Below are 144,179 nucleotides of genomic sequence, written 5' to 3'. Positions count from 1 at the left end.
CAGGAGCAGGGCTCACACAGCAGCTTCCTGGGGACACAAAGCCAGCAGGTGAAACCTACTTTTAAGGGAATAATTAATCATTGCCAGAGAGTGAAAGGTGGCTGGATGTCACAAAATCTCCACTGCTCTCTCCAGGACTGCTGAAATTGCCAGCCCAAATCCCACCTGCCCTGTCTGCAGATGAGGTGCTGAGGGCGACAGTAAAAGGGTTTTAAAATCATGTGGATTTAGGGTTAAAAGGAAAATTAAGCTTAGTAGGCCCTGAAAAAAAAAATAAATACCCTAAGCACATGAAGAACTTGTACCTTGCTAGAACTGCACCTGTGTAGCTAGTACATGATAAATGCTATAATTGTTAGATGTGATGATTGTTTAGTAATTAAATATAATTATTGTTTAATCGTAAGAATAATCATGAGACACTGTGGTCAGGGGCCTAAGAAAAATCACAAGAAACTCATGTCAATGTATACAACAGAACAATATAAGTTGAATAATTAATATGTAAGTTATATAACGATAGAATATAAAATATGTTCAGCTTGAAAGCCATGTCAGAGTCAGATTTGGGTCTGTACCCCTGATTCCCAGAGCTCTCAATAAAAATACCTGCAGATAAACATATCCTGTGATTTTGTGTGTTCCTGAATGCTAACAAGAGGGTTCCCTCCTCCTCTTGAGGCTCCCCTGGCCTTCAGGCTCATTCCCAGAGATCCAGGAGCTCTGGGTGATATCTTGGATGAGCCCATTTTATGGGCTATGACCCCATCTTACTAATTAATCTTTGTTACTACAGCTAGTATTTACTGTGGTAAATGGAACTTAGTGGTAGTAGCACTTCCAGCCCCAAAAAGTGGCAAATTCACAAAAAATTAATAGTTCATTATAAAGAAGATGATACCTTATGCAAAAGGAGGGTTTCTGTAAATTTCTGCTCTGTCTCTGCTTAAATTGCCTAACTTATCTTTGAAAATTGCAGTCCTGTTAGAATCATCTTCAAAAGAAATAAAATATTAATGTATTTAAAAGAGAGGATGGGAAACCTGGATTTGATTCATACAAAGTAGCACGACTCCAAGGGCTGGGATTTTTCAGAACACCAAGGAATATCATGGAATTCCTCCAAAGTTAGAGCAGCCACAGTAATGAAGAGGCACATCCATGGTCTCAGCTGACACACAGCACAACGAGGGATCTGTTCCCTGGGGAGAAGCACAGGGAGGATGGAGATTGCAGTGTTGAGGTGCTGTTGCTATGGTTAGTGGTGTGCAAGGCTTCAGGATTTATATTTCTTTTAATTTAAACTCTTTTTTCCCCTCTCCTCTTCTGTCCCTGTGCAAAGGGAAACCCAAGATTCCAGTCCCTGTAAGGAAGACATCTGTTCTGGTTGGTGGCTGGGAGGAGGTCAGGAAGAGGCTCTTGAAAATGCCTGTCATGCAGTAGTAGCTAATAAATCCAGAGGGAAATTTAATTAGTGGGTGTTTTTAATGGCAGGCATCTCAAATGTCTGGGGAGACGCCCAGTCTGGTTTTTCAGAGCTCTCTGGCACTGAGACCTGGCAGACAAGTCTGTGGTGGGCACTGAAGGAAAAGCTGAGGGGCCAAAGTGACAGCCTCATGTGATGGCACCAAACTGAACAGCTGTGGGAAATGGATTTTCTAAAGCTAATAGAGCAAGAAACACTTATAGTGTATTGTAATTAAGAAATAGTTGGCTTCTGATTGTAATGGCGTGAATTATCTGTATTATCTCACTCTTCACATAAGACTGAAAATAGAATAAAAGTTTTTAAAACACCTCTCAGTTACCCCATCTCTCATTTCCAAATTAAACCTTCAGAAAAGTCCTTCCATTTCTCCTGCTCTCAAGCTGCTCCCAATATGGCACTGATCAGAATTGCTCTCACTGCAGACTTCCACAGGGGTCTTTTATTGGCATTTAAAGTGGGACCTATAGAAACACCCTCTGTACAGCAGCCCTTTGCACTCAGGGGTTTAAATAAATAAAACTGGAAACAAGGTCTCCCGAGGCATGGGTAGACTTTTAAGTCCCCAAGGCCATTGTCACTGGGGCTGCTGAGATCTGGTTCAGCTCTGGCTGCAGAGGTGCTGCTGTTCTGCAGCCCAGCTAAACTAATATTGGTGCAGTCTAGTGGGAGAAAGGGAGAGAATCTAGAAATATTTATTTTCTAGCTCTGTATCTATCAATACATCTATATATCTGTATATTCCTGCTCAGATATCCAACTGTGTTTCCCTGCAATCCTCCTCTGCACTCTTGCCTTTCGGCAGTGGTGAAATGTTCACCCTCCTTGTCCAGCTGGTCCAGTGCTCACCAAGGAATTCCAGTCACGTCCTCCCTGGGGCTGGGGTTTCTTTACATCTCCCTTCCCAGTGAGGTTTTACACCTCCCATTTCCCCTAATCTCACGCTTCAGGAGCTGGTCACTGGGAGAGAGATCGTGTGAGGGAAGAAATTCCCTTAAGTATGTGCTGGGATTTCCAAACACGGCACTGGAGAGCAGAGCTGAGCCTGAGGTCACCCAGGAGATGCCTATCGTGAGCTCCAGAGAGAAAAGCATGGCGTGATGGTGCATGTAATACCAAAAAACCAGTGGAGCCTGAAGCAGAAGAGTGTCTGCAAGCTGGTGTTATTGTGCAATGAGTGGTTAAAAGGGGAAGAGCTCTGAGGGGCTGCTCATGGAGGGAGGAGCGTGGGCTGAGGGTGAAGGGCAGCCTGTGTGAGATGACAACATAGAAGAAAAGATAAAATGACAGAAAATAGAATTATGGGATGAAATGAGCAGTCAGAGGGAATCTCTGAAAGGCCTTAATGCAAAGGCAAAACTGCCAAATCCATGATGTTGCTGATACACATGAACGGGGCAGGGAAGGAGTGGGGCTTCTCAGGAACTGAGAGAAGGGCTGGAACGGAGGATTTTGAAGGGCAAAAATCTGCCCAGAGATAGTAGTGAAAGCCAGAAGTATTGGCCTGAGGCAGAGAAGAAGGATAAAGGATGAAGGACCAAAGCACAGAGATGCAAGATTGATTTATGTACAGAGGAGAGCCTGCAAGAGGAGGACAGCCAAGGGGAAACACTGGCAAGAACTCATTTGAGGGAGAAGTAATGCCATGGACAGGGACAGCCTGACAGATCTTGGTACTCTCTTCATTTTGTTTGTCATTCTGCTGTATTTTCACCTCCATCTCCACAACCACCTCACTGATCTCCTTAAGGATGGCTCATTAAAAGGGAAGGAAAAAAATGGAAAAAAAGAAAAAAAAAACCAAAACCACACCTCCAAAACCCAAACCCCCAAAAACTCAAAACCCCAAACCACCTCTTTCTTATTTAAACTGAAAGAGCAAGATGTATTTTTTTTATTTGGGCTTGAAAATACATTTCAGACCTCTGCTGGCATTTAATTTGTTTACTCCTTCTCTGGACTCTCTCTTGCACCTCTCTGCTCCCACTGTTGCCCACAGTTTCTCCTAAGTGGAAGCAAAGTCAATGATGGCCAGGTTGGAGTGAACTTTTAAACCCACAATTTTTGAGCAGCTTCAGAAGGAAACAAAGGGAAGTTGCTCAGGCATAATTTAGGAAACGGCTGGAGATGGATGTACATTTGGACCTGAAACAAGGGCAGGGAGACCATGGACTTTGGTATAACCAGGAGGATTTTCTGCTGCTTTGAAGGCAGGAGTTCTGGCTCAGGGATTAAAATGGATGTTAACAGCATCCCCAGGTGTGTGGTGGAGCCCAGGTGAAAGTGGCCTTCCTCTTCCTGGTGATGTGACCTGGTCACTGTAGTGGCAGCGTGTGGCAATTAATGATGACAGCTTTATGAGCACATCTGGAATGGTGAGGCTGGGCTCCTGGATGGTGCCAAATTGGAGTTTTAAATGCCATGAAGCCAGCTGTGCAGTATTTTGTGTGGCACGAGAACAGCAGTGAGAAGATCTGTGCCAATTTCCAGTGTCAGGATGTGCATGTGCACGTGGATGTGTGTGCTCTGAAGCTGGAAGGGCTGCAGTGCCCTCAAGCTCTCCCTGCTTTCCTGGAGAGAGGATGTGGGTGCTGAGAACTGGTCAGAGAAGAAAGTCAGATAAACTTTCCCAGGCATTGCTCTATGAAGTTTTGGGAAAGTTCAGAGAAGGAATCAAAACAATTCGTTATCTTTGCAGCTGGTGTTGTTTTCTTGTAAAATGTTTACAAGAAAGGTGATGTTCCCAATTAGCCAATGGTGTGAGGGTGATTGATGGAAGACCAGTCAGGTCCACCTGTATCATAACTGTCTATAAAAAGTGTGTGTGGTTTTTAATAAAATTGCATTTGCCTTCTGAGGACCTTGGAGTCTCTATGTCACTTCATTTAGCCATCCTCTACACAATAGCGACAAGAGGAAATTCCAGGTCTGATCTGAAGGGAAAAGGAGCTGGAAACACAATGTCCTTTGAAAAGGGGAGCCTCATTCCTGCTGTTCTTGTCCATGGAGATGGGGATGTGGTGGAGAACTCTGCCTTATTGGTGCCTTGCAGCAGGGATGTCTGCAGAGCAGCCAGAGCTGCAGCATCTCTTTTGCTTTGGGCTCGCTCAGCCTTTTCCTGGGCCTCCAGGGGTCTTGTTCCTATTAAGGTAATTGGCAAACACATTGTGCAAATATTAGCAGTGGCAGCAGAGCCATTGCGTGGGACAAGTCAAGGCAAGCAGTGCCTTCACTCAGAGCACTCCGAGCTGGGCACTGTTGCCAGGCCTGTCAGATGCTGAATGTGATCCAGAAACGCTGTCCAGCTCGAAGGCTGCCTGAGCTGCTCCAATCTTAGCCACTATTAATTTGACTGGGGATAAAACTGCATTTAAAGGGCACTTTCTGCAACTGAAAGCAAGTGAGAAAGCATTTGGCATGACATCCATCTGCCTCGGGTGTGAGTGAGGCAGAGCTGTGTGGGAGCAGGGAGCTGGGCTGAAGGAGCCTTCCCATGTCCACATTTACTGCACCCCCATCTCCCCTGGCTCCAGAGTGTCATCCCAGGAAGAGGAGAAGCAGGAGAGCTGCATAAAGCTGGGGAAAGGTTTGAATCAGCAGCTTCTCCAGCACAGGAAAATCTCCTGGTGGCTTTGCTGCTGCACCATGGTTATGTAAGGCACCAGTAAGGAGGGTTTGCAGACACTTTGTTGAATAGGACTTCATGGGAAGTGTTTATATGAGTGAGCCAAGCCCCACAACCCCACTGAAATCAATGGCATTTTATGCCAGGTATGAACAGGGTCAATATTTTTATGATGATGCTTTCACTGATATATTGTTTGCCTTAAAAAAATTGAATGAAAGTGATCATAAAACTCAGGTTGTACTTAAGCGTCCAGACATGTGAATAATGCAGTTCCTATATGACAATAAAAAGGATGGAAGGAAGATATTTTAAATTCTTTATTGATTAATTTAATGTAGCAGCTAACACCAAGTCAATGACACAATGAAGGCACTGAAGTTGCCAGGGCCACATCTGTGATTTGGGCCAGTGCAAGTCTTGAGGGTGATAATTTGGGTCATTAACAATTCATCTCCTGCTGAGGCTGTGAAAAGAAGTGCCAATAAGATCGTCCACGGCAAGGGGGTTGGAATTAGATGATCTTTAAAGTCCCTTCAAGCCCAAAGTGTTCTGTGATCCTGGAGATCTCCAGGCTGATTTGGTAAATCAGAGTTCCAGTGAGAGGAAACTGGAGAGAGTATCCATGACACTGAGATTAACAGGAATGTACTTCCATACCACTGCCCTTACACAGCAATCCCTGCACACATCTCCTCCTTCATCCCACTGCCCAATGCTCCCAGCTTGCTTTGATTTTTCAGATAAATCCCCTGTTCTTAATGATGTATGTTAAGCAACACTTTTTTTCTCTTTTTGGTCAGCAAAGAATGCACTGGTTTTTTTTTTTTTTTTTTTTTTTTTTTTGTTTGTTTTTTTTTTCTGTATAGGCAGCTGGAAAAAACCAAACTCACAACTCCCCACCACCATGACCCCAGCATATCCTAAAGATTTAAAATAGACAAGACACATAAATGAGAATTCAAAACACGCTTGTAAAAACCTAATGCATTTTTTAGCCATTCTCATGCTGTTTGAACACAGAAAGCTGGGCACACTCTGGCTACAGCTGACATCTCTCCTGCTATAGCTCTGCTGGAGTTGAGATGAGCTACATCAGCAGATAATTTGGCCCATAATTTTTCTCGTGACCAGCTATTTAGAACAAAATCTCAGAAGGCAGTGGGTGTTTGGCCACTGTTCCCTCCCTGTGGGCTGCTTGGGTTGTCCCTCCTCCTTGTCAAACCACCCAGAGCACGCTTCCCAAACCGCTGACACCGAAAGAAAATCCACCCAAAGTTGTGTCTGCTTCAGGTGTGTCACGTCCTCCCTATTCTATGGGTAAACTGAGCTGTGGAGGGGACACCTGCATTAAAAAATATCAATAATAACAACACAGATTTCAAACTCCATATCCTGCTCATTGAAATAATTTTCTCCTTAAAATCAATCTTCTGCTTTAGGTGGAAACCTGTCTTTCGATGAGGAGGAAGCAAAAGCTGTGGTTTCAGCAGCTTTTCTGTCAGAATTAAAAACCCTGGAGCTTCTGGTACGTTCTTGTGTTCATTTAAAGTTTGTTAAAATTAATGGGGGAAAATAAGAAAACAAAAATCATTACAGGAAGGTTTTTACTTCAGTATGTATAAACTCAGAGATTGATGAACTGATTTGATATTTTTTCTACACAAACCTTCTGTTAATGAAGTATTTTGTTATTTATTTACCACTACAAATACCAAAGGACAGCGTCGCAGCAGGGTTTATATTACTCCCTAGGAAGCAGAAAGCTTGTGGGTCTAGGGAAATACTTTTATTTAACATTAATACCAGACCATAGACCTGATTCACATGCCAAATTTTACCCAACTAAGATATTTCAATGTATCCATAAGACTGATAGCAGAAAATGTTGAACAGAAATGCAATTTTGCTGCAAGAAAAAAAAAAAGGATAGTTTGAAAATGAAAAATAAAATTATTTTAAGTTAAAATCCTCCAGGTGTGTCATTTTGGCTCATGATAATGATATTTTTGGACACATTATTCTCTCCCACAGTCTTCAGAGTAGGGCTTGTACCTGCCTACTTCAAAGGAAGTGTCGAAGCAATTTCTGTGACGCTGGTATTTTTTAGTTGATATTTTTTTTTATTATTTTGATAGAAACCAACTACCACTTTGCAAATATTTTGATGGAAAATCCCTAGCAATTTCCCACAATTCAATGAACTCAATTAGATTCCTTGCACGGTCTAAATTCCGTGAAAACCAGCATCCAGAATCTGTCTCCAGGGGAAATATGCAGACATTTTTATTGGGTTTATTACATCCGGATCTTCCTTTGTCACGGCCCCTCTGATTTGTGCTGTTCCTACAGATGATTGAGCTTTTTTACAATTTTGGATGCTCCCCCTTTGGATGTCCTGTTGCATCCTGCCAACAATGAACTGGAAAGGTGCAGGGAGACAGGAGAAGGATGGATTTTGAGGAGCATCATTTCAGATCCACGTCAGGATCCTGGTGCCACTCAGCCCTAAAAAGGCTTTTGTCTCCCATTTCCCCATCCCTGCGCCACTGTTGTGAACATCCTAGCAGGTTGCCACTCCTTTTTCCATCCTGTATTTGCTGATATTCCTGTGGCAAACACAGAAACAGGTAATCAGATGCAACTGGAAATCCTGGAAAATCTGAGATGTTTCCAACAGGCTCCTTTTATTATCCTCACCACCTTATATTTTGGCAACAAGAACCAACTAACCATGAAATAGCTGCTTCAGCCATGGAAAACTGAACACATCTCACTTTATTTCCCTCCCTCTGTGGTTCTATTTCACGTTGAGTTTTGATGAGCCTTACAGATATGTGCCCTTGGATGATCCAAAGTTTATAAAATAACAATGAGATCCTCAAAGCAGTAGTAGGATAATGTTTGGCAAGGAAAACCAAGCAGGAAAAAATATAAACGAAAGTGGGGGAAAAGGGGGTGTTGGAATCTGAGGTATTGATGATTCTGAGATTGTAGAAAGTCTCTGTCAGCCCCGCTGCCAAAGCAGAAGCCATAATTGGTCTGTGCTGGTTCCAAGGTTGTTTATTCTGTTTATCTCTCACATGTTCTGCTGCCCTGCCCAGCTCTGTCCTGCAGGGCAGCGTGTGGGGCTCTGCCCTCAGTGGGATGTGACAAACATTCAATACCAGAAACTCCCTGGGCTGGATTTACAAGAACGTGCCAATATCTGTCACCTACGTTGGACAGTGTGTCCCCAGCCTGAAGCAACAGAAAAATGCCAACACCACAGTGAGACATGGAGGGCATGAAGAAGGAGAAAAAGGACAAGGCACACCCAATTTCCTCCATCTTGTCCCCTTTGCACCCCTAATCTAGAATCCTAAAATTTTACTTTGGCACCCGTGCCACACTTAATTATGACTTATATCAAACACTCAGAGCTGGTAATTCATGCTGTAAGATTGAAAACTCTTTTCCATGGACAGAGATCACAGCCAGTGTCTCTGGGGGCTCTGTCCAGGGGGTTCCTGACCCCTGCCAGGGTCCCAGACCTGCCAGGGCAGCCAGAGGGAAGCTCTGGACTCCCACAGTCTGGAAATAGGATTAGAATGGGCAAAAAGTAGAGTAATGCAAAAATGAAAATAGGGAAAACTCTAAAATGACAAAGTGAAGATGGAGGAGACAGAATGGAGAAGATGAATGGATGGGCTGAAGGAAGGCAGAGGAAGGGGAAAGCTGAGTAAGGAGTGATGAAACAACTCCAGAGTGATGGGTTTGCAGGTGCATCTCAGCAGGTTGCCTCTGATGGGCTCTCTCAGGGACACAGCATGGCACCTGGGCTAATTTATAAAGGAAATAAAAAGGAAATGGACTCATTATAATGAACACCATTAATTCACCTCTTAAGGCTCCACTGTTTGAACAGAGAGCATCAAACCTCTCAATTGTCTGTTCCATTCTTCTCTCTTGCCTGGTGGAAAGGACTGGTGAGCACAGATGCCCCCAAAAGGCTGCACAGCCACTAATTAGCATATATATTGTTTGTCCTGGTACAAATTTATAGCAAACAGCAATATTTTACACTCCAGTAAAGTTAATAAATGAGGATTTAGGCTATAAAAATTTCATGTTCTTTTGTGCAAAGGTCAATTATAAATAGTTAAGCTCAGATTCATGCAAAAGCTCTGGGCTTCAGCAGGGGAAGAATAGAATGTGTTTTGGTCACTCTGTTGCAGCTGGACAAATTCCTCTTTCACAGTGCCTGAGACACCTCTCTGCAACAGCCCACTCATTTGTAGAGTGATTTTGTGTCTGAGGTGATGGATGTCCCATTTTAGAGGAAGAAGATGCTCTGAAGTGTTGGAGGCAGGATCTCACTGGGCCAGGAGAGGGGAGAATTTAATGGTTGGAGTTGTCTTCTCTGAGAAGGAGTTATGGAGTTGGAACAGCAGATGCATTCACTCAGCATCTCCAATGGTGTTACAAAAGACAAAGACATAGAAAGAACTTAAGAAATATGAAAACCCTTCAGAATTTTAGAGATAAAGGAAATCTGGGTTTCAAGACGTCTTTTATTTAATGGAATCCTGCAGAATTTTGTTTGAAAGGAATCTTAGAAGTCCTATGGGCAGGGAACACCTTCCACTATCCCAGGCTGCTCCCAGCCCTGTCCAGCCTGGCCTTGGGCACTTCCAGAGATCCAGGGACAGCCCCAGCTGCTCTGGGCACCCTGTGCCTCTCCACTCTCACAGAGAAGAATTTCTTCCTAATATTGAGTCTAAACCTTGTCCCTGTCAGTTTAACACCATCCCTCCTTGTCCTGTCACTCCTCCATGTCCTATTTGTGTTACAGGAACATGTGGCATCCGCGTTGTACCCAACTCTATAAATAAAGGAAGGAGAGGTGGCCTTAATTTAAAGGGCATCATCTGCAAATAAGTGGTGGAAGGAGATGTTGGTGGTTCTGGGCATTATTATTGACATTATTCCTTTATCACACAGTTGCAACAGTGAGACTTTATCCCATTGTATGAGGTCACAAGTGAACGTGTCAAGATAGACATCTCAAGGCTGGGGGTTTATAAGGTAGGGGATCAATGAGATATGGATTTATCTCCTTTCTAGTAGAGGAAGAGAGAGAAAATATTGATCTTTCCTGCAACAGCCTACTTGAGAATGGAGGCATTAACTCAGAATTTTTTGAGAGATCCTGGGGATGTTGGTCTGGGGGGAGATAATTCAATTGCAGGACATTGGAGATTACAGGACAGACCAAACTGAATAGAGGATGCAGGAGTTAAGTTACCAAAAAGAGAGTGTGAAGAAGAGCATCTGAAGACTTGACACCACAGGAGGCTGGGAAGGAAGAGGCATCCCCAGGTCATGGAGGAAGCAGTGTTAAGCAAACTGTCACCCAGCATTTGTCACCAGCCTTAACCTGGTAACCAGGCAACTGAGGGATGTGTGAGAAGCTCCCTGCACCATCCAGAGCAAAGGGATGTGTTTGGAAGGGAGGAGAAAGGGCTTCGGAGCTCTGCAGTTTGTGGGATCAGCAGCCCATCTTTGGGGGCTGCCAGGCTGGCAACTCAGGCTTTGTAGGGTAGATCAGGGGAAGCAGGAAAACATGGAAATGTAACAGCATAGATGGGGGCTGCAGTGAAGAACCCAAGCTTCAGTTATTGCCATCACTGTCCACCTCTGAGCCATTCCTGTGGTTCTCCCAAATGCAGTTCAACTTTGGTTTTATGTTTCCTTCTCCAAGGCTGTGCATCCCCTGTGTCCCTATGGAGCTTCAGTGTCACTAAGGGTCATATTCAGGGACATGGATCATCCCCTCACTGCCCCAAATCAGCCTCCACCAACTCCAGCAAAGGGAAGAACAGCCACAGGACTATTGATAACTTCCCCACTGCAGCAGGGGAGCATGGAGGAATAAATCTATTTAATTAGGCCACTGATATCCTAGGACCAGCATGTCAGCAGCTGGGAGCAAGGAGTCCCCCTCAATGAAGTGATACCCTGCAGGAAAGAGTTTGAAGCTCCTGTACAAGAAGAATTTTGGCAGGGAACAGAAAGCTGTGTGGAGGAGACAATGGAAGGGGTTTGGAGAAGGGGCAGGGAAATACATCTTGCCACTGGGAGGGTTGTTAATGTTCTGTGTGCATCCAGGGAGGAGAACTCAGCAGGCAAAGCCTGGCTTTCTGTCTTAGGTTACAATGTAAGATGTAACCAAAAGTATGTATTCCATCACCATCATCATAAGCTGTTGAAACAGGTGGGGCAGTGTTTTTTATCTCTTCCATGACATATCCCTGATAACTCTGGGGGATATCTTGTGTTCATGGGCCATTGAGTGTCACTGCATCACTGATAAAATTCCATTATCCCACTGGGAGATAAGGGGAGGAGCCAAGGGGAGGAGCCAAGCATTCCTACCTGGATGGAATCTGAAGTTTGGAACACCCCAGCAGACTTTTCCACTGGATTCTCAGAGGAGAAGAGCTCCATAACCACCCCTGGACCTTCAGGGGAAGACTCGACCCTTTTACAGGATCCCTGCTCCAACAGAGCCACAGCTGGCACTGCAGAAGGGCTGAGCCACCATGGGATGGGACTGCTGCCACCTCCCTGACCCACAGAGTGTCAGGTTGAATTCTGACTCTGTCAGTTTAAGCCAGTGCTTCTTTATTACTGCCTTTATTTCAATTTTCCTATTAAATTGTAGTTCTGACTTGGGATCTCCCACTGGTTTGCTTCCAAACTAGTACACTTTCCTATTCCCCTGCTTTTCACCTGGTGAACTTGGAAGCTGTCCTTAGGAACAGAGAGTGTGCAGAGTTACCTGGTGTCTACGAGGAGGAGCCTCAGACACCACAGATTCTGAATGGGGCTTGATGATAACGTTGAATGAAATTAAACTATTTCCATCACAATAACCTGTGAGTTCATTTCCCCACATTCCACCTGGTCCATTTTTTTCCTGCTGGATGTTAAGGGAGCTGTGCAGCAGCAGAGAACAAAAACAGGATTGGAAAGGAGAATCGATCTCCCAGGATCAGCAGAAGCTGTTGGCTGCTACTGCCAGCAAAGGTCACCCCAAATGGGCAGAGCTGTGAGTTCTGCAAGAGGCTGGAAAGTAAAAAGAGGCCAGGCTTGAACTGGGCTGCTGAGGGGCTTTCAGAGATGCCCCAGGAAGGGGAGGGATGCTGATGTCTGCACTTGGTCAGGAGACAGCTCAGCAAGGAAGCCAATGCAGCTGTGACTGTCATGTTGGCTTTGCTTCATTTACAGCACCTGTTAACTGCACAAGGTCTGTGTGGGGAACAGCTGGCCAGGTCCCTCCCTCTGTCCTGCTTCTGCATGAGCTGGCCTGCTTGTGTTCTCAGCATGTCAGAGCCAGGAGGTTCTTGTCCTTGTGCATCCAGGCACCGTTCTCATTATGGTTCCAGTTATGTAACTTCCCCATTTTAAATTAAACTATGAAACAATTTTCAATTTCTTTTCATCTCAGACCACAGAGGATGACAAAATAATGGAGAGAGGGAAAGCCTCTCTTCAGCTTGGATGTTTTCGGCACCCCTTGTGTTCTTCAGCCTGTTAATTTCTGATCCCTCTGCTCCAAACATCCATCCTCCACATTGTCTGGAGGTGAAGATTTTTACCCTTTACACTTTGAAATTACTTGAGTCAGAATGGAAAAAGCTTCTGAAATTTAAAACACAGAACTTTTGTCACTTCCTGAAACCCAAGGGATATCATATTTGTTAGGCTGTGGTATATTTGTGACTGGAGAGCACACTTTAAGAAGATGTTTACATAGATTATTTCAGATATAACTCATTGGGTTTTTTGATATTTATATAAAGTTTGGTGAAGACTTCAAATACAGCCGGGATCTCATTGTATAAGAGCAAAGGTGCACAAGGAAAAATGACAAACCTTGTGACAGCACACACCTTCAGGAGTTAGGAGAGGTCCTGCCAACCAGGAGTTCAAGCAAAGGGAGCAGAAATAGAACTGCAAAAGTCCAGGAAAAATGGGTATGGTGATATCCTGCATTAAGAAGAGACTTGAATTAGGGTGATTCACTGATTGAGAAGGAGGCAGCCACAGGAGGGTCCTTTTGTGAGACAAAGCCACTTACAATGGTCCCCAGTCTTGAATAATGTCTTTAATCTTGGTACTGATGGTGTTGGCCAGAACCCTGGCCTGGCATTGCAGAAATCAGCTGTTTTCCAAAATACTGAGTGCTGGGCACTGTGCTGCACGAGGACAGGGTGAGAGGCAGCAGCCCTGCTCCCCCAAAGGCAAGAGGAGATGGTGGAAATCAGCTGTTTTCCAAAATACTGAGTGCTGGGCACTGTGCTGCACGAGGACAGGGTGAGAGGCAGCAGCCCTGCTCCCCCAAAGGCAAGAGGAGATGGTGGATCCATCCCAGGGCATACCCACACCTGCTGCTGCTATTTCCACCCTGGAGGTGGAGCTGCAGAAGGGCTTGAAGGAGCCCAGGGACTGCGAAATGGTGTCCTGTGATCCACATCATCTTCTGGAGCTCCAGCTGTGGTGGTGTGGGCAGTTGATGTCCACAGGTTAGTTGTCCCCTCTCTCACCTGGATTTATTAACTCCTCAGGAGTTCAAAAACTCATATAGATTCAGCAATTTGGAAGCTCAGGCCACTCTCATCAAAGCTTTCAATGTTATTTTCTCTAGGAGTCAGAGGTAGATTCCAAACACCCTCAGGGATTCACCTTTAATAAACACTTGTGGGGTGAGCGGGTGGACAGCATGCAGCCAGGCCCCTGTTATTATATTTCCCCTTGTTCAGTACCTCTCCCACTCAAATATCTCCAAGCTGTAGAGGGTTGCTTGTGGTGATAGGGATCATATTGCAATTAATTTCTCATCCAAATTAAAACCAGAGAGTTGGGTTCACCTTGCTGTGCTGGCAGAGTGTTTTTCATGGAGCGGAGTAAGGCCAGTGGTCCTTGGCAGTGACAAAGCTGGGTGGTGGAAATTCACTGTGTCACTATCTCAGAAGATAAAGGATCACTGAGCTATGGCAAAATTAAAGCTTGCTCTAATTGCCCCACTGAAGTCCATACAGCTGCCCGGGTGCTGCAGCCAGGCTGGGCCCTGAGGTGTTGGTCACATCCCTTTTCTCCTGGCAAAACCCATCCTGGTGGCCCTGGCTCTGCTCCAGGTGTCCCCCCAGGCCCTGCTATGCCCCTCTGCAGTGTGCTGTAGGAAAAAATTCACATCCAGCTGTGTGCCATAGCAACAGGTCGTTTTTGGGGGGTGGCAGTGGCAGCTGGAGGGGCTTTCCTCAGCGGAGCAGTGTAGGAGGGTTGGTGGGTAGGATGGTGGGGATGGACAGAGATGAGAGATCTCTGCAGCCAGGGCTTGGAACTTGTGGTTTGTTATAAAGGGTGGTGGGTGCAAGGGATTTGTTTGGAGCTGCCAACCACAGCTCAGAGCAGGCCCGAAAGAGCAAGAGAGAGAGAGGCAAGAGCAAGAGAGCAAGAGAGGGAGTTCCCATTACAATACAATAAATCTTCTGTGCTGAATATTCTAATTTTCACTAACTAATGCAGTACAAGATACAAATCCCATAGCATTTATGTACAGTCTATAAGAATCATGACATTACCCTACTGTGTTACATTTTAAACTCTAAAAACGACTCTTTGGACTCCTTCTGCCAAGCTAGTAGGGTCTGCTCTGCCCCTTGGAGCTGTCTGCAAGCAGAGGGTGTTGTTTTATCAAAAGGGGATTACCTTCAGCTGGCCATACCATCGTTTCCAGTTGTTCAGTAACTAGGCTTGGTATCTCAAAGCTTGCTTTCATTTCAATCTCACTTAGAGTTTCCATATTCTCAAAATCTTTTGCCAGGTAATCATATTTATAAAGCTTTCCTGCTTCATCTTCCCCAACAGAGCAGGATTTGGCATCTCCAGGGGATGTGGAGGGATGTGGAGGGGAGCCAGGCTGAGACAGCCCTCATCTGAGTCATGGAGTGACTTGCAGAATTCCTGTGACTCAGTAGCTGAAGGCTTTGGGTTGCTGTTCTCGGGCTTATTCCCAGATCTTGTCACCACCTCATCAGGAGCACAGCCTCAGCATCTCCAGCAGGAAGGAGTCAGTAGTGGGGCTGATCTGCATTGCTGCCCAGAAATCCAAATCACAAACTTTTGAAACCTCCTCCTACATGGCAGCAGAATCATGGGCTAGAGGGTTTATTTTATGTTTTGCTATTTTATTCCCACTCTTTCTTTCTTGTCTTCAAAAGGTGCTGCTCACAATGCAGAGGGAGGATCTATTTCTTAGTTTGAGAGGGAAAAATGTAAATGTGGAACAATACTTGACAAAATAAACCTATAAAGGGGAAATCTTGCAGCAGTGTTGCTTTTTGTTGAGAGTTATTATGTACACCCCCTGCTCTGATATTATTTTATAATCTGAAATACCGCCATGCAGTAATAAAATAATTAAATGGAAATAAATTATTACATCTTAGACTGGCTTAATGATGGGTACCTTGGGCAGGGTCACCTGCAAAGTAGAGGCAGCTGGTGGCCCTGTTGGCTTTTGTCCCCTGTTCTGTCTACTCATTTCTCTCTGCTGCAGGGCCCATTTCCTTGGCCAAGAGCCACGGGCCTCCCAGCTGAGAGAGAAATTCGAGCACAGGAAGCAATTTATTGTCAAATAAAGACAACCTCTGACATCAGTTTCATTTCTATTGACCCATTTCACGCATCTGCAGTCAATTTTCAAAGCCTGTTAGGGGCAGGTGTGCTCTTCTGTCCTGGTTAAGTGGCCTCACTTTGCAGGGCTCCCAAAGAGCCCAAGCAGGCAGCATCACCTGAGTCCAGGCTCAAACTCCTGGTGCCAGCTGCTGCATCCCCTGTCCCTGGAGCCCAGGATGGGGACAGCGTTGAAGCCAGGCAGAAAAAACTGTGACAGGTAAGCAGCAGGAGTAAGGACTTGAACTGGTGTGGGAATCCAGGGCTTCCCTCTGGCTGCCCTGGCAGGTCTGGGACCCTGGCAGGGGTCAGGAACCCCCCTGGACAGAGCCCCCAGAGACACTGGCTGTGATCTCTGGCCATGGAAAAGAGTTTTCAATCTTACAGGATCAATTACCAGCTCTGAGTATTTGATATAAGTAATAATTAAGTGTAGTACAGGTGCAAAAGTAAAATTTTAGGATTCTAGATTAGGGGTCCAAAGGGGACAAGATGGAGGAAATTGGGTGTGTCTTGTCCTTTTCTCCTTCTTCATGCCCTCCATGTTTCACTGTGGTGTTGGCATTTTTCTGTTGGTTCAGGCTGGGGACACACTGTCCAACGTAGGTGACAGATATTGGCACGTTCTTGTAAATCCAGCCCAGGGAGTTTCTGGTATTTAATGTTTGTCACATCCCACTGAGGGCAGAGCCCCACACGCTGCCCTGCAGGACAGAGCTGGGCAGGGCAGCAGAACATGTGAGAGATAAACAGAATAAACAACCTGGAAACCAGCACAGACCAATTATGGCTTCTGCTTTGGCAGCGGGGCTGAGAGACAGAGACTTTCTACAACCTCGGAATCATCAATACCTCAGATTCTGACACAGGAGTAAGCACTTGAACTGGTTTAAGAATAAAGAGTGAAAGTAAGAGTACAGCTGGAGAATGGGATTTGCCATCTCAGATCAGGACAGAAAAGGTGAGACAGCAGAAGAGGAGGATAAGATGGTGTTAATATAAAATTGTGCTGCGGGAGATAGAGCTGGAAGAAGAAATGTTTATGGGAAGGAGAAAAGAGAGAAGGCAAAAAGAAGAAAATAAATGAAGAATTAGTCTGAGGAAGACAAAGAAAGGAGAAAAGGTATAGGAAAAAGTGTTTGTACTTCTTCCTCCTGCAGATGCTGGGTCCGGTTGGTGACTCAACATTCTGGGGCTGTGATTTAGAGATTTTTCTTTTTCACTTCCCACTATCCCAGGTTGCTCCAAGCTCTGTCCAGCTTGGCCTTGGACACTTCCAGGGATGGGGCAGCTGCAGCTTCTCTGGGGAACCTGTGCCAGGGCCTCCCCACCCTCACAGGGAAGAATTTCTTCTTTTAGCTGGGTTGGGTCCGTGGTTACATCCACTCCTGGGCCCCGAGAGCTGGAAGCCAGCCAGGGCTGATCAGAGCCTCCACCCTGCTCCTGCTTCCCCACTTGAAATCACTACCTGCCACCTCAGGAGATGCTGAAATGTGTTCTCCACACCTCCTCTGAGCTCCCCACCCTCAGAATCCTCCTTGGATTTCCAATTTAACTCCTCCAGGGAAAGTGTGCCTGAAAGGAAGAAGCACAAGCTTACTAAATGAATCTCTTAATCACTGTCATTTTAGTCCTAAAAAACCTAGCAAAAATAAAGGTATCATTTCTGCAGACAAATGGAAGTCCAGCAGTGAATTTCCCCTTCTGATCACATCCCTCTGGAGAAATCTTCCTTGATGAGCTGATTTTTTTACATCTATAAAGCACATTTTCTTTGCTATTTTCAACACTCAGCAAGGTGAAAATGCTGGTCAAAAATGGTTTATTTCTATGCAGAGAGAAAAGCAATGTGTGTCCAAGATTTGAAGTCTTCTGGACTAAACATAACCACATTGTTCTCAGGAGGAGCTGAGCTCAGGTTGTCCTAGTGGATCAGGCTTTTACCTGCTAAGACTGAGAGGACTTTTATGCTCCTGATGGTGTTAAAGTTGTCTCATGTTCCCAGCTGGTCAAAATGATGGTGCACCCAGTATGAAATATCATAGTTAAATTAATCTGAGTGAATAAAGTGTGATTTATTCTGTATGTTAAAGGGTCACAACATACTCAGGGGGCATGAGGCAGAAGGAACACACCTTCCTCCTCACATTGGAGTTCACAGCATTTAACCATGTTCAAGTTTGGCCTGGTGGTCACTCACCCTGGTGAGTGAATTGCCTGTGGTGAATCTGAGATTTTGGACAAACTGGAATAGATAATGTCTCTTGTCCAGCTAATTATCCTGAGATAAATCTTGCTATGAGGAAATAGCTCTGCCTACAAAAGAAATAAGTGATTTGTAAAGGAAAGGCTGCAATGAAACAGCAGAGAGCTCAATAGTGCAGTGAGTTCCCTGCAGATAGAGGAGGAAATGCAGGAACTGAAAGCTGAGCCCCACCTTTCATCCATGCAGCAGGCTCCCCACACCAGGGGAATGTTCTCCTAGATTTGTGCAACAACAGGAATGCAAAGAAGCCCCACCATCCTCTGCTTCCTCCCCAAGCTGGATTAAATTTGTGTATTCAGAAAGCAAGCCGGGATGGATTCCACGTAATAAATTCTGTTTGAAAGCTGGAAGGTTTGCAGCTCGCAGAGGAAGGAAGCTCTGGGACGGCCTTCAGCAAGGAGTGGGTGGCAGCAGCAGCCTGATGGGTTTTGTGATGAAGCTTGATCAGATTTCGAGTGGGCTTGCGTGGAACAGTTGCCCAAGATAGCAGGGACTGGATGTTGTGACCTTTGAGGGCTCTTTCCATCACACGTTCCCTGAAATTCCAAGGAAATCATGGGGTATAACAGACATAGTTCAATATTTTTCTGTTTCATGGAAGGCACTTTAGTTTACACCAGCTGAGAATTGCCCTAGTGTGGCCAAAGCCAAGGCTGGCAACCTTTAATCCTTGACACGTGTGACAACACCTCAGTCCTCTCAGCCCTCACCTGGCTTCCTGATAATTCCAAAGATGGCTTTATTCTGCAGGGCCTTTTTCTATTGTAGAGATGTTAGCAATGGCCTATCTGGTGCCACATTCAAATAGATATTTCTCCCTTTGTCTGGCAATAAAAGATACCTTGAAAGAGCAAGGATGGTGGTGAGAATGTCAGGTGGGGTCACGAGGCACAGGCATTCCACAAAAAGGAACAAAATAACAATGAGAAAATACCTCAAAATACTTTCCAGATATAGCAGCCTAATTAATACAGCTATTGTTTGCTCAGTGGCTGAACCTCCTTTTCCTGTGCTTGGAAATGACTGCTGGGGAATTAGAAGGAGCTTGACTTTGTTTCTCAGCTTCAGCCCTAACAACCTGCTTTGATGCAGAAATGTGTATGAAATCAGGTGGCTGATACTCAGCATGGGAACTCTGGGTTGTGTCAGAACCAACCAGCACAACATGAACATGGGATGCAGAGTACTGACAATGTAATGCCTATTTTATGTATCTATATCTATATATATAGATATATCTCACAGAGGGACAGTGTGCCCCCAGTCAAAGTGCTGGATGGACTACAAACAGAACAAAAAAGGCAACCACAGAACCTTACAACTCAACCAACTTATAGCACAGAAAAAAATAATCCCATGCAAAGATGTTTGGCAAATAAACACAAATAATTATTCCCCTGTAAGAGGATAACTCGCAGGAAGGCAGAATGCGTCGAGTAAATTAGAAAGAATTTACAAAGCAAAATTAGCCTGGTAAACCTGTGGCTAAAAGTCAATCAGTGCAGTGCCCAGGTTCAGTGCTGAGCATGGGCAGTGTGGGGATGCATCAGTCTGGGCAAAAAAAGCTCCCCCAGCCCACAGCTGTGTCCGTGTGTACCCACTCAATTCTGGTCAGAGAACAGCACTGGCTTTGTAGAACCTGCTGGTAAGCTTTGCAAGGCTTCCAGCTTTGCAGGGCCCTTTTCCCAGTTTCTGTGGTCAGCCAAAATGGCATCTGTTGTGCTGTTCTCCTCTGCAGACTGTCAGAGATCTGCTGTGCATACACTGCTGGCTGAAACAGGCAGTGCTGGACTCATCCCTATGCATTTGGGATATGAAAAGAAGGATCTAGTTCAATAAGACCATAAAATAAATTTGTCCAAGCTGCACAGGAAAATAAGCCCAGTTGCGCAATTTGTGGATTAATTTATACTACAGGCAACAGCCCCAGAGTACAAACACTCATGGTTTTTCTTGCTACCCGTAACACTGGAAAGCACCTCTGTATTTGACATGGGATCAGCATCAAAGTGTCCCTCTGTCTTCCCCTGTGACTCCCAGAATCACACAACGTTTGAAGAAACCTTTGAGATCATCTCATTCCCACCCCCTGCCATGGGCAGGGACCTCCCACTGTCCCAGGCTGCTCCCAGCCCTGTGCAGCCTGGCCTTGGGCACTGCCAGGGATCCAGGGACAGCCACAGCTGCTCTGGGCACCCTCACACCCTCACAGGGGAGAATCTCTTCCTATTATCCAATCTCACCCTCTGAAGGGGCGGGTTAGAATAGGGAACATGTCAGGTCAGGGCTCTGTGGTCCCTGACTGTACCCCTGGAGGAGGGAATGGTGTGCCCAGGCAGATGTCCTGCTCCTGCCAGCACACACAGGAGCACGTTTTCTGTGCATCCCTGCTGCTGCAGAGGAAAGACTTGAAGTGCTGTCTAAAACTGCACTTCTAAGAAACCTCAGCAGCTGCCCAAGGACAGGAGTTCACGTAATTGCTGTATCAGTGCATTCAGAGCTCCTCACTGTCTCACCATCGCCCCGGCTGAACACGAATTATCCATTTGTCCTTGGAAGCAGCCGTCCCCCTGCGCAGCCATTGCAGCACTCCTGTGCCACATGAACCATGCACAGCTCTTTTCGTCCTGCTCCCCCCAAAGATATCATCCCCCTGCCTTCCCCCCAGTCACGACAGAGCTCCTTCTGTTCCATTTAGAACGTTTTAACTCATTTGTTTTCCGTCAGACAGGCTTCAAGGCACTCATCCAGTGACCTCTGGCAAAGGGGTGGGAATAGCACACACTTTTATCCTGGCACCAGGCAGCAGCAGTGACAAATTGGTTTACTTTTCTGCCTGACACTGGGGGTTCTGTGTGGGGAAAGGGGGTTTATTAGCCTGGACTTATGCATCTGAAATATGCTGTGTAAACTCTCTTCTCTGATGTTATTTAAAATATGCATTTGGCCTTGTCTCTTACAGCCTTGACATGCAGTGAGTTTTGCCCAAATGGATGGAAGCTTCTGGTTGGAAATAAACTTGTTATCATGATATGCTGGGATTTAAATTTTTTTTCTAATTTAACAGCTAAATATAAATGTTCAGTTGTGCATGGATGTTATGTTAGGGAAAGGAACAGCACATACATCCACACTTTCCAGCACAAAAATATCCAGCCATTTAACAGAGAAAAGAGATTAGGAGGTGTGCACAGCCACAAACATTTCTCCAAGCCTATGGGAACATTTTGGAAAAAAAGTACTGTTCCCACTTCTCTCCTTCTAGAGCGAGCAGAAATAGCCTGGCAGATGGGGGATTCTGGTGATTCTTGGCAGCACAAAGTGATAATAGCACTGAATTTGGTTTCACTGTGTCTTGCCAGCACTGCCCTGCCCTGCAGCTCAACCCCTTCCATGGGCACCTCCACCTTTGGGAGTGCCCAGCAGAGTGGCAGAGGGAATAGAGCAGTGGAGATAACTTGTGTGGAATTCATAATACTGACCCTCTCTGCACAGCCTGTAAGGCCTGCTGATAAAAGCACTCACAGTGGCTCCTGTTGCCTTTGTTATATTCATCACCAATTTAAAAATCAAGGAAAGGTTGTAACACTTGAAGTCTTTTCCTCAAGAGCCTGCACAACCATTTCCAAGAGGAGCCGTGTGTATGGGAATATTCATTTTCTATCCTGGCTGGGCTCCTTGCTGTGGCTCTGAGGATGATCACAGTGCCCATCCCAGCTTGGTGCACTACCACCACACCATTTGCAGTGTTCCCATGTTGCTGCTATGTCCTGACCTCAAAAGGTCGAGCTCAATGCAGCCTCCTCAGAAAAACTCCATTTGTGTTCCCTCCTCCGCTCTCTTTTTTTCCGTGGCTGATGTTATCTCCTGTTATCTTAATTACATGCTTTAAGGGTGCCTGCTGCACAGATCATTGATGGAGTTTGATGTTTGTTAATATCACATTGCATTATGAGAATCTGGTACATTAAGAGCTTGGTGTCTTTCCAAATTATTCTGAAGATATAAAAAAACCCTTAATAAGCAACCCACTTTGACTAATACAGACTAATAAGTTGGGAAGGCAGAGGGTGAGTTTGGGAATATGTTTATTTGAAGGGCTTTAAGAAAATTATTTAAAGAGCCCTTGCACAAGACTTGCTGTTCAAGGTCAGGGTTTATTGTCAGGATTTGGATTAGTGCTGCTGGGGACAGCAGACACCAATTTGTGGCCAGATCAAGTCAACCTTCCCACTTGTATTTAATTTTCCCAAAACAGCAATTTGTCTTTAAATATGAACACTTATCTAAATCAGATACAGATGGTTGTTTTTATCAAATGAATGCTGTTTTATCACTTTAAAAGCTTTTGTTCTTAGCATAGTGAAGGCAGTGGGCAGCACTCCCTTGTTTTTGAAAGAAGAGCATATGCTTTTTAATTTGAAATGTAGCACTAATGGCATTATCCACAGGGGTATAGGCTGTGCTATTGTGGATTGTGGATAATGCATTTATGCTCAAATATCCTTTATTCCCTCTTGAGTGAAAGAATTTAACAGCATATTGTATTATCATGCCATGGAGAATATAGTTTACTCCAAAAGTGAATTTTTTGACAGTATTAACTCTTCTTCTAAGTCTATGTTGAAAAAAAAAACCAAAAACAAAAATCCTCAACTTATCATGAACAACCAAAAAATGCTGTTGGGGGGAGATCTGGAGATGAGACAGACAAAAGCCAGACAGTTTCAAAAACCGTCAGGCACATCCTTCTTTTGCCTTTCTCAGTCCCTGCTCCCTTCTCAGCAGGAGTTGGTGCTCGTGCCACAAGGGAGCCACGCCAGGGGATGCAGCAAATGGGGAGAAACAGGCTCAGGATGCACAAACTCAGCCCACCTGTGACTTCCTGTAGCAAACTCCTTTCCCAGGGCTGGAAGACTGTTGGAATCTGAGGTATTGATGATCCCGAGATTGTAGAAAGTCTCTTTCAGCCCTGCTGCCAAAGCAGAAGCCATAATTGGTCTGTGCTGGTTTCCAGGTTGTTTATTCTGTTTATCTCTCACATGTTCTGCTGCCCTGCCCAGCTCTGTCCTGCAGGGCAGCGTGTGGGGCTCTGCCCTCAGTGGGATGTGACAAACATTAAATACCAGAAACTCCCTGGGCTGGATTTACAAGAACGTGCCAATATCTGTCACCTACGTTGGACAGTGTGTCCCCAGCCTGAACCAACAGAAAAATGCCAACACCACAGTGAGACATGGAGGGCATGAAGAAGGAGAAAAAGGACAAGGCACACCCAATTTCCTCCAGCTTGTCCCCTTTGGACCCCTCATCTAGAATCCTAAAATTTTACTTTTGCACCCATGCCACACTTAATTATTACTTATATCAAACACTCAGAGCTGGTAATTCATGCTGTAAGATTGAAAACTCTTTTCCATGGCCAGGGATCACAGCCAGTGTCTCTGGGGGCTCTGTCCAGGGGGGTTCCTGACCCCTGCCAGGGTCCCAGACCTGCCAGGGCAGCCAGAGGGAAGCCCTGGGTTCCCACAGAAGACAAATGGTTTAATAACCCAGAATGCTGTGCTCTCTGCTCCAGCAAAGTTGGCTTTCTGCATTCAGCCTCACTCACAGGTATCTCCCACAACCTCCTGGGAAAATGCTGAACAAACAGAGATCACTGCTCGGACGCCCAGGGCTGGCCTTGCATTGTTTGTTTTTTATTATAGGGCTTATCTTGTTGTGTCATATGGTTAAAACTGGAGCCTTGCCTCCAAGATATCAGTGAGAAGGCAAGGAAAGCTTGTGTGCATTTGTCTTCAGATCAGTTCTAGAAAGGAATATACTGATGCAGCCCTCAACAAAAATGCATGGAGAAGCTATGAGCAAGAGAGAGCAGGAGCAAGTCCTAACTGTGTTCCCATCATGTGATTTTCTGGAAATAAAAAGTCTGGGCACTGCTCTTATGCTCTTTCAGAAGAGGACTGGCTGTGCTATAGTATTTGTGTCAAGTTCTGGACTGGATCCTTCCACTCAGAGACAGGGAGTGTGACCACAGTCCAGCTGGAGGGACATTTGGAGAACAAAACCAGATCTTGCACCCTGTTCCCACCTGCCCCAGCATCTTGGGATATCCCAGTTGAGTTGGGGACATGAAGCCAAACCTGTTTGAGCCATCAACATAGAACGAGGTGACAAAGGATGAGGAGCTCAATGAAATTAAGGCACCACAGGGGTGCAATGTCCAAGTGGGGCAGCAAAAGAGAAGAAAGAGGTTTTTGAAATGAAGCTGGACACTGAGTGTCCACCTACTGCTCTGCAGGAGGAAGCACAGAAGGAATTCCTGCTGTCCCTCTGGAGGATTTAGCTTGTTCCTGAGCTGCCTGTTTGTTGGGCATCAATTCCTGGTTAGGACAAGACAGGAGGTCCATCCTGCAGGGTCACAGAGCAGCAGTGCTCTGGTGTCCATCACAGTGCTTATTGTGAAGCACAGAAAGAGCTGTGTGTCTTCAGCTGAGGGACGATTAATTTTACCCAGGTTTAGTCGTGTAAAAGTTTAAAAGTCTAAGCAAGTGATCCAGCCCTCTTGTACAGGCTGTGAGGAGAACAGGAGGAATCTCCAGAGCATGAGTCACCTCTTCTAATGTACAGTGTCTGAAGTGGGTGGGATGAGTCATTCTCCAAAGGTAACAGTCTCTTTCTGTCTTAAATGACTAGTTAAACTGAAAGGCTGACTTCGTGGTGGCAGAAGTTAGCCATCCTCAGTGTCACCAGCATTTGTCTCAAGTTATTTCCACGATTAGAGCAAGGTGAGAAGACTTCCTTCTCAGTTAATGGCCCTTCAAAGGACTGTTTTGTGCTTTCTCCTGGAATCTGCACATCTTTGCCCTTCAAAAATTGGGCTGAAATTATTTTCTCAAGTTTCATGGAGTCAGAGAAATTAAAGGCTGTTGGAAACAGAAAGTCACTTGACCCATCCCTAATCCACAGACAGAAAACTGCAGTTCAATTTTGTTATTCTTAATGTTTCCTTCCTTCAACAATATCTCCCTACAGCCAGTAAGAAAATTTCGGTTGTTTTCAATGGGCTTTGATCCAAGCCTGCAGAGAGAGCATTAGAGGAAATTCAGCTGCAGAGGCAAATCAACAGAGGGGAAAGGTAATGGCATGAGAGAGCTAAAAGACGTAATTGTGAGATGAGGGGAGAAAGGGGAACAAAGAGAGGTGCTTTAAAGGCTGAGCAGAGGAGGAACACAGGCAGAGCTCAGTGGAGAGGAGATCTGGGCACGGAGAGAGGGACAAACTCATACCCTTGAAACACACGTCTCTCCACCACTGCAGCATTTCTTCAATTTGAAAATGCCTAACTGCTCTTCAGTTTAATCATTGCTGCACTTTTGGGTATAAGATGAATAATTAAGCCTGGGAGTAGAATACAGCAAGTGTTAATAGGGCAGAAGGTACTGCAAAGTCCTTATAAAAAGCTGTGCTTGCAGCACGAAGTGGCTGCTGTTCTCTGTGTCCCCAATCACAGAGTGAGGAGCAGGAAAGTACTAAATTAAATGAAGTGCATCTGTATCCATTCTGCTGGACTCTTTTCCCCCTGTGTTTGATACTATTTCTTGCTAAATAATACCCTGTCTCTAGCAAAGGCTGAACAGTGTAATTCTGAATTGTCCTTCCAAATCCAACCAGGACAGACATCCTGCACAGCCCTTCCTTCCACGCCTGCACCTGAGGGCTCCCACAGGCACAGCCTTCTCCTTATGTAACTCCATGTCTAAAGGAGCTCTCTGGTGCCTTAAAGAAACAATTCAGTCTGGAGTGGCAGCCTTGTGGAATTCATCCTCCCCGAGGAGCTGAAGATTTCTTCCTGTTGCTGCCAGCAGATCACCATGAAGAAGTAAATGTAGAAGTGTGTGTTGTCTCACACACTTCACAGTGCGAGAGACAACAATTAAACAAGGTCTGAGAAGACCTCTAGGATGACCCTGCTTGAGCAGGGAGGTTGTGCCAGGTGACTCCACTGTGATCCCTTCCAGCCTGCCCCATTCTGTGAAGACATTGGGCCATGCACACAGAAGGAGAAGGCACAGCAGGAAAAGCTGTTGAAGTACAGCCATTAATCCACGTACAAAGGAAGTGATCGTGGTTTGCTGCCCTCTCTGCTCTGCCCTCCAGCTGGGGTGTCTCCCTTTCCCTTAGCAGCAAAGCAGCAGCTCCAAGGACAGCGGGTCGTATTTGAGTCACCCAAAACTCACTGAATTCCCTGACTGGCCCAGGGACAGTGTGCAGGGTGATTCAAATATTTCAATCGCCCAAAACTCACTGAATTCACTGACTGACCCAGGGACAGTGTGCAGGGTGATTCAAATATTTCAATCACCCAAAACTCACTGGATTCACTGAATTACCCAGGGACAGTGTGCAGGGAGTGTTGTTCACTCCTCTGGGAGGTCAGACCAGTGATGCAATGCTCATCTTTCAGGTCTTCATTTTCCACACATACCAAATTAAACAGAGCTGTGTACATTAATCAAATTAGGTGGGGAGGAAGAAAGACAGATTGTTATTTTTAAATCCTTGGAAGATGCTTGGGAATGGGACGTCATAACAGTAAAGAGAGAGGTCAATAAATAGAAAGGAGGAAATTATTTTTAACCTTTGCAGATAAGGTATTTTTAGAGCAATCACCTGGAAGCTCCCTGAACTATACCGAGTGATAAGCAGAGCTCAAACCAGCGTCTGCAGCCTGGCTCAGACCCACCTTCCCTGGCTTCTTTCAAGTGAGTTTTCAGTGTAAGGACTTTTTTCTTTCCCTTTTTCTCCCACCTCCAGTCCTTCCTGCTCTCACTGAGGCACCTCGGAAAGTCTGATGCTTGTCTGGGTATTTGAGGAGATCTCCAGTCATTGCTAAGTGGGTATTTTCCCTCTTCTTTGATTGTTTTTTCATATTTTCCTTTTTTTTTTTTTTTTTTTTTTGTCTCCTTTCCCCTTCACAGGAGGTGGAAGGATGATAAGCTGAGCTTCTCCAGGCCAGCAAGTTTAAAAATAAACAAAAAACAGAGGGGCCAGGAGGACACAGCTTTGGCTGGAACATCACAGACAGGGGTGTCCCATATGGGGCAGGAGCAGTGGCTCCTTCAGAGGCAGAAGACCCAGGCAGAGCTGCCTGAGGGGCCTGGGTGTGTTTGCCAGTCAGGGGAGAGGGGGACATCACTGGATTTTTAATTTTCTTTTTGCACACTCTGCCCTAGAGCTTCACCAATTATCCATGTCACACTTTGTCAGCAAAGAGATGGGATAAATATAATAATTTTCACAGTCTGGACAACAGTCCAGCAAATTTAGGTGTAGGAAAACAGCTTTGGATCAGGATAAACTTAGGACAGGCCTCACACAGCCATTCATCTCTAAAGCTGTAGACAAAGCCTGGGATGCACTAACTCTACTGTGTATAAAACACTTTTTTTGGCTCTCTACTGTTCTAGAAAGGGCCAGATCTTCAAAATAATTCAGCACAAACCACACTATACCATAATACATGAGCTGTGAATTTGAAACAGATCTTTTCAAAGGTAAGGGAAGATGTCCCAGCATCTTCCTCAACCTGAATTAGCATTTTTCCTGCCAGGATGCCAAGCTTTTGAATGTGTCAATACGTTGACATGTTGCCATAATTTGGGGAAAACAATAATTTTGGAGCCATCTACCCATCTGCTGTGTGAATTTGATTGTCTCCCTGCATCCTGCTGGCCATTTCACTGAGAGCCACAGTGCCTCTGCCTTCATGGTTTTCCAGATGGGGGCAAGGAAAAGGAATTTTCTCTCTCTCAGGAATCAAAGTAAAGCATAGAAGATGCCAAAAGATAAATATTTGACTTTGGAACATGAAAAAAAGAGAAGAGGAAGAGCAGCATCATGGGAATAAATCTCTCGGGGTGTCCTGCAGTCTGGATGTACATTTGTATTGCAAAGACAGGAGCTGGGGATGTGGTGTGTAAAGATGTGGGTTTTACAAGAAAATAGAATCAGTTAGGAGACCTCTGGGAAATCACAGAATGTGTGTACGCTTTATGGTTTGTGTAAAATTAAATGCTTTTTTTCCCTCTTCAAGATATTGATCTTTGTTCTTTTATTCTTATTTATTATTATCATTTCTTTTCTTTCATTCTCCTTTGATTATCCATGTCCTGGTCTTTCTGGTCCCTTGTTTGAATTGGCCCTCTTTAGGTGAAACAGGCCAATAACTCTCATCTCTCTCTTATGCTCTGAATAATTATAGGTGTCCCAGGAAATCTGGCCTTCAGTAGAAATTTTGTGAAGGTTTTGAAAGATTTTATTAGAAAACACTTGGATCCTGCACAATTATCAGTTCTGAAAGGTGCTTTGCCCACCCCCTCCAGTGGAAGGGCTATTGATCATCTCACAAAGGCAAGGCAGGTACTCACAGAGAGAGGAGTTGAGGTTTGGTTGTCTTTTCAACATCAATGATAAAATTGCATCTAATGTTCACCTCATTCACCTTAACTCCAGTGGTCTGCACTAATTAAGGTGAAGCAAGCAGTGCTGGTTAATAAAGAACACTGTAATTCAGCTTGTGCTGGGCAGTGATTGCGACAAGAGGAAAAACTCAATAACTGATTTAAAAGATGGGCTTTGATTACCAGAAATATCTGGGGCTTTTGTCCCCTGATTGCAGAGCACACACTGCAAAACCCTGCCACCATCAATGGCTCTAATGTGACACTCAAAATACCTCCTCTGCCTTCAAAGTTGGGCTCCAACTTGTAGAGTAAAATACTGTAGGTGTCTTCACAATGCTGTCTTCTGTTTTGCAAAAACGCTGTTCTGCTTGGCCATTTGTGGCACCATCCTGCTCCCAGGTCCTATATCCAGAGCCATCACATCCCACAGGGTAGCCAGCTCCTTTTGGAGCAGCCACCTTGTTCCCTCCCAGTTGCACACTGCTGTAGTGTGCAGGGAATTTTGCTGCTTGGTCTATTTTGGGTACCCATATGTCTGCCAGGCTTGGTTCTCTCTATCCAGGGCAGTTCTTCCCCACTAGCAGAACAGACTGTGCTCCTTCCTTCCCACCACACCCAGCCATCCCCGAGATGTGCCAGCAGGGCTGGGACACAACCCTGCTACGTCCACTGAGGTGAAAAAATACACACACACAATCATTTTCTAGAGCAGTGGCCAGTGTGGGTGAGGTGTGATGAGTTGTCCTCATCGCTAATTCCCTCCCTGGAGCATTAGCCGTGGGAATGTGTGATGGAGGGCAGCTTTTGCCTGATAATCAGGGTGGGAGTTGGAAATACAGGAAGCAACGCCATGGGGTTTTCACGCCCTGTGCCTGCCTGCAGCAGCACATCCCAGCTGTGTGGGCAGGAGGCAGAGCAATCAAGGATCACTCCTTCCTTCCCCCAAGCCTCTCAGGAGCACTAAGGAAGGTCTACATGCACTCAGCCAGGCCAAGTTTTCACACCCCATTAGCCCAGATGGGATGAACTTCACTTCTCAACTCACTCTCTGCTGATAGAGCTGACCAATTCATTTTTCCCCAGCTGAACAGTTTTCTCTTACAGAAATGCAAATTCAGCAAAATATCATTTTTGTTGACGTTTGTAATGGGAAATTATTGAAACACTTCATTTCCAGTTTAGCATTTGGCTGGTTCTGTCTCATCTGGCATGAAGTAATCAAAACCTATCTGAGAAGCCCTTGCCTCTTAAATCATTCACCAAAGTTTCCCATCAAGAAACCTGTGCTGAGATTCCTGAGACAAAATAAAATGGAAGGTTGCCTTTTACCCAAAACTTTGAGAATGCTGCTTTCCATTTAACTTTAGAACTTCCTTTCTTGGAATGAAACTATTGCTCCAGAAAGCTGCATTTCTAGGGAGAAAATGTGTCTTGCAGCAGCTGAATCACAGAAAGGATGGTTTGACTCAAGGCTTTTAAAGAATTAACAGTTGCCACAACAGGACTCCCTCTTATGCAGCCAAGGCGGTGCAGAGAGGAGCTGGTACAGGGAGTCCTGCGTGGTTCAGCCTTTTTATAGTGACAGATTTCTTTGCATAATGTATTTTGGGTGAAGTTTCAGGTTTATTTTGTACTGATCTGATGACAGAAAAGTGTATGTTAAGTATTTTAAAGGGAAAAAAAAAAAAAAGGGAAAGAAAGGCTTCTTAATCAGCTTATTACAGCCTTCCATGTCTAATAAAGCACTTATATGGCTGTAAACCTGGAATCCTACAGGAGGTTGCTGTAATGTGACAGATTCAGGTCAGAGCTGTTCATGAGCAGCCAGATTGATTTGTGATGCATAACGATGGCAGAAATGGCATTATTGTTTTACAGGAGAGCAGAGAAAGTTAGAATATGCCAGGGCCATTAGAACAGCTGGGTACCCTGGTCTGAAATACCTTGCCTCGGGCCAATGCCTGATATTTCAAATAAATTGGAGCTTTTCCACAACTGGTGAGCTATTCCACAGCTAGTCACACAGTAGATGTGGTTCTGGTTCCTTAGCTCCCTTCACCCTGCCAACAAAGCCTAAATTTCCCAGTTAACTGTTGCTCCTTTAGGTACAGGCTTTGAAAACCACAGACATGGGATGGGTACAACCACAGCTGTCTGCAAGAGATCTGTTTTTAGATTTCCCTTCCTTTCCCTCTGTCACTGCCTAACTGTGACCATGGGCAGCTCTTTCAATATCTATTTCTGCCCTCTTTCTTGTTTTAAACAAATACTTTTTAGAGCATGAGTTTGTCCTGTCTGTGTCATCTGGTTGGATTCTGTTATTTCTTGTTCTGAATTTGTTGGCCTTTATTTTTATTAACTGGATCCTGTAATAAATGCAGAAGTAATGCTGAACTGAAGGAAATGCTGCTCACTCTATAAAGATATCAAAGAGGTATAAAAATACTTTCTGAATGGAATTATACTGAAATGTAAAAGCAATGGCTCCTGTCCAACATTTCCAGGGGCAGCAAAAAAAAAAACCTCTAAAAAACAGATGAGGGACTGGTCCATCTTTATGGGGCTGACCCTTGAAAACCCACAGGGAACTTCAGATGGTGCCACATGCATCTTCCTCTTAATTAGTGCTCTTCTGGGAGACTTTGTGACACCAGATCTCCTTTTTCTTCCATCTCAGTAAAATGCCAGCTCCTCTGGGGTCTTGGTAAGCGGCTGAGCTCCCTCAGTGCTACGTCAGAGATATTAATTCTCATTAAGAAATGATGCAATCAGTGCTCGTTTGGGCAGGTGCTGTGCCCCTGGCTGGCTGCTGGGTGCAAGGTGGTGGCTCACCTCGGGCTGGAAGGCTCTGTGCCCCTTCCATCACAGCTCCCAGGCTCACCTCACCCCCCAGCTGCTCAGATGAACAAACTCATTCAGGCTGGCGAGTCGGGTTTTTCATCTTGGGACTCCCGGGCCTTTTCAGCCCTGAGATCTGGGATTCTCCCTGCACCAGTTATTGAGAGCTCTGAATTCCAGCCAAAATCATGTATGGGCATTGTCTTAACTCTGAGGGGTTTGAACAGTCCCTTTGACTTTCATGCATCTGCCACACACGTTCAGACCCCCAGTTTTGCAACTCATTGTGCTCAGCACCTTGCAGGACTGAGCCCTTCACTAATCCTCCTAAATCCAGGTCTATTGACAAGCTGCTTGCTTAAGCTGAGCCTTTTTGCATTAGTCTTCAACCAGAGTTGATTTTGAGCAATGAACATGATTAGATTTTCATATCAAGAGGGAATGAAAGTCTGGAGGTAGTTCACAAGTATCCTGGAGTGAGGCAGGAGTGATCTACCTTAATTGAGTAGCTTGTAAAAACACAAAAGGTCAGAAAATTAGTGTCTAAATCCAACTCAGGCAATATCCAGGTTTTTCTTTCTCACCCTGGAATGAATCCTAACAGAACCCTGAGTCTAAATGTCTTAGGGAAGTTTGAAAGCCAGATCTCAGCCCTTAGATGCCTGACATTTGTAGAATGGAATCCTGTCACCACATGGCAGAATGAGATTCAGTCCTAAACTATGGCACAGCCCACAGAGAGGGAGATGCTGAACAAAGTCAAGGGGCCTGCTCCAGAAAACAGGCTGAAATAAGGATTGCTTCATCTCCATGGAATTCTGTCATGGGGGTCCCTTTACCCCAAAATCAGGTGTTGACTGTCTTTCAGGCTGGACCTGAGCATTTGGGATGTCAGAGGTCTGAAACAAAACCACATCGTGGCACACATCACTGTACTTCCTTCCCAAGGTCAGCCCCTGCCTGTGTGAGTGGGGCAGTCAGACACCAGGAACTGGCTGTGGAAATAAAGCACACCTGGAATAACCATTCCTGTGGATATCCTCAGTTCAGTCAGAGAGAACAAGAGAAAGATTTCTGCCAGGCTAAGCCTGGGAAAAAGTCCGAGAGGAATGTAAACAATCAATTATCTTGTTTTCTGTTCATATTGTTAACAGGTATGTTCTTCCACACTGACCTAAGTCCAGTGTACCAAACAAATGAAATGCTTTTAAGACCAACGAAATTAATGTTCATGATGTTCTCTATAAAAGAGAGAGGTGCTTTTGAATAAAGATCATTCTTTGCCTTCTAAAGATAGAGTCTCTTCATTCCCATCCCTGCCTCAGCAGCGACATATTCCCACCCTGACATTCTCCTCACCTCCATACAAAGCTCAGGCTTAGTCCTGAGATTCCAGAGAGACTCTGCTCACAGTCCTGTGCAGGCTTTGCCATAGCAAGTCACTCTCTGTCCTTTTTGGACTTCTTTTTCTCACCTCTAAAGTCAGAACAGTCCTAAACTGACTATGCCTGTGTAATTGGTAACCTTGTATTAATTCAGTGTATGCCCAGGAAAAAGCACAATGAGACTCAGATTGTCACAGAGCCCTCAAAATGTAGATTAATAGATAAATTAATGCCTGTTAATAGGGTAAAAGATAAATAATATACACATATCAATACTTAACAAAAACCTGCATCTAGAAGCACAGAAGGTGTAATTGTGTTTCTGATGTCACAGTCAGTCTCTTGGCTCCCTCACTTGAATTCAGCAGCACCAAAATCCAGGCGTTCTTTCCTCTGTTCCTGGCAGCAGCTTTGAGAACTCCTGACCTTCAGCTCCCCTTGGCATACCCTGTTTGAGGAGATGTGCCAGCATCTTGGAAAATCACCCCAGCTGAACTTCTCTTTCCTGTTCAAATCTATGTTCTAGACAACATGATTGACAGTATTAAAACACAGGGATAACTCAGATTCTCAAAAAGTAATACCCCTCCCACATTTGTCAGTCAAGAATTCTTTACCTAAAATTTCAGCCAAATGATTCAGTTGGGCATTTTCTACAGGAAGCTCTTGTGTAGTTAAAAATTAAGGTATTTCACAGAGATTTATCACTGGCAAAAACATCCCTAATAAACAAAATTAGCTGGCGTCCTTTTCCCATCTCATGTTGCTTTCTTTTGTTCAGTTTGATTTATTTGACTTTTTCAGCATTAAAATATTATTTTAAGCTCTGCTTGCATGATGTATGTTATATATATGTATATATAAATATCTAATGGGCTGGCTTTGTTCATCACTGAGCCAAAACTGAAATGAGGAGGTGATGAGAGACGAGATGGGCAGGGGGAGTGAAAGGAGTCCTCCCTGGGCACTGGGGTCAGTATTCCAATGTCTTTTGTGCCTGCCTGTATCTCTTCAGGGTCACCTCACCAGATCTCGCTCCTCCACAGATTCTGCTGCTGTGGTGATTTTTTTCCAGCTATACCTTTTGTAGTTCTCCTGGGGAGGAACCTGTTTTTTTTAAGGGCTCTACACAAGGTCAAAATTTCCTTCCTGGCTTACAAGCAAGTGCTGGATGTGGACAGGAGCCACCTGGAGATAGCACTGCTCTACAGATAAATGCTCAGGATGGGGACACAAAGATGGTAACAATACCTGGGGCTGCTCCCTTTAATATCCAAGGGGCAGAAACTTGGGTAATTTGCCTTTTTTCCTTGTTACACTGAAGGAACATTTGGCTGGACTTGGGTAATTTGCCTTTTTTCTTGTTACACTGAAGGAAGATTTGGTTGAACAATGTATTGGTACAAAGCACCAATCTTGTTCCAGTTTAAAATTCAGGAGAAAGGACTGAAGTGTCCAATAAGGCTTTTATATAGTATTTTAGCCCTCAGTGATTTCTATATTTATTTAATTCACAGATGAATAATTATTCTTATGACATTAGAAGATTTAGATTGCGGCAGAGAAATCGCGAGGGTGAGCTGATTTATATGTGCATTCTTGGACAAGAAGTCTATAATCTGACTGGCTCCAACAGGGTTAATCTATGATTCCAAATTTTCCAAGGCAGAAAGACCATGGAAATGCCCCCCCATGACCTCCTTATGCCTTGTCTGCTGTGCCTCCCTTCAGCTTCTCCCCAAAACACACACCCACAGACCATCCTGGTGTGTCTCCACTCTCAGACTTGCAGCACCTCCTCCTTGTGCCATTTCCTCCTTTCAGTGAGGATGAATTCCTCAAGAGAATTCAGGAGGCAGAGCAGGGAGCTGGGACTGGCACCCAGCGTGTCTCTGCATCCCTGGGGCTGAGCAGCCAGGCTGGGCATCCTGCTGCAGCCCTGTGCAGGAGGCACCATCTGCCAAACGTCCTCCTGAGCCACGCTTCAGCACGTGGGCTAAAGAGCTAAAAAGAACATCCCACCCATGGCAGCTGAAGTCCATCACAGCTTGCTTACAGGATTCTGGCTCTGAAGGGAGGCTGGGCAAGTGGCCAAGAAGCCTCTGTTACTTGCCCATGTTTCTCTTTGGGGAAAGGGACTCCTGGTTTAGCATGGCTTGAGATGGCTTTAGGGAGCAGGATGGCTTTGGGGAGCATTGGAGCTCCCTCAGCCCAGGTGCAGCCCACCCTAGAAGATGCAAACTCCATTAACTGCATTTGCCAGGGCCTTGGGGCTGCTCTTGACATCTTCGAGGTCACTGGCATAAGGCTTGTCAGCTCAAAAAGCAGCAAATCTCTTGTGCTCTTCTATGCAAGAGCAGCCAGGCTTCCTGGGAAGGGAAGGGGCAAGAAAAAGGGGAATTATCTCCATCCTTTGTCTGCTTGCCCCCTCCTCTTTCTTGTCCACCTACTTCTCATCCCTTCAAGAGGACATTTCTGCTCCAGGATGTGGTTGTTCTTGGAGCTGTGCAGGGGTCACTGGGCCTGGCTGAGGGGTCTCTGGGGCTGTGCCCTTTGCTTCTGAGGAGGCCAAAGCTGCTGAGGTCCAGATTCTTCCTGATGATTCCATGTGATAGCTAATTAATTGCCTCCCCACGTTTCCATGGCAACTTCATGCTGTGCTCTTAGCCCTGATCCAAATGGACATTCTGCACACTCCTGAAGCCATAGCATCAGCATGTTAATAAGACTTGCTGACGTCTTTTGCTTTCTGCCACACCGGCTGGTGAGTCTAAATTTGAATAATTTAAAAAGCAGATTTCTTAGGAAGCTCCCAATGAATTTTTGTCATGTGACTGGAGGAGAATTGTCCCAGAAGTCTTCTGCATCTGAAGAGAAGCAGAATTCTGCCTTACCTGCTGCTTTTTCCTTGCTTTGGCTTTGGAACACCTGGAATTGGCGCTTTTTTTTTTTCCTCTGGGTTATTTGGAAGCTCCAGCTTTCATGTAGTGCCTGATTTAACGACAGCAAGGGGCAAGTATCTGTCCTGAATTGGTAGGAGCATCTCTCTATTAGCTGAGCTGGACAATCTGATGGATTGCTCCCTAACTCCTTCTCATGCCAAGGAAGGAAGCTGGGTTGTGTTTTCATACAGTCAGAGAATTGTTACTCCAACTTGAGAGTATGAACATCCCTTTTGTCATTAAACTCTACAGCAATGCCCACTGATATGCAGGTTAGTGGGTTGAGCTTTGTGGTGAAGGAGTTCTCTGGGTCCCACCTAATTCTGCTCTGTTAATTACCCTCCATTCTGGTCACTGTCTTGTCAAACACATTTTTATGGCCATCATTTCCTCAGTTAACCCCACTGGAGCACTGGTGTGGCCTCTCTGGGGGTCTGAACTGCTTTCTCTTGGTCAGACATGTCAGACACCTCCACATCTCCTACTGCCTGCAGAACAAATTCCCTAAACCAAACCTGGGGGGTGTTTCTGGATCTGGCTGTCACATATCCCTTCCCTTGCCTGGGGAAGGGCTTTTGGGACTGAGCAGTGGAAGTGGAGTATATGCCCTGTTTAATTTATTTCCTAGCATCAAAAGCAATCATCCACATTTGATTGGCTTGTTTGGGTTTTTTTCCATTTCCTCAGTGAGCCCAAAATGGTGGTTGAGCTGCCAAACAGCTTCATCTTCTCTACCTGGAAGGACATGGGAGTTTATTCTTGATATTTTTGCTGCTTTCCTTCACAAAATTTTATGTAGCCATGCTGGAACGTGGCTCCACTCCGTGGTGTTGATGTGCCATCACTTCCAGGTGCACCATCAGGTGCTCCCAAGGTGAGTTCCATATGCTGACAGCATGCCTGTGCCACAACTCCTTCCCTCTCCCTGCACTGCCTCCCATTTCCCAGCCACGATGGGAATCTTACCTCACGTGCCTCTCTCAGCTCCACAACACCCACTTGATTTTAAATCCAGCCAGGATTTAATGTTGTGTTGGCACCCAAAGCCTGGCTTAAGTTTTATGGAGTTGCCCCCAGTGCTGAAGGCAGTAAATGCTGGGGGCTGCTCATCCCAAGGCATCATTAAAGATACATGAGGGCAATTGATTTGATCCCTACCAGTGCCACAAATACCAGGAGAGATTTAGGTAATGTGCTGCTAGTTACCCATGAGATCTGAGATTTAATTGCAGCTTCTTTGGCTTCTACTCACCAGACCTGGATTCTTATCTCAAAGGAAAGAATTTATCGAATTAATTTCACTCTGTGTTGGCACGGTCACTATTCCCAGCCACGAGCAAATCCCATCATTGCATGCAGGCTGCAGCTCAGGCAGCAGTCAGTATTTTTAGAGCTATAACCATAGTTCTTTCAAGTGTCAGCTCTTTGGGTCATACATGTAATTTAAACAGTACATTTCTATTCCCTGCTCAGATGGATGTAACTGTCAGGAACATTATTTCTACTGATAATTACAAATTTGACATTCATTTCCCATGAATACTCTCTACTATTTGCTTAAAACTCACCTCCATGCATACGATTGCTGCCAAATGTTCTCTTATCAGAAAGCTGAGGCAGAAATGTCACATCTATAAAGAACACTCTTGGAATGGTGAGGTCTAATATGATTTTCTGCTACACAAAGTAAAGGCCAAGCAAATGAAAAACAAACACTGGGAAAAATGGGCAGCCCAAGGCCTCTGGGGTGGACTGACCAGATGAGAGAGGGATCTTGAGACAAGGTAGGGGAAAAAAGCTACTACTAAAGGAAATGTTCCTAAAAACATCCTTGCTGTTTAATTCACCCAGCTCTTCTTCTGATACCCACTCTTGGATAGACAGAGTTTGGTGACTAATCCCCCTTTTTGGGGTTTTACTGATTACCCAAATTGATTTTCTTATGCCCTCCATTGGTAGCTCAGTTGGAGAGTTCAGTGAATGTATATTTTCCTTAAGGTATCCAGTTCCTTCTCAGGAAATTTGGAGGAGAACAACCTAAATCACACAAATTAAACCTGAAAATAGCCTTAATTGCCCAAGCCCCTGGTGTCACATGAACTACACCACAATGCATGAACGGATGTTACTCTCAGAATCTCAGCCAAAGTCTTCAAATGAAGTCCAAATTCCTACAAGACTGTTTTGAACTCAGTTGAATCAACATGTTAAATTTTGAGCCAGACCTGAATCTTGGTCTTTGGATCAGGACTGTGCCCCTTGCTCAGACCTGTTTCCCCAGGGTGCTCCTCCACCTCTGGAAGCCATCGGGATCAGAGATTTATTTCTCCCTTTCTGGAGGACAGGAATTCCAGTGTCTCACTACCACTTCTCAATCAACTTCAACTAAAAAATAAACAGTGAAATTAAGAGAAACACCTCACTACTCACCTCCCACAGTGTTCAGACTTCATCCCCCAGCCCAGATGATCCTTCATTCACACACTCCATTCAACATCCTACTTTTTGTTTAAATCCAAGCACATGTCCCCACACATTCAAAAAAATTTTACCCACCTTTTGCTTATTTTAGTATTTTTTTGATAACTCAATTATTTTAATTTGGCTTTATCCTTGCAAACTCAGGATAGGTTTGGTTGTTGTGGTCTTCCCTCCCACCCCTCCCTTTTACTAATTTTGCATATATTTTAATAAAATGTTGTCATATATTTGCTGTATTTTTTTTTTCTTGTGGACAAAGTGTGAGACAAGGATATTATTCACAGCCACAGAAACATAAGAAAGTAAAAAGGATTTTTTTCCTTTCCCAGTGAACAGAAATGACCTATGTACCCTTCAGTGTCTCCAGGCTTCCTTGGAAATGTATTCCCTTGCATTGTGCTTTAGTTTTTGTGGTGATGAGGGTTACCAGTGCTACTGGAAAACCCAGCACCTGAGGCAGAAATACAAACTCAGCTTTGCCTTTATGATTTTGGCTTTCTCTGCTTTAGGGACTATCTAGAAGAGCCTGAAAGATGAGTGAGAGAAGATTTACAGGTGCTGCTCCTCCTCTGGCACCACTGAAGGCAGCACCAGCCCAGGGCAGGGCACAAACTGCAGGTCAAGCTAAAGAACCCAACACATCCCATTTTCCAGCATCTGCTGAGCCCCTGCCTCTGGTGAAACATCTTCCAAGATGGAAATCCCAAAGGGAGGACACCTGAGCCCTGCACCACCCTCCACCTTTCTGTGTGGTCTCACCAAGGAGGCGTCAGCTTTACTCCCCAAGGGCTGCCATCCCCTCCTGTCCTCCAGCAAAGCTCAGCACAGGCTGCGGGAATAACTCAACATAAAGCTGGCATAAATCTCAACAGAAGAAATATCTTTTATCTTTAACCATTTACTCCCACTATAGGAATAATGGTAGCTCTTTTACATTTACATATAACTCTCATTTGTTTGTTGTTTGTTTGCTTTGATTTTTTTTTGTATGTCTCTTTATCTTGGCACCTGCATAGCAGAAAACTTGACAGTTCAGTACAGAAGTTTGCCCCTCTCTCTGCTCCTCCCTTGATTTCCTCTGCTGCCCCTGAGGACTCACAAGCAACACCCCCAAGGTCAAGAGAGAGTACGGTGTTACCCTTTTATGACGGATTATAGAAATAACAAACATGCCTGACAGTCTTATACAGCTGCTAGAACGGGTTTAGTTTTCAACAAATGAAGAATTTCCTCTTTTTTTTTCCTCTTTTGTATATTAATTACATTTTACAAATCTTATTTTTCCCCTTTATCTTTTTTCTTTCCTTTCCCCCCACTTTTACTTCTTCCTTTTTACTTTTTTTTTTCTCTTTCTCTTTTTTCTTTTTTTTTTTTTTGGGTTTTTGTTTTGTTTGTTTATTTTTTTTTTTTTATACAGCAAAAGGATCAATCACCAAAGTGTCCATTGCTAAGTCCAGGGTTAGCAGAGTTTGGCTGTCATCTGGTCGGACTGTTTGAGGATCTCGGTGTTGTACAGGTCCAGGGCGTGGTTCACTCGGATGATCTCGCTGTTGGTGAGCTTCAGGCGGTGCTTGAGCATACAAGAGAACAGATCCAGCTGGGGCTTCCCCGGGGCCACCGGAGGCGCCAGGCGGTTGATTCGGTCCCGAATATCCAGCAGCAAGAGCATGACGGAGGAGGAGGAGTAGAACTGCCCGCCCTGCGTGTAGGACTGGTTGACCTGCTGCACCGCGCTGCGCAGGAGGTCCGCGTTGAAGCGCAGGCTGTAGCCGTAGACCTGCACGTCGGAGATCTTGATGTAGAACTGGCGCTTGGTGGGGTCGGACAGGTCCACGGGCCCTTGGCCAGTCTCGTTGCGCAGGAGGGAGGGCAGCCGAGTCCGGCTGCGTAGGTAGATGTGGACGGTCTCAAAAAAGGTTTTCCACCGGTTGCCCAGCAGCAGGGTCCAGTTGTAGCACTGGCTGTTTTGGAGGCGGATTTTCTCCCAGCGCGGGTAGCCGTACTCCCCGAAAGGCATGTTCCAGCCCTCCGAGTGGCTCCCGCTGAACGGGTTGACGTAGACAAAGAACATGGGGTCCAGGCTGCTGTTGCGCATCTGGCAGATGCGCATGGAGATCCCGATCACCATGTGGATGAAGTCCATCCGGTTCTTGTTGCTCTTCAAGGTGAGGGACATACGCTTGCGCCACCGCGGGTCGAAGAAGGTGTCCAGGCGGATCTCGTTGCTGATGAAAGTGGTGTGCACGTACAGGCGGGAGTCCATCTTCTGCAGCAGGTACTTCAGCTCCAGGTCCTGGAAGTCCAAGTCCGTCTCAAAGCTGATGAACTGCTCGCTCCGCTCCGAGTCCACGTTCTGGGGCTCGCAGCGGCCTCGGTAAAGCTTATAGCCCTTGTTGCACGAGCCGCAGAGGGAGATGTTGGCAAGGCTGCACATGGCACAGCTGTTGTTGCCCCCAATGATGCAGGGGATGGGGCGCTGGCACAGACTGGTGCCACCGTGGCAAACGCAGCTCCGTTGGCTTTCCAGAAACGTCCCCCAGAACCCGTTCTCATTGCAGTAGAGCAGGGACTGGACTCGGGTAAGCCATTCCTGTATCGTCCTGCAGGTGAGGAGAAGGAAGAATTAGCACTGTAAGGCCTCACAGGGACTCGGTGTTGGCATCTTGCTGGAGCTAGAGTGTTTTCAGGGATATGTCTGAGGCAGAGCTCTTGGAACATCAATGCCCTGCCGTGGCATCTGGGAGCTATTCCAGTCTATTTCTAGACTGAATCTTTCATCTGCTGTTTACTCCTTTGGTGATGAGCAAAAGCCTTCTAAGAAATTGCTACCAGTTCGAAATGCTCACCTGAGCTCTCTCTAGTCGGCACTAGGAGCAGAGACGGGCACTGTGTCCTGCCAAGAATCCCAGCAGGGCCACAGTGACATGGGAATGGAGCTGATAAAGCCATGCCAGAGCTGTGGGGCTGTGAGACACCACAAGGGCAGCAGAACTCCCAGGCTAACAGATGAAAACTGCTCTTCAGGTCACTGGCAATTGGCCCCACCCTCTAAAAAATAGACCCATAACAGGACAAGGCAAAGCAAGCAGCAACCTCTGCTTATGGTGCAAAGCTCAGTAGAAAAGAGGGTATAAGCCAGGATGCACAGAGACAAAGCTGCTAAAACTATTCCTCCTTAAAAAAAAATCCAAAAGACTTCTGCTAATTAACCACCTCAGAGTCTCTCCCTTAAAATCAACCCCACTCACCCACCACTGAGCCCCACCACTCCCACAGCTGCTGGATCAGCACTTTCAACCCCACATCCTGAAGCCCTGGAACAACTCCTAGAAAATGACACTGCAACCCACGTTCACTTTGTGCACAACCCACTTGCCACGTTGCCTCGTTTCCCCCTTTTTCCCCTTCCCACTGCCCCAGGAAAGCTGGGTACAGCAATTCCTTTCTCAGCAGCCCTCAGCAGAATCCTCTGTGCAGCCACTGATCCCTCCCCTCCACCTCCCCCCTGGCTAATGAATACTTCATTGTCTCCTCTGGGCAAAAAGTTCTCGGTAGTGCTGCAGTGAGAGGACTGGCTAATGACAAATTAGGATTCAGCCCCTGTAGAACAGGAGGAGTGATTATGGACAGAGGCTCTCAGAGCTGGATTAGTGAAATTCATGGCACCTGCATCGCCTGACCTCCGAATAATCATTAAGCTGTAGGCTGTATCAAAGAAGGCATTAAATGATACAGCAGCAAAGAACAGCAAGATGATTAGGGGGAGGGAGCGAGTGGAGAGATGAGAGTGTAAAACAGAGCAAAGCACTGGAAGGAAAGAAATAATCAAGGAGCAGAAGCAGAAAGGCTGGGAAAGAAAGAGAGGAAAATGTGCAGGTAAAAGGAAAAATAAGAGAGAAACACAGTGGGCGGGAGTAATGGGTGGAGAAAGGGAAAAACTGCAACAGCAATAACTGCAAGAGAACAGGCAGGAATGAAAAGCAGGAAGAAAAGGAGAAAAAAGAAAGGAAAAACAGGGTGAGGAAAAAAGGAAGGGAGTTAGAAGAAAAATTCTGAAGTGTTGGATGTGGGAACAGACAATTTTCCCGTTCTTCTGTGGTACAGGGCTGCCAGGGTCTCCTTCCCCTATTCCCAGCCAAGAGGAGCTCTTCTGCTGGTGGAAAAGACAAGGTTGGCTGGGCAGCTTGGGAGCAAGGCAGAGACCTCCATAAATATCTGCTGCAGAGGCAGACAATAACAGCCCTGGTCCATCAAAACAGTGCACAGAGCTCCTTAATTCCTGGGACAGCTCTGCCTCGGAGGGGAGGGGACAGCACTGCACAGTGTGGCTGTAAAACACAGCCACAGGCTGACAGCAACAAGCATTTCCAAACCATCCCAGGGGCTGAGGCTGCCTTCTGCTCACAGGTGAATTTTTGCTCACTTTTCAGCAGTATAAATATATTTTCACCCATCTGAAGCTTTGTGTTTCCTGTTTGAAAAGCCAGTCAAATGCACCTGGATTTCATGCAGTGCTGGACTGATGTTTTACACAGGTTTTAGGTGTTGCTAATGCTCCTGAGTTGCTGGGCCAAGGGCTGCCAGGCCATAGCAGGGGACACAGTATAAATTAGAGTGAGGTGACCACATTCTGTCCATTTTGGATGTGATCTGCCTTAGGAAAAAAAAATCACTGAATCACTGGATAATTCTTTCCTTTTTTATACTAACAACCAGCAGAACAAAATGGGAAAAGAAAACTCAGCTGATATCTTGCAATGGACCCCAGTAAATTTCCTGTTCCCCAGACAGACTTTGTGGAGGATGGATGGGAGGTTGTTTATTGTTGGGGTGTGTGTGTGTGCCTTAGCTTTCAGCAAAGACACAAGTAGGACTAAAAAAACCAAGAAGAAAATGAAACAGGAGACTACCCACCATCTGTTGATGGCAGAAATAAAGGATGTAATTAAATAAAAATGCAGAATCCAGGGCAGAGCTGGGCATCAGCTACAAACACAACAATGGGAAGTGTGAGGGAGTGAGAGAGAAGTAAAGTGGTATAAATTACCCCATTTTTTCTTGCAACTGGGACAGGTTAAGAATATACACAGGACCAGCCAAAGTCCTTCAGCTGACAGGAGGTAACTTTTTAAAACACACCCCTCTATGGCTCAGGCTCATGGCATTGTACCTAAGGGGTGTCAGAGCAGGAGGATGCTGGACAGATCCAGTACCAGAATAGCCACTGATCTTCATTTAAATATTCCCAGGGCAGTGGTGGGAATCCCCACCCCTGGAGCTGTCCAAGGAATGCCTGGATGTGGCACTCGCTGCTCTGGCTGGGGTGACAAGATGGGGCTCAAGCACAGGTTGGACTCACTGATCTTGGAGGTCTTTTCCAACCTCAATGATTCCATGACTCTAAAGTGTAAATAAATATGACCTGCAGGCCAAGCTCTGAGTGAGAATTACTTTGCAGTATTTTCTGACTGTTGCTCACTGGACATGTGGCTCCCTGGCAATGCTGGGAACAGGGAGCCAGACAGACTTTTGGTTTTTATTTGCAGGAAAAAAGGCACTGAATTAAGTAATTTCCTTTGTAAACTCACCTTTCACTTTCCAACCAGCACTAGCTGCTCTGGGGATATTTTTGATTTTCTGTATGGAACAGTGAAGTAAAAAATGCTATTTTTTTTTCTCAGCAGCTGTAAGATGTATTTTGGCTGCAGGCCAGAACATGTATAACCCCTCTCCATTGGATGTTATTTCTATTTTACATCCAGTGCTTTAAAATAAAACTACAGGTGATCATTTGACATCAAAGTTTTATTAACTGAGGAGTGGTCTGCTTTTTAAACCAACAGACTTGCCTCTGTTTTAAGTCTGTAAACTTTCCTGGGTTTTGACAAAACAAGTACAGACCAAGTATATTGGTATCTATAGATCTATATCTATATATTTATATATAGATATATCTAAATATTTATATTTCTATAGATAAAATATAGATCTATACATCTATAGATATATAAATATACAAATATATAGATATATAGATATTTCTGTCTCCTTAGCCATTGCAAAGGGTCATGGAGAATCAGCCTAATTGCCAGAATTCCTATTCTTCTTTTCTTATCTTCCTTTTGGAAACACCACCTCTTCCTTTCCCTGAGGACAATCAACAGCAATCTCATTTCTTTTTTTTTTTTTTTTTTTTGCATTGCCATTGAATGTAAAATGCAGACTTACAATTATGAGTATTAAAGAGAGAGAGGCTTGCTCTTACTAGAACCATGGCATCCTTTCAAAGCCACTGGCATGCTTGATAAGCCTCTGTCATTCTGTACAGCAACAATTAGAAAATGAGAGTGTTTCCCAGCTCTGTGAGGAGAAAGATGGGTTGCACCTCTTCCACTACAGAGCTCCTACCACACTGCTCCCCTGCCTAGCTGCAGATGCAGAATGACAAACAAGAAAAGAAATTATAATATGCCTGCTGATGTTGACTTAAACAAATCAAGCACATCAGTCAGTTAAAAACCCATCTGCCATCATCCATTCCACCCTCCTTCCCCCAGATTTCATTGTAGTAGTTGGAGGCTCCCTTTCTGCTTGGCTGGGTTTTTAAAATAGATGATAAATGCTGAAAACATATTTGTCTGAATCTTTTGGAGTAACATGGTTGGATGGAGATTTCCTTGCTGCTGCTTCTCTTTGTTGTTGCTGTTGTTGTTGTTGTTGTTAAAAATGCAAAAACAACTCAAAAATTCACCTTGGACATGCCTGTGGCTCCTCCAGCACTCAGCCTGGTCAGAACAGCTCAGCCAGTTGGCAGGGATGGGCCAGGTTTAGGAAACTCTCCAAAGACTTTATTTCATAATCTCTTACATTTAATAGATATTTCTCCTCATCCCTAGTAAGTCCATCAATTTTTTGTCTAGAAACATGAGATTTCTTGGTAATTAAAGGTGTTAAGCCCTGGAAGAGTTTTCTGAGCTGCACGGTGATGGAATGAAGTCAGCGTGTTCAGCAGCCTGGGAGCAGGAAGAGAGCAGTAGACAGCAGTGCATCTGTCAATTTTGTCTTGAAACAGAATATTTAGGTAATGAAGGAAGTGGACAAACAGTTTCTCTTCAAATATTAACTTGGCCTGACCCTTCCAAGAGAAGCATGGAAGAGAAGGCACTCAGACTCATTTTTTTCCCCCAAGATTTTCCATATTGCTTCAGTCCAGACAATGTAGAAAGACACAGCAAGAGATGTTTATCAAAATCCAGAAATGTAAGTCTCCAAATATGATTTAAGCAAACTCAGCTACAGGTTAGGGCTGAAAAGAGCCAGCAGGAGGGGATTATTAGATATCAATAATTGCTGTAGCAGTAATGGAAAATCTGCTCTCTCCACCTGTAATAACCTTGCAAGGCTTCTGCTCAGTGAGCTTTTACAGGTTCACACTGCATCTCACAGCAAAAATGTGATGTATTCCAAGTGAAACTAAAGCTTCTCCTTTCACTCTGGAGATATTGAGGAGCACAACCCAAAAATGGGCTGAAGCACCTTGTGCTCCACATGTCTCTTTTAACAGCAAGTGGAGGCTGAAAGCTCAACAGTGGATCTTGAGGGAAAAACACAAGAAAAACACCTTAGTCTGCAGAGCAGACTAAACATATTCTTGCAAAACTTAAAGAATAAGTGATGCCCTTCCCCTGGGTAGGTAAAACCACACAGAAGGGATACGAATGTAGTCAGGAATGTGACAAAAGTTACCTACACCTCCAGGATTTTCAACCCACTCCCAGATTGTGGGAATCCAGGGCTTCCCTCTGGCTGCCCTGGCAGGTCTGGGACCCTGGCAGGGGTCAGGAACGCCCCTGGACAGAGCCCCCAGAGACACTGGCTGTGATCTCTGGCCATGGAAAAGAGTTTTCAATCTTACAGGATGAATTACCAGCTCTGAGTGTTTGATATCAGTAATAATTAAGTGTGGCATGGGTGCAAAAGTAAAATTTTAGGATTCTAGATGAGGGGTGCAAAGGGGACAAGATGGAGGAAATTGGGTGTGTCTTGTCCTTTTTCTCCTTCTTCATGCCCTCCATGTTTCACTGTGGTGTTGGCATTTTTCTGTTGGTTCAGGCTGGGGACACACTGTCCAACGTAGGTGACAGATATTGGCACGTTCTTGTAAATGCAGCCCAGGGAGTTTCTGGTATTGAATGTTTGTCACATCCCACTGAGGGCAGAGCCCCACACGCTGCCCTGCAGGACAGAGCTGGGCAGGGCAGCAGAACATGTGAGAGATAAACAGAATAAACAACCTGGAAACCAGCACAGACCAATGATGGCTTCTGCTTTGGCAGCGGGGCTGACAGACAGAGACTTTCTACAATCTCAGAATCATCAATACCTCAGATTCCAACACCAGATTTTACCATTTCCCCCCAAACACCCACGCCAACACCCCCTACATCCAAACACAACCCGTTGGGATGAGGCTCAAGCCCAAGCTCAGCACCACCAGCCCCTCAGCCCAGCTCCCCGTGCCTGAGGAAGGATGGGGGTACCTTTCCCTAGGCAGCTGGTGGTTAGGATTGTGCCGACACCGGACACTGAGGCCAAAGAGTTTGCGGGCAGTGCGCTGGATCTTCTGGCGCTGGGCTTCCAGCGAGCTCTGCAGCAGCTTGTAGCGGTTCTGCAGGTCCCAGTCGTTCCCCCAGTGCTGGTGGATGCTCCCAATGGTCAGGAAGTGGTTGCTAGGTAGCCTTTTCATGAAGGATTTAAACTCATCTGGAACACACACACAAGAAACGGTGTCGCACTACGACACTAAATAACTCACGCATTCACTCAAGATGCAAAAGAAGGAAAAGAGGGAGTTTTATTCCTGACCTCACAATATAGAGAATTCCAAAAGTGACAGTGGATTGAAGGATGAAATTGCCACCTCACCAACCACACTGATCAAACAAACAGTCCATAAATCTCTCATCCCACAAAGAAGAATGCAAAACAATCATTACTTACATGAACAGTGTTGTGTGAGAACTCCAGTAGAAATATGTAAATATCAGAAGTCATAGAAAACTTTTAAAAGAAATTTAAAACTTTTAAAAGAACAAGGTGACAAAATGGGGAGAAATACGGAGGTTTCTGAGCTGTAACAAAGCTTTTTATTAGAAAGAGCAGTGATGACGAGGCCATCAGCTCTGCCAGGAGAAGGTGATGTCCATTAACTCACTGCTCTGTCCCTCTGCCACAGAAAGCCACTAATTCCATGGCTGCTGCTGCTCCCATATAGGAAAAAAAACCCTATAGTGAATATCAAGGTGAAACAACCCAGTTAAAATGCACACGGCGGGGAAAAAAAGACAAACCAGAAATTCCCTGGAACATGAGGTTATTGTCTAAGGGTTATAAACAAAAAGCTGGGAGTTGTAATCATTTTCACTTAAAGAGTTCTCATTTACATTGTTTTTCAGCTGGTCCTGAAATGCTGTTTGTTGTTGATGGCAAAGCATTTTGCTGTGTAATTAAAAAAAAGGGGGGAAAACAAAGCTTTAAAAATTCTCCAGAGGAAAGGTTTGGATGCTGTTAAAATGTCCTGCTCTTGCATTTTTTAAAAAGAGCATTTGATTCTTACCTCTCATTTAACTCCATTTGAAGTTAAATGAGTTGCATTTTGTAATGAGGAAACTAAAATAAAATAGTTTGCAGGGCTTGGGTGAGAACAAAAGGTATCAATTTTAACCAAAGGGAACAAATCCAATTGATTGAAAAATATATTGTTCAGTGTTGCTGTTTGTTGTGTTTGTTGTTTTTTGATCACTTTATTTCCATTTTATTTTATTTGATAATGAAAAAACCCATCGTTACGCGGGGGTTGTTTGAGTTGTTTTTTTTTTTCATCACAATCAGAAATTCTGACACTGTTTCTCTTTATGATCAGCCCCTCCTTTCTACCTGAGAAGGGTGGTTTGCTCAGACTCTGATTACCAGGCTGGGACATCCTCAGATGAGGAAAAACCAGATGGTTCCAACTTTCTCAGGGGAAAATAACTCAATTTTTGATGCTAGAAAACCATATTTGACACAGTGAGACCTTGAGAAATGCAATGAGTGGGACAATAAGAACTCCATAAGATGCAATAACGACAAGAGCAATGTTTTGTACCAGGCGAGAAAAACCCCACGTGTCAGCACAGGCTTGGGCACAATCAGCTGAGGAAGGCCCTGGGGGCTGAGGAGGTTCAACATCCTGCTCTCCCTGGAAAAAAAACTTCATACTGGGCTGAATCCTGGTGGATTCAGGATATTCAGCTTTTCTTGGCAATGCTACACCTGGGGCACTCACCTAGCAGGGATAAACAGAGACTGGGAGGGCAGAGCTGAGGGACACCAAGGTGCTCTGAGCACAAGTTCTGCAAAGTCTGGGGAGCTGCACTGGCCTCATTTGGTAAAGAGGAGGCCAAGGGATATTTAATTACAGCAAAACGTACTCCCAAATATGAACAAAACTCTTTTGAGAGACAGTTGCCATAACAAGGAGCAAAGCACAGTTTGCAGCTTGAGAAATTAAAATGATTTACTGAAAAACTTCATCACTTGGAGGTAATGCAGTGCTGGAACATGATCAGAGATGTATAAAAATCTCTCATTTTAGACTCTGCTAGACAAAACCAAGGCTGCCCTGACCTATTGCTGGCTGTGGTCCTGCTTCTAGAGGGAGGCTTGACGAGGACCCTGCCATAAACTTCCCAAACAAGCCAACAAGAAGTATACCCATCTTTTCCTCTACACTATCTACATTATTTCTGAACCTTTCCCAATCTTTTTTTTTTTTTTTTTTAATTCCTTCATCCTATTTTTAGAAGGAAAAGGCGGGTTTGTAAAGGCGGACATCTTTTCAAATAAAAAAAGAAATAATCCATAGAATTAGTGGGAAAAAAATCAGATAATTTAAATCCTATAGTACGAAGTTAAAGATATTTGCATAACAGATTTCTTATTATTCATCAACTTGCAGTTCATGCTCAACTGCCTCACAAAGGATTTCTGTGCATTAGTCAGGCCCATCCTGACGTGGATGGTAAATGGATGTTCACATCTTCCTCATCACATGGTGCAACCAAGCTCCTCATAGAAATAATCACCACCACTGCACTGCCAACATCTGTGGGACATCTGCTTGTCTCCTTTCCCCCCAAACATAACCAAGAGATATTTTTTAGTCATCTCTCAGGTTTTCACTCTGCTTTTAATGCTGCTGCCAGTGTCCTTCTCTTCCCCAAACCTGACTGTGTGCTTTTCCGTGGGCTTCTGAAATCACCATCAGGTATAATTGCTTCTGTTGACCATGCTGATTACTCCGGGTACCTTTCAGCAGTAAAAGCCTTGCATTTGCTTCCCGCCCCTTATAAATCAATTTCCTCAAAAGCCTTTTTGTTCAGGAGCCCAGGCTCTTTTCCCTCTGATGATGAATGTGGTACATTTTTCATTGAGACGGGCGAGGCAGGAATTTCGGTGCAGTGTGCACATTTTGCTACCGCAGTGCAACGTTGGGGGAAAAACAAATGAGCAGCAAATCTGGCAAAATAAAAGCTGGATGGGGTTGTTTAAGATTAGGGTGATGAAGAAAAAGAAAAAAGAAAAATACTTTAAAACCAACATAGTTTCTTCATTATTTGTATTTATTTATAACTCTGCCTGGAAACCAGTGTTATGGATGGGGATATTCCCTGTTTCTGGGAATAGTTCGTATTTAACCCTGAGAATTTCCAGTTAATGAACAGGTCTGTTTGCATTTGTTGTTATTTTATTCCTCTGCACAGCAAAACCTTGCTGATGGCTGGAACTACACCTCCCGTGATGCAGCTTGGCCCCCGTGTCTGCTGAATCACCCCATCCCTAAGGCAATCCCATGGAAGTGACTCAGCATCACAGGTGGCACCACAGGGAATCGACAGGTCAGACATCTCTTTCACAGATGAAATTTTCCTTTTGCCAGTGTTAAAAAGATTTTTAAAATCCCATTCACATCAGAAAGCAATTACTTCGAATAAACAAACAAATTAACTCCACCAAATGACTTAATTAAAAGTTGGCATTTTTTTTAATCTGCAATCACTGAATTTTTTGACCAGCCATTTGAAAATGCCAAGAATAAGGCAGCGTTATTTTTCTCAATTTACCTACAAGCAGTGAAGCACAGGACTAAAAAAAATCCTGAGCTGATTCAAAACAGCTTCAGTTCATTGCGGCCTCCTTGACTTTGAAGATACTATTCCAAATCTCAGCAACTCTTGATTCGCCCTACACGATTTTTTCAAATTAACAGAGGATCCAACACAGACCAGAAGCAGAATACAAATGTTTTGGGCTTTCAGTAGCTTCCTGTGCAAAATGGTATTTGCTTTCAGAGCACTCCTGTGCCTTTCAGTCCACTTTATTGGAAAAGCCTTCAGATGTCATCAGAGATTTCTCCTCTGCTGTTCATAATGAAGAAAATCCTCTAGTTATTGGGAATATTTATTAAAACAAAGAAGCAAAACACTAATATTGCAGTCCTTTGTGATAGCAACTTCCATCTCAAAGGATAAGTTCACGCATGATGCATCAAAGTGATGAATCAGATGCAGCAGCTTTAGACATAAAGATAATCACTCCATCTAGCCCTGAAAAGCCTCCAGCCCTGGGTGGAATATGGCAGAAATTGCACTGCAATATGTCAGTTTAACATGGCAAATGAAAAACACCTTCCCCCATTCAAATCCCAAGGGGAGGGAGCCTGAATATAATTATCTACCCCAGCCTGTGCTTGGATCCAGTGCAGCAAGGACAGAACGTGGCAGTGGAGCTCCCCTCTCCACAGGGCTCCCACCTTCTCAGGGCTGGGTTAGATCCCCTGGGAAGGGAAGGGGCTTGATGAGACCAACCTGTGGCTCTTGAGCACCTTGTGTGAAGATGCTGTGCCAGAACTTACAACTAACACACAACCAGAGGCTGATCTGTGCTGGCAGGTACTGCCAGTAATCCTTGTACACTTGTGAAGCACTGAAATGCCCAAAGCTCCTGAAATCCACATTTCTGGTGTTACTCACCCCAGCTGCGAACCCATAGAAACTCACAGGAAACATCTGACCTGGCTGGCTGGTGACCTGCTCCTGGAACTGCCCAGCCCTGTGGCTCCCCAGGGTGCCTGGGGGGGATCTGCTCAGGGTGCTCATTAGCCTTGGGCCATGAACTCCCACCCTGGCTGCTCTGGCTGCTTGAGCACCATGGTGACAGCATGAGAGGGACATAAGCATGTCTGCAGCAGCCCAAACACCAGCAGGGGCCACGTGTTGAAGTATGAAGCAAATCCTCAACAGCCCTTTGAGGAAACATCACAGGCTACTGCATTTCAGCCTTTAAAGGAATTAAGGTGACTTTTAACATGAAGAAAGAAAGAAAACTTATGAAGGATTCATCTTGAATTGAGCTAGATGGTCCTTTTCTCACAGTTTTCCTTCCCGAGATGGAGATCTGGGCAGTTGTGACAAAAGTAATTGAAGAAAATGTCTTGGAAAGTGGCTGGTAAAGACTGAAAGATGAGAGTCAGCACAAGGACAAGTTCCAGATGAAGTTCTGCGTGGTGCCTGTGTGGTTTCAGGGCAGGCAGGCCACTTGCTAAAGGAGAGAATTCACTGGAAGTGTTGCTCTTTCCTCCCTCAAGCCCTCAGGAGTGTGTAACCTGTGAGTACAACACACCTGCTATGGGTAAAATACTCCTACTACCAGCATCAACACAGAACAAACTCTAATGACACCCCCAGCCTCACCTGGGGAGAAAGTGGGAAAGAGAAATGTTCCCAGCAGCAGACACTGCCCTGCAGGACAGAGGAGTCATTTTCCCTCCTTTCTCCTTTCCTCCTTCTCAAAGGAGGTGTCATCTGGCCTGTGTGTTCTTCTCCCTCTGAATTGCTTCCACCAAAGCAAAATAAAGCATTCATGCAAATCTGAAAAGCAATTTCTGAATCTTTCTTATTCTGGAAGTTTCTCTGTAGAACTTAAAAGTATTAAAAGAGAGTATTAAAAGAGAGATTTGGAGATGGTTTGGTTTGAAAAATCAGATTTTTAACCAAACATATACTTCCATGGAAAATATCCCTGTACACAAAATTCCATGTGTGGTGTGTGTTCCTGTCTGTGTGTTTAATAGAGGAAAAAAGAGTATTCCCTCAAGACTAAGATCCTGTCAATATCCTCTGATTTTTAGCCAAACTAGAGCATTACACTGAGGTAATAAAAGATTTTTACCTGATGCAACCTGCCACAAATTAAAAATTGCTCAATTACCTGAATTCTCCAGATCTTTATAGGCTTCTGTCCAGGTCTTGGCCATGTTTGCCAGGGTGTACTCCATGATCTGGATGTCAGTGATGGGGCAGTTGCACTGCGGGAACTCCTCGGAGCACTGGCAGCCGCACTGGCTGTCCCTGCAGATGTACTCGCCCTCCCCATTGCACATGATGTAACTCAAGGCAGACTGGACAAACTTCTCTTGTAAATACTGCGGGAAGATGATCTGGAGACCTGGAGAGAGAGAAACAGGTTTATGGGAGGGGGAAAAAAAAGTGAATAAAAAAGTAATTTCAAGTATTATTTCCTCTTTTCAAAACTGATTCATTAACAGTTTGGGAAAGTTATGGTGAAGAATTAAAAGCTGTTGTAAATAAGGAAGGTACAAATTGCATCCCTCCCGGGCAAGGAGTGATTTAGCTGAGAACAGAGATCATCTTCTGTGCAGGAAAAGGGTGACAAGAAACTTCCCCTTCCCCAGCACCCTTTCATTCCATTCCCAGATCCCAGCATAGCACAATGCAAAGCCTCCCTAATTCCCAGGTGTGGTGTTTTTTGTCTCCTGAAACCAACTGCTAGTTCAGAAGCAAAGAGCATTATGCTGTTCTGACCTGTTTTGAGAGATACTAAATGGGTTTGGTTCCACAGGAGAAAGGGAAATACACACTGAAAGGGAAAATAAGAAGGAACACAAAACAGAAGAAAGGAAAATAACACGAGAGGGGATTTATAAAAGTCCCTTGCAGAGTTAAGTGCCCAGCTCCCACAGCATAAATACAGGAGCTGGGTACCTGAGCCTTCGCAGCTTGCTCCCTGCTAGGAAGGCTACTTGCCAAATCCTATAAAAGTGCAAATGGATTTAGTGCCGATGATTTCAGTGTTGCTTGGCAGACTTACATTAGCAGGGAGATCTATCCCCTTGTCCCCTTCTCCATGGCAAGTGTTTGTGTGTCCATCCATCTGTGCAGGCATCGGTGTAAGTGCACCCTCGCTCGGGTACCAGAGGATGCAATACCAGCTCCAGTGTTTGCCCTGTGCACAGTGTGCGTGGTTTCCATCCCCTCCTCCTCCCTAAGGATCTCCCTGAGGATTCACAGCTGTTTGCTTCTACCTGGCCAGTCCTGCCTGTCAGCCCCTGTCAGTGTCTGGGGTGCAGGAGGCAGGGGACAATAACTGCGAGCCTTTCAGGGGACCCCCCTGGAAAAGGCCAGGAGTGGGGGGCAGCAGGAGGAGTTTATGGCAGTGCTGACCTGTGCTGGAGTGAAGGCACACGGGACAATTACCCATCTGTTTGTGCTCCTGCCTCGCCAGATCCGTGCCCGACAGCTCGCCGGGGCACAACGAAAATCAGACAGTAATTCAGAGGATGAGAGTGTGCAGGAATGGCAAAAAGGGTTGTGACCCCTTTCAGGAGTGCAGGCCCATCTCTGATGGGTTGTGTTCACCCCAGACAAGAGAAAAACAGCAGGTGGTGACCCTGGGACCCCCATTACCCTTCTGCTTTTGGATCCAGAGAAGCTCCTCAGCCTTAATGAGGTCCCTCTGGAAGAGCAGGTCTGGGGGCTCAGGAGGCTGTGGAAGGCACAGGGAGCCCTGGTTCCTCTCCCCCTGGTCTGGGTGAGCACCGTGCTGGGTGGCAGCAAGCTGTCCCTCTGCCTGACCCCAGAGGCTGCCTCTGGGCTGGATGAGCTTGGAGCACCCTCCAGCTGGGATTCTGTTTGTGACACTTGCACAGGGAAGGACTTCCAGTCCAGAGACACTGTTTCTGCAGAGATCCTGCTGCCTTTTCTGGAACACACAAAGAGCTAACCAGTACAATATCCCTGCAAACACTTCAAAACTAGCCTGCAGAAATCATTATTTTCAGGTCTCTTTGGTCTTTTCTGAGATGTGTCTCAACAAAAAGCTCAGATTTCTTCCTGCTCTCTTCAGGAAGTCCTGAAGCTCAGACTCTTCCAGGGATTGTAATGATAGGACAAGGGGGAATGACTTCAAACTGAAAGAGAATAGGTTTGGATTTGATATTAGGAAGAAATTCTTCCCTATGAGGGTGGGGAGGCCCTGGCACAGGGTGCCCTGGATCCCTGGAAGTGTCCAAGGCCAGGCTGGACAAGGCTTGGATAGTGGGAGGTGTCCCTGCCCATGGCAGGGAGTGGAATGGGATGAGCTTTAAGGTCCCTTCCAATCCCATTCTGGAATTCTCTGATTTATCTGAAACAACCACTACAGAGGGATAGTCCCCTGTCAAATCCTCACACTGATATTAGTGATGGCCCCACCTGCCAGGATCCCAAACTTTCCTTTAGGATGGAATGAAAGTGAAGTGCTATTGGAGAACTGATCCACAAAAGGGACCAGAAAGCCTGAAGGCAGCTGTACTCACTGAGCTTTCAAGCTCACATGAGAGCAGAGCTGGACTTCTTGATGTGCACTGATTCTTCATTCATGGTCCAAGTCCCATTAATACATTTTCCACTCTGCTTCATGGAGGAGCATCCTGTTCTGGCTCTTTGAATATGACCAAATTACCTCAGGCTCTTAAGTTCTCCATAGTTTCTCTTTGAATTCTAACTTGGATAAAGCACAACAAGCTGTTTGGTCCCAGCTACAAGTGATCCTGGCTTTGTAAATTTTAATTTTCTTTTTTTCATGTGGAGGGAATAAGGGCAAAAAAAGCAACACAAGTTTCAGGGAAAGCACCTCTCATTGCAAGGGGCATCCACTGTGCTTTCCAGCAGATGCAGAAACATGAATACCCTGTGACCTCCAAAACACAACATGTTTTAACACTGCAATGCTTCACATGGATACTCTCTTTTTGCCCATAAAACTCATGGCTTCTGAAAAAAAAATAACATTTCCAGGAAAACATCCTCTTGTAAGAAAATATATCATGTTTAAGGGGCAATCAGACCTCTGCACACTTAGCAACTCAACAGAACACTTTTATAAATACTTAACTTCATCAGGAAAGCAGTTTTGCTAGAACCCATCAGCTGCCTGAAGCATTTGACAAGAAGCCCACACTCAGAGCTGTGTTTGCACAAGTGACACCCAGATCCAGTTTGGTGCCACTCACTGGAGCACCAGTGCCCACTCCAAACACAACCCCCTGGCTTTAGACAGGCTGCTGGCATTGCCTGTGACTCACATCTTCCAGCCAGGAATTTCCTTGTGGAAGGAATCAGTGTCACTGAAATACAGCTGTGCCTATTTCCACACAAGCACTTATATATATATATATACACACATAAATATTCACAGATTCCCCATCATCCCCAGGCAAAGGCAGATTAATATATATATATATATATATATATATATATATATATATATATATATATATATATATATATATATATTTTTTTTTTTTTTTTTTTTTTATTTTTTTTTTTTTTTTGCTTTAGTTTTGAGCATCTCTGTGATTGGATATCAGCAAGAGATTTTACAAGCTCTGTGACAGCAGCAGCTCCTCACCCAGTCCTGGGATCCTCCCTTTCATGTGTGGTTCTATCCCATGCCCAGGGACTAAATATTGCTGGAATTCAGTGGGTTATGGTTGCCAGTAAAGCACAGGTGGCATCAATCTTTTGAGACCACTGTTCTGGGTGCTTCTGTTGCTACCTGTAAAGCAGGAAAGCTGTACTCCCAAGGAATAAAACAGTCCCACTGAGCAGCTTGTGCTAGCTGAGAAAGTCCTGCTGCCAGCCACAACCCTAATAAAATATCCTAAATGCTGTGTTGTCCTCTAAGAAATTTCTTTGGATATTGCAAACATTCAAAAGAACTTTTTTTTTTTTCAGTCTTTCACTGTTGTCTACTGATGGAACAACCTCATGTCAGCAGCCAAGAAGAGGGGCAAGCTGGTCTTAAAAACTGGGATATTTGACCATTTCCATTGGGAGAATGCCTCAATCCAAGCCAGGGGGCACAAGGAATGGGTTCATCCTCAACAGCAGCCTCAGGAGCTGATAACAGATGCACAAGGTAAATTTGCTGCTGACTTGAACATCTTAGTTTTGAAGGTAATTTATTGATCAGAGGAGGGATTCTGCCACTTTGTAAAGCATGAAGTTCCTCTTTAAAAATGAAAAGCACCACAGATATGGTATAGGTTTATCTTAGATAACTACAGGCAGAATATGAAGTATCTGACAAGAGAACATGTCCTTAATTCACCTAGAAATACTATTAGAGATAGATGTTTGGCTTTAGACTGTATATAAAAGGCTTCCTGCATTAAAAGAGGTAAATTTCCCCAGCTCTAAATTAGAGCTATTTGAAACATTTTCCACAGAAGAGTTCTCTGTTGAAAATGCAGTTCCATTGAAGCATTTCGCGAGAGCATGTTGACTCCAAAAGCACTTTTGACTTTCTAAATGTATTTTTTCATACTCCCTCATTTCACTGCAGTGAAAAGCTGAAATGTTTTGTGTTGCCATTACTGTTCTTTCCATCTTGGAAAAAGCTTTAATAGTAATTGTAATGTAAATTTTAATGCTATACTATCATATATGCTATGTAGGTATATAATACAACTCTCTATGTAGTTGTAGATATATAATGTATAAGGGTATTTACACATATATAATAATATGATATTAAATATTGAAATATATTTAATATTATATAAGTATTGTATACAACATGCATTATGTATAGTATTATACTATATGAGCATATGTGATGTAGCAAACAGCCTGATATGCAACATTTCCTGTTTATTGTTGCACAGTTCAGAACAGCACAGAAGGATTATTATACCTCACTGAAATAGTGTTATGCTCCAATACTGACATATAGTGTCAATAACAGCATTGATACAACAGGACATGCCTCTAAAATTTGGAATTCCTGAAAATCTTCAAACTGTAGCTTTTTTTAAGTCAAATTTTCCAATTTCTGCATAGGACACTTGTGCAGGGAACACAAATCCCCCTTATCCCCCTTTCCTTTTGCCCTGTGTCACAACAGGGATCCTGCTTCAGGGAGTGCTGGGAAAAAGGGAGACCTTCTGTGATAAATATTGTGTATATATGTGTATATATATATATCCCGGGGCATGCCATGCATGCTGGGCCCACAAGGATACTGGTTTATAAATTAGTGATTCTTTTCTGTCCCAGTAACCACAAATACAGCAGCAGACACTCTGCACCATCCTCCCCCAAAATCAACCTGCCCAAACTCCATGTGTTCATGGACTCATTTAGGTTGGAAAAGACCACCAAGATAATCAAACCCAGCCTTGGCTGATCACCACCCTGCCAACCAGAGCAGGGCAATCAGTGCCACGTTCCACCCATTGTCTCTCCTGAAAGGCACAGCTTTGAAACCCCAAGTCCCAGGGCTGGGCAGCAGCAAGTTCAGACAGAGAAATTCTCCCTGTCACGAAGAAGCTGCTCTTTTATTGAGCCAGGCTCAGAGCTGGAGTGGCACAAAGGCAGGAACATGGATTTCTGTCAGCAGCTCCTGCTCGGCTGCTAATCAGATCAGAGGAGACTTGGTCACAATCCATTACCTGCTGCAGCCCTGTGACTAATTCGTAATGAGGCCTCTCAGAGCAGAGGAAGGATCCTGGGTAATTATCCCAAGAACCACACTCCAGATTAGGTAGAAAACTCAGGTGGAGCTTTAAAGGTCACTTTGTTCTGTCAGGAAGAGCTGCTGCCTTCCTCCCTTCCCTCACTGGCTCCTTTGTCTCCTGCCTCTCCCTGCTCTGGGCTCAGCCATGAGGCTCCATGAAACCCACATGTGGCTGATCCCCAAAATCCTCTGTCTGCTCCCATCAGAGATCACAGCTTCATCCCCTCTTTCCTAATTTTTCCTTCTTCCTCCACCTCCTTCCCCCTCCCTTGGTTTATCTCCTCTCTTGTAGATCAGATAACCAATAGAGGTCTATTGATTTACCCACTTGTCTGCCTATAACCCAAGCTGCCTAGTGATTTAGCTGCTTCCCCACTTATCTCATGTGTCATCCTGGGGTTTTCATTACCAGCAGTTATCATCACAGTGTAAAACCCTCTCAAACTGCTTATTGTTAATTGGGTAAGAACTAGAACTCAGTGATTTGGATAATCACTACCATAGTGAAAACAACCTGCCTATTATTTTTAAAGGCAAATAATAACAACAATAATATTATATCCACAACATTACTTGGTAAATGAAACCCAGTTTCTGTGAAACCAAAGATTAAAACAGCACTTGCCAAATTATACTCAAAGTGGAAGATGTAATGTAGCCCATTCATCTGAAAAATTAAAATTTGTGCAAGTACAAGGATTTGTGAAATAAAACCATCTGGGCAAATGAGCAATTAAATCCCACATTTCCTTATTTTGTCAAAAACTTGGGAATAACCTTCATGAATTACATGCCCAGTGAATTTCCTCCTTCTACTGAAGTTGACTTCTTGCTAACAAGCATGTATTTATTTATTAATTCAGCCATGACCTCTATCTGTTGACTTTTGGACTAGCTCCCCATCTGGGACTGAAGCCATGGCTCCTAGCATCCAAATAAAACCTCTGTGACTTTTCCCAAAGATTACGGTCATTAGAGGGTCCCGAAAGCTGATCTGCAAACCTCTTACACAAGTTACTCAGCAGTTTGGGAGGGATGGAGAGATGTGGGCAGAATTCTCCTTCAATACCAATGGAAGAGGTCACTTTTTTTTATGTTGGTGTGCGTGTCATACACAGAAGTCCATCAAAATTCAGTGGCAGAGACAGACACTTCATTGGGGTCAGCCCTAGCTCTGCTCAGCTGAGCCTCATGTGAAGCCACCAGAAGCTTCAGGGAACTTCCAGAAACAGCAGAACCACGGCAAAGAGAAGAGGGGAGAAAGGCTCAGAAAAAGGGAACTGCTGTCCCATTTCCACCCCACTCCCTGGTTCCTGGGCCCTACCTTGCAGGTGGAGTTTGCTCTCAGTGCTTTGCAGAAGGACAGAACTCACAGAGTCCAGATTGTCGTAGCTGTTACAGCCCAGGGGGCCGGTCCGAGTTTCTGTTACCTGCAGAGGATGTAGAGAAGAGAGAATGTTCCCTTTGACTGCAGCACCACACCTTCCCCAGGCTTTTTAAATCTTTTAATTCAAGGACTCCTTGTCACCAGCTGATATAACCCAAAACATGTCTTCCCTAGCTGGGGAAAAATGCCCCACCCTACACAGATGCTGCTAATGTTTGGTGCAATCACAAGCTGAAAAATCAGAATTAATTGTGGCTGCTTTCTTATGTGTACCTCAGGTTATTCTGGGCTTGGCAATGGGATCCTGAAGATTGATGTTTCTCACAGAGGATCCCCATTGGAGAACATCAGAAGCCTGTAGAGGAATTATTCCCTGGCTTCTCTTACTGGAAAGCAAGAAACAGAGATGGATTGCCAGCCCACAGTGGTGCCTGGTGCTCCCACAACAGATGTGAACAGCAGCCCTGTGCTGAGGATGGATGGAGGCACAGATGACCTGCAGTGCTGCTGCTGTTGGTTTCCTGCCCTTCCGGAATTCACCACGGGTGATTATCTGCTGTCACTGTTTCAATATCTCAATACAATTTCCCATCCAGAAGGGAACAGCCTCAGCCATGAGACAGCACAGAACAATAACGAGAGCTGAAACCTTTCAGAAATGGCTAACAGTGACGACTCCATCCACATCACCTTCCCTGGAGTGAACTCAGCAACAATAAAATCCCTGCCCAGTGCAGGATGATTGCTTTCAGAGAAGGCAGCCTTTGCAGAGCCATTTTCCCTATTTTGTATTCTCTGAGCAGCTTCCCTTCCTTCCTGCTGCAACCCCCAAGCTGTCTCTCAGTCCGTTTCATCCCAGATGCCTCAGTAATGCCACACTGGGTTTTTCACCACTTTTTGTAGAAATTCAGCTGAGAGATGTTTTGCAGCCTTACACCCCCAGGAGACAAATACTCCTAGGTGGCATAGGGCTGTTCATTTCACAAACCTGCCTTTCCCTTCCAACCTCCATCACTAATCTGGGTCCTCTGCTCCTTCTCTCCCTTCCAGAAGTCACTGTCACACTTTGTGAAAGTCTCCTATCCTACACAACCACCACACTGAATGCCCACTTCTTTCCAGATATTAGTGGCCGTGGGGAAATCAATTCTTCAATTGAATAAGAGAAAACCTAACCCTGGGAACAAAACAACTTGTATTCAAAGGGGACATCAGACTGGCAAAGTCCTTCCACAAATCCCTAGAGAATCCTCCTCCTCAGGCAGTTTGTGGTACCTTGATTGCTCCGGTAGAGATCTGGATCTCATGGAGTCTCCTCATGGTGCCATCACGATCTACAAAGTAGGAGGACGCGAGCTGGTGCAAAGCTTCAACGCTCTGGGTGGCGTTTCCTGACTTTCTGTCGAGGCGGCTTTTGTCCATGTACATGGTCAAGGCCTCCTCTCCTGCAGCAGAGAGAAAAGGAGATTTCAGGCTGCCAGGCAGGGCCACCTTAACAGGAACAAATGGTGTCATCTCCTGCACCTAAAGAAAGAAAAGTCCGACACCTAGAGCACTCGTGGAGGGATCCACCCTTCCTCACCAGCACCGGGACCCCAGGGACGTACTGAAGCCTCCTCCTCTATTCAGACAGCAAGGCTAACTCCACCAGACAAGTAAAGCAGCTCCACTGAATTGAGGAAACAATATTTCGGACATTTCTTAGCCAGCAGAGCTTTGCTACAAGTGCTGGAGAAGATTCAGCCCACCTGTCCCACCCGAGGCATGTTCTCTCTGTAGGCAGCGCCTCTAGAATGATGCACAGCTGACAGGAGGAGATCTCACTTTGTGCAGGTCTCTGTCTGACCTGACTTCTAGAAGGGATGGATGATGATTGCAGGTAGAACACAGCATGTGGGTAGGTACAGTGGACAAACAAATGTTACTTGGACTTCTTCAGCTTCCAGTGGCCTTGCAAAAAGGCAGGGGAAAGGGGATGAGTGAAGAAAATTAATCAGAGGAAAGAGCAAATAAGAAAGTTAATCTGAACTAACCACCCGTGCTGCCTTCTCTCCTCTCCCAGAGTCTCATTGAGGGATATAAGTAAAGGGTGAAAATACCATACAATATAAGGGACAAAAGCAGGTGATTTTGAAATGGCAAGCACAGAAATCTGGGAGAGAAGCAGTTAAAAACCGATAGACATCAACAGAGACCTGAACGTAACAAAACAATCTGAAAAGGACGTGCAGCTGAGAAGGACTATTTACCTAATAATTCAGTTTGTGCTGGGTGAGGCACATTAAAATCCAGTTCATCTTAACATAAGGCTGGCATTGTGAGAGGCCTTAAAAGGTGGAATGCAATCCTACATCCTTAACATGTAAAACTTGGGTTTTAATAAATGAAGAGAAGACAACTGGAGGAGGAATGTGCCATTTCTACATAACTCTCTTAATGAGAAGAATGGTGCTTGTTCTGATTTGATAGATGAACCACTGATGAATACACTGCCTCTGGCAGTGATAGCATGGTCCAAAAAATATGTACCACTGCTTCCAAGGCCAAAAAATATTTCACTCTTCATCATCTTTGCATATTTTTTTAAGAGAACAAGGACTTATTTTATTTAAAATTCTTATTAGCTAAAACAATATGATTCATCCAAATTATTTCTTTTATTGCATATATGAAAAAAATAACCCAAAATCCCCGTAAGCCCTCCCCCTCACTTTCCCTGGAGATTTTCCAGCTTTTATCTGAAAGCCAAATGCCTGAAAATGAACCAAAACTATTCTGGCTGAAAATCAAAATATTTTTATTAGATTTCAGTTTTTCAAGCAATAGTTGTGTTGAGTATTCAGCCTTTGGCTTTGAGATGAAAAATGGACTCTTTTTTATTTTTTAGTGGAAAGAAGGTACTTTTCGTCAAAAGAATTGATCAGTTGAAATCTTTTAATTAGGTTTTGCAGGACCTAAGTGGAGAAGTTAGGCATGTAAAACTTTGTCTCTAATATTTTGTTAAAAATAACAGACTAGCCTTTCATCACGATCAAAGCTGTGGTAGTAACAATGTCATCATTGTTTCCTCACACAAAAACACTTTCCCTGGAAAACGACCAGCTTTGATTTCCTTTATCACCATTACCATTTTTGTGTGTTGAGCTTGTGAGGAGACCTTGGCAGGGATCAAGGCTCTGCCACATCAGGCTCTGTCCACACAAACAAAGTCAATCCATCTTCCAGAGGATTTAACCCCCCCATCTCATGAGACACCACATGTGAATACAGCAAACAGCCAGCAAAGCACAGGTAATAAAATATCTGTGATTTTACAGGAACAGTGGTCACTGCACTGACCACTCTCGATGCATTTTCAAGTTTCATCTCTTTGTGGTTTTCAGGGGGATTTGAAGCAACTTTGTCAGTTTTTATGAGTTAACTCATTTGCCACTGAAGGGGCTGGATCAGTATTTTGAGCCAGAAGTTCTGGGTCTCTCATGTAACAGAAGCATTTAACTGCAAGGAGATGAAGCAGAGGGAAATGAGAAAGGATGTTCTGCCACCATTTTGTGAGGCTGTGGCAGGAGAAGGAAGATCTGGGATAATTCTCCCTTTAGCTGTGATTCACAGCCATCAACCTTTCATCAATTGCACCAATAACTGGGGAAAAAAACAACTTTTCCTGGGAAAAAAAAAAAAAAAAATCATGCCTCATATTAACAGCCAAGGCATAAAAATCAGGACTTTTTCATTGCAGCCGGGTTCATTTTCACTAGAGGAATGCTGAGGCTGGAATCCTCGGCCAGAGGGCAGGCAGGGAGACTGGGTGGAATCACATCAGGCAGCAGAGCTGGTGTCAGGTCACCAGCAGATCTCTTGGATTTGATCCCTACACAACACCAACCAGGCACTAAGAAACACAGCAGAGAAGAGAAACTCTGGGGCAGTGGGGGTCAGTGATTTCCCCACAAAAGTTGTCATTTTTTTCCCCCAAAGGAAGAAAACAGAGAAGCCCATGAGTGATGATGGTTTTTCCTGAAGGAGCAGTGCTACCCCTGGGATTGAGGAGTGCTGAGCAGGGACACTGCTGCTGGAAACGTGTTTTGTGTAGCTCTGTGCAGAGCTGGAAAAGCACAGCATCCCCATGGAGGGGTCACATGGGAAAGCAACTCTTGGATCAAGAGAGGTTAACAGAATTTTCCTGCATTATTAAGTCTTAATTTCTCCTTTAATTAAGTGAATGATATGTTCAAAGTTGTTTTTCCTTGAGGGATTTTCCTGAAAATTGTCTCTCAGCTCTGTGTGCTCCATCCCAGAGCATGGATGCCCTCAAAGTGACCCTTCACAGTGCCTTTGTCAGAGCCAAACTGGAGCAGGGCTGGGTTTTCCTGGGCTCTCAGGGGCCCTGGCTGCTCTGTGGGTTGAAAGGCACCAGAGCTGTTCCTGCTGTGGCCAGTGTGAAAATTGCTGCATTCAGGTGCTGCTCCATGTCCCACCCCCCTGGCAGCTGGCATTTCAGAGCTGGACAAATTCCTGTGTGCTTGTCACTCTCTGCCACCTCCTCAGGCACCGTCCTGAGCTGTAAACCCAGGGCAGAGCTGCTTGTAGCTCTGCTGGGTGGGGAGACACCAGGTCCTGGTGTTAGTGCTCAGGAACACACAAAATCACAGGATATGATTCCATGCATGTGCTTTTATAGAGAGCTCTGGGAATCAGGGGTACAGACCCAAATCTGACTCTGACACGGCTTTCAAGCTGAACGTATTTTATATTCTATCATTATATAACTCACATATTAATTATTAAACTTACATTGTTCTATTGTATACATTGACATGAGTTTCTCGTGATCTTTCTTAGGCCCCTGACCACAGTTTCTCATGATTATTCTTATGATTAAACAGTAATTATATTTAATTACTAAACAATCATCACATCTAACAATTATATAATTTATCATGTACTAGCTACACAGGTGCAGTTCTAGCAAGGTACAAGTTCTTCATGTGCTTGGGGTATTTATTTTTTCTTTTCAGGGCCTACTAAGCTTAATTTTCCTTTTAACCCTAAATCCCCATGATTTTAAAACCCTTTTACTATCACTGGGAGGGTCAGTGTGCCAGGACATGTCTGCTTTTGTGTCCCAGAGCTCTTGTTTAGCCCATGCCTGAGATTAGAGCATGTCCTCCGTGCATAATGCATGTCCAGCTCCATCTGCATTTTCCCTGCGACTGCCATTGCCAAAATAAATCCTCTTTTTCTCCCCACCATTGCTCACCATGCTGGGGGCTGGTGGGGCGTTTAGTGCTCCCCTCCAACACCAGTTCTCATTACAAGTCTCTGCATATTTAAAGTTATTTTGTTGTAAAATCAGGGGAAGAATCAAGCCCCTGTGAATAATTTACAACCTCAGCCAGGCAAAATTTAAAATATATTTTACCATCAAAGGTCTTTCTTATTTTGAATTTCCAAGGATGTGAGTGGCAAGAAAAAGAGGAATGTCAATGGGAAAAAAATAAATCTGAAAAAAAAAAAATCTCTATTTGGCTGTCTTGGGCTCTGTAAAACATGGTCCTGAAAAATGAATTCCTCCATAAAAAGCAGTTTATCTTTACCCAGACTTCATTAAGGCCTGAAGAAAGCAGTCACTTGTTCTCTTCAATGCTTGGAAGCCTCCTTTCTCTCACATTTCTTGCTGATGGAATGGACTTGTTTGAGTGCCTGGGCTGGAAGAGCAAGCCCAGGGATCTTTGAAGGACATCACCACACCAGAGGCCATTTGACTTCAGGGGAACTGTGCCAATTTACCTATGACCTAATTTGTGCATGAATCATATGTAGACATCTAATCTCACCCCAGTGTCTGCAGAATGCTCTGGGAACAGATAGATGGCCAGAAATTCCTCAAAGTTCACCACAGACACGGCAGTGTGGCAAGGCTGGAGGTGAGGTATGTTAGGAGAAGCAACAACAAGTTTTGAAGTAAAACTGAGCCTTTAGCACTGTGGAATCCTTCTCACAGATAGGTGTTCTTGGAAGAAAAGCATTTAAATTAAAGAAAGGCACACCCCAAAGGGGGAAAAGAACCATGAAAATAATACAGAGTGGAAAAAAGAACCAAGAGTAAACATCAACAGGAGCTGTTGATTTGCACCCCTCCAGTAGCTACTCAAAATGTTCCTGCAGCACCACCAGCAGCGCCTGCTCAGGAGTTCATGGCCCTACAGGGCTCTCTCTGATGTCATCCCTGACACATTCTGTGCACACACAGACCTCTCTGCAGCCCTTGCATACACATTTTGAATTTTACTGAACTCCTGTTTTTCCAGAAGTCTGCTCCATGTTAATGCATTCAGCCTTCTGGCCATCTCTCCCCCTCTGTTCACACTCCCTGCCCAACTCCTTGAACTCCCTTTTCCTGGAGCTCTTTAAAATTCCTCCAGTTCCAGCAAGAAAGGATGTTTTTCCTCATGCATTTGTTTTCATCCTGTGAAAAAGAGGGATGAGCACGTTCTGTTGTGAAGCTGAGGGCAGTGGTGCAGGGCTGGCAGGACAGTCCCCCAGCTGAGGGACGTGTTTCTCCTGCACGCAAGGTGCTCAGAGCAGCACAGGGGCACAGCTCCCTCCTCACACTCTGAATTCATTTGCAGAGGCTCTCTGGGGACACAGGTGGGCTTTGGGAGGGGAGCTGCAGCCTGGCCTGTGCCCCCACTGCTTTCAGAGTCACAGGGTGGCTCAGACTGGAAAGGAGCACAGAGGTGTATTTGGTCCAGCCCCTCTGCTCTACAGGTTCATCCCAGAGCACATGGCACAGGACAGCATCCAGCTGGTTCTGGAACATCTTCTGTGAGGGAGACTCCAAACCCTCTCTGGGCAATCTGTTCCAGTGCTCCCAAAAAATTCATCCTCATGTTCAGCTGGAACTCCCAGGGCATAAGTTTCTGCCTGTTCCTCTTGTCCTTGTGGCTGGCACCACCAAGACGAGCCTGGTCCATGCTCTAGGCACCCCCTTTTAGATAATTATACTCATTAATGAGGTCTCCTCTTGGTCATCTCTTCTGGAGACTGAGCAGCTCCATCTCCCTCAGCTTTCCCTCACGACAGGTCCCTGCTGGGCTCACTCCAGGAGCTCCATGCCAAAGTGGGCACATTTCCAGCAGTGCCCAGTGCCCCCAGAGCCCCCCTGCCCGCCCCAGCCCGGGTGCCACCTACCTCCCAGGGTGGCAGAGATGAGGAGGTGGGTGCCGTACTTTTTGATGATGGTGTCAATGAACTGCTGCGTGGTGGGTCTCCTGCCCAGCAGGCGGATGCTCCTCTGGAACTCAGGCATCAGGGGCAGCGGGTTGTGGAGCAGGTCCCTCCTCTCGATGGCTGTGTTCCTCACCTTCCAACGGGCAAACTCCCTGTGCCACAACACAGGAACACAACAGGGGTGAGGCTCCCAGTCTGCAGGGGCAGGGAGAGTCACCAGGGGTAGGAAAGGAGGATGGAGAAGGGGCCAATCCTGTTGGACACCCCCACGTGGATCCACACATCAGGCCACAAGGCTGGACAGAGGGGAAGGGGAGGAGAAGAGGAAAAGCGAGACATTACTGCACAATAAACGTACACTACAAGGGGCAGGCTGGTCAGGAGGTGCCCTTGGAGTTATCAGAGGCGTCTGTCAGAGAGTTGGACTTCCCTAAAACAAAAGCAGGCTGGTCCTTTCACCCTCCCACACTTTGGGGTCTTTCATTTCTCCATCAAGCAGCAAATTCTGGTCTCTGTCAGCAGATGGTCTAGACCACAGATCTAACCCAAACTGATCATTGTTCTATCTCTAATGCTCACAAGCCTTCCTAGCACACTTTTGCAAAGCAAAGCTGAAGAAAATACATTTTCTCCAAACATCTTCATCTTTCAGCACCATGAGTATGGCAAGAGAGCATTTTGGAAAACAATTTTTGAGATAAACCATGTAAAAGGATGGATTCAGGTATAAGCAGAGTCCAGGATGAAAGTGAAAGTCTTGTACGTGTTTTAGAAGAAAAAACCCAAAATTATTCTCAAATCCATGCTTTTAAACTGAGAGCAACTGGGAAAAAAAATAAAGTTAATGTTTGCAAAAGCAGTTCTTTATTGCAGGTATCCATTTTGAAATGACACAGAGGGAAATGCCTAGAGAAAAGCTTGCACACCTGCAATCTAAAAATCAGGCCTCTGAAACATCGCCAGCTGAGCACCTGAAAAATGAGAAACCTATTATTGTCTTTCAAAAAATATTGAGCAAAGCCTTCCTTAAAGGAGAGGATGTTATTTATACCCATTCTCCTACAATGCACCTGCTCTATCTTAAGTTATCTCTCAAACCATCAGCTCACAAGCTTCTCTATCACTTTTCATCCACATATTCCTGTAACTTGGGCTTAAGACAAATACTTTATTTAGATTATAGGTGTTGTGGTTTAATCCTAGCTGGCAGCTCAGCCCCACACAGCCACTAACTCCTCCTGGAGAGGAGGAGAGTCAGCAGGGTGAAAGTGAGAGAACTCATGAGTTGAGATAAACAGTTTGGCAGATAAAGCAAAAGCTGCACGGGCAAGCAAAGCAAAAGCTGAGCAGGATGTCCTGTGGTGTGGGATGTCCCTGGGGTCAGCTGGGGTCAGCTGTCCAGGCTTTGTCCCCCCACAGCTCCTTGTGCATCCCAACCTGGGCACTGGTGGGGTGGGATGAGAGGCAGAAGAGCCCTGACCTGGGTAAACTCTGCTCAGCAGCACACCTGTGTATCAGCACTGCTTCCAGCAAAATCCAAACCACAGCCCCACGCCAGCCTCTATGGAAAAAATTTAACTTTAAAATTTAACTTGATCCCAGTGTTACAGAAGAAATTTAATAATGATGTTCTCTGGGAATAATCTTGTTTAGCATTAGTGTGGCTCAGCAGTACCAGCTGAAGCAGAAGAAGCCCTCACATGCAAGAGCTGACCAAGAGTAAACTTCTTTGAGAGAATTAGTGCTGCTAACAAGGAACAAGCTGAATTCAGCAGAAACAAGTGGAATGAAGATAAGGACCAAGGAGACTTTTCCAAGAGAATGAAGTAACTTCAGAAGAAGGCCAGCCCCAGTAAAAAAAATTAAAAGTTAAGGGACTACTGATCAGAATTAAGGATTTGGGGTTTGATTTGAGGATTGGGTGACTCAATGGTACAGGTGTAATTCTGAGGCAGGAACTGGGACAGGGGTCCTCTCTGCAGGCACCCAGCTCGCACTGTAACCCAGCAAAGACTAACTGGAAGCCTCCAGGCAAACTTGGCATCCCCAGCAGGATCCTGGGTCAAATCTGTCACTGTGGCTGGTGTGAATAATCCATAACACCCAGTCAAACCAGAAATGACAACCCCTGGCCCTGAGGCAGCGTTTCCCATCAGGGAGTGTCCTCCCAGCACAATTCCACCTGGCTGGCAGAGACACTGACCCATAGGCAGATTCAGAGACTCAGTTGCAAAGCCAGGATCACAAACGAGATTTTTTCTGCCCAGGTTGATTCTATACTCAGTCCACTCTGTGTGTGTTAGCATACTTGACTTAATGTAATTATGCAGGTATTTATTTTGATTGTGCCCCTTCACAACACTCCACACTGCCTGACAACAGTTACATTCATCAAAACAGCAAAGAGCCAGCTATTTACTTCAAAATATCTCCTTACACCTGAGCTAATGCCCCCTCTGTAGTTCCTTGCTTTCACAAGCCAAGTGAAAATGCCAAAACAAAACACACCTCCTACTACATTACAAGAGTCATTAGTGTCAAACCTTGCAATCTGAAGAAACATCCATCCTTCCTAGAAAAAGCTCAGTCAAAAGGCAAAACCCTCCCCCATACAATGGGTTCTTAACACAAGGAGTGATTGAAACAGATCATTTGCTCCCAAGTTGTCTGCAGATAACAAATACATCACCAATGTATTCCCTTTATGGAGCAGAGGGTGTTCTCTGCTGTCCCAGAATTGTGTAAAAGTTGATTTTAATGATAGATAAAACTTTAAAAGTAAAGACAAATAGTTCCTCTCTGACACTACAGAGAGGTTTCTCTAATCATCTCAGATTAGTTTCAATCCCAGACCTTGCTCCAAAAGGGAATTCCCTTTGAGGAAGGAATGGTCCCTTCAGCAGTTGTCCTGCATAGGAAGAGACAGAGCTCAATGCTCAAAGACAGGCAGGGTTTTATAACAAATAGACACACCCATGTTCCATCAGAAAGATCATAACTAGCAAGCACAGGAAGAATGCCATCTGTGTTTCCTCTCCAAAGAGAGGATTATTTCTTCCTGTAAAACTCAAGCACACATTCAGATTCCTGCTCCCTGCAGTATCCATAAAGCCGGGGGGACCAGAGCACTCCCGAGCCAGCACGTTTTCTGAAAGGCCTGAGGGAATGTTTCATGTTCCAAATAAAGTACAGAGTTTGGTTTGGCTGCTTTGCAAGAGATGATTTATGTGCAGCTGGTCAGGTATTGATCCCCATCCTCCTTCAGGGAAGCTGTGGCTGCCCCTGGATCCCTGGCAGTGCCCAAGGCCAGGCTGGACAGGGCTGGGAGCAGCCTGGGATGGTGGAAGGTGCCCCTGCCATGGCAGGGGTGGGATGGGATGGGATGGGATGGGATGGGATGGGATGGGATGGGATGGCATGGCATGGCATGGCATGGCATGGCATGGCATGGCATGGCATGGCATGGCATGGCATGGGCTTTAAGGTCCCTTCTGAGTCAAAGCACTCCAGGATTCCAGGATGTATCAGCACCCAGAGCCTGGGAGTGTCTCCATTCGGGGAGGGGAGACGGGCAGGACAAACTGGGAATCAATGGGCAGTGAAGGCAGGAGAAGGCAGGGAAGGAGAATGACACTTTGATAAACGTGTCCAAAGGGAAAGTGGGTTCATTTTCTACATCAGGCCCAACATCACCCTTTGACACCACTGGCAGGAGGCAAAAGCAGGAGTTTTGAAGAAATCACTGTCATATCTTCAGCCTTTCCTGCTGCCAAGGGACAATCCCAGTCCCCATTCATGCAGCAGATGAGCCCTGAGCAGAATCCACCTCTAAAGCAGGACGGTGAAGGAGACTTTTCCACCCAGCCCTCCCCAGGGCTTCCTGCTCCCAGGGCACATCAGGAGGTGAAGCCCAGTTCTGCTCTTCTCTCCCTATGCTTGGATGTGTGGCTTTCCCAGCTGACAAGAAAAGCTGAGCAAATATGTTATGATGAATAATTTATGCAACTAACTTAGATGTTTATCTTCTGCTCATAGAATATCCATGAACCAGTTGCAATTCCCTTTAAGTTATGCATTATTGGAATTTACTTAGTGACATTTTTCAAGCTTTTTTATAGGTTTTACATAGCATTTGGATGTTTTATTTCTTTGTGTGCTGTTGGTTCATTGGGATTGGAATCAAAGGAAGGGAACACCAGTGGGGTCATCTGCTCCAACCTCAATAGTCAAGCAAATGATATGTCTTTGTTAAGCTTCCTTTTTAATGCCCAAAAAATAAATTTTAAACGTGGCTCTCTGAATTCTAGTATTTTACATGGAAAGCAAACCTCTAATTTCAGAAGCCTTCCATGCAACCTACAGAACCCTCTGCTGCCAGATGCACCTGAGGCCAAGATTATGGTACAGTTTTGGAATATAGACTTAACATTAATAGATATGGCTGCTGAAATAATTTAGAATTATTGAGGTCATAAAAAAAAATTATATTTGCAGGGATCAGCATAGATCTGGCCTTAGGGAATGTTCCAGCCTGAAACTCCTGAAGTCTCTGAAGAAACACCTCCAAGAACAGGTTTTCTATTAGTTTTCAACTCTAGATTTAATTGCATTTTCTGCAAAAGCAGAAAATCAGCCAAAATGAATTCAGAGTGCTGTGTTAGGTGAATGATACTCCTGCCTGTCACCACTGAATCCTTCCCTCTGTGAATCTTGGGAGGATTTACCAAGGCCTTGGATTCGTGGATAATGGGTGCAAAGGGTACTGGAACCTTTCCTCACAAAACCATCCTGGGCTGCCTTTCACTCTTTACTTCTCTGAGCCACCAGTGGCACCACAGCCTCCGTGCCACCACCTGGGACACAGCTGAGGCCTCTACAGTTACTGAGGCCTTTTAAAAAGAGAAATATTGCCCTGTGCATCACTTGTTTTCCAGGTGAAGAAGTTGCAAAGACTCGACTGGGATTAGGGGGCACCCCATGGTACAGCTAGGATTGGTACAGATGGGATTGGTACAGAGTCTTCTGACCCTCAGGGGAAATCCCAAGCAAGGACCTGAACTTCTGCCAGCAGGGGAGCTTTGAATGGCTTTGGAAAGATGAGAAACCTGTTAGCAAGGAGGAGGAAGGGTCAGTGTCCCTGAGGCAGGGATGGGATAAGAAGAAACTCTGACACAAGGTCTGAGTAGTGGGGAGAGGCACTTGTTGGGACTCTGTCTCAACAGGGCTGAGAGGCCAATTTGTGCCAGGAAATACCTTCCAGGCCAGCACAGAGAAAATACAGAGGAGCTTCTTAAGGGCTGAAAGGGGTAGGAGGTGCTGAAGGGGGAAGGGAGGTGAGAGGGAAGAGGGATGAGGGTGGAAGTACTGCCTCAGGGAGGCACATGCACAGATCGAGGGCTTTCCTCCCTGTAACAGCAAGGGGATGCATTTTATGTGAATACAGCTGAGGATGAGAAAATACTGCCCCTTCAAGCCTGCATTAATGAGCTTCCATCAAGGCCAGCATGTCAGGGGCAGGAGGAGCCACTAGGAATGTCTCAGTGCTCATTAGCACTATGACCCTCCAGGGAAACAGAAAAACAGGGGGAAAACTACAGAAGAGGGAGGAAAAGTCAAGAGGCTGGAATAGGAACATCATGCAGACCCCACTCTGCACCATCAGAAAGGACAGCAGGATCCAAGGGCAGGAGCATCCAGGGAGGGAAATCTGAGGCCGAGGGGGCATCAGAGCAAATTAAATTCCCCATCTCCACATGGCCAAGACAACCAAAGCATGTAAGTGAGGAAACAAGTTCAGCACAGACCTTGGGAGCTGGTGCTCGAAACAAAAAGGAAATTAAATGCATTAAATAATGATCAGGACAGACACAGTTTTAAAAAGGAAAAAAGATAGCAGAGGAGGAAGGCAGTGAACAAAGCCTAAGCATATCAGCACAGCCCCTCCTGGCTTCATGTAGATCCTTCAGAGCATCCCACCAAGTGCACACTGAAACAGGAGCAGCCCCACCCCTCCCTGGGAACTGGGCAAGGACAAGGCACCAGCTCCTTTCTGCTCCAAGGCTCCTTACTTTTAAAATAAAATTTATCTTGGAAGTCACCAGCTGCTCCCAAAGGTGATGGGCCTTCCTGAAGGCAGCTCTTCGGTAGCAGCAGGACACAAACATTATTTCATGCCCTCTCCTTGGCATATTGCCCACATAATTGACTGTGATGTCATCAGGACTCCCTGATGTCAGAGGGATGTTCCCTGGGATTTTGGTGTCTCTGCCCCTGTTTTCCTTCAAGCACTTCACTACCATTAAGAGAGATATTTTTGGACACGTCTGTGTGTGCTGCAGACAAATATCAGTAGCTGTCATAATGAGTGTGAACTAAACCAGACAGATTTTAGTCCTTGTCTGGGTAAGAAACATGTTCACTGTTAGCCCTAAATCTTCCAGAACCTTTCCAGATGCTCCTACAACAAGGTGTTGGTTTGGGGGGTTTGTTTTGCTTTGCCTTTCCTTTTTCCAGCCCAATTGTCCCAGCCACTGGCTGCAGAGTCCTGATTATCTCCAGTCCTCAGGATGATGGCTCTTCCAGGTTCCTGTGAGCCCTGGATCCTGCAAACAATGCCAGGGGACAGGGCTGAGCATGACAACAGCACTATAATGCTTATCTTGTTCTGCCAGATCAGGCTTTATAGGAGCCTGTGCAGGGTATGTGTGATTATGGTGGGGTCAGTGATATTTCATTTCCAGTCTGTGCCCTCAAAATGCCAGACAGCCCCAGGCTGAGCAGTGCAATACTCCTTTAGCACTGTCCTCTGCAGCTTGGCCTCTTCCCTATCTAGGCCAGCATGGAGAAGTCACTCTTCAAAGCTGAGCTTTTCAAAGGACCTGCAAGAATTAGTTTCCTGTGAGGGTTTGGCACTCATCCCCCCTAATCTATTTAAAAAACCTCCAGTCTGTAGATTTAAACTAGTTCCAAATTAGACAGAGGCTGAAACTCTGCCATGAAAAAGAGGGAAGAAAAAAAAAAAACCAAACAACAAAAACCACTAAAAATTTAATTCCAGAGAAGTATGAAAAAGAAATCACTTAAGATGAAATTCTAACAGCATTTTGCATAACAACCAGGCAAGTAGACAGGCTCACTTATGACAGCTGGCAGGTGAATGAGATAAATAAATTGACTATTGATCTATTGATAAATGCTGTGCTGTCTGCAGCAACTTTATGGCTGTAAGGGCATTTACCTGGGTAGGACTGAGCCAAGGGGAGGACAATCAGAGTTTGAATCATTCAGCACAGTCCCATGGCAGAAATTAAGCAATGCAATGGGCCTACTTCCTCCTCCACCTGGCTCCAAAGGACAAAGAAAGAATCTCCTGTTGTTTTTTCCCTTGGTCTGTCCTTTGGCCTTGAGCTTGGTGTTGGCTGAGGGGTCTGAAACCTCAAACTCTCCCTTTTTTGGGCAAGCAGTTCAGCCTGCTCCAGAGTTTTGTTTTCATCTGTCTAATCATTTTCTTAAAGATATTAAATTGTTACAGAGTTGAAAACTCTGAGGTTTTTTTTTGGAGAGAGGGGATGTGGGAGGTAAAAAAGAGGTCCAGATGAACATGGCAGTTGCAAGAATCAAAATGAAATAAAATTACTTCAAAGTCAGAGGAATTTCATGTGACCTTGAAAGCCCCTTGGTAAACAGGTTGTGCCAGCCCTGAATTTAAATCCAGTCAGACAAACATGATTCCAAATGTTGTGCTTGCTCTTAGGATACGACTGCATTTGAGTCTTTTAGGAAGCAACATTGAATTTTTGGGCACCCAAAAAGATTTATTTGTCAAAAAAAACCCTGAAATAAATTAATTATTAGAGACTTAAAGCAGACTGATTCAGCATAGGTAAGAACAAGTTAAAAGGTAGGTCATTAAATGTGATCATTATTAGATTAATAATGGAGCTCTATGCATTGCATCTTAAGGCTTACAAGAGGTATTGTAATGGAAATCAGCGAGCATTGTTTTAACCAAAGGTACGTGTGCTTATAGTGCTTGGATACAACTACTGGCAATATGATTTTGCTCTGTGTGATTGGTCAAAAAGCTTTTAAAGTGAGTTGTAACATTGAGTTCTTTGTCTGCTGCCTAGGATGTGAGCTGCTGGCATCTGCCCATTGTCACAACCATGTAATGAGAGTGATGCTGGAAAATGAACAGCTGCAGACGTGTTCCTCAGCAGCCCCATCCCATTTGTGGTTTGCACACAGTCCCCTGGCTGGCGACAGTGGATCTGTTCCCAAATCCCACCAGAGCCAGCTGCTGCACTGCCCTTCCATCTCACCCACCAGTTCCAGTGCAAACAGCTCATGGATATTCATTCCCCCAGCTCTCCCTGTAAGGTGATTTGTGCAGATTTCCTTGTGAAAACCCCACACCTCGAGCCCTGCAGAGACCCTTCCCAACGCCAGCTTCCAGCAGCCTTGGCCACCCTGCAGACGTGCTGGTGAGGGTTCCCATGGGTGCTGACACCACCTCAGCTGTCCCACGCTGGGCTGACAGCACTTCAGAGCCTCTGCAATTTCCATGGGGTTGATGAGAGCTGCTGGAAGCAGCAGTGACATCTCTCCAAGAGTGTGGGAATCCAGGGCTTCCCTCTGGCTGCCCTGGCAGGTCTGGGACCCTGGCAGGGGTCAGGAACGCCCCTGGACAGAGCCCCCAGAGACACTGGCTGTGATCTCTGTCCATGGAAAAGAGTTTTCAATCTTACAGGATCAATTACCAGCTCTGAGTGTTTGATATAAGTCATAATTAAGTGTGGCACGGGTGCAATAGTAAAATTTTAGGATTCTAGATACGGGGTCCAAAGGGGACAAGATGGAGGAAATTGGGTGTGCCTTGTCCTTTTTCTCCTTCTTCATGCCCTCCATGTTTCACTGTGGTGTTGGCATTTTCCTGTTGGTTCAGCCTGGGGACACACTGTCCAATGTAGGTGACAGATATTGGCACGTTCTTGTAAATCCAGCCCAGGGAGTTTCTGGTATTTAATGTTTGTAACATCCCACTGAGGGCAGAGCCCCACACGCTGCCCTGCAGGACAGAGCTGGGCAGGGCAGCAGAACATGTGAGAGATAAACAGAATAAACAACCTGGAAACCAGCACAGACCAATTATGGCTTCTGCTTTGGCAGCGGGGCTGACAGACAGAGACTTTCTACAATCTTGGGATCATCAACACCTCAGATTCCAACACAAGAGCTCCCAGTGTTGTTCGTGCCACCACAGCTTAACAAACCCTATCAATGATAGCACACGTTCTGCTCCAGAGCTGTTTGATCCCTGAAAGCTCACCCAGACCAGAAATGGTTTTTTAAGCTGCTGAGGAAGCTGTTCCAACAGGCTGAAGGGTGCTGTGCTCCGAGCACTGGGATGGACAGCACAGAGACACCCAGTCCTTCACTTGAATTAGGATAAAAATCACAGGACAGGCAGCACGAATGTTTCTCCCACTAAAATACCTGACACAGCCTAGACAAACTCCTCTGTGAATCAGGCATTTTGAGTTCTCTGCTTACCAATACAATGACACAATATTCATAGCAGGATCTCCTGGATTTCTGTCTCTAGAACTTTGACCCAGAATTCACAGCCAAGATGATCCTGGAATGTCAAAGAGCTGTCAAGAACAAGGTTTCAAAGAACAGCAATTTGAAGCAAACATCTGAGTCATTTAAGGAATTTGAGGTATTATTGAGGAAAGGTGGGATAGCTGGCATGATTGTAGGTTCTCTTCTCCACACTTCTTTTAGTTCCCTTCTTGGACATTCCTTTGCACACAATCCTGACCCAGGGGGTTGGGGGCAGAGATCAGCCAACAACTGGCTGGAAGGGAAGCCAAGACACAGGATGCTGAGACAAATAAAGCTGTATAGGAACATGTGGCATAGACAGAAAAAATGCCCCAAACCATGGAGTTTTGTGCTGTAGCAATTGGTTTGGGAGGGGGAGGGAGGAAACAAGAAAAAAATATGAATAACACCAACAAAACAAAGAAAAAGACAAACAAAACTAACACAACACACAAAAATACCCCCCCCAAAAAAAAACCAAAAACAAAACAAAACAACAACAACAAAAAAACCAAACAGAAAACCAATCCACAAAAAACCACGACAATTTTCACATTTATGTGTTTACTGAGACTCTAGTAGATTAGAGGATTACACCTTTGATGAAATCCCTCCTCTTGTGGCTAAGTGGTACATGAGGATATTTAAATCTTTTGTAACCAAGTTTGCCATGGAAGACAGGCAGGGAGGTTTAATTTATAGAGCAGCTAACAAATCAGCCAGGGGTGACTGGCACATTTAAGTCCTGGTGAGCCCTTGTGGCCCCATGGACCCTGTCAGCAAATGGTGCCTACCCTGCCCCAAAATTCACCATGTGGACTCAGAGCCCACCAGTGTTACAAGGAGCACAACAGCACCAATCAAAGGCTGTAACAAGAACACAGTTTGGAACAAATAATTTCATTAAATTGCACTTGATTCATTTCCTGAAGATAGAGGTGTGTGTGTGGACCACAGGCTTTTTTCCTAATTTCAGCTGTAGCAAGCTGATAACCTCAGCCTGTGACACCACAGCCCCAAAGTTTGCTCTGTACTTATCATGATTCACAGTTTGCTTGGATGGAAAAACTGAGAAATGTCGCCTTGAACCTTAATTCCTCAGGTTGCAGGTAAGGGTACCTGCCTGCTGCACCACTGGCAGCTTAAGCACAGCGTTTGTTAATATTGGAAAGTAATATCAGAAATTTAGCCTTGATTGCCCTTTTTCTCAAGAAAAAGAACCAAATTTTCTCCAACACAGCATGCAGCTATGTTTCAGAACTCGAGCTGTCGTTAGAAAATGGAGAGATCACCCCTCCTCTGGTCACTTGTGCTGCTCACTTGGCAAAGGCTCAAATTCACTAATTTAAGAGGGGAGAAAAAAAAAAAAAAGAACAGAAGATGATGTTTAAATACAAAGCTGCTCCCGCCTCTTCTACCCAGCTGAGCCCTCCAGGCAGGAGCTGTGGGTGGCTGGGTTGCCTAAAGGCCACCAGTTGGCAAAGTCACCCGTTCCCACCAGGGATCCTTCACTGCAGGGCAGCTGAGGGGGGTTTTGTCCAGATAAAGTGCAGTGAGGAGGGTCCAGCCCCTGCCCTGCCATGCTTCAGGTGGGAAGGGTGTGCTCCAGGCTGCACAAAGAGCATCTGCAGGGAAGACAGCTTGCAGGGGTGCGACAGGACAGGCAGAGTAAGCACTGCCTGCTCACAAAGGCACACCCAGATCCAAGAGATGACCACCAGGCTCAGAATGGCAGAGGGGATGGGATTATCCCATATCCTCATACCCTCATATCCTCATAACCTCATTTCCTCATATCCTCATAACCTCATAGCCTCATTTCCTCATTTCTTCATATCTTCATCTCCTCATTTCCTCATATCCTCATATCCTCATTTCCTCATTTCCTCATTTCCTCATTTCCTCATTTCCTCATTTCCTTATTTCCTCATATACTCCTACCCTCATTTCCACATTTCCTCATACCCTCATATACTCATATCCTCCTATCCTCATATCCTCATTATTTCCTCATTTCCTCATATCCTCATACCCTCATTTCCTCATATCCTCATTATTTCCTCATTTCCTCATATCCTCATTTCCTCATATCCTCATTTCCTCCTATCCTCCATCATCTCAGCCATTGCAGGAAGTTTCTAGGAGTACGTGGCAGAGGTAGGAGAGTGTCACCCTGTTCTTTTGAGAGTTTTAAAATTCTTTTAGAAGTTTTCTATGCCTTCTGATGCTTACATATTTCTACTGACTTTTCTCACACTGCTCATGTAAATAGTGATTGTTTTACATTCTTCTTTGTAGGTAAAGAGAAGTGATGGACTGTTGGTTTGACCAGTGTGGTTGGAGAGGTGGCAATTTCACCTTCCAATCCACTGTCACTTTTAGGTTGCTATATATTGTAGAGTCAGAAAATGAAGTTCTCTGATAGTTCTTTTCCTCCCTCTTTTACATCTATCATCTGTGTGTGAGTTATTTCGTGTCGCAGTGTGACAGGAGAGAGCAAGTGAACAAAAACTGTGTTAAAATAGTAAAACAAAGCCACACTTCCCTCCTGCTTTGATCCTTTCACTTATTTCCATAGTGTTGGGGCATTATTTCCTCTGAGTTGGTTTAGGAGAACACTCAGTTCTGTGCCTTCACCCTCAGAGCTGGGCTTCCACATCCCTTTGGTTTCCAAGCTCTGCTGTTCCACTCAGGCCACTGGCCAAGGGCTGCTTTTCAATATTCCAGCAGGAATATCCACAGTGACTCTGTGCAGAGGATGTCCCCTCTCAGTATAGGATTCAGATGGTGACTGGGTCTGAAATTACTAGCAAATAGCATGGGATAAGAGGTTAAGGGCTTAAAAAAATTAGGCTGCAGAGTATAGCTGCAGCAAAATTTGAGTCATACATAATGAGAGACATTTGTGCTTTGCTAAAGATTAAAAAAGAAAAAAAAGTCCCCAAAAGCCTATGACATTTCAGAATTACAGTAAAACTGAAGAAATTTTCTCTAGGAAAAAGGTGACCCATTTCCTCAGACTACATCTCTCTTTAGCAAAAAAACTGAACACAAGCTGTGAGAAAGCCTTGAATATTCCCTGGTTGCTCCAAAATCTCATTTCTACAAAAATCAGTTTTGATGTATTTAATTTTCATTCCTAGTCATGCCATTTCAAACTCAGGCATGTTTTGATGGAGGAAATAAAAAGACTGCAATAAAATAAAAATTCACAAACTCATGAAGAAAGGCAATCTCTTTGCATGCTGCAAAGTGGCCTGCAATGAAAAGATAACCATGCTTTTTATGCAACACTTCATAAAGAAAAAGCTTTATTTTTGTCCTGTCCTAGCTAGTGAACAGGGACTTGTGAATGCAAATGCTTTTGTTTCCTGGGATCTGTTTGTGAAGCTCTGAGGCACTTGGTTATTCAGGCACATGCTTGGCAATTTCTCCATCATGAGTCATGTTTTCTTTAGCTGTTATTTGTGACTTTGATATGTGGATCTCAAAGCACCTTTAAACAAATGTGTCACTGTAGATGGAGAAGCTAAAGCAGCAGGAGATGAACAGCTTTTCCCAGGAAGAGATCCAGAATATTGCACAACCATGAAGAAAATCCACAGATGTAGAGACAGGGCAAAGTGTTTCACCAGCAAGGACTAAAGTAGATGGTGGGGTCATGGCTGAAGTTGCTGCCCTGGTTTACCTGCGCAGGACTCAGTTCATCTCTGCCTCCACACCTCACTCAGGGTGTTGATGATGTGCCCCACATCAGCTACAGAGAGCAGAAACAGGGCCAGATCCACTAAATCATTAAATTTGGCAAAGACCTCCAAGACCATCCAGCCCAACAATCAGCCAGCAATGTGGTGGCACCACATTCACCATTAACCATGTCCTTAAGTGCCATATCCACACAGTTCTTGAACATTTCCAGGGCCAGGAACTCCACCACTTTCCTGAGCAACCCCTGCAATGCCTGCTGTTCCACCATTCCCAATACCTAAAACATCCCCTCCTGCAACTTGAAGCCATTTCTTCACATCCTGTCAGAAAAATGGCTATTGAAAATCCCAACTGCACAGATTCCCAAATCCCACACAAAAGCCACGTGCAAACAGTGGAGTGAGCTGGAGTCATGCCACAGGGTGGGACCTGTCCAAAAGTGAGAGGGATCAGATGCACATCCCTGGCACTTGTCATCTCCCACGCAGTGGTGTGGGAATCTTTTTCTGAGTCTGGGTGGGAACGCTTCCCCTCTCTCCTGTGCTGCTCTCTCTCATGGCAGACTTTGTGGTTTGTGTGGAGTTAAAATACAAGATCCTTCTGAGGATGAAAATTCAGCCTGAGGGCATCAGAAAAGCTGAGCAGTGACCCCAAGGTGTCCCCACCTGTGGCAGAGAATTGGAACTGGGTGATCTCTAAGGGTTCTTCCAACCCAAATCATGGTGGCATTCCATGAAAAACCTCCCCTCATGGCTATTTCAGGAGGGGAGGACTGGGCAAAGTTAAATTATCAGTTCCTATTCTAATTCAAGATACACACACACTTGAGTTAAGGATTATGTGCTATTGCACATCTGAGCCTCTGCTCCCAAAGAATGAACTGAACCCCAGAATTTAGAAGCACATGCATATGTATATATTTATCTACTGAGCAAAACAACAATGTCTGCAATGCTTTTTATTTGCCTTCTGTGTTTTGAGATTTAAAGACTTGTATTTTCTGGCTTTCCTCCGCAATCCTAAAAGGCAGCCTATTCTTATTTTTTAAATGGAAGTTGTGAGTTATACAATTATATGACTCAAGCGTGGAGTGCTTAAAGAAGACGGGAAAAAAAGTAAATGTGAATCCTGCAACTCCTGCAAATACAAGAGGAACAGAAAATAAAAAGCAATATCTTTGCAGTCTGGTAGAGAGCAGGTCCTGATCTTTTCTCCTACGGACTGGAAACCTCACAATCCCCAGTGCCTGAGTAAGTGCTAGCAGGAAGGAGGACAGGAGAACGGATGCTTCCTTGCCCTGGGCTAGGTCATTATCCTTGGCATACAGCTCTGCCCTCTCTGGACTAGGATAAACCCCCAGAGTAGCTGAGTGATGCTCCAGCCAGTGGGATGTGTTTCAACACTTCCCTCCACACCGAGGCATCCAGCTTTCTCCTTTCTCCTGCTTTTTGGTGGAGTTCCTTCTCCTCCTCATGATTCCCAACCTTCCTTCCTTGCCATTTTTCTCTCCCAGCTCCCGCAGAGTGCAGAGCAGGACAGACATAGGATCCTATACTCCATATTCTTTGGCAGGACATAGAAGCTGATATAAACTGTTCCCCAACCTAGAAGTCTAATGGAGGGCAGGGAGGCTCCTAAAACTGTGAGAAGAACGAATTATCCGGCTCTGTGCAAGAGCAGCACCCAGAGGCCTCCACTACAAGTGCACATTTATCTCACTGAGATCTGTCCCTGCACCAGCCCTGCCTGTCTCTGCTCCTGGCACTGCCACTGCCACAGCCCAGCTGCTGCCCAATCCCATCTCCATGTACAGTCAGTGAAGTGTCTTAGTGCAGCTCTGACACCATTCCTGGTTTAACTTATCCCCAACAGGAGACACTCTGGGTATTCCCACCTCCCCTGGCCACCTCTCCTTGCCCCACTTGTCCCTGTCTCTGGAAGGGCAGGTGGTGCCTGTATTTAAAGCCTCAATCTTCCTGGGCACTGGGCCGTGCCTAGCGGTGCGCTCAGCACTGGGGCTGAGTCTCACTGACTGATTGTTTTCTGATTCTGTTTGGCATTTTATCCTGGCTGCATAGAAAACTTATTATAAAATCATATTCATGTTCCAAAGATTATATCTGTGGTTCACTGTGGCGGGAGTGCTGAGCATGACAGGCAGAGGCAGACACCAAGGTGACAGGGACTGAGCTGCAGCACACTCCTGGTGCCTGCAGGGCACAAAACAAGAGCCCCTTGGCCAGCCATGGGTTATCCTGGGGGTGGGATGGGTGGGATAATTGTTAATAATTAGTTGTTGTAATTTTCCTGGCCATATCCATGCCATATGCCACAAATAAATGTTCTAAACACAGTTTAGTATCATGTTAAATGACTGCAACAGTCCCCACTGCTATTAAAAATCTGTTGGTCTTTCTTCTAGATAGTCCCAGCTTAGAGCTGCTGTTCATTTGCACCTGTATAGAGTCCAACAGCCTTTGATAGAACCAGAAAAAAAAACATTATTTAGGATTTTGGTTGTTCCTTGGGTTCTGGGAGCAGTCAAGACCTGAAAGATGCAGACCACTAAGAGAGCATCCCCAGTCTCCCTGAGGTTTAGGTTCCATGGTGTCCTGCAAGTTCAGCCAGAAGGCACCCTTGGAGCTGCATATGGCACAGAAATTGAGGCACCCATCCCTTCTAGCCATGGTTTTGCCATGTTCCTCCCAGCTCCATCCCCTGCTCACCTCCCAGTCGTGCACAGAGGGTCTGACTGGTGGCATTCAACCTTCCTCCCCTCAGCCTCTCTCCCGGGGAGAGCTAAACATGCAGACTCACATTTTGCCAACTGCTTGGCAAAAGTGTTCCCTAAACAGGGAAGGTGCCCACAGAGAAAGAACAAGGAGAAAAAGAAAGTTTTACCTCTGGAGAAACAACTTGGGCTTCTTGGAGAGGTGGAAAAATGTTCCAGCCTCCTTCTCTCCAGAGTAGTTTCTGCTCTCTAGAATACACACTTGAGGAGGGAGCACCTCTGTTTCCTGAGCACAGAGAGGTCTGCTGGATTTTCCTGTCCACTTCAGCTAAAAACAAGAGGTACCCCCTTGTTCACAAGCTCATCACAAGATGCTGGTGGTGCCAGAGGCTCCACATCAGTGGAACTGGCCATCTGGAACAGCCCTCCTGTATCTCTCTACCTCATTGACTCTTTGTTCCATTTCAGTCTCAGCTGAAATTGGATCTTTTATCTCTCCTCCCTTGCCTGTGACTCTTATTTTCCCCCTCATACTGTATCTGCTGCTATTTATGATTTATTCTCTGTCGCTGTCCTATTTAATGCTGCAAAACGGTTGGGGTGATGGTTTCTGTGGTGGAAAGAAGCAGAGGGGAGGGATCCTGTCCTTTACCCATCACAGAGGAACCAACTGAACACATCCCAGCACTGTGAGAGATGGGAATCCCACAGCAGCACCTGAATTCCTTACTGCCCAACTCTGTGAAATGCCTTGGAGCCAGCGAGGGCCATGGCTGTCAGGATCCTGGGGTGAGGGGCTCCTCTCCTCACGGTGAGCTGGGGGCACCCCTCTCTCCAAAGCACTGAATGCCCTTTGCTGAGCGGGCAGCTGGGAAGTTAACCTGCAGTTTTCACAGCTCCTCAGGTGCCAGCTTTCAGGAGCCCCTGGGATGTGCAGGGTTCAGAGCAGCAAGACACGACGAGTGTCTCTGCGAGGCTTCTTCCTACACTGGGATTTGTTATCACGCGAACGCCACGCTGCAGCTGGCTCTGGGAAGTCTTCTGCCCACACACTAAATAAATTCTGGTGTGGTGCTCTGCTTCTCTATGGAAACCATACCCTGCATTTCTCTCCATAGGATTTTTTCTCATTTCAGGCTCCATAATAAATTAACGAGAAGATGTTTTCTTTACACCAACCATAGGAGAGACACTTTTCTGTACTCAATTAATCTTTAGTGATCTATATTAAATATTTATCTGAAGAAACGAGGCCTGTATTGCAGCAACATTTTCTATTATGAGACTTTATCATAGCAAAAGATATTTTCCTGGTGCTGACTCCTTTGTCTGTACCCAGCCAGCATTTCCAATGGAAGGGCAACTTTTTTTTTTCCCTTTCTCTCCCAGTGACCTTTTCCCTCCATAACAAGCTGCTGATATGTTAGAATTTACTGGGTTATAAACATTTTTTATCGAGTAGGAGGGAGCTGGGTGATTTGGCACCAGCTTCCCTAATAAAACCCAGGGGAGAGGCTGCAATGTTTGACTCCAATAAAGGCCTGGAAGGAGCTGCAACCTTCTGGGATGCTGGTCACGAATGACAAGGGGAGTTGGGGAGTGTCAGTCACGTAGCTTCACTCTGCTGAGCCACTTCTGGAAGGAATCCAGCCTGCTGGCACAGGAGAGGGAGCTGGGAGGGACGTGGTAAAAGGCTGCTCTGTTCTCCCCCAGTATTTCTGAAATGGTGTGATTTCTCATGGAGCAGGGAGCTGGGAGCCCTAAACCCTCTTGTGCAGCAGCTGTGAGGTGGGGAGACACTAAGCAGTTGAAATAACTCAGAAGGGATGAGGATCTTGGTGGTGGGGTCATACACTGGTCCTGCAAGAACACAGAGAAGTCAGATCACAGTTTAATTTTGAATAAGCATGTGAATTTTCCTACCTAAGGTAGACTAGCATTGGCTAGAGATAATCAGAATTAAGGCTGATCTATTGAGGCACTGCCAAAGGGAAACCCAGATGCAGTATTCTGCTTTTTTCAGGTCCTGAACAAAACCACAGCAAAAAGAGATGGTCCAAGTTCACCAAGAACCATCCACATCTCTGCCTCTCAAGGGAATGTAACTTTAACTGGTCAATAACTAAAACACCAAAAGCCTGAATAAATCATCTCAGGGCTATATATACACACATTAAAAATGTTTAGTTCTGATGATATATGACTGAGCTGTTATTTTGACAAATAGCTAGTGAATAATATATCTGATGAACTGCATAATATTTTACTAATGATTAATTTATTCATTCCAAACAAACAAACAAAGCCCAGCCTTTTCCTCCACTATCCTAAAGAACTCTAATGGCTGCAAAGAGCTTTGAGATCCCTGGATGAACCGTGCCTGTTATTCCTCCTTTTATCATTGTGTATTTCTAGTGATTTATTACCAGGGAGAATAAATTCATGGCTTATGTTATGGATGGCCTCATTTCAGATTGCAGCAGATCCTGTTTAAAAATTCCTGATTTTGTAATGCCCCCTAAAATCTACAGGAATTTATTATTTAGGCACTTACTTATCCACACAATGTGCTTAAATACCTTTTTTTAAGTCTGGCCCAAGTTTATCTGAAACATTCTGACTGGAGAAATGTTGTTTGGGATATTGTCCCTGTATTGTCCCTAGGGTTAGTTACTACAGGATATTTACTACAGGATGGAGGTCTGTGAGATTTAGCTGAGGATTGCCCTAGCTGTGCTTTTCCCTCTCCCTCACTCTCAATCCCATTCAGAAATACAATTTCTGTGAGTTCTCAGAGAAGATAAAGGACCGAAGAGCAAGAGCTCTTCCTCGGAGCTTTCCTGTGAGGGTGGGCTGATTGATTACGGATCAGAGGCTCTTCCAGCTTCCCTTCCTAAATGAAAAATTGAGAGCTCTTAAAAATTGAATAAAATATGCCGTTCTGAGAAGGATTTCCACTGGCACGAGCACAATAGGAGGTAGTAGTGAGTTGCTCAATATTTCTGTGTGCGCTGGCTAATCCTTTACTCCTCAGTCCCTGTGCACTCTCCCTGTGGCACCTGAGGATAACTCATCTGTAATTGGTAAGGGCTGCAGTTCTGTGTCTCCAGACAAAGCTTAAATCGCTCACGTTTGGGAGAGCTCCAGCTTCAGCTGTGGCTGGAGCTGCCCAGGAGAGGATTCCTTTCGCTAGCTGCTTTCAGGCCTGCAGAATCTGGCTTTGTTCCACGCTGGAAGAATCTGGAATGGCTTGTAATGTTTTCACTAGACAAAATTTTGTCAAAACAGCTCTTTCCTTAGATCTCTTGCTCTCACCATAGTCACTGGTGACCAGAGAGGCTAGGATATCAAAAATATGTTGAACCCAATTCGTCAGCCTGAGACACTCTACTGCTAACAAAATAAAGCATTTTGACAAAACCTTGCTGTGGAGAAAATGTTTTTCTACCTCACCAAGACAATTTTATTGCACCTAAAATGCAAAGATTTTTCCATTCTGTTATTTGTTTCCCTCCACCCTTGTAGAATTTCATCGGTTCTGCTCCTCTTTCAGTGCACAATCCCTACCAGTATGAGAGAAAATCCTACTTCAGTGTTATGAACACTTGCGAGACCTTGACAGGGAGCTGAGATACTTCTGTGCCAGCTCACAGACTGCCACTGTGCATAGAAAATCTTTTCCTTTGGCTGCACAGTCATAATTGTGCAGGAGATGGTCACCAACAGAACTGATATGTTCGAGGGGGAGATAAATTACTGTCTTTTTTAAAGACCTGATCCAAATATCTCAGTTCCCTGGAGTGAAAACAATAAACTTATTTTTATGACTCTTCTGCAGGAGAAAATTAAGTCCAAGTACAGTTGGCAATTATCCTGTAAGCTTATTATATAGTAGCATTCAGCCTCTTGCACACTCTTGGTTCCTCTTTTTCTTTTTTTTGTGCTGCAAGAGCTGGTAATTTCTGTCCCTTATTACAGAGTCATTTCACAGGGAAGCATTCTCAGATTTCATTTAATCCTCTGTAGGCTGTGCAAAATGCTGCAGACACCTCAACAGTTGCATGCACCTCAACCCTCAGTGGTTCTGTGGGCACAGAGTCATTTCTGAGTGGCCAGCAGAAACATCACCTCTGTCACCTCCCCACCCTTCCTAAAGAGAATGACACAGCCTGGGTAAACCTGCGTGGGGAAGGCAGGTGACAGTGGAGATCTCTCTTCATCTTATCACACCAGCATCCCTGCTTCTGTGTCTGCAAACATTCCAGAAGGATTGCTGTGGCTGCCTGGAATTGCCCAAGGACAGGTTGGATATGGAGCTTGGAGCAGCCTGGTTTGGTGGAAGGTGTCCCTGCCCATAGCAGGGGTTGGAATTGTTTGGTTTTTTTTTTAAGATCTCTTCCAACCCAAAGCATTCTGTGATTAAGGAGCCCATGAGTGGTGCATATACCCATAGGAATATTGGCACATTTCCTTTCAATATGCAAAGGATTTTTTCTCCTTTCAGATCAATTCAGTTCATCTGAGGTCATCAAACAATTAGCAAAACTTCAGTTGTGGCATTGCTAACTTAGCCACAATGTCTGTTCCCTGTGCAATCCTGTGGTAGGATGGAAGATTCTGGAATATATTTCTCTCTGGGTTTGCAGTGCTATTGCTCTGTGGCATGTTCTCCCTGCTTATGCATGCTGAGGAGATTTGCTATTATGAATCGCACCACAAAACTACCTTCAAACTCAAATTTAATAACCTAAGTATTATGAAGATCAATATTATGGCTATTCTCATTCATATGATTAACATTAATATAATTTGGGAAAATATTTATGCTGCAGTAGTGACTGGAGACATGGATTAAGAGGAGATCCTCAGCAAGTCCACAGAAGAAAAGGCACTGTTGTCTCCAGATGAGCACTGAAATGCAATACTCCATCTCTGAGTCTCCATGGGCTCGGATATTTTATGTAAGTTACCTAATAAGATAACAAACCAGCCTTACAATCCCTACAGCCACATTGGTGACAGTTTGAAAATCATGAGTCAAGCTCAAAAAAAGAATTAAGAGATTGGTTTTAAAATTCATGAGACTTTTAAAATCTGATAAACTTCAGGGTTTTTTTTTTGGTTTTTTTTTTTTTTTTCCTTCTGCTTTCTGAGTATGTAGGAGTCGTATTATCAAGTTTTCCTCTGCAATTATGAGGGCCGTAAACTTACTTTAAAAATTGAGTTGAGACATTTACATAATCACAGGACTCTGGAAGTGTGGGCTTTGAAGAGACATTAAATAGTCTTGAGATACAGTTCATCATGTGACTTGGCAACACTCACTGCTGAACAGTACAGCACAGACTCCAAATATCAAATACTCCCAAGGAACAGAGAGGAGTCTTTTATGGGTGGGAGGGGGGAATCTGAACCTTTCACAGTCTGCACATGAATGGGGGAGAAGGGGAGGAACACAGGGGAAGGGAAACAAGGAGAACAAGGAATGTGGGACTATTCATTTTGCTTTAATCAGAGATGAAACTAAAAAACTTCTGGTCTTATTCCTGTATTTCCTGCTTGCTCTTAACCATGCAACACACGCTCTTCCCTGTGTACCAAGCTCTCTGATTAGCCTAACCTTGGCTGTGCTCCTGCACTCTCCAGGGACAGCCCCAGACATTTGAGGGAAGTTAAAAGTAATGTTCTTTCTGGGGTTTTTACTCAAGAGCTGGAAGGTAACACTGACATTCCTAATGCTGAACACTCGTTGGGCAGGTTTGCCTTTGCTGAAGAGGAAATTACCAGGATGAGAGGATGGGGAGGGAAAGCAAAGTGAGGTTGGGTGGAGGTGCATGGGCTGTGAAAACACCTTTCAGGGGTGCATGGGCTATGAAAACACCTTTCAGGGGTGTATGGACAATGAAAACAATTTTGCAGGGATGCACAGGCAATACAACACCTTTGCTCTCCTGAGCTAACACAGCTTCTCCCACCTGCGGGCTGCCGTGGGGTGAAGTGTCCCTCACTGGTCAGTGAATCCTCATCCAGCCTGAATGCCCCGAGTGCTCTGTGATGCTCAGATCTCAAATCAGCACTCAAACCCAGCCCACGCTGCAGCAGAGCTGCCAGTCACTAGCAGCCCATGAAACCTGTGTCTGCAGCCTGCCAAGAGACACTTTTATTGCAGGAATGACAAGCTCCAAGTGCTTCACTGAGTCCGAGTCCAGAACTGCTCCCAGCTGTAAGCAACAGGGGAACTCTTCCAGGGGCTTTTCCATGGCACTCACTCAGGGGAATGAGAGCTTGCTGCAATATCAGCATTTTGGAGTCTCCAGACCCTGGTGAGAGCACAGCCATCAAACGGGCTCTCCTTCAACAAGCCTTGTGTATCCCTGAGAGATGGAGAGTATCCAGAGGCTTTTCCTTAAATGGCCTCTAGAATTCCTGGTTGTTCCCTACCCTTGCTGAAAGTGATAGCAGGAGAAAGCACAGCGTGGGGGTTGTGGCCAGCAGGTGTTGATACAAGGGGACATTAAAGGCATCCCTTCAGTTTGGGCTAAGGAACTCCAAGAGGCAAAACCCCTCCTGCCCCAATCCCAGAGCAGAGAATTTCCATGCTGCTGCCTAAAAAGTGCTGAGCACCATTGGCAGGTTCAGTTAGGCAGCTCTCACACCTCCAGACATTTTTCCTGTGAATCTTATGTGAAACCTGGCCCAGAAAAGCTGCAGGACTGCCCTGAGTGACTTGATCTCATGGGTGGCATTCCTGCACATGGCAGCGTGTCTGGACTAGATGATCTTTAAGGTCCCTTCCAACCCAAGCCTCTCTAGCCTTCCACAATTCTATTTAATTCTGTTGCAGCACAGCTTTTCTGGACTCTCTCTCCAAAAAAAGCTCTTTCATTGCAAGCAGAAGCACAAGCTGGCTTGACCTGATTGAGGATTTGATGGAATGGCTTCCTCTCCCGGCTGCTCACCCCTCTGCTGGGAGCCATCTGCACATTAAAGCAGATGTTGGTTGCACTCAGGTCATGTTTCCAAGCTTTCTTTTGTAGCCATAAGGACTAGAGACTCTTCCCTCCCTGCCTGCACTCATTTCTTAATTAAAGCTTAAATTCTGATGTCGTCACATGACTGCAGGAGCAGATCCCCAGGCAGGCATTTAGTGCTCAGTGTTGTCAGCAGGACTTTGATTTAGAAGCATCACAAATCCTTTAGAGGATCCCACCCCTCTGGAAGCCCCAGCCTGGCCCTGCTGGCAGCTGCCACGGCCAGACCTCGAGGCTCCCTCTCAAGCAGGTGCTGGAGCAGGTCAGAGGCTTTCCCAGGCCACAGAGAGTGGGGATGGGGAGCATCTCTGTCTTCTTGGAATAGTGGTTCCAGAGACAGGCAGCTGTGAGGAGTCTGGCAGGGAGAGAGAAGGAGGAGGAGGAGGAAGAGGAGGAGGAGGAGGAGGAGGGGGAGGCAGCGGCTGCCAAGAGCCTGCACCACAGTGCCTCATCCCAGAGAGCTGGGTGGGTGTAAAACCATCCCTACCCATCTCCTCTCCTCCCTCTCTCCATGGTTTTCACTTGATGGGATGTATTTAACCAGGAAAAAAATAATTCCACAGTGAAGGAAACCTCACAGCACCTTCCTGCAGAGACTTTGTGGTCACCATGCTGTGGGAATCCAGAGCTTCCCTCTGGCTGCCCGGGCAGGTCTGGGACCCTGGCAGGGCTCAGGAACCCCCCTGGACAGAGCCCCCAGAGACACTGGCTGTGATCCCTGTACATGGAAAAGAGTTTTCAATCTTACAGCATGAATTATCAGCTCTGAGTGTTTGATATAAGTCATAATTAAGTGTGGCACGGGTGCAAAAGTAAAATTTTAGGATTCTAGATGAGGGGTGCAAAAGGGACAAGATGGAGGAAATTGGGTGTGTCTTGTCCTTTTTCTCCTTCTTCATGCCCTCCATGTCTCACTGTGGTGTTGGCATTTTTCTGTTGGTTCAGGCTGGGGACACACTGTCCAACGTAGGTGACAGATATTGGCACATTCTTGTAAATGCAGCCCAGGGAGTTTCTGGTATTTAATGTTTGTAACATCCCACTGAGGGCAGAGCCCCACACGCTGCCCTGCAGGACAGAGCTGGGCAGGGCAGCAGAACATGTGAGAGATAAACAGAATAAACAACCTGGAAACCAGCACAGACCAATTATGGCTTCTGCTTTGGCAGCGGGGCTGAGAGACAGAGACTTTCTACAATCTCAGAATCATCAACACCTCAGATTCCGACAAATGCCAGTGCTGGAAGGGTGAAGAGCTGCAAGTGTGAAAGGGGTTTGGTCACAAGAGCTCCCAGCCTTGGCCACAGCGGGCAGAGCCCTGGTGCACACTCCTGGCAGCCAAATTCTGCCTCCACCAGCCCCGTGCCTCGGAGCAGAGCAGTCTCACCTGCCCAGAGCTCTGCTGAGGGCAGCTGGGCTGTGCCAGGACACCTGGGTGCTGTGTCAGCTCCTTCCCAGGCACACGTGGGCAGCGGCACAAAGGAAGCGCTGGCTCTGCACAGGAATATTTGAGATCACACTGCCTGCAGAGCAGCTCCTGCCACAAAGGCTGACCCAAACCCTGCTGCAGGCAAAGCTGATTCCAGCCTTTCTTTGTGTCCTTGGGTTCTGTACCTGCTCTTAGCAGCTTAGCCCAGAAAAGTTGCCTGGATGGCTGCAGCTGTCCTGGTGGACACTTCTTGTTCCATTTACAGAACCTGGTGGGTAGCAATCAGCAAAAAAGAAAGGGGAATAAATATTCTTTCTGGAATGCAAGGAAAACATTGGATGGATCCAGAAATAAAAAAGAACCCTGTAATGTCTTCTCCTAGTGCTACTTGTGCCAGAACAAAATTATTCTGTCTATCTAACAGGATGACTTTTTTATTTTAATATAACAGCTTCTCTGCTGAAATAAGCATCTGCCTGGTTTGAAAACAGAATTAATAAGATTATTAAAAAATAATAAAAAAACAGCTAAAAATATTTTTCTTAAGAAAGAGAATGAAAGGAAAGCTTCTCTTTGCCTTGTTAGCTTTTAAAATATGTTCCCAAGCCACTGGACCATAGTCTGCTGCTCTAGAGGAATCTGAGATGAATGTGCAGAGTCATTGCTGTCACAGCATGCTGGGAGCAGCCCTGCTGGGCACAGCCTCCACTTGACATGTGGAGGGGAACAGTCCCCCACCATGCAGGAGGTCTCTGATGGGACAGGATGTGGACATCCTTGTCCAAGCCCAGCAGGATGCAGTTCTCTTTGGAAAGGTTCAGTGACTAAAATATTTCCGTGCTGCTTCTGGGATTCACTGAGGAGGATCAAAATATTTTGTTATGGATGGAGAAGGGGAATTTTCTTGCTGGAAGATGCAACTCTGGAGATCTGTGCTAGCGCTTGGCCAATCCAGCTTAGAGCATCCCTGGATCAGCAGGCAGGATAGGCAGGCACTGATCTGCCTTTCCAGGCACACAGCTCACAAGAGTGCATTTCTCCAGAGGAACTGGTGTGTCCTAACCACAGGAGCCTCATCAGAATGTGAATTTATCAACTGCTCTGCCTCCACACCATCCCCATGGCTGGGTGTGCGCAGGGCTGCCCTTCCCGAGCCTGGACAGATTTTCTGCTCCCATATTTCAGCAGCTCCAGGCATGTCAAAGGCTGGTGCCACCCCTCTTTCCTCTTGCCCTCTGTTCTCAAGAATATCAAAGAGAAGGAGAGATATGTCCTTCTGTCAAGCCTTGCAGCTGCCAAGGATGTTCCCAAGCCGTCGCCATCCGAATCCAAAGGCAGCCAGAGCAGCTGCTGCTCCAGCCTGACCAGGGCCAAGCTCTGTGCCTGCTCAGACATGCCAGCACAAAGCCCTGCACAGCTCAGCCCCTGCCATTCCCTGCTCCTGCCTTTATTCTGCTTATGCAAATCCGTGGAAAGCTGCAGATGTGCAGGGAGCTGCATTATGCAGGGGATGTAACAACAGCAGTCCCTGCACTGCATGAGGAATGAAGGCTGGGGCTGAAGGAGGTGCTGCATGATGGAATTGTCTGGTTCATGCCCATCACCCAATGGTTCCTGTTTGCCAACTGCTTTTAGAGCTGCTGAGACAGGAATGTAAATTGTGGCTTTCATAAAGTTGCATAAACGTGTAGTAATGTCATTTTTAGATGAGCATTTACATCGAAGACAACACTAGGAGGCTTCATTGTTTACATGCACTATGGAAATGGATTTCAGGTTTTGGTTTACACACATTTATTTACACGGCATGGACTGATTACAAACTAATGTACATCACCCGTTTACAGGCATAATATAAACTAGGGAGATTCTGTATTTTTGCCTGTATTGATTTCCATTGCTCATCCCTCATGGAGAAAAGAACCTCCTTTCATCTCAGCTCCCTCTGTCCTTCAATTGCCGTGCTGTCTCTCCTAAAAAAGCCTTGCCTGTGACTGGAAAACAAAAAAGTTGATGTCCCCTTTAAGCACATAGTATAAAACCCTAATAAGAAAGCCTTGTCAGCAGAACTTCAGCACCACTAAAAACCCCTAAGCAGAGATTAAAAGGCCTAACAGTGCCCATCAATTCATACCTGAGCTAAGCATCACCTTAATGCTGTTTGAGAAGAAGGTTCACGGTGCTTTCTTGGATGCTTCAGACATCCAATCAAGTGGAACAGGACTGAAAACCTGCCAGGCTGTGTGAGAGAGGATCTGTGAGTGCAGCTGTGCCGTGCAGTTTGTCACTGTCACAGCGCCCAGCCTGGGTTTGGGAAGCACCAGGAGCCTTCCCAGGCGCAGCTGCATTCCTGCTGCTCATCCTGCCTCTCACTCCTTTGCCCAGCCAGACTGGGGAAATTATTATTGCATTTTTTCTTTATCCTAACATGCTGAACCCAGGGAAAATCAAAGCTGGACCCTAAGGAATTTCAAGATTTCAAAGTCACAGAGTGAACAGGACAGTCAGTCTTTTTTTTTATTTTTCAGTCTTTCCCTAACTCAAGATTATAAAAACTCCTTGCAAAATCAAACTGAAGAACAAACAGATAAACACAATACACTCAAAATCAAAATGTTCCTCTTCTGACATTTTTGAAGTGGCACTACTTGACTTCATGTCTTGAGATGAACTTTAGCGCCTTAAAAATTGCAGGGGAAAAAAAAATCACTGGATTAATAAAGTGAAAATAAACAGCAAGGCTTAAAACTTTCACTGGGCCTGAAATGAAATGTTTCGATTTTTTTTCATTTTGCTGAAAAGTTGAACAAACATCCATTTCATATCAACCCATTTTTAATATTATTTCTGTTCTGAACAACCAGTGAACCACAAAATCAATTCTTTGTACTGCTCTAGTGACCAGTAGATTAAATTCAATGCAATAAAGAGACAACAAAAACAGCCAATGAGGAATGGAGACAACAACGGCCAGAAAAGATGATGGAAGAAGCTCTAAAAGATTTTGTCTGTGCTAGAACTTAGCACAACCAAAACAACTTCACAACCACCTTAAAAGAACTTTAATGCACGTTGCTGCTGGAAAGAGCAGCCTCACCTGTCCCCTCTGTCACCCTCCTGCCTCCATCTGCACAATCCTGTCCCTTTGTTGCCCCCTGACCACAGAATGAATGAGACCAGAAAGTGATCTAGTTAAAACGTTACTTTTTTTCTTTCCTTTTTTTTTAACCTGTCAGAGTGTTTTTCTGCCAGGTGAGTTGCTCAGCTCTGGAAATCAGAATTTTGCATGAAATCTGCCTGGAAGTTCCAGTCAGGAAAGGCCAAACTTCTGTAGGTTGGAGTCAACTTTAGCCTGGAGAAAAGGAGGCTCAGGATTTGTAGAGACCTTCTTGCTCTCTACAGATCCCTTACAGGAGTGACAAGAGGAAATTACCTCAAGCTATGCCAGGGGAGGACATCAGGAAGAATTTTTGTTATGGAAAGTGAGGTCAGGCCTTGGCAGGGCTGCCCAGGGAGGTTTGGAGCCCCCAACCCTGGAGGTGCCCAGGGAAGGTCTGGATTGGCACCCACTGGGCTGGGGACAAGGTGGGCATCAGGCACAGGCTGGACTTGATCTCAAAAGACTTTTCCAGCCAAAACAATCCTGTGATCCATGATTCTGACACAAAACCAGCCATAAAACCCTGACAATCACTGCCCAGTTTGGCCAAGCCCGGTGCCTGGTGTAAGAGTCACATTTTGCTTTTGCTCAGAAATTATAAAAGCTGGTTGTCCTCCCAGCCAGGGCAGGCAGCCATACAAACCCTGGGGCTGTGTGTGCACTGGGCAGTGCTGGGTGTGCTGGAACACATTCTCCAGCCAATAAATTGGTGAATTTACCTTGAAGTCAACAGTTTCACGTATTTATGTCACAGAGAATCTGGCTCATTGTTTTTAATTTGTGGTGCCATAAAACGTTGAAAGTTTTGTGAGACAGTTTTGTGAGACCAATCTTTTTTCCTCCTTTCTTTATTTTTTTTTTTTCCCCTCTAAGGGAAAATTCAAGCAGCAGAACAGCATATGCATTTCTAAGTCTGTTGTAGCCTGTTCTATGTACACAGGAAAGATGCTGGCTTCAGGATCCTTCTCTTCCTCTCCACTGAGGGAGTGACACATTTAGGGAGCACGTAGCTGCTCAGATTTGTGGCTTTTCTAGGACTAAATAAAAATCTCTAGTGTGGCTGAATGCATTTACCAGTGCAAATCCCTTTATGAGCACACAGTTTAGTGTCCACTCTGAATTGCAGATAGAGAGAAATAACACAAATGTTGGTTAGATGGGACCATAGGGGTCCCTAATCCAGCCTCCCACTTGAAGCAGGACAGCTCTTGAGCACATCAGATGAGGCTTTGTCCTGCCAAGCCTTGAAAGCCACCAAGGATGGAGACACCTCTCACCTCTCCCCTGACCTGTCCTAAACCTGCACTGTTCTCCTGAGGAAACAACATTTTAGGAGGAAAAAAATCAGCTTTTTTTCCCCCAGGCAGCATCCCAAACAATTTCTGTCCAGCTTGTGCAGCCAGTTACTCCCAACATTTCTTTTCCTTTTTAACTGTCTGGGAATCTTCTGTACCAAGTGTTTGGGAGGAATTGGCTCTGTCCTGTCACTCTACAGAGGGAGGGATGGCTGCTTTGGTGTCACCTCCCCCACTAAGTTTTGAATCTGCTGGTGTATTTTAAGCAGACCTGGCAGAGGTCTCAGAAGGATTCTCTATTTGCAGGTTTCATGAAATTAGGCAGCCTCTAACTGGTCCCACTGCAGAAGTTACAAGGTGAGCAGATCTTTTTATACCCCAGGGTTTCCCTGCTCTCTTACACAGAGCCAGACTTCCCTGTCCCCACTGTCACTTCAGAAAATGGAATTAAACTCCCACGCATGGAAAATACGCATTTCTTCCTGCACATGCACATTCCACTTGCAGCCCCGTGTGATCATCCATTTTATATTGCTGCTGTCCCTTATGTCCAAACATCTTGCAGCTTTTAATTAAGTCTGCCCAGCAATGCAGAGCAGGCAAGTGCTGTCATCTCCTCATCTCCCTCTCTCAGGGGGTGGGGAGGGAATTGGGGCACGCAGAATGAGCTCACCCACAGCCACACCACGAGCCTGGGGCAAAAATCCAGGTCCTGTCTCTGCCAGCTTTCTGCCACTCTACCTGAGGCTCCTCTTCCCAAGGCTTTGTGTCCTGTCTCTCTTTTCCATAGAACTGTCAGTGGCAGCCTCTGCTCAGCTGGATGAGCCCATCTCACCCTGTCCCTCTTTGCCTCCCACCTCTGACACTGAACAACAAAGCCTTTTATTTTGCTTTTAAGGAAAGATTTTTTTTTGTTGTTGTTTATTTTTTGTTAATTCATTTGGGGTTTTTGTTTGGTTTGGTTTTCTGTTTGTTTTTGAGACTTTTTTGTCGTAGTTGTTTTGTTTTTCAGTTGAACTTGCTTCAACTGAGCAGCATCGTCAGGGAAATTCCTGTCAATGCCTCTGCCTGGCAATTTGCATGGAGTATTCCAGTGCTCAGCCCACTTTTTGCTTTGCCTTATAGCTAAATAACTTCTGAGAGAAGGGAAAAAAAAAAAAAAAAAGGACAACATGACAACATACTTCAAAGCAGTGGGCTGAAGCTGTTAAGTGTTCAGTGGTAACAGGGATGTTTTCTGGTCTGAGCAGGACCCCAGTCCCAAAGCCAAGCTGAGCTTCATCTGTTCTCCAGCCTTCCTGCAGTACCTCGTACCCCAGGCTCTCATGACTAGGAATAACAACAAGGATGGTGATAATGAATATTCAGACATCCCACAAACCACTCTCAGCATCTGCCATCCTATCTGCATTAGCACCAGTGTGCACAGATAATGATCAAAGCAGCATTTTCCTGCCAGAGGCCCCCCTAAACCACCCTTATTAGTATGAATCAATGCTGACTAATGTGCTTCCCTAATGCAATTGTATCCACTGCTACTGTTCATGATTTAATATAAAACATCTCCCCCTTTGCTTGCTGTCCTCCTAATGCCACATGCAAGGTGTAAGCCTTGACTGAGGGTGCCAGGAAAATCTGTGAACCAAGTTTTACAAGAAAGAGACCTAAAATCCACTGAAATGAAATGCGTGGAAGGAGGTAACGAGACTTTGGGGGCTGTAACAGTGAACTGTCTGTCCATGCCAGGATGCTAGACCTGGATCCAGGCTTCCTATGAAAGATATCATCAGCTCTAAGGTTCTACAGCAATTCTGCTTATGCAGAATATAAAATAGCCCTGCACACTGCAACAGGCCCTGAGCTTGCTGCTGACAAGCTCTGGAATTCAGTGGTGATAGAAGGAGGATTCCTCCATGATTTTATGTTCCTTCCTTTTTAGCATCACCTGCAAAAAGGAGAAAATTCTGCATTTTGCCTTATGCTGCCCTTAGCACCACTGGTGGCTTTGCCTTGGTGGTTTTCCAGTGCAAATGACACAGTCCTAATGTGATGTGTCCATGTCCCCACACAGCAGGACACCAGGGAAATCACCACTAAACAGCCAACAGTGTTTCAATTAGGGGTGGGTGAAGTCCTCTGTGACTTTACATCCTCTCCAAACCCTTGGTCACTGTGGCTGGTTTGAGATCTGCTGCCATCAGCATTGGGAGAAGAGCAGGGGTCAAACCTCACTCAGCAAAATCACGAGTGCCCCAAGGAACTGTCTGACAGAGCAGCAAACTAAAATCCAGCCAACCTAAAAAAGTATGGGAGGAAAGGGGCATTGAAGGAGAAGATTGCACAGAAAATTCCCATGCTCCATATCAGCTGCTTTTCTAAGGAAAGGATTGATATCCTTAATGCAGGATATGTGCCTCCCTTGGGCTAGTCTAGTGCAAAGAGCAATTGAGAGACATCTTTTGGTAGGAAAGCGGCTTCTATGCTGGAATTAAACAGTTGACAAAATCCCAACAGCCTTAGAGATTCTCGGAGTCAATTTAAGGAGCCCACAAAATGAGATTTTACCCCTGTGGGTTTCAGTAAAACGGAATGTTCTGGGAGAGTGTGTGCACAGTCTAGCTCTTAACTGCGAGAATTGGCTGTGGCTCCACTAATTCTCCATAGCCAGACTGAGTCTGATATCCCTTTAAAAATGCATGGCCTCAGTTTTTAAGTGACCAGCTCTGACAACAGGGCCAGATATTAAAAACAAACAGCCCTCCAGCATCCAGCCAGACTCCCACCTGCTCTGCTGAAGCACATTCCATCTGCTCTGCTGGAGCATGTGAGGCTTTCCCCTCTTCCCCAGCTGACCATGGTGGGAGCAGGTTTGTCCCAGACTTGTATTCCCAAAGTGCTCAGCCCCCAGCAGCTCCAAGCACCACACATGGGGGGCATCCCCCAAACACTCAGCTCAGCTCCCTCCTTCAGCTCAGTGCGTGGTGCTTGGCCATGAGATGACTGATTACTCTTGCAGTCCTCTCTAAACTCTCTCCTTAACCATTTCCATTGGATTTGGTCTTATTTCCAGTTTCTTATGGGAATGGTGACTTCTCCAGCATGGTCATTATCTGCAAGACCCCTCTCATACACACAGAATGTTGATGCCTGTTTTCTCCCTTGCTGGGAGAAGGGTGCTGTGTTCTCCACCTGCTCCATGTGTCTTTTATAAATGGTTTAACGACACTTAGCAGAAACACAGAAAACAGATCCCTTTCCACTTCCCATACATAAAATTCATCCTGAACTGATGTAAGGCTTCAAATTCGTGTTAGTTTCCTACAAACCAAAAGGGAATTTGTTCCTTACCCCCTGACAGATAAAACAACAAATCACAGACTGCACATGCAAACAAGATTTTGGCTCCTTTATAAAAGTGGAGGAGGCACAGCCATGGCACAGGCTGCCTGCTCAGGGTGTGAATCCTCCATCACAAGAGACCTTCCAGGTTCCCCACAAACCTGTGTCAGATGTGACACAGGTATGTCTGAGCCTGCCTTGGGGAAAAGGCAGGGATTAAATGACCTCTCAAGGTCCTTCCAGACCCATCTCTCCGTGATGCTCAGAGACAGGATCCCAGGCTTGATGGATCTGTGGCCTGACCCACAGTGACAGTCCGTAGCCATGTCTGAACACATCCATCGTGTGGCTCTGTGCCCCCAGCCCTGCAGCCTCCGTGCTGGCATCCCAGGCTGCACAGCTCTTTAGCAAAGGGCAGAGCCAGTGCCAGGGGCGAGGAGCAGGGCAGGGATCTGCAGGCTGGGTCACGGTGTGTGTTGGCAGGCAGGGCACGAGGGGAGCTGGGCAGAGCACAGCCAGGGAAAAAGGCTTTTGGGAAAAGGCATTTTCTATGCTGCTCTGTGCACTGAGACCTCACCAGTGGAAGCAAGGCAGCACAGCTTTCAGGTTTTGGGGCTGTCTTCCCCCTGAGGTGTTTTGAAGAGGACAAGCCGGGACAATATTTTTAACCTGCCCTTGCTGCTGCAAGGAGAGGAGGTTCTGCACTCCCTGCAGGCTGCAGGACAAGAACAAATAATTTTTCTTCCCTGCACAGAGCTGATGCCTCACACATCTCTGTTACTCTGGCTCTGGCTCCGTGCCCATGGGTCAACAGTCCCTGCACACAGGTGATTCCCTGTGATTCCCCATGGCCATGGCTCCGTGTGCACAGTGCCACGGCTGCTCCCCAGCATTTCCCTGCCCACCACTTTGCATGGCTGTGTTTGCAAGTGTCTTTCTGAAGCACAACAGGACCATGTAATTATGTAAATGCACACGTGGCTGGGAGAGTTTTTCAGTCTCTTTGGGTTTCAGCACAAATCTCCTGACACTTGCTGGCTTATTCCCCTTCACTCCAAAGTGCTTGCTGCTTCAATAGGACAGCACCCCTGCTTTTCAGATTAAAATGAGGAGGAAGAAGTGTGGTTCTAGATAGCACAGCTGGCAAGAAGAGTTTGAAACAAGCAACAACTAAGGCTTAAAAATCTAGAAGGCAAAATAAAATCCAAATTCTGCTTATTCTCTGTAGGTTTTTTTAACTCTCTGAAGTTTTTAAAATCAAGATCACAGTTCTTGGGCCAAGTCCAACTTATACATGGAGATAAATCCTCCAAGATCTGTGTTAGGCAGCACACAGCCAAGGCTCCTACACAGCAGTGTGAGAACTGTCACACTGACGTGCGTGGTGACATCTTTATGTGAACCTGCAGCTACTGGCAGTTCACATGTACGAGTTTGGTACAGGGGCTTGGGCTGTCCAGAGCTCCATTGATTTGAAAAAGCTGCTTGGGAACCTGCCTGTGAACTGTCTGTCACCAGGAATGAAGAACACCCACCCCCTCAGCTCCTTTTCATCTCGCTCTGCACTGTGCACATTGCCACCACGCTGCAGCGCCTTCATCTCACTATCAGAGCACTCCACCCCAGCCTTTGAAGCAATTTGCATTGCCAGCTGGGGGCCAGAGGGAGCCAAAGCAGCATTCCCAGGTGGAACAGGGACAGTGCTGCATCTCCACTGACTCCCAGCCTGCAGCCCAGGGGAGCTGGCAGAGCTCCCAGCACCCCGACACCCACCCAAGCCGCGGGGAGCTGACATACCTGTATATTTTATATCTGGTTGTAAATCCTTGACGATGTCTTTCCACAAAGGATAAGTAGCTCCGTGAGTGGTGGAAAGGCCCCCTGTCTGAAATAAGCCAATCAAACTCCTTGGAGACATGTTGGTTGGTAGCAGCTGGGTCCTGGTGGGAGGGCTGTATGAGTATATGGTCCCATATAAACAGGAGGTAGAGGAACTCAACAAGCCTCCAGTTCATGCTTTTCTGTCTGCCTTTTTCCTCTCATTCTTGCTCCATTCTGTGGAGTCCTGTTGGAAGAGAGAGGGGATAGGAGGAAGGAGAAAGAGAGAAAGAGAAATGGAAGGGAGCAGAGGGAGGAGGGAGAGAAAGAGAAAGATTAAAAATGCTCTGATCCTTTGACAGCCTTCTCTCAGGGTGGAAACAGATGTGGAAAATCAAGTTTTAAAATACTTCAGTTTGCCTATGTTACACCTTAGAGTATTTGGCAGTGTTTTATTCACGTATTTAAGTGGCACCTTTAACCTCCTGAGCATATACCACCTTTGAAATAACCAGGTCCTGACCTGAGACATCCTCACCCCAGCTTGTCCATCATTTCCCTCGTGAAGTTCTCCACAGTGCTGCAAAGGCGAGTGAAGGCCAGGAACGGGAGGTGGCTGCACCCTAGGCTACAATTACCCCTTTATTGTCCCTTTAATGCTGTGCCAGAGAAACGTGTCTTCTGCTTTCATGTCTCTCTGATGATCTGTAATCCATACTCTGTGCAACCTGAGCAATCTATAAAGACCCAGCTCTTACTTTCAAGTGCTGCCAAAAAAAGAAATAAAACAAAATAATTACCCAGGTTTGGCGACGAGAACACACAGACACGAGGTGCACACACACACACACACAACTATGAAATCCTGCCAAATTCTGACAGATAAAAATGTCCTCACCCTGCTTTCCTGCTGGGGAGGTTTGTGTGGGGCAGGGGATGGGGTCTGTTGCTCTTTCACTTATGGAAGGACCTCGAGGCTCTTCCCAATATCAAGGCTCTGCAGGGTGACAGGCTGGACATGAATTCAGCCAGGGAGATCCTTCCCAGCACCTGGGGCAGGGCACACTCTCACTGCCACAGTGAGAGAGCAGCAAAGCGAGGCTGGGGACAGCCCTGTGCCAAGCCAGCTCCTGTCCCAGGCATGTGACAAGACATATGATGAGTGGGAAGGCAATCAGGGGGTAAGGTGCCCTGCCAAAGGTTACACAGCAAGCCATGGGTACAGCTGGAAGAGAGCCCTGCTCTCCTGACTCCCATTCCCAGCATCTCAGCCCTTGGCTCATCCTCCTCCCAGCCAGGCTGCTGGCACCGTGGCACTGCTGGCACCGTGGCACTGCTGGCACCATGCCCCAGGTGGCAGGTGAGGAGCCTGCTTAGCTGTCACCCCGCACCCAGGATGGTCCCCTCCTGCTTCCTCCTAAGCTGCTGCTGTTGGGTTGTGCTCCTCGTCCCTGGGAGCAGCTTGGAAAAAGTCATCTCCATGCTCACAACTGGCTCCTGCTCCTGCCTTCTGGGTTTTGTGGAGGGTGTGCCAACTCTGTGGGCTGGCAGGGATCTTGAGGCTTCTCCCCCAACTCTGGGAGCACGAGCTGTGCTCAGGACAGGTGATGCCCACCTGTTTCTGTAAAACACAGAGACTGCAGATACTTTTAAAAGCAGGAGAAATGAGGCGACTCAGAGCTTTGCCACAGTGAGATTTCATGTCAGGCTTTTTTGTACATCTCCAGAAAACTTTCTGGTTTTCAGCCTGAGTCCTCTACAAGCACTCTAAAAGTTTGTAACTCCCAGAAAAAAGATTTTGCTAAGAGTGTAGGAGAGGTGTGCTAGAGGTGCCTGCACTCACAGCACTGTGTGTGAGCTGGCTGGTGTGAGCAGCAGACCACAGAGCAGAGGTGCTGGTGGTCAGCATGGCCATCCCTCTGCTCCAGGAGCTTTCCCTGGAGCATGGCAGGGCTGCCTCCCGTGGAACGAGTGTGTGAGCTGCTGTGCAGGTGGGTTGGAGCCCTGGATGTGCTGGGCAGCTCAGGAGCCCTCTGTGAGTGCCAGGGAGTGGGAGCCTGCACGTGGGCACAGCATGTGCTCCAGGAGCTGCAGCAAGCTCAGCAGCACTCCACAGAACCAAGCTGTGTAAGTCAGAAAGATGACACTCAGCTGTTGCATTACAGAAAGAAATGGGGGAAAAAAATATCAAGTATGGGAAAGTCAGCCAAAGTTTGATTTTTCTGTTGGTCCCATAAACTTATTTCTAATTGCGGATGGAATTTACTGTTATTAAATCTGGTGGTACCTTCAGCTCCCGACTGAGAAGGATGTTCCTTTTCTGGAAACATGTTTTTAACAACAGCTTTCACCACTGACTCCTATTTCACCCCTGAACAGGGCAGTTATCAGCGTGTTGTCTCTCACATCACACACAGAATGGTTCTACTTTACCTTACAAAAGTTACTTTACCTTACTTGTAAGATAAAGTAGAGTTTGGGAGTTTCTAGCCCCACACAGAGGGCAACAGAACACATTCCAAGTGGGCCACAGAACATCCCAGCTTCCACTCACTCATGAGCCCAAGGTGATTTCTGGGGAATGTTCCCAGCTACATCCCACCCTCAGCACCTCCAAATTCCAATTCAGAAGTGCATTTTTACTGCTTCTCCACCCAGGTTCCTTCCCTGCCTGTTTGCTCTTGTCCCATCAGCTGCAAACTCAGCGTATTTGCCATGAGCTGGGTGTGCAGACAACAATCAGCTGCTCTGTACATGTTGTCCCAGCTTCCTTGGCTGGCTGTTCATTAAACTCACCCATAGCTATTCCCCTCATCTGCCAGCCTGGATCAGTTTTCCCTTAAATATTTCACTGTCTATTGGATTTCTCTTGCAGAGAGAGGAAGGGAGCTGTTATGTAGCCAAGTGAGGGACAGCCCCCCTCCAGTTTCCAGCACAGTGCAAGTGAGAACTGAAATATGAGAAGAGCCAAACAAAATGGGCCTCAGAGAAATCCCAGTTTGTCTTCCTACATGTGAATATCATACACTGGGGAAACATCAGCAGAGGAGATAGTCCCTAATTCCCCACACACAACTCTTCATCTTCCCTTCCTTTCCTTTGGGGCACAGTTGGAGTCAGGACGATTGGGGCTGTGATGTTCTTATCCAGGAGGTAAGATATGGGGAGAAGATGCCTTGGGACCACTGAAGAAATGATCACATCTCCAGCCTGGAAGCTGCCTGGATCAGTTCTGAGAGCAGGGAATGGTGCCTGAGGCAATGGAGGATGGTGGAGCACAACTGGGTCCAGACTACTATCACACCATCAACTTTAATTTTTTAGTAGTATCTTTTTCCCCCCTGTAGCTGCTGTAGAGATGTTGTTTCACATTAAAGTTTAATCCACTCCACAGGGCTGGTCCCCATGGAAGCTACAAAGCCTACTAAAGTGGGACTATCTCGTGTCTAAGACAATATTGTGAGGTGCATTCAATCTACCTCTAACAAGCTTCAATCAGAAATTAATTTTTCAGGTATCTTTATGGGGCTACACTGATGTGAAATATGTTCTGTGGATTTGGCAAAAGGAACCAGGGAAGAGGCAGGGAAGAGGAAGCCTCCAAGTCTAGGGCCCTTGGGTGGGAGACCCAAGGCTAGCTAAGAGCTAAATCTGGCACAGAAACAATCTGTGGACTAAAGAGTAGCCCTGGGGGAGCCAGACACTGAGTTTTGATCCAGGAATCCAGTGTTTTGCTCAACCCTGCTCCAGACTCCCCCTATAACCTTGGGCAGTGCCCTTACATGTGGGGTCTTGGCCTCATTTTCCAATTATCAGCATGGAGTCACAGTGGGATTTTTGTGACTGTTTAGACCATGAACTTGTTGGAGAGGCCAGAATTGGGCTGTAGTACTGTCAGAATCTGAGCTATTGATGATTCTGAGATTGTAGAAAGTCTCTGTCTGTCAGCCCCGCTGCCAAAGCAGAAGCCATAATTGGTCTGTGCTGGTTTCCAGGTTGTTTATTCTGTTTATCTCTCACATGTTCTGCTGCCCTGCCCAGCTCTGTCCTGCAGGGCAGCGTGTGGGGCTCTGCCCTCAGTGGGATGTGACAAACATTAAATACCAGAAACTCCCTGGGCTGCATTTACAATAACGTGCCAATATCTGTCACCTACGTTGGACAGTGTGTCCCCAGCCTGAACCAACAGAAAAATGCCAACACCACAGTGAGACATGGAGGGCATGAAGAAGGAGAAAAAGGACAAGACACACCCAATTTCCTCCATCTTGTCCCCTTTGGACCCCTAATCTAGAATCCTAAAATTTTACTTTTGCACCCGTGCCACACTTAATTGTTACTCATATCAAACACTCAGAGCTTGAAATTCATCCTGTAAGACTGAAAACTCTTTTCCATGGCCAGAGATCACAGCCAGTGTCTCTGGGGGCTCTGTCCAGGGGGTTCCTGACCCCTGCCAGGGTCCCAGACCTGCCAGGGCAGCCAGAGGGAAGCCCTGGATTCCCACATAGTTCCTCCCAAAACCCAAACCTGCTGCCCATGTGGTTCCCAAGGTGTTTCTGTCCTGCAGGGAACAACAACCATTTCAGCCAGCTTGCAGTGCAGCAGTAAACAAAGCCCAGCTCCAAAGGCCATTGCCACAAGGAAGAGAAGCACAGCAGAGCAGTGAGTGAGTGAGCTGGGTCCTTCTGGCTCATGTCAACAAACACCATCATGCAATCATCACATCTGTTAATAAACATGATCCGTGGGTGAGCCAGGACATGGCTCTGGTTCAGAGCAAACAAGCAGTGGGAGAAGAAAATGTTGGATGTTGCTGACTCTGAGTCATGGTACAGTCATTTTCCAGCACCATCCAGCATGGAAGCACATCCCCCAGTGCACATGGAGATCACTCTTAGAATCCCTTGGAGTTTGTCATGTGGCTTAAGATGCCTTTTTTCTAATACCAATCCAGCCTGGAACATTAAATGCTCCTTATCTTATGAGTCTTCAGGATTCTTGGAGGAAAAATAGGCAAGTATTTTCTGTAAAGTGCAAGTTGTATTTGAATGTACACTTAATTTCTTTGTGATTGATATCTGTGTGTTAATTATATTCTATTTTCAGCAATACTTTCGCTGTCACGAGGCAGTGCCTTTTATCCAAGGAGTTCAAATTGAATTAGAGACATTAATTAAAGCTCTCAGCACTCTAGTAAAGCAGGCAAGTGCTGTTACTCCCATTGTTTCTTGAAATAAGAAGAAAAGAATAGAGCTGGATGTCTACTTAGCCACTTAAAAGGTAATTTTTATACAGTGGGAGAGCTCAGAGTGATAGATTTTGCACAAAATTATACTGCAAGGTCTGTTTCATCCAAGGGAGGCTGTGCAGCCCCAGATCCCTGCTACAAACAGGCAGACAGGATGCAGGTGCTCTGACTCTCCATCGCTTGCTGTGAACACTCCTCTGCCTCCTGGGATTTTCTACCTTTCCCCTAACCCCTGTACCTTTCATTTATCTCTTCTATTAGATCCAAATTGATCTCACACACATCCCTTCTGTTTTCCCATGCTCGTTGTTGTGAACTATTTCCATCAGAGATGCAGACTCAGGAAAGAGAAATTAATGAACACATTATTTGCAGTACAGGAATAAGTCCCCTATCTCTTTAAGCTTCATGCACCAATAATTCTTCCTTGTGTCCCACATTTGGTTCTTGGCAGGTTGAGAGAGGTTTCTGCCTGCTGCCATTTACCAGAGGGAAGAGGCTAACAATTGCTATTTGTATCTGAAACAGTTCTGCTCTTCAGCAACTTCACACACAGCTTTAGGATGCTGATAAATTAGTAAGAGACTGAAGTGTCAGGGGAGAGATGAAACAGCTTATGTTAGTTTAGAGCTCAACCCTGGAAAGTGACAAATGTCTGACCTCATTTCAGAGAACAGATTAAGTGTACCCTTAATTTTAAATACAGGATGTGCTGCTGCTCTACCTTTTATTCAGCTATGCCTGCTTTGAGTTTGTGCACTCAGATTCCTGGACAGCAAACTGCTACCCCACACCTTTAGGATTTGACTTGTGGAGCAGTAACATTTCTGTCCTGCCCCTAACTGAGAGATGGCCATGAAAATATTGGAAAGACAACAGCCAGGACCAACCTTGCTTGTCCTTTGGAAACCCTGCCCAGCAACCCAGCCAAGCTGGGGACACCTTTCCTCTGTCAGGGCCAGAGGAATTCAGGCAATGTGGATGGAAAGGGAAGCCAATCTGTCAGGGTTTAAGTCATGTGAACTGCCATGGATGAACCTGAGATCTGGGAAAACAGAATTTGGGCACCTCTGACCTAGATGTCTTTATAGCTCAGACTGCAGACACTGGTATCTGACTGAGCCAGGGCTGGAGCTGCAACTCAGCAGTGGCTCTGACTCTCTGGGTGACTGTGGCATACAACACCGTAAAATCCCAAATGGTTGTAAAGCTGTTTCTTTAGGGAAACGGGATTTCACTGTTTCAGGGAGTGATTGGCTAATCCATCCCCAAATCTCAGTAATTCTGCTCTGATCAGTGTCTAAATTTGCATTATTCTTTAACCACTCCAGTTTTAAATATGCATGAGTGGTTAGACCTGCAGGATATTCATCAGCTGAAATATTTTGGGTGAGGAAAGGCAAGGAGAGAAGATGAGAAATACCTCTCCAAAAATATCAACAAAGTCCACAAATTCACTTTATTTTTGCCAAATTGCTCATGTTGAAAAGAATAATGATTGGGAAATATCAGTGTTTGGGTTGTGAGAGCTCCAAGGGGTTTCCAAGTCTCTATTTGAAACTACTTTTCTCCTTTTGATTTGTCTTTCCATCCCCTAAAGATGGAAAAGTGATAAAAATATCACTTTTGACCCAAAATGACTTGTAGGAGAAAAGATTTTTTTCTTATTTTCATTTTATCAACACTTTGCTTACAACTAGTCAGAATATTCCGTGAACCAAAACCACCCCACAAACCCTCTTGTATTAATGCAGTTCAAGCAGAAGCCTAAAGGGAGCAGTTTTTGTGCAGAAACTCCAATTACTCCCTGCCTGTAAGGAGGCAAAAATTGTAATGATAAAAGCTCTTTACCTGCTCTCAGGTCATTTGTCCCCACACTTCAGCTAATTATAAACTCCTGGTGTGATGATGAGGAGGATGAGAGGTGGCTTCAAACAAAGCAAGAGTAGTAGGTGACTCCACCAAGTCACAAAAGCAGGTGGTGCTGGACAGAGGGAGTAAAACCCCAAAAGTCCTGATCATAAATCTACTGGCCAAGGTGCCAAAGTCACTGCTCTGAGTTCCAGGCGCCACAAGCACTTGGGTCAGGGCTCTGTGTGGAAAGATCCTTCTCATAGTGCTCCATAGGTTGATAAAATAATTAAAATTAACTGCTGTACACGTGTACATGGGACAGGTTTGTGAAGTGTCACAGGGTCATGAGGATGGGGAAGGGTCTAGAGGAGAAGCCATAGGAGGGGCTGCTGAGGTTTCTCCAGACTGGAGGGGACTCGGGAGAAGTTGTGGCATTTAGGTTCCTCACAAGGGGAGGTGGAAGGGGAAGCACCAATCTCTTCTCTCTGTGGCCAGTGAAGGGATTGGAGGGCACGGCTGGAGCTGGGCCAGGGCAGCTCAGGCTGGAGAGCAGGAAAGGTTCTTCCCCCAGAGGTGCTGGCACTGCCCAGGCTGCCCAGGGAATGGGCACGGCCCCGAGGCTGCCAGAGCTCCAGGAGCCTTTGGCCAGCGCTGCCAGGGATGCCCAGGGTGGGGTTGGTTGGGTGTCCTGGGCAGGAGCTGGAATTTGGTCCTTGAGAGTCCCTTCCCACTCAAGACATTCCACAATTCCACGGCGCTGAAGCCCATCCTGCTGAATCCAAGACTGGAACAGTGGGTGCTGCACAGACAGCAACCAGCAAGGCGGTCCATGCCCCACAAAGCTCAGAATCTATTCAGGAGAGCAGGGAGAGCAGATGGCCGGGGACAGATGGGGGAAGGCGAGGGAACAGTGAGCTAATCCCGCTCAGCGGGCTGAGGAGCAGCGGTGTCAGCACACCAGCAGCCCAACTGTTGGCAAGAGTTTGATAGCTATTGTCACAAATGAGAGTTAAAAATAGGGAGACTGGATAATGAGCTCGCTTTTGGAGATGTTTGTGAGGAACTCCTCTCATTTGTGAAGTGGCAGAGATAGAATGAATGTAGATGATAATAATAATAATGATAAATTGCACTTTTCTGAGCTGCTTATTAAAAAAAAAAATATGGCGGGTGTTGAGCAGTGATTTCTATTAAGCACTGCCCTGAACTTGAAATTATTCCTACTATCATTAAAGTATTGTCCTAGTGAGTCCACTTCCCCATAATTTCTTTCCAAGTTACACAAAAATGCAGCTCTATCTTCTGTCTTGCACAGTATTTATACACCTGATCTCAAAGTCCAGTAATCTTACAAGTGTTAATAGATTTTTATCCTTGCAGTAGCTTTAGGAGATGGGGAGATGCTGCTTTTTTCCATTCAGCAGGGTGGGAATTGAGACACAGGCTAGATTAATGGCTTGTCCCAGCTCATTTTATAACTGCTTCAGGAATTCAACCCAAATCTCTTCTGTCTGAGCTCAGTGCTAGGTCTCCTTGCAGTACCCTTCCCACGCACCTTCATGCTACTATTCCAGAATTAGCTGGGACTTGCCACAGAGCTGCTTAGAATTATTTTGGATTGCTCATTTCATGTCAAGAAAATGCCAATTCATCCGAGGCAAAACACTTTGTAGAAATTTGTTGATTTAAGGGGGAAAAAAAAGGCATTTTGATAAAGTCAGCTTTTCTTTGGAACAGAATGTTTTGAGTGTTCCGTTTGGAAGGGATCGGTTCAAGATTGTGTTTTGTTTTTCATTACATGTTGAGTAACATACATTCAAAATCAAAATCAAGTGTTTTCTTAAGCTGCGTGTTTTGACTGAGTCGAAATAGATTTTGTAATTCATGCACAAGAGGAAATATCCAAATTCATTTAATACTTTTCTTGCAATTTGGAAAAAGAAACACCTGCAAACCAGACAGAATAAAGTGAATAAAATGAACAAAAATCATACTATTCCCTTCATTTTTTACTGGAACTTCAGGAAAGAGTAATCTGAATGCTCAGTTTAATGAGGCCTGTGCCAGAGTCCAGAAATCCTGAATTTTGCTTTCACAACTGCTCCATCCTGGTGCCAGTCTTGCCTTTCTAACATATTCCATTGCAACAACTGGGACCTGTAAGCTGAGAGGCTGAAGGAAAAAAAGTGATGCCAAAACTCCTCTGGAGAGCGATAATGTAATATTCAATCCAAGAAAGTCAACTCATATCCCACACCTGACAGTCTGTGCAATATTTCTGCCCCAAAATTCATTCCTGGGAAGAGACTTTGTCACCTCAGCTCCACATGGAGTGATCCCACTCCACAGGGCTTGGAAAAAATGCAAACTATCACTGCTTTTTTCAGCAAAAGAAGCTGTGGTTACCTAATCTTTGCAAATGGTTTATCTTCCCATTTGTCTTGTTCCTCTAAAACGATCTTAGCCTTTAGCTGGGTTATTGTGTTCTAAGAGTGGAGGAGCAGAAGGGGTTAAAATCCACAGGCCATTCCTTCTCCTGCTGTTTGGATAGTGCCAGCCTGCCTGCCAGGATGAAAGGCACCACTGGAGCTTCCTCTGGGCACCACATTTCGCCACCACTCAGCTGGATGGAGCCAAGAGAGGCAGGGGCAGCTGAAGGGGGGAGAGAAAAGGGACTCTGAGCTGCCACTTGCAAATTCCAGCCTTGGGGAGCCCCACCTTCCTTATCCCACTGAGTGGATGAGGAATTTGCAGTGGCCATAAAACTCTCTGAGCATTCAGCCCCCCTGGTTCCTGCCACGGTCCCAGACCCCTGCCAGGGCACTCTGGATGGAAGCAGGGTGGGACCTCTTGAGGATGGCATGGCTCAGGCTTCTGTGGGGGAACAGAGCTGCAGGCAGGGCCAGGGTGGGCACAGCTGGTCCCTGATGTGGGCTCCATATCCCTGCAGCTCCCTGCGGGATGACTTAGAGGTGAGTGACACAAATCACTGGTCTAGGCATGCAGGGCACTGCTCTGAGGCTGGAACACCCAGGGTCAGCCCCTTCTGCAGCACAGCCACCCCACAGAGGAGAAGTTAGATGCACTGAGCTTCAATTCAGGCTAGAAATGTGAGCTGGAATGAGTATTAGCCCCAAATAACAGCATTTCATGGGCAGCTTCTGCAGCAGAAGTCAGAAATCTGGAGCTCAGGCTCTGCCATTGCAGGTTCTCCTGCAAAGTCTATAGAAGTCAATGAGCCTTGGGTTGGATCTCATTGCAAAAAGATAATCAAATACCATATTAACTCTTAATTTGGAGCAGTGTATTAAATTAGAAACTCACATTAACCTGGAACTGCATTTATATAATGAGAAGATTTAAAATCTGTGTATCATGAAGGTGGGAGAACTCCTACCCAAAGCTGTTCTCAGCAGCCCTGAATCCCAGAGCCAATCCACCTGCAGCACTGCATTTCCACCTATTCCCCAAGCCCCAAGACTGGGATTTCCACTGGGACAGAAGGATGTGTGGAAAATAAAGCCATCTCATCCTTAGCAGTATTATCTGTCAAGCACAGAAGGCTGGTACCAGCCTGACTCCAACCAAAGCCAAGAACTATAAAATCTCAGAGGATCCTGAGGATCTGCACTGGCATCACAAACACCCTCTCCCATCAGTGCACCAGCTCTGCAATACAGCTATGCCAAAAAAAATTAAAAACTGGAGGAATTGAGTCCTTTCTGGGATTAAAGTTCAACACCATTCAGGTCTGAACATCTCAAGCATTTCAGCTTTTGTTACCCACATTCGAGGCCACCTCGAGCTGTGAGCTTTATTTATTTCCTTCTCTGAGACTGTTCTGCTCTGCGCTTAATCCATCTCCTGACCACCTGGAGCGTTTGGGAGTCTTGGCTGTGATGCTTGTCTGTTTAGATAGACTGTAAGTGGAGCTGGTCAAAAAATTTTGACAGAACAGTTTTTCGCAGGAAAACGCGGTTCCCTCAAAACCGAAACGTTGCATGGGAACGTCAATTTTGGCAAACTTTTTTCACGTTTAAAGTGTCAAAACAAATCAGTTTGATTTTCTCTCTTCATTTCAGTCATATTGAAGTGTTTAATTTTGAGGAAATAAACACATTATTTTTGTGTTGTTTCAATTAATTTGTTTTGACATTTTTACATATTGTGCATTGTATTGATATATGTTTAGAATGTATTATAAATTGCATAAAGATGTTTATTTTATGTATTATCGTACAATGCTAAATATTTCCCACAGCATCTTAGTGCTTCAGCACTAAGGAACAGAAGATATCAATGATCTGAAATTATTATTGCTTTTAAATTTTTAGGTCATAAGAGCCTTTTGGGATCATGGTTCTCCTTCACATTGAAGTTTATTAAAAAACACCACATATCAAAAGGCAAGGATTTCCCAAGGAAATTGCCCATTTTCCAAGCAACTCTGTCAGCTCAATGACAGCAAAGTACAGCTCCTCTCCCTTCTGCACACCAGAAAACCAACTCATCCACTTGTTAAAGGAAAAAAAAAAAAAAAAAAAAAAAAAAAAAAAAAAAAAAAAATGCAGATTTTTCCCAGAGTGGAACTTGTATGCAATGTTTTCATGAGCATCAGGGATTTAAAAGTCTGAATACCACTGACCTCCTGGGACCTCTGTCTTCCAAACCACTTACGTACTTTTAAAAGATGTATTCCACCTCCTTCTTGGAAGTCTACCTGATTTCATTTTTTTTTTTTTTATTGCTTGTTTGAAACCACATTTCTGCTTCCCTGCACGTAGCAGAGAGGAATCACTCCCTGTGAATTTCTGCTGCTGTGTCTGTGCAGGTGGTGGGAAAAGTGGGTTGAAAGGAAAAGCAAAGCAAGAGGCAAAAGGGAGGGTGAGGAGCTGAGCCTGCAACAAGGGAACTCCATCCATTCCTCATTGCAGGAGGAAAATGTCCCCAAGGTCCCCTGGGCAGCCACAGGCTGGGTGAGAGACAGAGGCAGCGCTGTGGGGGACACAGAGCCCATTTTGAACGTGGGGAGGCAGTTCTGGGTGCCCTTCATCCAAAAGGGTTAAAGGATAACTCAACAGGAAAATAATCACTCAAAAAATGTTTATCACATGTGGATGTAACAGCCTGGTCAGAGAGCAGGAAAACTAGATAAGTTTTCCCAGAATCGGACTGAGAGACTTTAGGGAGTTGAAGATAAACAATGATAGCTTATTAATGGATTTTCTTGTCACCACAATTTTCAATAGAGAAATGAATTAGAATTTAATTTGTTTATTTTATAGGATATACTGTCAGCAAATAACTTTGTCTTAAAATAGTTTCCTATTGAATAAACTCCTGTGTGGCTTGGGGATGGAGAGAGAGCAGAGCATGGCCATGCACGACTTTTCTCCTTCCCTCTCCTCCCTTTCCGCAGGGATAAAGAAGTCCCAAGACACTCTAGGGGCTGCTCCTTCTGCAGGAAGGACCCTGGCAGAGAGGGATCAGCCCTCATCACCTCTCCCAGGGAGGACTGTGTTTGTGCAGTGGGAATAAAAAGAAGCGTCCCCAACTTTTGGAGATCTACATACAGTGGAAGAGGGGCTTTTTTGCCTGCTTTTCCTCTGAGCAGGACATACCTGGAAATCTGAATTCTCCCACGCAGCTGCTGGGAGTGCACCTCTGAATGCAGATCTGCCTGGAAGTGTCCTCGTGCTCCAGCTGGCCTGTCACTATGGATTACAGCTCCTGGCTAATAGTGAGCACTGCTGCAGTCTGAGACTTCCATTAAAAGCTGATGTTTCCACCTCCCTGCCCCACAAATGGCTCCATCCCATCCCAGCTGACGTTTCTGTGCTTGTGGCCTCATCTCTGGGGTGGGGAAGCAGCAAAGTGCCTCAATTTGTCTCTGTGTCAGGCAACAATGGAACAAGTCAAAGGCAGGAAAGGAGGTTTGAGGATGATCAATTTTGAAAACTGTGGATAATTCACTTGAAAGTTGACCTTACCCCTTGTCACCAGCACATCTGTAGCATTGGAGCCCCATCCCTCTGACAGCAACTGCACAGCTGAGCATGGAGTTACCCCCTGGAAGAGTCCTTGAGGGGAATGCTTCCTTACTCCAAGTTACACTGCGGAGTGTCTTTGGAAAGGAGGAATGCTCCTGCAGGGAGATATTGCCCATCCGTGCCAGACACTGCAAATCACAGTGAGCCCTTCATCGCCACAGGGTCTGAGGGCTGCTGACAGATCCAAAAGAATTGGCACGGACACTTGACCTTTCCTCAGTGCCAGGAGGAGATCACTGACCAGGAAGAACAGCACATGCTCAACCAGGCTCTACAAAGGGAGGCAAAAGGTCTGGAGGAATTGAGAGCTATTTGTAAAACAAACACTGCAGTTTCAGCCCAGCCTGTGCAGTTGGCCGGCGTTGCCATCACTCGTGGGCAGGCCGAGGGGTGACTTCCAGTTTGGCAAGTGCCAGGTGCCATCACAGCTCCTCCTGCTCCAAGGGAGACATTCAGAATGAATGCCTGCAAGGCTTCCACGGGAATGCTGAGAGATTCACACCTTTGTGGGCTGGGGGAAGGACAGAACGTGCTGAGTGGTACTTCAAAGTTTCCTTGGCATGGTGTCCTGCCAAAGGGGGTGAGCAGTCCCCTCCACCAGCCTGCACACATCCTCCTGCTAGAGCTCCTCACCCTGGATGGACCCTGCACGCCTCTGCAGCTTCCCAAAGTGACTTTGAAAGCAATCCAGACCAAGTGTCACATTTGTGTCTTCAACAGGCTGACTCCCAGAAAGATCCTGTGCAATCAGCTGGCCAAATCCAAATCTGGAAAACACCTCCATGGCTGGTCATGATTAATTAATTCTGCCTTGACATTCCCCAGGGCACCTAGCAGCTAGTCAGAGCTGCCAGAGAAAGAGACACTGCTGTGGAAAAGGATAAATAGGTTTTCCTCAACTGCAGACATCGAATTAGATAATAAATAGCTGGCTAGATACATAATTTTGTATGAGTGTTAAATTAAATGCAGAATAAGAATACAGCTGGCTTATCCCTGTGAAATCAAAGGTGTTGGGAAGGAGTTTCCAAAGAAAGAAGAGTATTTAGAGTCTGCTGAGTTCACGAAGACATAGCCTGAAGTTATCTATCATGGCTTATGTGACTGTTTACCATGACAGACAGCTATTCTTGGACATTTTATCCCTGGTATAATATTCTCAGACCAGAGCAGCTCAAGGAAGCTTCCCTCTAATTTACACCTTTGTTTTGTCCCTCCTTCTGCAGACTAGACAGCATCTTTACTCCCATAGGACCAGCACAGTTTGTCCCCACCAGCTGTTGTGGGCTTAGCCTGTCCCAAAACAGGGGCTCTCCCTTTAAAGACTTCAGTCCCCTAAAGCCACAGCTTCTGCCCAGATTTTCCCAGGCACCACAAGCAGAGGCTGCAGTGACAACAGGAGATGCTGCAGGATGCTGGCAGGGGTGTGGTGACACCCTGGGCTCAGGTGAGTCCCTGTGGCTCAGAGCAGGTGGCTGTGGGAGCCCTGCCAGCACAGGGAACACCATCCCCCTGTCTCACTGGATCACCCCTGCCTCACTGGATGTGCACATCCACAGCTGGTGTTCCTCCAGTGCCCCACGTCCCTGTGCCCAAACCCAGATCAAGTGCAGGATGCCCTGGTCTGAGCTCCTGTCACAGCACAGGGCAGGGGTCTGCTGGATCCTACACACCTCCCAGTCCTGGAATCTCTGCTTTGGCCCCTGTATCCCCAAGGAGACAAGTCCCACCTTGCATACAGGTTGATTTCTCCTCCTGAGACATTCAGTTCAGACTCTGCTCCCACTGCAATGTGATTTCTGAGCGTGCAGGGGCTTCCTCTGCCTTCCTGCACCTTCGTCCAGGGTCTGAAATCTGTTTGGATCATCCCATTCCTCCTTCTCTGCAGCTTTCCTTCACCCACCTTGCTCCTCCTTTCTCCATGGCAGCAGGCACAGCCAAGACATGTTATTAACACTTGCCACTTCGTTAGCAATCCTCTCCAGGAGGAGCACAGCAGAAAAGAGGAAAGCGTGCAGAAATTGGAGAGGCAGGAAAGTTGGATTAAAGGAAAAGTAGCAAAGACTTGAAGGTGTGAATGAGAAAGTGCAGGAGTAGAAGGAGTATGAGGCAAATCTAATGGGTGAGAAAGAGATTTATAATTAATCCCCAGGCTGGTGAGAAAGCAGGGAATGAAGTCAAGACCATACTCTTCTCTCTATAGCTCTGCTCCTGATTTACTTTGATTTCAGAGAGATCTTTTTATTTTCGCCTTTTATCTCCCATCACTCTGGACCCTTTGAGTATCTGTTATTTGAGGTAGGAATTGTCTTTAACTGTGTGCAGCAAAAAGGAAACTGCAATCATAGGCACTAAAGGATGCGAGACATTGTTTTTAACACATCCTAAAATTAGGCTCAGAAAAGTGCTTGGGGATTGCCTGCCAATGTTTATTAATTCAGATTGAATTCATTAGATAGTTACTGTCAAAAAGTGGGATGGGAAAAAATTAAAATAATCAAAGTACATGACTGCATTATTTCTTAATGTAAATGCTTCATGATAAGGTGTCTATAAAGTGGATCTAGAAGGAAATGTTTAAAAACCAAAGCCAACCAAAAGTGAAATAACACAGTTACGAAAAAAAAAGTTATTCATTTATACAAAATTCAAGTTTTTAAATTATTTTCTACTGTCTTTTCCTTTTAGTCTCAAATATAAAATCTTTTCATTCTTCCCCTGCCACTCTAATTATATTTAAATACCTAAAAGTAATTTTTTTCCTTCATTTTTTCTTCCAGAACTAAACTGATGAAAAAAAAATTAAAAAAAGAGAAATCATTATTCACCTATTCCTACTAGGAATTCCAATAACTGTCAGATCTTCATAACAACATGAGGAATCTCAGCAAGGCTGAGTTTCTCTGAGTTCCTTAAGCTGACGACTTTCAGAGTCCTTTGCTGTCTTCTAGTCTAAACCTGCATTCAACAGAGAACTTAAAATGAAATAATTAGATTTACAGCAAAATAGATGAGCAAAGCCCTGTATCAAAAATGAGTGAAAAGTTTCCAGGAAATAATCTGAGAGTGAATTTACTTTTTCCATTAGAAATTGCCATATGCTGCTGGTTTATTTTGAGACGGTGACACCATCCGTTTTCACCCTCTATTTCTCTGAATTCTTCCTTTTCACTTCTCCTAGCTTTCTTTTTTTTTTTTTTTTTTTAATCACCGCAGAACCAAACAGGCACAAAGCCCTTACAGAAAATTGGAAGATGTGATGCCCAAGTGCCTGTGACATTAAGCCAAATAAATAAATAAATAAATAAAACCACAACCAAAAAAAGAACCCACAAAAAAATTTAAAAAAACCAAACAAACAAAAAACAAAAACAAAAACAAAAACAAAACAGGATAGGCACAACCTGTTCAGGCATCCTGCTCCTCAGGCAGTGTCTGTGCCTGGTTTCTCCAGCACAGGACCCTGCTCACAGCATTCTTGGTCCTGGGGATATTTAGGGAAGCAGCACCTGCTCAGCTCCCTGCGTGCAAATGATTTAAAATAAATTGGGTATGTGTGTAGGAATTGAGCATCTAAACATCTCTGGATGTTTCCACATTGCCAAAGATCTCAGCTCCCTGTATTAGTTCGCTCTTGGAGTTTCTCCAGGAGGAGGAAACAAGCTTCACCTCAGAAGTAACCCAGCTCTGGGTATATTTTGCTTTATTAACATGAGTTTTGGGCAATATGAGGAAGCACAAATCTTCCAGTGGCTTATTGTCATCTGCCACAGTCCTGCAGCACTGTCCCAGCACATGCTGCATGCTTGAGCACTGCATGTGGGGCATGGAAAATGCATCCTTGTCAGAATCTGTGGTATTGGTGATTCCGAGATTGCAGAAAGTCTCTGTCTGTCAGCCCCGCTGCCAAAGCAGAAGCCATAATTGGTCTGTGCTGGTTTCCAGGTTGTTTATTCTGTTTATCTCTCACATGTTCTGCTGCCCTGCCCAGCTCTGTCCTGCAGGGCAGCGTGTGGGGCTCTGCCCTCAGTGGGATGTTACAAACATTAAATACCAGAAACTCCCTGGGCTGGATTTACAAGAACGTGCCAATATCTGTCACCTACGTTGGACAGTGTGTCCCCAGCCTGAACCAACAGAAAAATGCCAACACCACAGTGAGACATGGAGGGCATGAAGAAGGAGAAAAGGACAAGACACACCCAATTTCCTCCATCTTGTCCCCTTTGGACCCCTAATCTAGAATCCTAAAATTTTACTTTTGCACCCGTGCCACACTTAATTATTACTCATATCAAACACTCAGAGCTGGTAATTCATCCTGTAGGATTGAAAACTCTTTTCCATGGCCAGAGATCACAGCCAGTGTCTCTGGGGGCTCTGTCCAGGGGGGTTCCTGACCCCTGCCAGGATCCCAGGGCAGCCAGAGGGAAGCTCTGGATTCCCACACATCCTGAATGTCTGAACACAAAAATTCTGTGTTATTGAGCTGGGAATCAGTGCTCGTATCCTCTCAGGTGCCTGGAATTTTAAACTTAGGCCTAAAAATAAAATCCGGAGTGTTGATTTCCTTTTCCCAAGTCCAAACGTTAGTGATGGAGGTCTGGAGAGCAGAGCAACGCTGCGCAAAGGCGGCAGAGCGTGTTTGTCCCCAGCCCTTCCATCCACCTCTGCCACAGCACCCCAGGGAGGGTCGTGCCCCAGCACAAAGGTGTGTCCCTGTGATGTGACACACGAGGCTTTGGGGACTGCACTTCTCTGCTGTCAAGGCTTTACAGAAGAGCTGCCTCAGAGGAGCAGAAGTAAGAAAAAAAATGTGCAGCCACAGACAAAATCTCCGTCTTCAAACTTAACAAAGTAATGAGAAGCACTGCTGGAGGATCCACTGGTAGGAAGGACTTATCAGCCTCTTTTCTATTTAATGCAGGCAGCTTTATCATTAATTGCTATTTACTGCAAATGCTGAAGTTGGTAAAAAGATTAATATGAAACAGCAGCCTTGATTCAGCGTTCTTAAAGCACAATGCATACGTCTCTGTGCGTGTGTGTGTGCAATTGCAAACTTCATTTTATGGTTTGTGTATGTAAAATACTCATTTCTGTGTGCAAGGCAGGCAAACAGATACAGTTAGCGTGTTCTTCCCTTATCTGTTCCAGTGAAAGGCCAGCTCTGCCAGTGATCTTAGGCAAGGAGAAGAGAGATTAATTCAGGCCAGATTTCTATGAAGGAGCCATTTTACTGGGGTGGAGGAGAGAGAGAGGCAAAACAGCACTGCTTTTGCCCAGCACTGGAAATGTAAAGAGTCAGCATAGCTGCCTACCAGTCTTTAGGGGATTATATTTCCTGAGCATAGAGGTCACTGAATTCTTTAAAAAATCCGGATTTTCCCTCATGCTAAACTTGGATCCAAGTTCCCTGGGTAGTTCCCATCCGCAGTGCGAGCTGGAGGCTCAGAGCCGCAGCCCTGAAGGGATTCAGCTCCTGTGCATGGAAACACCTGCATTTAAAAAGCTCTTCTGCAAATCTCCCAGCCTAAGTGACCTGCTCAAGGTCATATATAACATGCCAGTGACAGCACCATGATTGAACTATCTCACTACAGCGCTGCTTTATTCACACGCTGCTGCTGCATCCCAAAGCAGCCCCTGCTGCCTTCCTCTCCTTATCTCTTCCTCCTTAGAGACACATCTGTCCTGTGCTCCGTAAACCATAATATACCTGTAGGCTTTTATTCACTAGCTGTCACTGGGCAGTTTTATTACAGATCCTGAATTATCCAGCCTAGACTACAATCTACTTATTCCTGCCAGCCGTTCTCGCTTTCGACCCTGGCCTCACCTTTCAGCCTTGTCAGTGTTTTAAGGCTTTCAGGTACTTGAAATGCAGGGACAATTCTGATTCTCGGGGGAAATCCAGCAGAATTGCACCAAGGCCAGCCTGCTGGTCTCCCTCTCTTTCCTAAATGCAGATGGGTGGAAATCAGAAGCTTGTAGTGGTTTCTGCAGTCTCATTTGAACCAATCCTTCAAGAATACTAACAGCTGCCATTTTAGACCTCTGATCCCCAGTCTTGCTATCCATAACATTTTATTCCCCTCCTTTCTCTGCTCGTTTCATCAGAAATCAATCTTCCAATAATGCAGGTAATTTGCAGTCCTACCTTATAACTTTTTTGGTTTTTTGCATGCATCTTTTTGGTGAATTTTGCAGAACAAAAACTCCCTCATTCATCCTTCCCAGCCCAGGCCACGAGCACAGTAATCATCACACCTCCAGAACACCTCACCTGCAGATTTGCACTTGCCACTCACATCTCTCTCTGTTTTCTACCATCCAGGAAACAAAGGAATCTTTCCTCCTGATGTGACAATTTGTCTGAGCATTCACACCAGCGAACTTTGTGTTCCCAGCAGCCAGCTCCCCACTCCCTGCTCCCAGTCACACACCTGTCAGAACTTTATCCCATCTATCGATGTGTTTTCCTCACAGCCATCAGCTGCCCATCCTTCCCACCTTTCTGAAGGCAGCACTGCTTTATCACCTGACATGGGAGGTCCTCTCTGTTCACCCAGAGATGCTCATGGCTGATGGAACCCAGCCTGGTTCAGGGGCTCCGTGTGCTGGAAAAGTCTCTCCTCCAACCCGAGCTTCCAAAGAAAGGCTCAGCAGTCTCTGTTGTTCGGTCTCAAGGCAGTTTATTGCAAGTTATCTAAAAGATTTTCTCCTCGGGCTGCTGTGGTTTGCTCACAGCTCAGGCAGAGGCACACACACACCCTGACATCCTCTCTGACTCTGACTGCTTCTTCTCTCCCCACCAGGGCTGCTGCTGTCTTTTATATGGTACATTACGTGTGACATGGTTACAGTTTTTCCCAATGCCTATTACCTATATTAAATGGGGATTTTCTATCTTTTGTATGGTACATTACGTGTTCCATGTTTACAGTTTTTCCCCAATGCCTATTACCTATATTAAATGGTGATTTTCTACTCTAAACCAATCTGTGAGTGCCAACATCACCAAGAACATGGAGGCAAGGAAGGAGAAAGAGGAAGGACAGGGAAGACCCAAATTCCTCCATCTTAAAACCTCTGACTCCCATGTACAAAATTAAAACCCCCCTGTACAGCACTCAAAAATTCTTCCCTCTACTTTGTAACTACTTCTACTATAATATCTAAACTTTTGTGACTTCTTGTTCCACCTGCAAGGTTGGTAAATCGTTCCATGGCTCAAACCCAAAATCACAGCTGTTTCCAGCTGCCTGCCAGGGTCTCAAATGCTTCTGACCAGGGCTTGGATCCTCCAAAAATGTCTGAGGGACATTTTGAGTTCCAACACATGGCCAGTGCAGAAGTGGCCTCCAGTAAGTGCCACCTGCTGAAGCTGAACTTCCCTGTCTGTACTCAACATCCTTGTTTCTCTCTACCCAACCTCTGTCTTCAGCAGCAGGAACAGAATGGCTGAAGGGAGAGGAAAGGGATGGAGAAAGGCACATTCCTCCTGCCTCCCAGCAGCACGGTGGTGACTGGGCAGGACTCTTCCCAACACAAGGCACACAGGGGAAGTCACCCTGGGACCCTCAGAAGGATGGGACTGTGGGGAGAATGTGAGGAGAGGGCACGGCTCCATAGCTGATCTCTGTCTACCTTGTCACTCCTACCAAGATGCTTTGGTTAAGTCTCAGGATTTCATGCACCCACTTATCTGTCACATGATTTTTTTAAGGTGACATCTTACCTTGGAGGCCGATTTTCCAAGTGTTCCCATATCCCATGGCAGTATTTAAGGTTCTGTTTTCTATAATGTTCTGCTACCTTTTGTCACCAACTACTTTCAAAATCTGTCAAAGCAAAATTGCAAACAGAAATGCTCCTAACTGACAGGATTTGAATTGTTCTCCAAGCCTTGTGCTGCATTTCCTCGGGTACTGAGCAGAGGTGACAGCATTCCCTGTTTCTTTTCCTCCTCCTCTGTGCAGGCAGCAGGCCCTTGGGCATAGGGAGCTTGTATTCCTACAGAACCTGCTGCTGGGAGACTCCAGGCTCATCCCAGCTTTGTGCCATCCCACAGATGCTGGTGCTGATAGAGGAAACTGAGCTGTGCAGCTCAGGGTCACTGCTGCTGCCTGTAACCACCCGTTTCATGTCCCACTTCAATATCTATTCTAATCACTGAAATTACTTTTGTGGGAGTTGACACAGAAGAAGAGATTGCTGGATTGATATTCTGTCTGGCTTTGATGAAAACCTTTTTATAATACCTTAATCCAGCACCCACAGAAGCAATTTGCTAATCTCTTGCTGACTTAGCTTCCAGCGGGATCGACCATAGGCAGTCACATTACCTGGCCAACCATATTATGTTCTTTTTATGCAGAGAGAAAATGTCCTTCCCCACCCCAGAAGATGGTCATCCTTTGCTTTGAAGCCTGAGACCTGATTACCATTGTCCCAGATTGCAGGGCTGCAAATTCTATTAATTGCTGCAGAGCTATGTAGCCTTCTACGCTTCAAATCCATCTGGACTTTCATCTCAGCGACATCCTGCAGCAGGGAATTGTGTGCCTTCACTATACACTGAAGAAAAGACTATTTCCTTTTAATTTGCTTTAAAAGTTGTGCCCTTTAATTTTGATGTATCCCCTTGTTCTGCTATCATCAAAGTGTTAAAATATTTCTGATCACTTTTCATTTTAACCTTCATATACCTTTGTACTGGAACCCGAATGTCCCTCCTCACTCCCAGCTTTCCCAGACTAGATGAACTATAATTTCCAGGCTTCCCTTATTTAACTTGTTAATATTTGTAAAGCAATTTAAAATGTATTAATATGGTTCAATTATAATATCACTTCTATTTTCCATCCTTCCTTTTAATGTCTCAAGTGTCCATCTAATTTGCCATCAATCTCCATTGATTCTCCCTCTGATGATATGTTAGTCTTTATAATATCCCGGGGAATATTTCTTCTGCCTTCCTGACCAGCATTTTGGAACAAAGAAGCTGCACACTGATGAACCATAAACATGATTCACTCTGCACTCGGCGTGTGTATGGATTTGCTGTTGCTTAGGCTTTGGTCATGGAAATCAGTTTCATTATGTCCACAGGGCTATAATTAAAATTTGACTGTGTGATTCCAACTGCAGGATCGGGCTCTTTGTGGTTCTGATTGCTCCGGGTTGGTAACAATTGAGCCCAGGTGTGAAAAAAATCTGTGTTTGATAAACTTTGAGCAATATCTGAGCACTCAGTGACACATCTGCAGCAGCAGGGCCCTTGAGACAAGAGGAGTGATTTTGACATCTATCCAGTCACAAAGAGGGGAGAAAATTGAGATGTGGTTATTCACCCCTTTCCTTTCCCATAGAAAGCTGGGAGACACCCAAGGAAATTATCTGGTACTAGATCTAAACTGTCCCTCCAAAAAATACTTCATAGATGACTCGTGACTTACTCCATTACTGCAGAATGCTATGAAAACACAAAGCGTGAGAGGAATCAATAAGGAAATAGTCACACACAGGATATTCCATCTGGCACTGCAGATGAGAGTCCTCAGACAACCACTGACTTTGCATGTCCCCACACAGGTGAAAGGTTATCCCAGAAGTGACAGCGCTCATCCATGTCTTTCTGATCCCTTTGGTGTCCTACTGTTGTGCTTAGAGCATTTCTCCATTTCTCCCAGTCTTAACAAGGCCCAATCCAGCTCCATCAGCAAACCAGATCCTTCCTTCATCTCTCATCCTCCAACAAATTCCCTGAGCAACACTTCCAGCTCCCATCAGTCTTTTCACCATAATGCTTCCCCTCAAAAAGCAAAAAGGATTGATGCACATATATCTCTAATTGCACAAAAATAGTTTTATCTAAATATTTCCAAATTCAAATTTCCACTCTTTGGTTACTTTAGGTAAACATTGTGGGAAAATCCTAATTGCTCTCTTTTCCCTGGTAGACCAGATTTATCTATTCACTGGCCTAAAACATGGTCCATCATTTTCAAATACTTTACAATTCTCTTTAAGGAGACTGGAAATGGCAGATAAACACATTATCAGCATTCTCCAGCATAAAACAGCAAAGCCTGGAGTACTTTTGCAGAAGCAACTCTGAATTTGGACGACACGACAATAAGCAATTCTAGAAATAGCTGCTAGTCTTAGGGCTATGTTATAGGGATCCTTGTTACTGCTTTCTTCTCTCTGTTCACAATTTTAGCACAAACACTGTGCTTTGTTAGTTCTTTCCCTTTGACTTCCTGAGTATTTCTTAGGCATTCTTCAGTCTCAGCTTGTGCCTCCTAAGCTCTCTCTGCTGCCTCCAAACACGCCTTTGATTTTGACTGCAAACCTGGCTCAGCACAGAGCAGTGTGGGAAATGGCTGGAATAACACTGCTGTTCCAGGCAGGAAGGTGGTCTGAGCCAGGAGGGACCCAGAGCCACATATGTACCCCAGCATATGTCTGAGGGCTCTGCTCACCCGCTCACCATCTGTAGCTGCCTGAAGAGCAGCCACGCGCAGGAGCAGCTCCAGCACCCGCGTCCTGCCTCGCTGGTGTCTGTTCCACCTATCCCACAGGTCCAGCTAAGGATTCACACCTGCTCATCCCGGTCCTCCTGCCTGCTCTGAATCCCCAGCCTCCTCCCTGGGGTCACAGCTCATTTCTATTCTTTCTACCCTGGTTAGTTTGAGCCACTTTGTAATTTTCCACAAATTCCTTTTATTTATTTTTCTGCAGCCTCACCTGGAATGTGCTGCCTGCACGAGGTGATGGTTTTAAAGCTCACCCTCCCTGTCTTCCAGCCTGCTTAGCAAGTCAGCATCTACAGCTGCAAGATAAATTACCACAGGGGTCTCCAGTGTTAGCAATGCATCTGACAGCCACACACACAGCTAGGGCAGGCTAAAGAAATGGCTAAATGGGGTCGGTTGTGCCGACTCAGGACTTCTGGCCAAAACTGCATCCAAAACCATGATGGACACAGTGGAGTCCAGAGCACAGGCCAGGTTCTAAATCACACCCTAAATCAAAGCCTAAAAAAGAGATCCTCGCTCACCACAGAGCCAGTTAACAGCCTGACAGGCTGCAGTGATTTACAGCAAGAGGCTGCGAGTTTTCCACAGGAACTTGCTGTACAACATATTCCAGCTGTACTATGCAAATATGTTAAAGTCCAGGCTGTAAGAAGACCTGTCGTAAGGCTTCAGGATGTATCTTCTCTAAATACCAGGGTAAAGGATGTACTTCCTATCAGGATAGCAATGAGACAGGTGCCAGGCATGAAAAGACTACAGGATCCAGAGCTACTCTACTGGAAATTGGGAGTACAGAGAACAGAGGGGAGTGAGAGCTCCCTCTACTCCTATATTCTCTTTTGATATCTAACAAAAAGTCCTGGAGCAAATTGTTGGGGTTTTGTTGGTTTTCTGGAGCTTCTCTTACGTGTGAGAATCTCTCATAGCTTGGCTCGCAAGCTTGGTGTGTCAGCTGTGAGCTGACTTTGCTGTAATTCATGACTGTCTGGGAGGGAGGATGTCTCTGTGATGGAAACACTCCACCAAATACTGCCCATTGCTAGCACACACACAGAGCATTGTTCTAGGGCTGCAGAGCTCTGTTGGTGCTTCTGGCACCTCAGTTTCTACCTCTGCCCAGCATTTCCATCAGTGAACAACAGCATGTGCCTGGCAAAGGCAATTCACTCCATCCTCCTCTGCAGGTGACCCTCTCTAGATTATTCACTCCTCTACGACTTACTGTTATTCCTATTGCCACTGCAAGAGGTGATCCATCAGCAGTGCGACTGCTTGTTTTTCTGGAACAGGAGCCAGGAATCACACGTGTGAGAGTTCAAGCACTGGGGAATGCTATATCAACACCCAGAAACATGCCACCACCACGGGTGCCACTGTGGGTGCCACTCAGCCAGCCCTGCAGAGGACACAGCAGCAGCTCTGTGCAGAGCTGAGCTCTGCCAGCTGCACCGTGCAGGCAACAATAAAATGGATGTAGAACACATGACTTCAGAAGAACAAATAGCAAAAACAAATAAGCATCTTTCTCCTGTGAAGCTGCTCGCAGGTCCTGCCTCAAGGCTGCAGGAAAACAACTCCCCAAGCAGGGGGCTGTAAATGTTGTGTTAAACTCCCCAGCCCAGGCTCAGAGGAATCCTGGGCCTGACTCTTGTTTTCTTTCCAAAATGACATGTCCATATACCCAGTTTATGCCACCTCCACTTGGGATGTGATCCAGCATTCCTGAAATAAACTTAAGTCCTTCAATAGCCTTCAGCTCACTGTAAATCAGCTGCTCCTCTGATTTCTGCTCTTTCTCCCATTCCTCCCTCCCACTAGTCAGGACTTTTCCTTCCCTGGTACTGCATAGCTTAGCTCATCAAGCCAGCAACAGCTGTCCTGTGCCTACTCCAAACCCTGGGAATGTCACTTCATTTGTCTGGTCCATCTCTGCCCATCCTCTCTCCACACAAAAGTACCTGGTAGATATATCCAGTTTGCTTCCCTGGCTCTCTCCTTGATAGCATTTCTCTTTTCCACACCATCTGCAGCCACAAGCCCGCTGCAGCCCTGGCCAGACATGCTCCAGGCCCAGCACATCAGCTGGACGTGGCACAGCAAGCAGGGGAAAACCTTCCCTGGCATCTAAGAACACTCGGGAGTACACACATCGCCAGGAGGAGATATTTTGCCCTGACTCAGCTCAGCACCATTCCCTAACTCGGCATCCTGCTCTGGCAGCCATCTTCCAGGGCAGAGGGAGAACAGCAGGACCAGTCCTCAGTCCATGGATCTGTTTAGAGGCCAGATCTGTGTGTGTGTGAGGACATTCTCCCTTTCTGAAAAGCTGTTCTATGTGGCCTGGAAGGAAATGGGCCAAGGTCTTTACAGTTGTTAAAAATCTCATGATACTTTTGCAAGCAGGATGGTGTAAATCAAACAACTGGGCACAAGCTTCCCCGGTCTGGGTAATTTATATTCTGCCTCACTAAGTTCATCTCTGCACTTCCAATGCATGAAGTGATTTTTCACTTCCCCTGTAGTATTTGCTGGCACGGAAAAGCTGCTGGGCTCTGTCCCAGAAGTAGCTGCATTTCATCACCGGGTGAGCGATCCCTGCTCGCACCGGGCCGGCTCCCGCAGGCTCTGCTCGCCCCGCGGCTCCGTAGCGGGAGGAGCGGCCCGCACCCGTCCGGCCGCACCGGGCCAAGAGGAGCAGAGCCCCGCCGGCACCGAGAGCCCACCCCCGGCCCCTCCGCCCCACCCGCGGCCGGGGACGGGGGCGGGGATGCGGGAAGGGATGCGGGAAGGGATGCGGGAAGGAATGCAGGAAGGGATGCGGGAAGGGATGCGGGAAGGAATGCAGGAAGGGATGCGGGAAGGGATGCGGGAAGGAATGCAGGAAGGGATGAGAGAAGGGATGCGGGCAGGGATGCGAGAAGGGATGCGGGAAGGGATGAGAGAAGGGATGCGGGAAGGGATGAGGGAAGGGATGAGGGAAGGGATGCGGGAAGGGATGCGGGAAGGGATGCAGATGAGGATGACTGTATGCCGGGGAATGTGGGCAGGAGTGCAGACAGGGATTCGGGCAGGGATGTGATGCGGGCAAGGTTGTGACGAGGGCAGAGATGCGGGCAGGGGTGCGGGCAGGGCTGTGATGAGGGCAGAGATGCGGGCAGGGATGCGGGCAGGGCTGTGATGAGGGCAGGGGTGCGGGCAGGGGTGCGGGCAGGGATGCGGGCAGGGGTGCGGGCAGGGATGAGGGCAGGGCTGTGATGAGGGCAGGGATGCGGGCAGGGGTGCGAGCAGTGATGAGGGCAGGGGTGCGGGCAGGGCTGTGATGAGGGCAGGGGTGCGGGCAGGGGTGCGAGCAGTGATGAGGGCAGGGATGCGGGCAGGGATGCGGGCAGTGATGAGGGCAGGGATGCGGGCAGGGGTGCGGACAGGGGTGCGGGCAGGGATGCGGGCAGGGCTGTGATGAGGGCAGGGGTGCGGGCAGGGATGCGGGCAGGGATGCGGGCAGGGATGCGGGCAGGGGTGCGGACAGGGGTGCGGGCAGTGATGAGGGCAGGGGTGCGAGCAGTGATGAGGGCAGGGATGCGGGCAGGGGTGCGGGCAGGGCTGTGATGAGGGCAGGGATGCGGACAGGGGTGCGGACAGGGGTGCGGACAGGGGTGCGGGCGAGCCCCGCGCCGCTCCGCGTTGGCGCTGCGTGGAGCCACAGCGCCCCCTCCTGGGACCTGGCGGCACCGCCCGCCCGCCGCGCTGGCGCAGCCGGGCTGAGCTGGGCTGAGCTGGGCTGAACGGGGCTGAGCCGGGCTGAGCTGGGCTGAGCTGGGCTGAGCCGGGATGAACGGGGCTGAGCCGGGCTGAGCTGGGCTGAGCTGGGCTGAGCTGGGCTGAACGGGGCTGAGCCGGGCTGAACGGGGCTGAGTTGGGCTGAGCCGGGCTGAATCGGGCTGAACGGGGCTGAAAGGGGCTAAGCTGGGCTGAGCGAGTCTGAACAGAGCTGAGCCGGACTGAGCTGGGCTAAGCTGGGCTGAGCTGGACTGAGCTGGGCTGAATGGGGCTGATCTAGGCTGAATGGGGCTGATCTAGGCTGAACAGGGCTGAGCAGGGCTGAATGGGGCTGAACAGTGTTGAGCCAGGCTAGCAGGGCTGAGCGGAGCTGAGCGGGGTGTGTTCCCTTTTTTGGGGGTCCCTCCCTGATTTCCCACCTCCAAACGCTGTATCTCACGGTGCTCGGGGTCTCTTCACCCTCGTTTATGTTCTTCGGTGATTTTCTCCACACACTCCCCCCTACCCCCGATCAATTTTTCCTGCTTTCTCAACATCCCTGCATCAGCTGTAAATACCAAGTCCTGGGTAAAGTCTAGAAATCCACAGCCATTCCTGGGCACTGGGTGCTGATCCCTGCTTCTGGAGTCAGCTCCTGCCATGCCCTCCTGAGCAATGCACCTGGAGAAGGTGCTGGGGCTCCTGCCTGTGCACAGACAGGAGGATTTGGCTTTGAACTATTTCTGTCACACAGACAACAATGACTATTGTCTGCTGGCAGAGCCATTCCCACGTAGTGTTTAGCATCCGCCTTACACATACTTCCAGGGTAGTAAACAGTGGTGGTTAGGAGGGAACAGAGAAAATCCCGTGCCATTTCTTTTGGGACACATTTTACCTAAAACAAGCCGATCCACCCTATATTCCTCCTCTGCAAAGTTTTAACATTGACTTTAGTCAGCCTCATTTTATTCCTGCTCTTGGAGGCCTGTCTCCTTGCTAGGCCCTATGGAAAGAGGGGAAGAGGAGGAAGGTCAGAGAGGGATGTTAAGCACCTCTAACACCAGTGACATCATCTCCCCTGTGCACACTCTTGTCATTTCTGATCAAAGGGGCATGCAAAGGGAGTATCTGCCCCCTGAGGATGGGAGGGTTTTTCTCTGAACCAGGGTAAGTCTGAAGTGGAGCCTTGCGTTATGTGTTTTAGCCATAAATGTATGTGTGGTTCTGTTCACACACATTTAAAAGCTATGTAACTCCAGCAGAGCTCTTCCCACACTCCCAGACTCCAGTTCTTGATCAGAGAAGGCATGATGAGTATGGAAATGCCATCACTCCCCCAGCCATTTCCCTGCTTCCCTGCCTGCTGCTCGTCTGCCTTTCCAGTAGTGAAATCATTCCCGAGTCCTGGGAATCTTCAAAGAGCCATAAAACAAGCGTAGACACACCAAATGTAGAGGGTTTTCTGCTGAGTTGCAAAGGGCTTTGGAGTCAGACAAACCCCAAATCAATGCTTGGAGCCAACTACAAGAGAGAAAGCTACACTGGAGGAGCAAACCACCTACTGCGAGCCCTGCAAAGAAGACAGCATGTGTGTGCTCATGTGAACTTCTGAAGGTTTGATTTACATAATAAGAATATCAATGCAGCTATTTCTGCCCGTTCGGTGCGTGTGGATCCCACCTGTGTGGCAGAGCGTGCGGGAGCCGCGGGGCTCGGAGAGGGCTTTGCCTCCAGGCAGAGCGAGCCCGGGCTGCTGTGCCCGAGCCTGGGGTGGGCTGCGAGCTCCCCAGCATGTGCTGGGTGTGCTTGGCGTGTACATGCTCCAGGGAGAGCACGGTGGCTTGTCTGGGCTGTGTGGGAGGGAGAGAGTCCAGGGCTGTCTGTCTGCTACTCACAAGCAGAGCAGATCGATATTTTTCCTTTATAAGGATTTTTTTTTTTTCAAAAGCCTTTCATGTTCCTTGCACCAAAGCCACATCTCCTCTTTACTCGCTCCCTCCTCCTCTCACTGTCTCCCAAATACTTCTCTACAACTCCTGGGAAAGCAGATTTACTGCCATGAACACATTATTATTGTGCAGCCAGATGAGCAGCCAGAGTAAAGCATGAAGGACCCTTCCGTCCTGCCTAGCGCAGATGTCAATCACAGGGCTAAAATTCAAACACCAATTCTGCCAGCATTTCATCTGCTGCTGGTTCCCTCCATCAAGGGGAGACTGCATCGAAGAAGTGACACCTCCTCCCCTTCCCCACTCTCAGGTACCAGCACGGGGGAACTCCCAAAGCCAAAACACACACACCTATAACCCCCCTCCTCTCTCCAAGTGGTCTCTGGGGCTTTAAACCCAGCCTGTGCTGGACCCCGGGGATGATGCAATGGCTTGGAGATGCCCTCCGTCCCGCCATTCCACAAGGACTGCATAAAGGCAAAGTTATGCTCCACACCAGCCTCGCAAGCTGCACGGAACGGGGAAATGAATGCGGGGAAAACCCATCTCCAGCACCGTGGGGTGCAGCTCCCCGCCATCCCTACCCTCCCCCGGCTCTGCCGCTGTCTCCCATCCCCGCTGGAAGTAGAGGCAATCAGCCCAGTGTGGGATTCGAGGCGACAGACTTTCCTATTCCTCCGCGATTTGCTTGTCACTTGCCAAAGCGGAGCAGCGGATTAAGTGGAGATGACACCATCTCCTTGGGGACGGTCCCCCCCTGCTCCGGGATGTACCGACACTCCGGAATACAGATGGATCCCGGCCGCCTCCCACCCCCACACCGCCTGGCCGCCAGCCCAGCCCAGCCGGGGCTGAACCCCAATTGCCGAGCATCCTCGGGGGGCTGCCCCGCTGGAAAGCCGTGCGCGAATCGCGGCCGCTGGCTCGGCACAGCGCACGCAGGAGGCAGCTGCGGGACTCGCCCATCCATCGCCCGGCCGGGGTGCGGGCGGGGGCGCGGAGGGGCCGCGGGCGCGTTACACAACGCGCGGCTGGACGGGGAGCCCGGGCAGGGCAGCGCCGCAGCCGCAGCGCCGCGGAGGAAAGGCACCGTGCTCCTCGCCTTACCTGATGCTAATGTCCCTCTGAGGCGCAGATCGGCTCGCCCGTGGGTTTTATTCGGCTCGGTAGGAACTTGTGGGAGAGCTTCTCTGTCCAGCTCGCATACTGGGTGCGGGGCTGATACTGCAGGCGTGAAAATCCTGGGGCTCTAGCAGTCCTTTTCATGCTCAGACAGAAAATCCCCTTCCTTGATCCAGATCGCGGGCATTAAGGGCAGAGGCAAGGAAAAAAAAAAAATTCCGCTTCTCTCCTTCTTCCTTTTCCTTTTTCTTGCTTTTTTTCTTCCCCCTTCCTGTGCCCCCCCCTCTCTTCTGCTGCTCAGTTCGTAGCCATCGGGGGAAAGAGCAGAGGCAGCAGGGAGAATGGAGAGGGGGTTAGAAATAAAAATGAAAAGAGCTCCAGGAGGGAAGCGAGAGGCTGGGCTTGCCACCGAGGGAGGGGCTTGGAGCGGGCTAGAGAGGATGAATGGGGAAGAGGAAAGCAAGGCGGAGCCCCAGCCTGGCCATTTTATTCTAAGTGTTTTGTACATAATTAGAGAAGGGGAGGGGCCGGGGGCAAAAAGGAGGGACTTCAGCTCCGGCCAGACGGAGCCTGGGCCGTGGGAAGGGAGGGTGAGACGGGAAGGGCCGCGGGATGGGGCTGCGGGAGGGGTCGAAACTTGCCTGCCATGGGGGGGATCCGAGGGGTTTTGGGGAGGAGGCTGCAGCGGAGCCGGTTGCTATTCCAGGAAGACCCCATCTATTTTTTTTTTTTGTTTTTTTTTCTACACCCACGCCTTCAATTTTCTCCTCCCGGCCCCGGACAGCGCCCGGCTGGCTCGGCCGTGTTGATGGGAGAGCAGGATAAGGGCAGGATGGGAGCAGGATCGGAGCAGGATCAGAGCAGGATCGGAGCAGGATCGGAGCAGGATCGGAGCAGGATGGGAGCAGGATCGGAGCAGGATGGGAGCAGGATCGGAGCAGGATCGGAGCAGGATCGGAGCAGGATAGGAGCAGAATCGGAGCAGGATAGGGGCAGGATAGGGGCAGGATAGGGGCAGGATCGGAGCAGGATAAGAACAGGATAGGGGCAGGATAGGAGCAAGATAGGGGCAGGATCGGAGCAGGATCGGAGCAGGATCAGGGCAGGATCGGAACAGGATCGGAGCAGGATCAGAGCAGGATAGGGGCAGGATCGGAGCAGGATAGAGGCAGGATCGGAGCAGGATAAGAGCAGGATAGGGGCAGGATCGGAGCAGGATCGGAGCAGGATAGGGGCAGGATCGGAGCAGGATCGGAGCAGGATCGGAGCAGGATAGGGGCAGGATCGGAGCAGGATCGGAGCAGGATCAGGGCAGGATCGGAGCAGGATCGGAGCAGGATCAGAGCAGGATAGGGGCAGGATCGGAGCAGGATAGGGGCAGGATCGGAGCAGGATCGGAGCAGGATAGGGGCAGGATCGGAGCAGGATAGAGGCAGGATCGGAGCAGGATCGGAGCAGGATAGGGGCAGGATCGGAGCAGGATCGGAGCAGGATCGGAGCAGGATCAGGGCAGGATCGGAGCAGGATCGGAGCAGGATAGAGGCAGGATCGGAGCAGGACAGGGGCAGGATCGGAGCAGGATAGGGGCAGGATCGGAGCAGGATAGGAGCAGGATCGGAGCAGGATCGGAGCAGGATAGGGGCAGGATCGGAGCAGGATAGGGGCAGGATCGGAGCAGGATGCTCCCGGCTGGCGCCGCGCTCGGGGATAGCCGAGGAGAGCCGGGGCCGAGCCGCTCCCGACCGCGCCGGGCGGGCGCGTTCAGCACCGCGGACAGCGCCGGGCGGGCCCGAGAGCCGGGCCGGGATGAGCCGGGCCGAGCTGAGCCAGGATAAACTGAGCTGAGCCGAGATAAACTGGCATGAGATGAGCCGTGCCAAGCTGAGCCGTGCCAAGCTGAGCTGGGCTGAGCTGAGCCGGGCCGAGCTGAGCTGGGCCGAGCTGAGCCAGGCCGAGCTGAGCCGGGCCGAGCTGAGCCAGGCCGAGCTGAGCCGTGCCAAGCTGAGGCGAGCAGAACCGAGCTGAACCAACTCTGCAGCAGCCGGCTGCACTCCTAGCCTGGCCGTGCCCCCAGGTCCCACTGCTGGGCCTGGGGATGGCTCGGGATGAGGAATGGAGATGGGCCTGATCCAGGGGCATGACCCACCCGGATAAACCTCAGCAGAGCAGCAAAGGCAGCCCAGGGTCGGGGCAGAGCTTAACCACGCTGTGGTGGGAGGCTTCCAGAGCCCGAGGTTTCTACAAACTACTCCTAGGCAGGGCAGGGCTGGGCTGGGCGATGCTGACAGGACAAAAGATCTCCCACCTCTTGCAGAGTGTGTGGGGCAAGGAGGGCAATGAGAGATGCCCTCCTTCCTGCAAGGACAAGCCCTTCTCTGGCCTGCAAGGACACTCTGTCCTTCTCTCACCCATCCCCTGTGGCTACAGAATGTTGTCTCAAGCTAAATCTTCAGCAAGTCTTTCCTAAGCATAATTAGAAGCTGCTTTGTTAAGCCCCAAGCTGCTCTGACAGGGTGGAAGTTCAGCTTATGTCAATGGCAGGGTACCCAAATCTCCCGGGTTGTGCCTTGTTCCAAGGCACTGTTCAGCACAAAGCACACTTCCTGGTGTCTTCCTTCTACCTTGGATTCTGTCACACTGGCTCAAATAAAAGGCTGAAATAGTTCTCACAGATGCAAGGCCACAGAGGAAACTCCACAGCAGGGAAAATTCAGGAGTTTGGTCTTGCACAGAACATATAAACAAGGTCAAAGGTGTTGTTTAAACAAATAAATGGCACTTGGGGTTATCATCAGTGTGCTTTTCATTGATGCTCTTGGCATTTACCAGAAGTAGAAGGGGAACCCTTGTGTCCTCCATGAGGCGGTTTGAAATTAAAGCAAAGGCTCCATGAACCTGCAGTGCCCCCACATGAGATCTGCCAACTCAACCAATGCAACAGTTCTGGGTGTGTTTCCTCACTACGCCTGAGAAGGTTCTGTGATTTGGTCTAGCAGGATTTGGCACCACCCAGAATGATATTTCATATTCCTGTGAAGAGGGAGAAAAGAAAACAAGTGAGATGATTCTCCTCAGGTATCCAAAGGTCTCACGGACCTAGGGAACATTTCATCACCCAAGGGCTGCAGCTGTGTCAGGGGAGGGTTAGGTTGGATATCAGGGAAAGGTTCTTGTCCCAAAGGGTGCTGGGCACTGGGAATAGGCACAGCCCCAAGGCTGGCAGAGCTGAGGACAGTTTGGACAATGTTCTCAAAGACAGGGTGGGATTTTGGGGGGTCTGTGCAGGGCCAGGAGCTGCACTGGATGATCCTGGTGGGTCCCTTCCAACTCAGGGTATTCCATGGTTCTGTAATTCTGTGACAAAAACTCTCCATGAAGTAACACTTCCATCCAGAAAGTCCAAGTCAACCAACTCCTGGGGCAGATGTCCTGCCTGGAAATAAGATTTTCCATCAATATAATAAAAATATAAGTAGAGGAAAACATAAAACAATGTGAAAAGAGTAGTTTTGCTCGTGCTTTTCCTGTCCAGAATGTTTTTCCTGTCCAGTCACACATACACCACTGCTGCCTTGTTTGCAAAGCTGTGACTGTCTCTGTATCAAAAGCGGATTATTTGGTGCATTGAGTATTCAACATGTTCTCTTACAGCATTGTTGTGTTCAATGAGCTTTGCTCATCTGAATGGACACTCACTGCATAGTCCACTGGTTTAATTTGCTGCTTTGGAAACCTAAGCAGGTTACAGCATATTTGGCTATGTGTCTGTTCTTATGTGTCAAAGATAAGGTTTCGGGATGCCATTTTTAAAAACAAAATTATTTCACTTCAGTAGGTTTCTCTTTTCAGTGGTCTCTTCTTTTTAGTCTTGAGTATTTCAACTCACCTTCTCCCTACAATGAACAAAGCCTCGATCTTCATCCCAAATCAGCAAAGCTCCATTGAACAAGGATTTCTATTTCTTCTTCCAGAAAGGATTTTTTTTTTTTTTTTGAGCTTTTAACAATTTTAGCACATCCAATCCTCACTTTTTTTCACCCTTCTTTCCACAGGTATCTTAAAAGCAATGTTTGTAATATTTCAAACTATAATATTGTTCCCATTATGAAAATAGAAACCAGTCTATCAGAAGAAGAACAGAAATTCACAATACATAGGGTGAAAAGAGAGAGTCTCCAATTTGCATGCAGTGGGCAAACAAAAAATTATGGTAGCGATGAGGATGGGGAAACAGTGATTTGGACTCTTTATTAGAAGTTTAGGAAGAGATCACATGGCAGTGAAAGACCTAAAAAGCAGAGAAGTGTCCATGTTTATCACTTAACAGCTGCCACAATGGTGGACAAAGAGGTTTCCTTGGTGTGTTCCAGGTGTGCTGTGGGTGTGGGTTAACCCCAGCGTTCAGCTCAACACAGCACAGTCATCCCCTCACTGCCCTCCAGCCCACACTCCAGGGGCCTGGGGGAAGAGGAAAGGGCAAATAAAAGCAAGAAAACTTGGTGACCAAGAGAAAAAAAAATCAAAATGGAAGCAGTAGAAGATGACTAAAAGAAAAGAAAATAAGTGAGACAAAGGCAACCACTCAGCATGTCTCACAGGTAGATCAATACCCAGCTGGATTTCAAACAAAAGATGACTAATCTAACTAAAATCCTCTTTTCTCCCTTTTCATTGCTGAACAAGATGTTCATTATTGAAATTATAAGTGTGTTAAAAACAAATGTTTTGGGGTCACAGACCTACAACAGCATCCTATGAGCTGCTATAGGGGAAATTCACTCTACCCCAAACAGGCCAGCACAAAGTGCCATTATTATCCTTGCAAAAGCAGCTGTGTGTGCCAGCTGCACACAGTGAATTCTTCATCTCTGTTTGTGATTCTACAGCAAAGCTCACTCCAGAGTCCCATGAGCTGGCGAAGATATTCAGACTCCACTCTGTGTTCTTCTCATGCTACAGGCAAACTTTTCTTTCCCACATATCCTGTTGTGTTGTCCTCCTTGAGGATGCACAATGTATTCTTGTCAAGGTTTCACAGACTTCATTGTTTATTACAGGCTAAAAATGGATTAAACTTGCTTTGTGAGCATTGTATTGATATTCTGGTGCTCTCCCAGTCTCTTGTGAAATATATTTCCTCTTTTTCCTCTGCAAACAATATCACAGTGAGCAGTGATCTTACTCAGACTGCTTTGTGCTGGCTGCAGAGATATCCTTTGCACCAACCAGATCCATCTGCTGCTGGGATCCCTGAGCACCTGGAGCAGTGTCCCAGTGTTCCCCACGTAGGGTGGGTGACACAAAAGGCTCTGCCAGGCTGCTCTAAGGGATGGCAGCAAGAAGGCTGTGAATGGGCTCAAGGGTCAGGCCAGGAGGCAAGGAGCATGCAGAGCCTGTTTCCATCACCTGCAAATGCAGATTTAAAGGTTTAAGTTGAATCTTCTACAGTGGCTGGAGACAGGCTGAAATCCCTGGCCAAGACAAAATGCAAGCAGGTCCCAGCAGAGTGGGAATAAGCAGTTGGGAAATGACTGGGGTTTTTTTTTGTGTGTGTGTTTTTTGTTTTGGTTTGGTTTTTTTTTGTTTTGCTTTGTTGTTGTTGTTTTTGTTTTTATAATAGGAGTTTCTAGTTTTCTAGTTCCCCTGCATTAAACTGAAGAATCATTCTCAGTGCAGTTCTTAGGTACCTTAAAAACTCTGAACTCACTCATCTTTCCAAAGAGGTTCTTCCCCATCTTTGCATTTTTCCTAAATTAACATGTCCCAGATTTATCCATTTAGATAAATCCCTTTCCAGGTTCAAACTAATGAAGGCAGAAATGATATAACTTCGGAACTCCAGCTGTCCTGGGCACCCACCTTTCAGGACACTTGTTCTGAGCACCCTGACCTTCTGAGGTTGCAGAATTGGATTTCCAATTTCCTGAAATCCAGCTTTCTAATTAACTTATTTTGTATTTTTTCCTTCTGGTCTTCTTAGCAGACATCTTGTGAGAAAGAAGTAATAGTGATTTGTCTTCCATTGCAGTTTAAAATGAGGCAGTGACCACTCTGAAGTCAAATCTAGGAAAATACAGTGGGGCAGAAAGAGCAGTAGGAATTGGTTGTTTCCCAGCTCCAAAGACTGTTTCTCGACTGTCATTGATATGACAGTTCCTGGCCAAGACTAGAAGATACAAATTAATGATTTGATCCATTGGATTCGTGGGGAATTATAACAGGCCAGACATTTGGTCTCAGGCATTCATCTAAACATTCTCTGCAGTTAACAGAAAGTGGTAATTTTAACTCTACAGGTGTAATCTTCCTGTTATCTTAGACAGTGTCTTTGACATGGCTTGAATTTCCTTCTGAAATTGTCTCTCTCAGTGTTGACCCTAAAGGGAATCAAATCAGTGCTTAGATGAATTCCTAAATTTTAGAAGGATGAAGCCAGAGGATTTGAATACTTTCCTTTAGAGCTTATATCTGCTGATTTTCCCATTTAGGCACAAATCCATATTCTTTATTAGCAGTCTTTCATATTCACCATTGTTGCTATTGTGTGGGACCAAGCACAAGTCATCAGTATTCATCACCTGCAGTTTGGTTTCCTTCTGAACTTGGACTAGGACTTTCAAAAGGGAACTACTTGTAACTCCCAGCCCATCATGAGCTGCACAGAAGGCTTCAAGCCTCACTCTGCCTCTATCTGCAATCACTCATCACTTCAGACCACTCAAAAAAAAAAAAAAAAGTTGGCAGATGAAACCCATGTGCAGTCAAATGCAGGGACTAGAATGTTCAATGGATTTTTTTTCCTTATTCCTCACTCCAACGTATCTGTGTTCTTTTAACTGTTTCATGTCTCACAGAGCCCCCATAAAATTCCCAGCTAAGGAGATGGCAAAGCAAGAGACGTGGTTATCATGAAGCAGGCATGAGAAAAAGAGGGTTAAGCTTGATTAAAAGAGGTGCAGAAGAGCCACTGTCACCCAGAGTCTGAGCTAATTCTGATGAGTGAGAGGCTCAGTGCTTCTGTTCTTGATTTCCCCACCCAGCAGGGAAGGCCCTACAGGGGATGTGAGCACGGAATAATGGTACCACCCCAGCAGAAATCCAAGTCATGCCACAAACACATCCCACTGTGTGACTGTTCAATTGATCTGACCCATTCTAACTTCCTGGGCCGTTGTTTGCAGCCTCTGGAAGGGGTGGCTCTGTCTTTTTCTCCCTGAATTATAAATAACAGCCAAGTCACCTGGCTCTCTGCCACACAACACAGCAGGGAAATTCTGTTTTCTGGAGCCTAAGGTCCAAGTCTCCTGGACAGGGAGTCCAGCATGTTCCAACAGGTTCATGCAACCTAAACACACTTTTTTCAACAGCAGAAGTCCAGGTCAGAATGGACAATCACCATTATCTTTGGGCCAATATACCTGGCAAGTATTGAACCTAGACGGTGGAATAAAAAGTAACTTTTTTTTTTCCACTGGGTATTATTTGTTATTTATTTGGGAGAAAATCTGAATCGGTGAAGAATGCCATGTCTTAGAGCATGCTGCTGCTCTGAGATAAGTGCATTTTGCCTCAGGTATGCAGTGAGTCACAGGTTGATGGCTGGTGCATTCCAGCACCCTGAGAAGTGGAGCTGTTGTTACCTCACAGTAACCACATGCCTTGAGCAATATTATTTCTCACCTACAACGGGGACTTTTTATCTGGTTAAGACAAAGTGATGCCATCGATTTTCAGGAACTATGTTGAAACTGCTTCACAAAAAACTCTGTATAAATGCAGCCCCTCGGGCTATTCTGGTTAGTGGCCAGAGCAGGAAAGGACAAATCACAATATTCAGGAATCTATTTACAGAATCATGGTCAGGTAAACCAAGAAGGTGTGTGTACCCTATCCAGGTGTCTAGGACCACGATCTTTGTGTGAAACACAGCTGTTTAGATGCAGCTTTTATGGCACTGTTTCCCAAGCAGCATGTTAAAGAGCAAGTATAAAAACTCCAGTTCGTTTATTTTATTTGGATGCTTCCCAAAGCAAAGACTGCTACACACTCTGTGTGTGCACACCTCTCCCTGAGCAGCCCTGAACTCAGCTGCTGCCTTCCCATGGAAAAATGGGGATATTCCTAACAAGGAACTTTGCCTGAATCCTTCTTCACTTCCTGCTGCCCAGACATGCCCTGGTGCCAGCAGGTTTCAGATTTCTGTACCAATCACTTCATTCTCTGTGGGTTAAACTTTAGGCAGAAATTCAAGTCTGGGGAATCCTAGAGGTTCTTATTCCCTCTGTTTTCCCCTCTGGGTATCCATTTGCCCATGAAGCAGCCCAGATGTCCCCTGGAGAGCATTGTCATCCCCAGCGTCCCAGTAGATTCATAGCCCGAGCTCAGTCTCTGCCAGCAATGAATTCTGCACACAGACACTCCAGGCAGCTGAAAGGGCTGTGGCTGTCAAGTGTTTCTTTTTGTCATACTCAATTCTTGTCTTCAAGCTCTTCTTATGCTTGTGACACCTTCTCCAGGAATAAACATTTCTTTCTCTGTTTGTTATAGACCGATTCCCTCCCAGCCAGCCAGCGTTTAACTCTTCCAGTGTTTCCAGAGGAAAATCACCCAGCTCACCTCTGGAGGGAGTGATCTATTGTATAAAATGTTCAGGACCAACTTGGACACCTGGGATCTATTTTTAGCTCTGCTGCTGCTGACAGACACATACTCCCAAGGGAATCACATTACTCCTCCTCACTTCTCCTTGCATCTGTATAATACAAGAGATAAATTACAGATCTAATACTCTTGTCAGGATTATTTGTGTTTGTGTAACTTCTACCTGGAAGCCAGGCTGAGCTAACTGCAGTTGCCCACTCTTTTTTTTTTTTTTCCTACACAACATAAAGGCACGAATGCAGCTATATATTGGGGTATTTATGGGTAATGTTACAACTGAGAGCACCATGGTTTGCAGTTATCCACATCAGCAGGACTAAACCACCCTGGGAATTCTAACACCCTCTGCCAAAGCCTCTCTGGGCTCTGCAGGTCATCCTGAGGGAAGTGTTAAGGTTTGCCTCACAAACCCAGTATGGCAACAGGTGAAGTCAAAAGGAAGCAGTACTGACCCTGTTGTTCATGAGAGGGATGTAGAAAGAACCTGTTTTACACAAACCCAGAGGCAGAACTTGGGAAAAAACCCACCTGCAGACCTAGGTTAAATGTCTTTAATCTCCAAATCATCCATCTTGACACATGTTGACAAAAACCACTCTATAGGGGCAAAGTAATTATTTTTATTCTCTTTCTTTCCTTGCTGCTTCACCAATACTGGATCAATATTGTCATTAAAGCTCTGAGAATAGGTTCTGCTGGTTAATCTGTGCCTTGAGTACAACAGAAACGAAAACAAAAACCCCTTGATCATGTTGCTCTTCCACAGCCATCACCAGTCCCCTTTTTTTGGGAAAAGGGACACTTCCATGGATGTCTCTTTCACAAACAACCAGGCACATGGTCCTGGGTTTTCAATAGGCATTTGGAGCCCAGGAGAGCTCTCTCACTAGGGGCAATTTGCAGGTAGGCCAGGTTTAGAGGATGAACTGACTGAGGTATCCTATAAATAGCTGCCTTATTGTATATTTAGTGTATGCCTTTAACAGGCTTATGCTGCCATTAAGTCTTCTGTGGAAGAAGGGATCCATTGTGCCACTGCAACACCGACCTAATTAGCTTTGCTGAGGATTTCTTTAACAGGTTTATTCTAACAAGTTTAAATGTCTGATAACTGATTTGTTATAAGTCCTTTTAATGAGTCTCTGTCTTCCTCTGTTGGGTTTAATTCATGTTGCTGCTGCTCAGGAAGGTTTTGCATCTACACAGAAGGCTGATTGTGATGTGCTGAGGCTTTGATAAGCTTTATTCTTGCAGCAGATTCCTTTCAATGTGCTCAAGTAGGTGGAGGCACGTATATTCCTGTAAATAGGAATGTGTGGAAGAATGAACTTTTTTTGAATTGCACTGCAGAGCTGTGCCTTTCATCCAGAGAGGCCTGAGCAGTCTCACAAACTCCTGCACTCAAATTCTGCTCGCTGGAAGACTCCCATTGATTTCAAGTGGTTTTTTAATCACAGACAGAGCTCCTGATTGGTGCATTCACCACCAAAATTATAAGAGGTAAATTGTGCAGAAGATAACTCCAAGCATGGTCTGAGCCTGCTGATATCTCCACAGCACCCTGAGGGTCCCTTGGGTGACAGGGTGAGGTGTTCCCAAGGGCACCATGTAGGACATGGGGCTGTTCTGACCCTGATGCTGAAGGTGAGATGGTTTCAAATCCTCTGACTGGGCAAAGTATCCTATTACAGCCTCTTCCAGGCTCTCAGAATGTGCAGAGATGCACAATTTTCTTTGTGCACCTCCAAACACCTCTGTTCTGGAGGCAATTAAACATAAATTTAGCTGCACTCTTATGAGATGTTGTATGTGAATTACTTCAGCAGGTAGGGAAACTCAAGCAAAACCTGTCAGAGCATTAATCAGAGTTGGCCCACGGATCACTGGAATAGATTTTAGCTTTCCCAGCCCAGTACTGCAATCTCAGGCTTTGTGTTCTCCATGTAGAAATAAATATCCGTTCTAGAATAAAAGAAGAAAGCACCTTGTTTAGGCCAAAAAATATTATTGTTCTTCAGATTCAAATAATAATTATAATTGATAGTTACTAGTACACAGATAATGCTCAAAAATTAATCAAATTATGTATTAAATATATTACTATTATATATACTGTATATTAATATTATACTATTATATATACTATATATATTATTCTATTATACTATACTATTATATATAACCACAATTAATAAATGCAGTCAAAGGATGTGTGACCCACATTGTTACACTGTGCACCACTTGATCCAGACAACGTGGACAGACAAACTCCTCTTTTGATCTTATTCACAGTCAGATTCACCCAGGCAGTGCCTCAGCCAGAGAGAGCACCGTGAACTTGATGTCTTGTGGCAGAGTTTTGTGTCATCTTTAGAACATTATTTTGCACAGCAAATTAAAAAGGAGGATCAGGGAAAAGCCAACATTTTTGCCTCTTGCAATCAGGGAATCTGCTGCAGGAATGAAGTCATGTCTCTGTGGAAAAGGAGGAGGAACTGCAGGTGGATATATGTGCTCACACAGACAAAAAGCCTCAATCTTCGAGATTTACTTCCTAACACATTTAGGATAAGGTGGAAATATTCTTATCATTTTTATAGATGAGAACCTGACAGACTGAGGGCACTTATCTGTAAAGTAACATAGAAAAGATGTGTCCATACAGCAAATTTAACTGTTGCTTTCAAAATATCACCCCTGTTTCCTAACCCTTGGATCAACCTTCTTCTAATGGAAGCTTTCAGTCCATAGTACCTCAAACCCCTGACTTCATATCACCAGAAATAAGTGAAGAATTAACTATCATGGCTTTCTGTATAAAGGGAGTCTGAAAGAGGCCCTGGAGATAACTGCTTGTTCAATTTGCTTCACCTCAGCTCTGCCAGTGGTTTTTTTTTTTTTGTTTGTTTGTTTGTTTGTTTTTTTGTGTGGGGTTTTTTTTGGTGTTTGTTTTTTTTTTTTTTTGAGGGTCTGCTAGCAGAAGTTTTACATTGTAATGGAAAAGGAAGAATTAAAAATTATTTTCTACCAATGTTTTACTAAAGAGCTCTCAATTTGGCAGGAAATATTTCCAGCATGTGATGTTCCCACTCAGCAGGATTTCTGAACAGAGACTCATCTCTACAGGACAGAGATGGATGTACACACCATGGATGTAAAACGGAATTTTATTTAAAAATATCAATATTCTAACCCCAAACTTCACATGGAAAAGGCCTTTGTTTCAATAGCACTTCTCAGTCACAGGATTCAACTCACACTGAAAACAAAGACAAAGAAACTTTCAGTCTTGAGATGTGCAGATCAGAGGTTGGGGCTCCAGTTTGGGTCCCTGTGTGACCCTGTGGGCTCTTTGCTGCAGGGAGTGGCACTGCAGTGTGATTCTGTCCCAGCCCTCTCCACACACCCTCAGCAGGGGCTGGCACCAAGGAATGCCCATGTTTACCCTGGAATGTCCATGTTTATCCCTGGAATGCCCATGTTTTACCCCTGGAGCACATCCACATCTACAGCCACAGCCCCTTCCCCGCACACGACCTCTTACAGAAGGAACAAGGAGAAGCTCTGAGGACAATTGTACAATTGTCCCACTCCATCCTCACCAGCTCACACAGTGCTCTCCAGTTCTGTGACTCAGCTGGGATGATAAAAAGCCATTTCAGCTTTAGCCAAAGCCTGACCTTAGTTATTAGCAGTACAGGTTGTGCAGAGACTGCTGATGGAGGATTTCTTTTAGCATTTCTAAGCAAGAGTGAAACCTCATCCCCAGGACTCCCCAGCTTTTCTTGCAGCCTGTTAATATCAATCTCTACCTTTAAAATAAAAAGCCCTTTTCCCCACCATAGCTCCCCAAAAATCCTCATTTATTCCCATCCCTGCACCTGCAGTTTTAAGTCACACAGCACAGTGCCATTGAGGATAAATGATGAGTGTCCGAGCTGACCTCCACGGGCTCAGACCTTCTCCATCCCTGACAGCAAGGCCAGCTCCTCCCAGGCAGCTTCTCTGTGCAGGGATCATAAAAGGAGATATACCTTCCCTCCCCACCTGTTTAACACAGTTGTTTAATACAGTAATTCTGGGAGAATGTGCGTGTTGGGAATGACTTACTGTTATTGTGTGCATTTAGGGCAGCCTGA

General features: G+C 46.0%; 1 protein-coding gene across 1 annotated transcript; it reads right to left on the bottom strand.

The window, feature by feature from the left end:
* Positions 1 to 39,466: 39,466 nt before the first annotated feature.
* On the bottom strand, positions 39,467 to 131,753 carry BRINP1 (BMP/retinoic acid inducible neural specific 1). Its single transcript, XM_021551379.3, has 8 exons — positions 131,365 to 131,753; positions 100,827 to 101,094; positions 66,692 to 66,882; positions 60,773 to 60,942; positions 59,435 to 59,540; positions 52,522 to 52,758; positions 46,752 to 46,974; positions 39,467 to 40,811 (listed from the first exon to the last, which is right to left on the bottom strand). The coding sequence occupies exons 2-8, from the start codon at positions 101,042 to 101,044 to the stop codon at positions 39,671 to 39,673; spliced, it is 2,286 nt and encodes a 761-aa protein (XP_021407054.1). The 5' UTR covers positions 101,045 to 101,094; positions 131,365 to 131,753; the 3' UTR covers positions 39,467 to 39,670.
* Between the last annotated feature and the right edge of the window lie 12,426 nt (positions 131,754 to 144,179).

The sequence above is a fragment of the Lonchura striata genome, chromosome 22, assembly GCF_046129695.1.
Source record: "Lonchura striata isolate bLonStr1 chromosome 22, bLonStr1.mat, whole genome shotgun sequence".
Classification (NCBI taxonomy): domain Eukaryota; kingdom Metazoa; phylum Chordata; class Aves; order Passeriformes; family Estrildidae; genus Lonchura; species Lonchura striata.
The sequence above is the reverse complement of the archived record's forward strand: the minus strand, read 5'-3'. Positions and strand labels throughout refer to the sequence as shown.

Excerpts from the sequence above, each read along its gene's own strand:
- BRINP1 (XM_021551379.3), bottom strand. The coding sequence starts at position 101,044 with ATGAACTGGAGGCTTGTTGAGTTCCTCTACCTCCTGTTTATATGGGAC. Across the intron at positions 59,541-60,772 it reads TCTCTACCGGAGCAATCAAG|GTAACAGAAACTCGGACCGG; the intron begins GTACCACAAACT and ends CATCCTCTGCAG. Across the intron at positions 52,759-59,434 it reads GAGCAAACTCCACCTGCAAG|GTCTCCAGATCATCTTCCCG; the intron begins GTAGGGCCCAGG and ends CTCTCTCTCCAG.